Source organism: Lytechinus variegatus, chromosome 15, assembly GCF_018143015.1.
Source record: "Lytechinus variegatus isolate NC3 chromosome 15, Lvar_3.0, whole genome shotgun sequence".
NCBI classification, from domain to species: domain Eukaryota; kingdom Metazoa; phylum Echinodermata; class Echinoidea; order Temnopleuroida; family Toxopneustidae; genus Lytechinus; species Lytechinus variegatus.
In genome coordinates, this window is record NC_054754.1 from 5,093,097 (window position 1) to 5,210,521 (window position 117,425).

Genomic DNA, 117,425 nt, shown 5'->3' on the forward strand with positions numbered 1-117,425 from the left:
ACGATCGTATATTTAGACCGGGTTGGGTTTAGCAGCATGGCTGCATGATGATTGACAAGGCTTTTTAGCCCCGCCTACTTAAAACGTGTGTATCCCCAACCCCCTCTCTCTCCCTCTCTCTCTCTCTCTTACACACACACACACACACACTCACATACACCAACTGTAACGTATAGTATACACGTATTTTGCAATGCAACCTCTGCTGTGTATACCGGCAGATGGCAGCAAATAACCCCCTCTTAATATGCCTGATATGATCATATTAAGCCATTTGATGAAAAGAGTATATCAGTCTTTATAAGTAGGAGACCAGGTTGACATATCTTGACAAAATAAAGTAACTACCTGTAATCGATTGTACAAGCTCAATTGACTTTACCAGCATTGTAATACTGAATTTTGCTACGCATTGACTTCAAAGATTGCAATATCATTAAAGGCGAAAGTAAAGCAGGCACCAAGCCATCCAGAATGCAAAGAGTGTATGGAATGGTGAACTTGGCAACAATCGACTGCTGGTAATCGAATAGCAAGCCATTAATCTTGAAAGTTATTTTCTGAAGTTCAAGGAGTTCCAGCAATCGATTGTAAATATTCGATTTGTTTAGCCTTTGCCTGTTTTGAATCATTAAGTAGTTTAATAAATGAAAAAAAATGTCCATTCAATACAAAAGGGTTGAGAAATTCACCATAAGTCGAATCTCACACATGGCAACATTACAAAAAGTAAGTTGGTACTTTTTTATCACTATATTGATGTAAATTTAAAAGTGCTAGTAATCGATTGGAAGTATTCAACTTACTTCAGCATACAGGCTAAAACCAAAACAATCTAAAACATGTACAGGCACACATTCTGGATCATTTCTTTTTCTTTTGGTGTATGAAAACATAGAGACCATTTCGTAAAAAGGATTGAGAAAATCACACATGGCAACATCACAACAGGTAAGTTGGTGCTTTTCACTTTACACATATTCTATATTGATATAAATTTATAATAGAGTTGATCCACAATAAGTCGAATCGCCTACTTGGTAAGACCAATTTTCCTTTACAGATATAAATTTATTGAGGAATGTTTTCAAAGGAATTGATGGGCATTATAACCAATACACTGAATGCTGAAATTTTAGTCAGTCTCGATTATACTTGTCTGATGGTGCTTCGCGATGGTAGTTTGGTAAGATATATATTTTTAGAACAATCCGTTCTGGATTAACATGATTATATAATAAAGCAGATGCATTGATATAACACAACTCACTAGAAAATGTCGTCACCTATATTTAGTATCCATTATTAGAAACAAAACAAAGTAACGACCTGTAATCGATTGTACAAGTTCAATTAAGTTTACCTGTAATGTAATGTTAGATTTTGCTACGCATTGACGTCTAAGATTGCAATATCGCCAAAGGCGAAAATAAAGAAGGCATCAAGCCATCTAGAATGCAAAGAGTGTATGGAATGGTGAACTTGGCAGGAATCGATTGCCGATTACCGGTAATCGAATAGCAAGTCATTAATCTTGAAGGTTATTTTTCAAGTGGAAGTTACAGCAATCAATTGTAAGTATTCGATTTGTTTAGCCTTTACATATCTTGACAAACCAAAGTAACTACCTGTAATCGATTGTACAAGTTCAATTGAATTTATCTGCATTGTAATACTAAACTTTGCTTGGAATTGACTTCGAAAATTGCAATATCGCCAAAGGCGAAAATAAAGCAGGCATCAAGCCATCCAGAATGCAAAAAGTGTATGGAATGGTGAACTTGGCAGCAATCGATTGCCGATTGCCGGTAATCGAATAGCAAGTCATTAATCTTGAAGGTTATTTTTCAAGTGGAAGTTACAGCAATCAATTGTAAGTATTCGATTTGTTTAGCCTTTACATATCTTGACAAACCAAAGTAACTACCTGTAATCGATTGTACAAGTTCAATTGACTTTATCTGCATTGTAATACTAAACTTTGCTAGGAATTGACTTCGAAAATTGCAATATCACCAAAGGCGAAAATAAAGCAGGCATCAAGCCATCTAGAATGCAAAAAGTGTATGGAATGGTGAACTTGGCAGCAATCGATTGCCGGTAATCGAATAGCAAGTCATTAATCTTGAAGGTTATTTTTCAAGTGGAAGTTACAGCAATCAATTGTAAGTATTCGATTTGTTTAGCCTTTACATATCTTGACAAACCAAAGTAACTACCTGTAATCGATTGTACAAGTTCAATTGACTTTATCTGCATTGTAATACTAAACTTTGCTAGGAATTGACTTCGAAAATTGCAATATCACCAAAGGCGAAAATAAAGCAGGCATCAAGCCATCTAGAATGCAAAAAGTGTATGGAATGGTGAACTTGGCAGCAATCGATTGCCGATTGCCGGTAATCGAATAGCAAGTCATTAATCTTGAAGGTTATTTTCAAGTAGAAGTTACAGCAATCGATTGTAAGTATTCGATTTGTTTAGCCTTTACATATCTTGACAAAATAAAGTAACTACCTGTAATCGATTGTACAAGCTCAATTGACTTTACCAGCATTGTAATACTGAATTTTGCTACGCATTGACTTCAAAGATTGCAATATCACCAAAGGCGAAAGTAAAGCAGGCACCAAGCCATCCAGAATGCAAAGAGTGTATGGAATGGTGAACTTGGCAACAATCGACTGCTGGTAATCGAATAGCAAGCCATTAATCTTGAAAGTTATTTTCTCAAGTTCCAGGAGTTCCAGCAATCGATTGTAAATATTCGATTTGTTTAGCCTTTGCCTGTTTTGAATCATTAAGTAGTTTAATAAATGAAAAAAAATGTCCATTCAATACAAAAGGGTTGAGAAATTCACCATAAGTCGAATCTCACACATGGCAACATTACAAAAAGTAAGTTGGTACTTTTTTATCACTATATTGATGTAAATTTAAAAGTGCTAGTAATCGATTGGAAGTATTCAACTTACTTCAGCATACAGGCTAAAACCAAAACAATCTAAAACATGTACAGGCACACATTCTGGATCATTTCTTTTTCTTTTGGTGTATGAAAACATAGAGACCATTTCGTAAAAAGGATTGAGAAAATCACACATGGCAACATCACAACAGGTAAGTTGGTGCTTTTCACTTTACACATATTCTATATTGATATAAATTTATAATAGAGTTGATTCACAATAAGTCGAATCGCCTACATGGTAAGACCAATTTTCCTTTACAGATATAAATTTATTGAGGAATGTTTTCAAAGGAATTGATGGGCATTATAACCAATACACTGAATGCTGAAATTTTAGTCAGTCTCGATTATACTTGTCTGATGGTGCTTCGCGATGGTAGTTTGGTAAGATATATATTTTTAGAACAATCCGTTCTGGATTAACATGATTATATAATAAAGCAGATGCATTGATATAACACAACTCACTAGAAAATGTCGTCACCTATATTTAGTATCCATTATTAGAAACAAAACAAAGTAACGACCTGTAATCGATTGTACAAGTTCAATTAAGTTTACCTGTAATGTAATGTTAGATTTTGCTACGCATTGACGTCTAAGATTGCAATATCGCCAAAGGCGAAAATAAAGAAGGCATCAAGCCATCTAGAATGCAAAGAGTGTATGGAATGGTGAACTTGGCAGGAATCGATTGCCGATTACCGGTAATCGAATAGCAAGTCATTAATCTTGAAGGTTATTTTTCAAGTGGAAGTTACAGCAATCAATTGTAAGTATTCGATTTGTTTAGCCTTTACATATCTTGACAAACCAAAGTAACTACCTGTAATCGATTGTACAAGTTCAATTGAATTTATCTGCATTGTAATACTAAACTTTGCTTGGAATTGACTTCGAAAATTGCAATATCGCCAAAGGCGAAAGTAAAGCAGGCACCAAGCCATCCAGAATGCAAAGAGTGTATGGAATGGTGAACTTGGCAACAATCGACTGCTGGTAATCGAATAGCAAGTCATTAATCTTGAAAGTTATTTTTCAAGTGCCAGGAGTTCCAGCAATCAATTGTAAGTATTCGATTTGTTTAGCTTTACATATCTTGACAAACCAAAGTAACTACCTGTAATCGATTGTACAAGTTCAATTGACTTTATCTGCATTGTAATACTAAACTTTGCTAGGAATTGACTTCGAAAATTGCAATATCACCAAAGGCGAAAATAAAGCAGGCATCAAGCCATCCAGAATGCAAAAAGTGTATGGAATGGTGAACTTGGCAGCAATCGATTGCCGATTGCCGGTAATCGAATAGCAAGTCATTAATCTTGAAGGTTATTTTCAAGTAGAAGTTCCAGCAATCGATTGTAAGTATTCGATTTGTTTAGCTTTTACATATCTTGACAAAATAAAGTAACTACCTGTAATCGATTGTACAAGCTCAATTGACTTTACCAGCATTGTAATACTGAATTTTGCTACGCATTGACTTCAAAGATTGCAATATCACCAAAGGCGAAAGTAAAGCAGGCACCAAGCCATCCAGAATGCAAAGAGTGTATGGAATGGTGAACTTGGCAGCAATCGACTGCTGGTAATCGAATAGCAAGCCATTAATCTTGAAAGTTATTTTCTCAAGTTCCAGGAGTTCCAGCAATCGATTGTAAATATTCGATTTGTTTAGCCTTTGCCTGTTTTGAATCATTAAGTAGTTTAATAAATGAAAAAAAAAATGTCCATTCAATACAAAAGGGTTGAGAAATTCACCATAAGTCGAAACTCACACATGGCAACATTACAAAAAGTAAGTTGGTACTTTTTTATCACTATATTGATGTAAATTTAAAAGTGCTAGTAATCGATTGGAAGTATTCAACTTACTTCAGCATACAGGCTAAAACCAAAACAATCTAAAACATGTACAGGCACACATTCTGGATCATTTCTTTTTCTTTTGGTGTATGAAAACATAGAGACCATTTCGTAAAAAAGATTGAGAAATTCACCATCATTCGAAAAGCACACATGGCAACATCACAACAGGTAAGTTGGTACTTTTACCTTAACACATATTCTATATTGATATAAATTTATAATAGATTTGATTCACAATAAGTCGAATCGCATACAGAGAATGATCAATTTTCCTTTACGTATATAAATCCATTGAGGTAAGTTTTTAACGGAATTGATGAGCATTGTAACCAATACACTAATTGCTGAAATTTTAGTCAATCTTAATTATTCTTGTCTGATGGTGCTTCATGAGTGTAGCTTGGTAAGATATATAATAAAAGAAAGGACCTGTAATCGATTGTACAAGTTCAGTTGACTTTACCTGCATTATAATATTAAATTTTGCTACGAATTGACTTCAAAGATTGCAATATCACCAAAGGCGAAAATAAAGAATGCATCAAGCCATTCAGAATGCAAAGAGTGTATGGAATGGTGAACTTGGCAGCAATCGACTGCTGGTATTCGAATAGCAAGCCATTAATCATGAAAGTTACATTCTCAAGGGGGACTTCCAGCAATCGATTGTAAGTATTCGATTTGTTTAGCCTTTACATATTTTGAATTACTTTGTAGTTTAATAAATGAAACATGTTGTCCTTTCAATACAAAAGGGTTGAAAAATTCACCATATGGCAACATTACAAAAAGTAAATTGGTACTTTTTTTACATATCACTATATTGATGTAAATTGGGAGTAATCGATTGGAAGTAGTCAACTTACTTTAGCCTACAGGCCAAAACAAAAATAATCCACATTATTTACAGGTACACATTTGGATTTTTCCTGTTATTTATTTTTTATTTATGAAAATACATAGACTATTCCGTAAAAAAGAATAAGAACTTCACCATCAATCGAAAAGTACACATGGCAATATCATAAAAGGTAGGATGGTACTTTTCCCTTAACACATATTTTATATCGATATAAATTTATAATAGCATTGATGAGCGATTATAAACAATATAATGGAGCTGATGTAAGAAGCCACGGAAGGCAAAATAGTGATGAGTCAATACGTCGAGATGGTTAGTTAATGATGATTTTAAACTCACCAAGTTATTCTTTGTAGGCCTTCCATTCAGCTGTGGAGTTTTTTTCTTTCGTGAACAGTATGACTTTGGTGCCAGTAACCACTATCTTAGTAGATAAGTTGTTCTCTTTCCGCAGGTTGTATGCTTTGGTCGCTAGGATGCTTCGTTGTGCTTTGAGTGCCGGTGGTAGGTCTGTGCGTACGGTGGAGGGACAACAGTACGAATCGATCGAGGGTGTACCATCCAATAGAGCTCCCTGATTTCTTCACTTTTTCTCATATTTTCGTTTTCTTTTCGCAATTATATGATTTTATTTGTTCACCGCTTTAATTTGTTTTCATTTGGATCCATAAACCTACTCTTTTTGTTGGATACTTACTTCACAATTTTCACTCATAAAATTCGCGGGAAGCTCAATCAGAATCTGCACTGTCCCACCTGTGGATATCCATGTCAGCTTGGCTCACAGTACAGAAGTATACACCTGTCTACTCTGTAACTTTTGGCGGGAAACCAGACTCTCACCCAGTTATACCTCTCCCTTCCTCTGGGATCTGGAATGACCAGAGCAACTCGGTTTCACCGAAGAAAAAGCTGATCTAGAACTCGAGATTTGGTAACGTATATTTACACGTACCGCTCTCATCATCATTCGTGCTTATCGTTTTGTTTTCCTGCACCCTGCATGCTTGATTTTGGATTTGTTTTCTTCATCCTACGTCCTACATGATCGTGTGCACCACAAACCTGTACTGTGTATCAATCTACATCATACGTTTGTAGAACCAGAGTTCTATTCTTCGTCACATTAATATTATTTTTTCTACATGTACTTCCATCCAACTCGTACATATACAAGTACCTGTGTCTGTGAATCTTTTGTCTGCCTTGAATGAACTGTTACGTGTTACATGTATTTTTTTTCTCCCTTCATCCTACCAACCGTTCCATGTATGCCTGTAATTCTGTTTTTTTTTGTGAGTGTGTTCTCCCTCCATCTTGTTACACTTCAGTTATCCCCTGCATGTCTGATCCTCATTTTACTACAACCTGCATGCTTTAACTGAGTTTGCTCTTCAAGCTTGATACCCGTAACTAATGTGCTCTCCTACAGCTTGCTAGTTCTCATAAGCGTGTCCTCTGTCATACATTATACAAACACATGTACAAGTGCTGTCTACCTGTGCTTGCTTATTTTATATTCGCGCATATCTACGTCCCACTTCAAATTTCTCTATCAAATTCAATCTATCCTGATAGTCCTGACATACCTACTACTAGATTGATCTTTACCGTCTTTGCCCACTACTTAACTCTGTAATCCTGCAATGGATTCTTCATTCGGTCCAGGATCTGGGCGTAAAAGCGCCTCCATGAGCAGCTGCCAATTCAAAGGTATAATAGTGCTGAGAAATGGTGAGAAACAAATCAATTGCCGTATTCCCATGAGGGTATTCCTAGCTTTTAAAGAAGCTTCCCTGGAACTGATCAAATCGCGAAGCTTCACCCAACCACTAAATGCAGTCCCCACATGGTCACTGAAAGGCAGCTCTACCGAAGAACACCTGGATATCACTTTCTTTAACAAAATAAAGTCAGGTCGAGCAGGAAAGCTGAAACAATTTACTATCCAGTTTTTTAATATCTCGGGAGAAATTCACTTTCTTGGCAGACACCTCGATCTCCTTGCCACTACAGTGCTTCCAGCAATCTCTGCCTCCCTGCATAGAGAACATCCTAACTTCTTCCAATCTAAGGATCTTGACGACCTTTTTATGGAGATCTCTTCCTCTGCATCTCACTCCCTCCATCCTAAGTCTGTGTCAGAGTCCTGCCTGTGCACTCCTTCAGATAAAACTGTTATTTGCCCAGTATGCACAGAGCATGCTTGTATGGACACTATACAGTGTGGAATTTGCGATAAATGGCTTCATTTTACCTGCACTTCGCTCAGCCGAGCTGAACTTGATAGATGTATGCATCATGATGAGGAATATATATGTCGCCCGTGTAGTAACATCACTGGATCTCAAAATGGTCTTGCCTCTCCTCTCCATTCCCTAGGCACACCATGTACTCAAAGTAGTCAAGAAAATCCACCAGATGAAAAGAGTTTAACTTCCAAAGATGACAGCCACTTAACTTGCCCCGTCTGCCAGTCCTCAGCCACTGTAAATTCCCAAGAATGCCAGTCATGTGGTCTCTGGTACCATGATGTCTGTTTACCTCCCAATCTCTCCACTCTTCACCTTTCGTCTGGAGCCCCTCTACACTGCCCTTCCTGTAAAGAGCTTCACAATGAGACACCCCCACTTAATGCTAATGCTGCTATCACGGCTCCTCTAGATACCCAGGATAACCAACCTCGGATGCCATCAGCTGCCACCCTGGCTGCTGATTCTCCAGTATCTTCAGTATCCTCTGCTCACTCTGCCAACAGTACCTTACCTGCAATTGCTGTAACAAGACCAGAAGTGTCTCCCAAAGATAATATCACAGCCTTCTCCAGATATGTGCAAACCGACAAGCCATTAATGGATCCATCAGCACTATGTCAGAAGTGTATCTCAACTGAAAAGCGCCTGCAGACGGTCAAGAAAGAACTCACAGACAAATCATCCACTTGTGATATGATTCTCACTGAACACCAGAGAATTGTTGACCTACTTGGACAATCTAAAAGGGAACATGAGAGGTCTTTGCTTGCTCTTGAAAATCAGAAGTCTTTTGCAGGAAAGAAAGACAAGCTGATAGCTGAACTGAAGCGTGAAATCAACAAGATGAAACAGAAAACTACAGAACTTCTTGTTCAAAACGATGAACTCATAGCTTTTTGTCTCAATAAAGGCTTTACGATTGAGGATCTTTGCACGGCTGTAATTATTGATGAGGATAGTGATGACTCTGTATGCCATCTTCATTCGCCAAATCAGAAAAGAACAGAAAACCCTGTGAAAACAAAAAACCGTTTCAGTATCCTCGATGACATGAGTGCTGATCCGAATGAATCCCGAGATAACAGCGGGGACATGAAGATATGCGGTTCAAAGGAAAACACCTCAAATATATGGCGTCACAAGCAACCGCATGAGAAAGTCAAATCTACAGACAAAAGCAAAAATTACAAATCACCTGGGCAAGTCAAGTCTGCCAGACGCACTAGTTACCAACTGCTCAGTGCACCGAATCCAAGGCTAGGGCCGAGAGACTCCCCGAACTCCAGTAACCTTCCACTACCAAGATCTATCAACACAGAGAAATCTACATTCAGTCGATATACTGCAACTCGAGCAGATCTTCCCAAGCTCCCAGGTATCTCAATGCACCCTCGGTCTACTTTCAACATGTCCAACCATAAACGACACCTGAACTACAACGAACAAGGACACCCGACCAGGGAAGAAACCAGACAAAATACAAAATTGAAGGAAGTGAGAAGATCTTCATTTGGCTCCACATCTGCTAAAGACAGATTTGACACAATACCTCTTCGCAGAACAGTCTCCTCTCCCTCTCTTTCTGACCATTCTCAGTCTGGCCCTGTTGGTACTCGATTGAATTCTGGAAAAATACATAATCCCCATATGTCGATGCCAGATATGCGATGTGACCCAACTATACAGAAACCTGTACTCACGTCAGAGAGGCAATCGTTTTCTCAAAACGCTGACAGCGAGGGAGTCTTGACACAGAACCTAGAATGTCCTTCCCCTCAACCCATACTTCAAGACCGCTCCAGCTCGGTTAGACAAAAACAAGTCCAAGAAGACCATAAGAACCAGGCTTCCCATCCCCGAGGCAAACCATTCCCTGCACCACACATCTCTAGTGATGTTACCATACTACCCCCAAGGGTAGTACCCGAAAGTCAAGACTACCCCTCTTCTCCAAATCTTAATGATTATAGTAAACAGGGAAAGAATTCTCCATTATCAGGAAATTTGCCCGGAGGACGAGTTCACTCGCAAAGCTCTACCTCAACTAATCCAAGGATACCAGGAAAAGATAACCAATCTTCCTCAAATGTTGTAACCAAAAATCTAGACTACCCACAAACCCCAGTCACCCAGAACTATGGCGTACAGGGAAAGAATCATCACAACTTGGACCCCAGTATCCCTCCCTCACATACATGTAACCAACAGCCGGGTTTTCGGCATGGCCGAGCGTCAACAACCTCTCACCTGGCCCTTCTCGAAAAAGCCTACTACCTTCTTCCAATGGCCCTACATCTCTTAACATTCGGAGAGAACCTTCAAAACCCGGGAACAGTACACAATCTTCACACCCTCCACAAACAGATCATCGACTGTGTATGGACAAGTCAAGTACTTCTCCAGAACCATCAGACTGCGCACCCATCCCAAATGCCCCGATAAGTGATAGCCCAAATCACCAACGCTCCCAAAGGTCGGACCAAGCTCCAGCCAAACCCATCAAAACAATAGATATCTCCATTGCAACATTAAACGTTAGGGGGTTCAACACTAGCAAAGCCTACATCCAGAAAATACTTCGGGACCTTGATATTCTTGCAATACAAGAGCACTGGCTCTGCTCTCCTTTGCCTCTCCACGGCACTAGTCTCTCTCATCTACATATCTTTAAAGCATCTGAGGACCGTATTGATGCCTTTTTCAGCCACAGAATGCGAGGTAAAGGAGGAGTCGCGATCTTTATTCGAAAGTCTGTAGTCTCCACCTGTAAAGAGATTCCCACTTCGCTCCCAAGAATATTGGCTGTTCTGTGCAAACTCTCATCTGCCTGCAAACCAATTGTCCTCATCAATTGTTACTTTCCATGTGGCTCATCCCTAGTAGCTCAAAACGAACTACACACTTGCCTGGCCGCCATTTCACAGATATTAGCGTCAACTAAAGATGCCACCCCAATTCTTCTGGGAGATTTCAACAATGACATTGGCAAACCGAACAAGAAAACATGTAACATCCTGCGGAGCTTTCTTCATCAAGAATCATTGTGTAGTCTGACCTACTTGCACTGCTCAAGTTCACAATACACGTTTTCATCCGATGATGGCAGGCACAAATCTAATATTGATGGATTCTATGTTCATACTTATGAATCCAGTGAATTTAGTGGGATCGACATCTGTGATGATGACCTAAACACATCAGACCATTGCCTTGTCTCCACAACAAAGAGCTGCTTAATCCAAGCTAACAGGGTGAGCCAAGATTCCATGACATGCCCTACTTCTAGTCTCCAAGCTCAGCGATTCAAGGTGAGGTGGAATGAAACCACCTCTGAAGAGATAGAGAATCACTATACAATCCCTTTGGAGAAAACAGCTGCCGCTCTCTTTCAATCCTTTGACAGTTACTTGTCGCTTGAAGCAAATAAAGCCGAGCATCTGCTTCTTCAACTAAGTCAAGCTATGTGTCAATATTCCAGTGATCTTCCCCATTCAATTGCTATGAAGAAAAAGCAGGGAAAACCAGGTTGGTCTACCAAGACCCAAGAAGCTCACAATCAAGCCTTGGCTGCTTGGAAAGCTTGGAAATCCCAAAACAACTCTAAAGAAGGCTCTCTTCATGATGAGCGCATCTTTGCCAAGAAGAACTTCAGAAGAATCTATCGCCAATCTATTGCCATAGCCGAAAAGAACAAAATCATGCAAACTGAGCGTGCCTCCAAGAGCAATCAAAAGCTTTTCTATCATCTCATCAAGAAAAACAAAGGTGACCAACAACAAGCTGAAACTCGATCCATCACATACAAGAATCAGAGATATGAAGGTGATAGCCTCATTTCTGGATGGCAGCTTTACTTCAAGGATCTGGCTTCTGGGCCTGTAAACATGCAAGATCTCGCTACTGAGCAACTCCACATTGATCCCCCAGTAAACAATATTCAACAGGGCTGCTCAGGGGACATAGCATCTACATGTACGGATCCGGAACCTACAAAATCGGCTTACTATGGAGTCATCAGTACGCACTTAATCTCATCACCTCACCTTGACTCTCCGCCACATATCACATTATCATTTGAAGATCTCACAGGTGCAATACATCAACTTCAGACTGGAAGAGCAGCCGGTATAGATAACATCACTAGTGAACATATAAAGCATCTTGGACCAGTAGCTGTGAGGCTCCTCCTTCTAGTATACAATGCTTTCTTGCGTCACTCGCACTGGCCTGAAAATCTCAAACAAGGTCTGATACTACCCTTTCACAAAGGGAAAGGTAAGGATACAGAGGATCCAAAAAATTATCGTGGCATAACCCTGACTTCCACCCTTGGCAAACTGCTTGAACTCTGTGTAAAACCTACCTTGGATCGTCAACTCCACATTGCCAACACACCCGATGAGCTCCAGTTTGGATTTCGGAAAGGCTTCTCATGCATGTTAACATCTCTGTGCCTTGAACTGATTCTGGAACTCAATACTGCATCCAGACTTCCGACATACACCGCTTATCTTGACGCGGAGAAAGCGTTCGATCGTGTGTGGCATGATGGCTTAATGGATAAGCTGCAGTCCATTGGGGTTAGCATCTCCCTTGTTCATCTCATACAAGATTTACACTCAAGGATGGAAAGCCATGTTCTCTGGGATGGAGATGTGTCAGATCCCTTTCCTATCACTCAAGGGGTCAGGCAGGGTGGTATCCTCTCTCCCACCTTATATACCGTATTCGTAGATGGCCTCATAAAACATCTAAAGTCACTTCGGCTCGGCGCCTTCATACGCTCGGAATACGCAGGTGTGATTGCACTGGCCGATGACATCACTCTCCTAAGCAACTCCCCATCAGAATTACAACAAATGCTTGAAGTGACCTTCCAATATGCTTCTTGTTGGCATTACCGCATCAACCCATCTAAGAGTGCTATTGTGGTCACCAATCCGCGCAAAGCCAGTAACCAGGATAGTTGGAAGGTAGCAAATGATGCAATCTTGCGGACAGACTCACACACCCATCTAGGTATTCTCAAGACCAGTACAAAATCAGACCAATCTGATATGATCGCTACAAGAGGTCTGAACACCTTCTATGCAATGGTAGGAACAGGTGCATACTCGGAGGGTCTTGTGCCTTTAGTGACTGCCCGCCTATGGACATCTTACTGCATCCCACGTATGCTCTATGGCTGTGCTACTCTGAAGTTCACCAAGGCAATGCTAAAGAAACTGAACAAAACACAACTTCAACTATTCAAAAGGATCCTTGGAGTACCAATCTCTGCAGCTGATGAAATTGTCTATCTTCTCACAGACTTGATTCCAGTGTCTACTCAAATAGAATTGGACAGACTCCTCCTCCTAGGATTACTTCTTTCCATCGATCGCTGTCGGTTTGAGTTTAGAGTCTTCCTTCATGCCGCAGAGATAACAACTCCAACCATCCGGATGTTTGCTGATACTCTGGCCAAATATCATCTCCCGCCACTTGCTGATCTAATTACAGACCCTCCTCAATACAACAAGTGGAAACGCAGCATCAACATAGCAGTGAGGAGAAATGTGAATGAGGAACTAGAGCAAACCATCCCTTTGAAATCTAGTCTTTCAGTCTGGGTAGGTAATCTGCCTATGGAAGTCAAGGACCTCTACCCAAGAAACCCTCCATCCTCCTTGATTAGAAAGGCCTTAACAGTGAGAGCACAGCTTCTATCTTCCACTTACCTTCTTCAAACTAGACTGAACAAGATTGCTAAGACAGCTGACTCGACTTGCCAGCACTGTCATAGTGCAGACGAAACAGTTGAACACTTTATAGCCACATGTCCCCATTTCAACTCAATTCGTGTTGAATTTATTTCCTTACTCAATGAATTTCTGAAAAACTACCCAGCTGTGATCTCCTCTTATAACTCAACAAACCCTACTCTGTTCACTTGTGTTGTGCTTCTTCCTCCTGTATCTGATCCACCTGTTTCTATCAAAGACTGCCTGCTTCTTAAGACCTTATTTTTTATCTATAAACTTCATATGTGTCGATTGAAATCTACTGATACATGCTCAGAACCTGCATATAACCATAATTTAACTGCATGAACACTGATGTCTCTACTGCTGGACCTTTGATGACTATTTATTTTGGATGCTATTGCCTTCATAGGGCTGATCTCCGAAAGCAGCGGAGGGAGAAAAATCAGGAAGGAAGAAGGTGATCCGTAGATTAGGCCTGGCGACTTCCTGATCATTTCCTCGGCGGTTGACGGTTCTTCCCTCGAAAGCAGACAACAATCGATTTCTCTGAGCCATGTAGATGAATTTAGCAATTATTGGCTGGGGAGCATTATTGGTTACATTCCTGTTGGGTAGGCGATGAGCATTGATGAGAGCAATTGATTCAGCTTCTTCTCCACTCAAGCCAATGGCTTTAAAAGCTTCACGTAGAACCCTTTCTACATTTTCATTAGGCTTTTTTTCTATGCCATAAAAAAGAAGGTTTGCTTTCCTGTGGTAAATTTCAGAAAGCAATAACTTCTCGTTCAGTAGATCGATCTCTTTCTGCAGCTTTGATCCCATTTCAGGAAGCTTACCCTTTTCCTAAGACTTGAGCCGCGTTGTCAGCCACTGTTGCCTCCAAATCTGCCATCTTCTTTTTCATGCACGTAATATCTGTATGAATCTCATCCAATTTGGTGCAAACCTTGCCAGAAAACTCACTCAGTGATTTTTGCACGTCTGCAAGTGTAGGTTGAATCGATGACGAGTCTTCAGACTGCGTACGCGGCACTGTAACACTCGTAACTGGCGATTTAGGGCGTTGTCTTTGTGTAGCGTTCGCATTTCGTTGAGCTGGTCCCGGCATTTTGCTTCTCAAATCATAGGTTTTCTTCATGAGGTAGAAAATGTTTTCTCAGGTCAATGATTCCCAAGGACAGTCAGTTTCAAGTAGAAGAAGTTTATTCACGGCATTTAGTGGTTCCAAGTAGAAAATAATGATGAAACATAACAAGGTGGCGAGAGCTCAAAAATGGCGCGTTCACTCCATTCCGCTGCGCATGCGTATCGACCTATATAGGCCAATCTCAATAAACAAGCTGCGATTTAAAAAAAATCTATCATAGACTTTAACAAGAAAACACTCTTGTTGTATTTGTTGTAAGAATAAAAACAAAGGGTATCATACTTAACAAATTTTGATATTCAGACTTGATCAAAACTGGACGTTGTGAAACGTTTTTCAATAGGTCTAAAAAACAAACTTTGTATCTTAATAGATAATGTGAGCGCAAAGCGCGGGCTGATGTTCATACTGACCATCTAGGGAACCTTTTAAGCGCTGTCCAAGTCGTAAAAAATTGCGAAGATGATATAGATCTCACTAAATGAATGATGCGAAGTGAGAGCCGATTTTTTTTGCGATTTAGAACTACAACTGGGCCATTTTAATCAATGTTATTAAAAGCGCGCGTGACTTTTTAGGCAATGTATATTATAAAATCGGGGCCTTTAATCACTGTCGGTAGATGAAGCTCTTATAAACAGCCCTGGATGACCCGACATTTACATTTTAATCGCTGTCGGTACATGAGGCAGTTTGGAAATTCCAGCGTGAACCGACAGTTCATTATTTTCATGACAAGTGTCTACCTCAATAAAATGAATAAGGCGAGCGCGAAGCGCGAGCTGATTTTTTTGGCGACTTAGACCTACAACCGGGCAATTTTGATCAATGTCGGTAGATGAAGCCGTTGGATTAGCCATATAGGTGACCCGGAAAGCGTCCGTCCAACAGCCCTTGCTTTTCATGTTATCTTTTTTCTTCCTTTTTTTCTTCCTTTTTTTTCTCCTTTTTCTTTTCCTTCCTTCTTTTTCAATCCCTTCTTTTTTCCCTCTTTCTTTTTCCTTCCTTCTATTTCCCCTCTCTCCTACTTTCTTTCATTTTTTCCCGACGGGCGCGCAGATTTATCGACGAAATCCAGATTAGTTGGGGGGTTGTTGCACCCCCCCCCCCTCCTTTAGCGACGGCCCAGGCGTATAATAAATGCCACTTGTTAAAAATTTTCTTTATTTATTTGGAATTAATGTCTAATAATCGTTTGAAAATTTCAGCATTACAATACTGTACGAATGACTAACTTAAACGGGGACTTCAACCCTCCATTTAACGCATACCCTACCCTAAACCCCACCCTTTAGTAACTAACAAAATCCTACATCGTAGACGAAATTAAACCTGGAGCAATTTTTGCGGGAGCAGATGTGGTGTCACAAAATTATCATCCGACATATCAACAATAAATGTTAATCTGCTGATATCTTAACCCTTCATCCAAAAATATTGAAATATTGTCAGAGAACAGCATCGTCAAATTTTCGACATATTCTCTTCAAGGACTAAACAGGAATTATGGGAATAACGCTTGCCGCGAATAAAGTGTAGCGTTGATAATCCAATTTTGGTCAACGTACTGACAATCCTTAGTGGTAAGCTGGTCTAAAAAATGGTTCATTTCGCTACAATATTGCTTCGATATGGGTATAATGGCTTAAAACAAAATCTATATAATTATAACAATCCAACTAAGGGAGAAATGGAATACATGTACATCGTTTCGTAAATAGACGACACTCTTAAATAGTTTATAACTACATAGTACCTAGTAAAATGGAATGAAAGAGCTAAGGAGAAAGAGAATTACCTTACACTTTCACTAATTAAAATCACATATTCGATGAGCGTGAAGCTTACCAAAAACATTTAATCATGGTAAACGAACAGAAAAGGCACATTGAGGAATGAGAGGCACAAAATAATAATCTGACATAATCAACGATAACTGTAAAAACATTTCACCATAATATTGAAATACACAAAAGAACTCTGTCAAATCGTTGACACATTCTCTTTAAGGAACAAAAGAAATAGGAAAGGCAATATTCAATCATTTCATAATAAGATATACGAATTTAACCCAACTGGATGACAATCCTGCAATTGACCGTGTCATGATGCCATGGATGTTATTGATAATTTATACAGTTCGTAGACGAGCCCTTTGTCCGATGATTCGAATATGTATTAACTGATTATTTCGAGCTTGTTTTAACCAATGTTCAGTGAGTAGGCCAAAACGTGTATAAGATTGGAAATATGACTTATTAGCAAATCCTACGTGGTCCAAAATGTTTTGAACATGAATACTAAAATGTGAAATCAAGGTACATGCGGATAATTCGTTTTTCTGTTTCCGAAACGGAAAAAGCAAAAACAGAATATTGAGTGAAAACCGTTTCTATTTTTATTGTTACAAACAGAAAAACGGTCGTTTTTTGGATAATTTGGGTCAGAAATGAAAATATAAAAATAAAAATATTGAGAAATAAACTGTTTTTTCATTATACTGTTTTCTTAAAATTGTTTTCCCAGTTTTTTTTTCCTGCAAATTGAAAAAATAAGTAACTTTTATCAATTCAATTTATCGTTTTGTCATGTGAAAATTAAGAAATTAAAAATTTTAAAATTTTGTTTTGTGTTTCACAAATTAAACACCTTTTCTGATTTCGTTTTTCCGTTTTATGTTTTGGAAATCGAATATTGAACACGTTTTCTGATTTCGTTTTTCCGTGTTTGCTTATAAAAATTGAAAATTGAACAAGCTCTCTGATTGATCTCTACACCCGCTAGCTAGCCCTCCCGGCCGGCTGCTGCTGCCCGCGCCCGGCGGCTCGTTTCACTACTGCAGGTGTAGCACATAACTTAAGTCATAACCGCGAGTCCGAATAGACTAACAAAGCTTTTAAAACCCACCAGTATCCTTACCGTCTACACATTGAGCAACCGTTTTTTTATTTTTTCTCTCTCGGCCCTGGAATGTCCTTTTTGTATTTTGCACCTAAATATTTTGCAATTGTTTAACCCTATTAGTATCCCTAAATAAGACCTCAAAATAGCCAATCTGGAATAAAATTATTGGAAATGGTTTTTCAACTGATTTGAGTAGGTATGGGTGTCAACATTTACCCAAAAAAAAGTTAGGAGGAATACTGGTTGGGGAAAGTGTTTTTTTCAAGGTCAGAGGTCAATGACCTTTTCTTGTATACTGTATAATGATATCTCTGAGATGGAAAGGCGCAGGTTGGTGATAATGGTGTCAAAATGCACTAATTTTTACCAGAATATCAAATAAAATAAAATTAAGTACCTAGCATGCACATTGAGCGATAAAATTCAAGGTCAAAGCCTTTTAAAGGTCAATGGCCTTTTTATCATTATATACCATCCTGTATAATGGTATTTCTGAGATGATAAGGTACAGGCTAGTGATCATGGTGTCAAAATGTACAGATTCTTACAAGAAGGTAAAATAGAATAAATGTGAGTACCTAGAATGGACATTCACCAATAAAATTCAAGGTCAAAGATTTCAAAAGGTCAATGACCTTTATACATTACATATATCATACTGTATAATGGTATCTCTGAGATGGAAAGGCACAGATTGGTGATCATGGTGTCAAAATGCACAGATTCCGATCAGAAGATCAAATGAAATAATTATTAAGGACAAAGAATGCATATTCACCCATAGAATTTAAAGCCTGTGTATAGCTTTGGTAAAGGATCAATAATGTGATTGATAATCGAATATCATCTAATATGACAGTCTAACTGAAGCGTAGAGACCGTTAGATATTTTTCCAACTGCTCTTCTCTGAGAAAATTTCAAATATTCAAATCTTGGATATATAGCGCCCTCTCTCGGCGATGCTTGTTTTAAATTTAAAAAATGGGCATTCAAGCACTTATCTTATAAATATAGTGATTAGATATCCAAAAGTTACAGACAAAAAATATATCTTGAAAGTTTCAGCCCATTCCATGATTTGGAATAGGATTTAATTGAAAGACAAAAACACACAGATATTTTAATTTGATCGGGTGACCCGATCAAGTTAAATTTCCATGTAAAATCGCAAAATTTATCCTGTAAAACACATTTTCATTTCATATCCACTACATCATAACTGTTATAGGGCATATCCATTCATATTAGCTAGCAATGAATTGGAATAGTGATAGGTGCATTTTGGCGGATTTACCAAAACTATACACAACCTTTAGGGCCAAAGGTCAATGACCTTTTGTACATTATATACCATATTATATAATAGTATCTCAAAGATAAAACGGCACAGGTTGGTGTTCTTGGTGTCAGAATACACAGATTCTTACATGAAGATCAAATAAAATGAAATGAAGTATCGACAATGCACATTCACCCTTAAAATTCAAAGACAACGGTCAATGTCCTTTTTGACATTAGATTATAATAATGGTATCTCTGAGATAAAACACCCCAGGCTAGTGATCTTGGTGCCAAAATGCAAGGATTTGTACAAGAATCTTCTGGAAAATGGGTAGGATAGGTCTAACTATCATGTCACAGCTAGCATCATCTGAGTGCATTTCCAAACAGCAGAGGGATGGTAATGAAGTGAAGGCCATCATTAGAGCTGCATGTATATCAACTTCAACAGAGATGAATTCCCGTATTATTATTAATTACCTCTCATTGCGAGCTGCCAGAATCTCTTGAGATGCTAATGTTGCAGGACAAAACTTCATTATCTGCTCTCTGCCGTACGTCACCAATGATGAAATTTCTACTAGGTATCAGTCTGTACAACGATCATTATTTGGTCCAGAATAACTGAGTGCTATCATGCACAAATTAGGCATATGATCAGTGGCGGACCGTGACCCGGAGGAGACAAAGCATTGGAGGGGCACTATATTGTTTGTGAACAATGCTGTGCCCCTTAAATGCTCTAATGATTGCCTTAATTCTTCATCATTGTCCCTGACTATATGAAAATGTTCTTGGATGATGCATGCCATTAGGGTTAGGCCTATCCTTTCCATTTACAGATTAAGTTATAGTTTATAGTATTGATTGTAGCAATTGAGGTTAGTGACCTATTGCTACAGAGAAATTAGTACCTTGATTTAGATTTATAAAATGCATATGTAAATGCTGCTACTTTAGACAACTTCACCATTTTAGATTATATCATATATGATTTTTTTACACTTTAGACAATGCATTACTACAATATATATTGAAAAGTGCTATTTGATATCGACTTCACCTCGAACTTGTATTTTGACGTCTTCATTGGTCAAGGAATCAACTATTAAATTTGTGTTCATTTTCCATGCAGGTCAGTCTTTTTCCCATCAGAATCACTATATACAATGAAGTTATCAAGTTATCGACCTATTTACTTAAATTCCCTGACGTTATTGATATAGTTGATTTACTTCTAACCCCTAAATATATTTTCCATGGCCATTATTTATCCTTATTTCAGAGTGAAATTATCCAACATCCAAGTTTTCATTACAAATAGGTATCTTTCTTTCTATAATTCACAAATAAAATGGGAATATAATGAATTATTATCTTTTGTGGGGGGATCCTGCATGGATGTATAAATATTTATTAACTTTTGACCTTTGACTTTGTTTATCAAAGGTGAAGGTTAATTCTTTATGATTTTGTGCCGTTTCATCTTCTTGCAAAAATTGCTTATTGACACCAAATCACCAACATGCAGCATTTTATTTCAGAGATACCATTATACGATATATATAGCCTATGGAAATAGGTCTTTGACCTTGAACTTAATGGATTGATATGCATTCTGAGTACTTGATTTTATTTCATTTGATCTTCCTGTAAGAACCTTTGCATTTTGATACCAAGATCACCAACTTGCGACTTTTCATTTCAGAGATACCATTATACCGTATATAATGTAAAAAGGTCACTGACCTTTCAAAGGCTTTGACCTTGAATTTCATCGGTAAATGAGCACTGTAGGTACTTTATTTGTTTTTATTTGATCTTCTTGTAAGAATCTGTGCATTTTTACACCATGATCATCAACCTGCGCCTTTTCATCTCAGAGATACCATTGTACTGTATATGGTACATAATGTAAAAAAGGTCATTGACCTTTGAAAGGCTTTGACCTTGAATTATTTTGGTTAGTGTACATTACGGGGACTCATTTTCATTTTATTTGATCTTCCTGTAAGAACCTCTGCATTTTGACACCAAGATCACCAACCTGTGCCTTTTCATCTCAGAGATACCACTATACTGTATGGTATATAATGTAAATAAAGGTCATTGACCTTTGAAAGCCTTTGACCTTGAATTTCATAGGTGAATGAGCATTGTAGGTACTTGATTCGATCTTCTTATAAGAATCTGTGCACTTTGACACCATTATCACCAACTTGTAGTATTTTATCTGGGAGTTACCGTGATACAGTATATTTAAAAAGGTCATTGACCTTTGACCTTGAAAAAAAGAACTTTCCCCAACCCGTATTCTTCCTAACTTTTTTTTGGTAAATGTTGACACCCATACTTACTCAAATCAGTCAAAAAACCATTTCCAATAATTTTATTCCAGATGGTTACTAATTATGGGATACTATATCTAGGCCGGGGTAATTTGGGAGTTCCTATGGCCGGGGGGGGCCTCCCAGGCCCCCCCCCCCTAAGATCTCGGCCTTCGACCGCGCGATCGCGCTGAAAATTGGCACGCGGGTTGTCTTGGACATAATCTACAAGATTGTATAGTAATTTATTTCATGCGAATCGCTATTAAGTGATTATGCTAATTTATGCGTAATTAGTATGCGAAATCACACTTTTTCCTCTAACTCCCTAAATAAAGCTCCAAATGTACTAATTTTTGGTATAGACACTCTTTGTGGTGTCCTTAGCAAGAGTACATGAAAAAATTGTGATATCAAATCATTTTCTTATGTATTATATTGTTTTTTGCAATTTCTTATGTATTTCTTTGTTTTTTGGACCTTTTGTTTTCCAGTGTTTTTTCAATGAAATTTGTTGGGGACTCTTCTGTGATCATGAAAATCATAAAATGAATACATTTAGATTCGCAAAACTAAAAATAATCATACATTTATGAATTTTGGTTGAAAACACAATTTGCATTGACTTTGTACACAAAATCACGTTTTTGAGCAATTTTCGGTCTGACATGCACTTACATAATGCTGCGTAATTTCGGAACCACATACCCGGGTGACGCGAAATTGGTCTCAAAAGTTGCGCAAGACCTGAAAGTAAAATCTCAGCGAGCGGCGAGGTCAAAAAAATTCGCACGGCGAAAATATCGCGCAATTCATTGACGGCCTAGATAGGGTTAAAGCTTGTGTATAGTTTTTGGTAAATCCACCAAAATGCACCTATCACTATTCCAATTCATTGCTAGCTAATATGAATGGATATGCCCTAAAACAGTTATGATGTGGAGGATATGAAATGAAAATGTGTTTTACAGGATAAATTTTGCGATTTTACATGGAAATGTAACTTGATCGGGTCACCCGATCAAATTAAAATATCTGCGTGTTTTTGTCTTTCAATTAAATTCTATTCCAAATCATGAAATGGGCTGAAACTTTCAAGATATGTTCTTTGTCTGTAACTTTTGGATATCTAATCACTAAATTTATAAGATAAGTGCTTGAATGCCCATTTTTTAAATTTAAAACAAGCATCGCCGAGAGAGGGCGCTATATATCCAAGATTTGAATATTTGAAATTTTCTCAGAGAAGTGCAGATGGGTGATTCCATACGTGTCGTACGGGACATTTAGAGAACATTTGACAGTTTTTGACAAGAAAAAACAAAAAATATTCCAGTATTCTGATACTATAGGTGGTCATCAACTACTACCAGAGTGTAAGAAAAACCAAGACTTAACATGACTTGAATTCACATCCTGTATAATACAGATTAAAAATAGTAATGTGTCGTACGGACGCAGAAAAAGTGGCTTTTTTAGAAACCTCAAGTTTGTACTCAAAAGTCTGTGAGTTGGGCAGATAAATTTCATAGAAACTGAACTCAAATTGACACTCAATTACCCAAGAACAAACACATTTACAAAAGAAAGCAAAATAAACATTCATGAATAAATAAAGCAAATTATAATTTTCGAGAACATTGTGGCGTACGGGACATTCAAAATGTGTCGTACGGGACATTTCTAAATTGAAGCCAAACTTTCTTACTTTATGTCACTTTGACTTCTTCAATCACATTATTTGGCTGATGATAATGATAATCCCATCAAACTAAGACATTCATTAGGTTAGAAACCGCTATAAGGTGAATATTTCTGTCAATATATCATAAACAAAATAATGTGTCGTACGGGACAATTGTGTGTCGTACGGGACACTTGTGTGTCGTACGGGACACTTGTGTGTCGTACGGGACACTTGTGTGTCGTACGGGACACTTGTGTGTTGTACAGGCACTGCGTGTTGTACTGGGCAGCCTGAATAAATAAACATGAACTTTTTATCAATCAGAAGGAGCATTGCCCCTAAATTCTTGCTTATTTATGAATAATCTTTTAATAAGCAGTCATTCAGGACAATACAATTAAGTAACCTCAATATATACAATTGGGAGCAATATGTTAATAATTTTTTTCATGATGGGAAATGTACAAGTGTTCACAGCATTTTTACGAGCTGAAAAACTTCAGGTTTTGTGTGAAGTTATATTTTAGGGAACTAATTGATGATTTCCAAACACTATTTAAACAATAAATGAATGAAACTTTGTGTAAATTATGGGGCTAAAATGATCATGATGTTATGATTTTTTTATATAAAATGTATATCTACATGATATATGTCACAACTGTCACTTTTTTCCCTTTTTTGGTCACAATTTTTTTGTCTAAAGAAATGCGGTTCTACTTTTTCAAACCCATCTGCATTTCATGAAACCATATGGTTTGTCTTATTTTCAAGATTTTTTTTACAACTTGAAAAACGTAAGGAGTTTCAATATTCAATATTCGATATTTCAATATTCAATAAGGGAAGTCCAAATAGATGATCATGATGATATGATTTTTTTTACATCTTATAATAATTCCACATTAGCATGCAAGAGGAAGTCATCTTCCAGGCTAGGTTGAAATATAAAAGTTTTCTTTTCATGCTCAATGAAAAGAAATTAACCTGCTCTGATCAGTGAAAATCACCAGTTTAGCTGAAGGGATTCACAAAAGAATAAGCCTACATGAAATCAAATAAAATGTTTAGAATCACCTATTTCATGTTCTATGGAGATAAACAAAGTACTTTTTCAGTTCACTTTATGTTAAATCAATTAAATGAATTTAAATATGCCTACTATTTATGGTTTCTGAATCCAAATCCTGCAATTAGATGCATTATTATATTGTGTGTCGTACGGGACATGTCCTGTACGACACAGCGTGTGTCGTACGGGACATTTTTTAATAGGGCAATAATTGAAAAATGAAGGGCAGTAATTAGATCCTTATGGGATAAATCGATCACCCATGGGTCAAACAAAGAGAAACTCGTTTTATGAAATTGCATCATCAAAAATAAAATTGTAGGAAAAACTTTTGCATTGTCATGTGTCGTACGGGACATTGCCAAAAATAGGTTCGGAAAAATCAGGGCTGCCCCTATTACGGATCATGAAAATGTTGTAGATATCATTTGGAACCATCAATGATATATTATTCTATTGACCTGCAATATTTTCAATCTTCTCTTGCTTTGCAAATAATTGTTTCAGGTGGAATTTGTACTTGACTATTCAATGAGCAAAATTATTGAAAATTTAAAATTCCATTGTTCTCCCCCAAAAAAACTACATCTGTCTTCACTTCTGGTTAAAACTCATAATTTTCATAAAATTTAGGTATCATAGTAAAATATTACACTACTTATGAATTATTGAAAGCATGTTGAAATTTATGATATTTTTGAAGTTCTAGTGTGGAATCGCCCAGTTGGAAAAATATCTAACGGTCTCTATGCTTCAGTAAGACTGTCATATTAGATGATATTCGATTATCAATCACATTATTGACCCTTTACCAAAACTATACACAGGCTTTAAGCCTAAAAAAGTTAGGAACTAGTGGCACGAGTACACACGCAATAAAACTGTATACATGTGGCTAGCACACCACCCGGCGCGCGCGCGCGGCTGCTCCCCATCCCTGCCCGGCCGCGCCGGCCCGGCCCCGCTAGTTAGCTGTAGGTGCTGGCAATAGTATTGCTATGCATGGCATGGCTAGTGATGAGCGCTCAGCTCAAAGAAACCGCGCCTTTTTAAATGTTGAGGACATTCTTCAATTTTCTGATTTTCTATTGGCAAAAGCAAAAACGGAAAAACGAAATCAGAAAGCGCATTCAATTATCAATTTGTGAAAGCGAAAACGAAAAAACTAAATCAGAAAATGTGTTCAATTTTCGATTTCCAAAGCATAAAACGGAAAAACGAATTCAGAAAAGATGTTTAATTCTCAATTTGTGAAACACAAAACAAAATTTTAAAATATTTAATTTCTTAATTTTCACATGACAAAACGATAAATTGAATTGATAAAAGTTACTTATTTTTTCAATTTGCAGGAAAAAAAACTGGAAAAACAATTTTAAGAAAACAGTAAAATGAAAAAACAGTTTGTTTCTCAATATTTTTATTTTTATATTTTCATTTCTGATCCAAATTATCCAAAAAAACGACCGTTTTTCTGTTTGTAACAATGAAAATAGAAACGGTTTTCACTCAATAATCTGTTTTTGCTTTTTCCGTTTCGGAAACAGAAAAACGAATTATCCGCATGTACCTTGATTATGTGACACATATCATTGCATATCGCAAACAGTGCAAAATAAATTCACCACAATTGACACTTGAAGTATTATCTACACAGCAAAAACTGTAGTGTTAAACGGTGTACATAGAGGACCACATCAGTTATTTTACACCGGTGTTAAATTGGTGGCGTTTGTTTCACACCTATCATGCCTATAGGTGTTATTACAACAGCTTTTGTTGTTACATTTACACTCATTGGTGTTACGTTTAATCTCTAGGGTGCAATTTTAACACCTCAGGGTGTGGTCCTCTATTAACACCAATTGTTGTTAATACACCGCAGTTTTTACAGTGTACTATCCAGGTGAATGTTCTTGAAATGATGTTCGCTTACGAACGGCTTTAGGATCGACTGTAAACCCTTTCTTGTGGTAAATGGTGTACACTAGAAGAACGACAGTCACCAGTCATTCGTTATGACGCTCGTAAATTGCGAACAGCCTTATGAAACACAAACCAGGAAGAATGACAACTCTCACCATTAGAGCATGTAACAAAAAAGAGGGCACAGTGAAAATTGAAAACTCCGAATCACCCCCAAAAAGATCTATTAGCTTCCCATAATTTTCACAACTTTGGGCCATGACATTGATTCATACTTCAGAATACGGGCTAATTGAATTTCAGTTTCAATCCTACATCTTGAAAATTCTGGAAAAACGGTTGCCAAGAATGAATTTAAGTGTTGATAAAGCCAATTTGGGAGGATAAACCGATAATTCTAAGTGCCAAGCTGGTTGTGAGGGGGTGTTGCAAGAAAATAATTGCCATCAATTACAAATATTATGTTGCAATTTTACAACTAATAGATCAACGTTAGCTGTGCCAAATCATATTAAACTTCTTGTTTCAAGGAGCAGATTAGTAATCAATCACTAAATTTGCAATTAATTGCAAGACATATGGTTGATTTGGGGACCAAAAAATAGACTTGCAATTAATCACAAGTTTCTTGCAACACCACATAAGTAAATTGAGATGAAATATTGCTTCGATATGGGTATATTGGCTTAAAACCAAATCTATATAAACATTTAGCAATCCCATTAATGGGCAAAATGAAATATTTTAAGTAAATTTAAGATAATCGTGAATAATTTTAGTATACTACATATTTCCTATTAAAATGGAATGTAAGAGGGGAAATAAAACACCATATGCGTTCACCAACACAGAATAATATTGCACTGATCCTAATACGTATTACCTACTTACCCACCATTTCATTTTTTCATAGTTAGAAAGTTCTAGAATATGTAGCACGATACCCTGTATTCACCTAAAAAGTTGGAAATGCAATTTAAGATCAAGCTAGATGATAATTGACTACTGCCCTGTGACAAAAAGTTAAAATCCGTTGTTTAACCATTGTAACTGTAGACATATCACCGACAAGCTGTATAGTAAATATCAAATGAATTGCTTTTTTATGTTACACATCTCAGATTACATAAAAACATTCGACAAGTGCCATTATTATTCCACTCAAATTGAATATTATAATTTCGTGGCACATTTGACGATAATTAATGATGCATTAACATGGTTTAGGATAGAAGAAACTTTCTTGCTTATAATCACAAAACGAGAGAAAAAAATTAGGAAAATCTAATAGTATTTTGGTTTATGATTTGAACAGTCACGATAGTCATGGGTATGTACTAGTGACGTTGTATGGTCATGGTATTCAAACAATGTTGCTACGACTCTATCTACATTACTCTTTTCTATGTTTAAATTTATGAATGATTAAAATACACATACACATCTGAGTAGAAATATTTTACTACCAAAAAACAAAAGTTTTCTTTTAATTGAATGAATATGAAGAAACGTTAAAAAGCGAAGTTATTGATATTGGTTTTACCATTAGCAATGCAAACTAAAACTAAGAAGAAGACAAAATGTTAGTGACCAGGCGAATTCCGGATTTATCTAAAATCGTAATGATTTGTCTCTCAATCTAAAAGAATTTGAATTCAAATTTGACAAGCAAAAAACAGGTGTTCACTTGTGTATGAATGACATATTCCCATTCACAATATATGCTGTGACATTCAAGAGGGGCACACTTGTGTAAGAACGGCATTTTTACATTTATCAATTTGATTATGGCTCGAAGGAAGTACGGGCCGGCCCCCCTGGATCCACCATTGGTCATACCAATTTTTCAGGTCTACAGTGCGTCCCAGAAAAAACGAAACCGAGATTAAGCGATGAATTATCATCACATCACAAATACAATAGACAAATGACATACCTATGTAAAGCTTAGAATCTCCTCTTTCATCTGATATTACTTAGATTTTTCCTCATTCACGCATGAGTGAGCAAAAAAATTGAAGAAAAGAAAACCAAAAACTCATTTGGCGAGGGGATCTGAATTTAAAAAAGAAAATCACATGCCTATAAAGTTCAATATCTGCTCTTTTATTTGATACCTTAATCACCAAAAATGGTCAAGAAGTAAAAAAGCTATGTTCCCTCGAAACAATGCTTGTATTCCATAATTTCATTAAATAAACGTGTTTTCACTGGTTTCCCACAAAAGCTATCGCATGGCTAACGAAAGACTTAATGCATGGCTGATCAACAAAGAGTATCGAGTGAGTTGAACGCTAGCCTGTAAAACCAGTCTTCATTTTATGAAATTATTGAAATTCAAGCCTTATTTCAAATAACCAGAACTTTGTTTTTTCTTGACCATTTTCTGTAATCGAGGTATCAAATTGAAGAGCAGATATTGAACTTTTTACAAATGTGGTTTTCTTTTTGAAACCCAGATACAGCCCGCAAAATGACTTTTTTGTATCCCCTCTTCAAATTGTTTTTGCTCACTCATGCTTGATGAGAAATAATCTAAGTAATTTCATCTGTCATTGTATTTGTGATTAAGTTATGATAAATCATCGATAAATCTCGGTTTCGTTTTTTTGTGGGACGCACTGTGTAATGATGGTACATTTAAAGAATCAGAATGAGATGTCATCCTTCATTAATACTTTGTCATGAGAGTCCAAGTAATTTATTTCCATTGTAAAGTGTTATGATCCTATTCGGTAGTATCCACCCTCTGATAGCCAATTAGTTCAGGACGACGATGACGACGCATGCGCACAATCACCAGCGCCATGATGACGGTCAGGGAGAAGAGAACACAGAGGGCGCTCACTGAGACGATCATCAGAGGGTCATGATATTCGGGTCCTAGATGTGCAAAATAGAATTTTAAATAATAATGCATGAGCTTAGAAAAAGAAAAGGTTACAATGTCGGTTTGCAAGGTTATACAAAGGACAGGTGTCAAATTTGTCTTTTTTTTTAGAATTAATGATGAACGGTTGGCAGATATGTTTCAAGAGATCGAGGCTCAAATCTTTTCTTTAACGTGATCTTGTTCTTCTGACAAGAAACGAAACGTTCTGCTATTTGAGTAAAACGCAAACGTGCGGAGGCCAATTTTACTTCAATTGGATTCTGTGTGCACGCAACTCCAATTAGCGAGACGAGCTCAGCGCGGTCATTTTGTTTGGCCTTTGCCTAGCTTTTATTATTTGATGACTTCTTGTTTAGATCAGGGATGTAGTAGGCCTAGCAACTCTCTAGGGTGAATATTCAGGACGCAATAATGGTGACAAGCTGACAGTAATAGAAGGAAAGAAGCTACTCACCGCCGTCGGCGGTATCAAGCAACATAGCCCTGTTTGAACGCGAGGCATCAGAAAGAGGACCGCTGGTGATGGTATGGGGTTTGGACCGGTAGCCGGCGGGCTGGAGATCTCGGCGAGATCGTGAGAGGCACCCCTGCGTGCAGCGGGAGCCCGAGTCGTTGTTGTCACAGATCAGGATTGAGCAGTGGACGTAGACCTGAAACGAGAAAATACACCAGGAATCACTATGATTTTAAAAGGTAAGACATTACTTTAGGCTTTGATATCCTGATGTCAGACACTTGACGTCACATACCAATGAATTATGAAATCCGAAATAGAATAGAGTCTACACTGTTAGAAGATTTATTTAAAAAAAAAGAAGTTCCTGCAGCAGAGTCACGAGAACACCTGTAATTTTACCGGATTGCGTAATCTTACAGGAAATTGGTGTATGGGAATCTTACAAATTTCCTTAAATCAATCACCCTTTTCCCCTGTTCTGTTAAATTGCAGAAAAATTCCTGTTTTATGAATTTACAAACTGATTCTGTCATTGCTTTCAGCAAAATACTAAGTATGCACTTTTATGAGGATCGTCCCTAAAGTGCTAAAGGATAAAACCTTGGCCTACTTCTCTGGTTGTTTCGTTGTAGGCCTATAGACTCTGATAGGACATCGGCTAAACTAATTTGGCCAAATATCAATTTAGTCGACTTGCCGTTTTGTCTAAACTACACTTGGGGTCCCGTTGCGTAAAAGATGCTATCATGGTGACTTTGCCATCCAATGGTAACTACTATGATAACAGTGCTTATCAGAATCAAGGATTTCAGGGAAGATACCATTGAATTGCAAAGTAACCGAATATCTAATTCTCAGTTGCTCAGTTAGTATTTATTTATTTATTTTATTTATTTTATACTGCAGAGTAGGCCTGTTTAGTTATACAAAACTGATTTCCAAATGCGCCCTGCAGTTTAACAAATAACTCAACAACATAGTAATTCAATTTACCGGTATGTAACATACAATAAAGTAAAAAAAAATATATTGTATATATAGAGAGAGAGTGAATCAACAACTATCATGGAATCATTACATCTACATCAAGTTATTCAGTGTAAGGGTCGATCATTAGGGCCAAATCGTCATATTAAAAATTCATATACTAATGTAGACTATTCATTCAAAACGAAATCAATTAGCTCATCTCACGAATTCACCTTTTGTAATTTTTTTTATTTTAAGTTTCTCATGCGCCATCTAAGGAATTATTTGTTTTCGCCAAAAAAAGTTACTCCCAAGGCCCATATCATAAAACTTATAAGAAATCTTGCAATATCCGTATTTTATCATGTTTAAAGACTAAATAAATCATTCTTTTGATGGGCAGATACTGAACTTGTTATTAAAAGCAATACTTAATAAAATGAATGTGCATATTATTTTTTTAGCAGGTAAACACGTCAGGGGCCCGTTGCAGAAAGAGTTGCGTTTAAACGCAAGTAAAAAATCAATCGCAAGTCCCAAACGCGCGCTGTTGATTGGTTGAAAAACTAAGTTGCGCATTATTTTTAGAGTTGCGATTGATTGCAACTCTTTCTGCAACGGGCCCCAGAAGTGTAATGATTGACTATGTCATTTTCCAAGATTTAAAGTTAGTAATGTGACGTTATAGTGACACGACATTTGCTCCGGCGACAATTTCTCCGGGCTTCATTTCGTCTAAGATATAGGGTCAGGGTTGCAATAGAGTCTTATGTGAGGTTTAGGCCTAAATCCAGGGTTGAAGTTAGTCATTCCACTAGTGTGTGGAATTTTCAGCGGAGCAAATGTCATGGAACCGGCGTAACAGCGTATGCTCACCCTATCGTAATCACCAATGAAAGCGAAAGCGGCGATGGTGAATGCCTTGAACGTTGCAGGGAACCCTGCGTATATGTACGTTGTGCTGTCAACGGCACACCTAATAGACAAATGAAAATAAATAAGTTAACAAGCGGCGTAGTTTAATCAGAATGTTAAGAATGGTGCTTTGACCAATAATTTTCTGTTTCCATACACATATCACTTACCCATCAGGGAAAATGTAATGAGGTCCATGGCAAATATACTGACAGTAATCCTGGCATCACATACATCACACTGCAATGCCTTACGTCTACACTCAGTATAGAGGATTGGTGAAAATAGTGTGTTGGTGAATGTCCATTTGACCAAAAATGTTCAATAGTATTCATTTATTTATAAAGCCTCTAGAATTTTGGTAATTTTAACAATTTCCTTTTTCTAAAGGGTATAGCAGAGAGCCAGAGACATGCTGTTTTTCTTTTCCTTGGTACACATTCCTGTATTACACGGGTCCCCGACAAATAATGGGAATATTAAGCAATATCACTGGAGTATAAAAAAAGGTAGAAACAACGAATGTACTTAAATGATTGCAATCCTATTTTCCCGGCAAAATAAGACAAAGAATGATAAAAAAAAATGATAATAGTTAGTATTTGGCTGAGCTGAGCCAAATTTTCTTTCTTCAAGTGTTATCAGAAGGGGCCTGGGACAATTTTTAAATGAGTGATGCTGGTTTGTTAAAAAAAGTTTGACATGGAAAAAAAAGGAAGGGATTTTGCTCCCCCAAATTGAAGGTAATTTGAGTCAAACCTCTACATTATCAGATACCAAACTAATTTCCACCAAATTCTCAGGGCCATAGCAGTAAGCAGGTTAAATACTGAACAGGTCCACCCCAGAAACTAGTTTTGAATCAATAGGAAAAAACAAGTCAAGCATAACGCTGATCAAAATCAGATGTAATTTTTCACAAAACAGTTATATGCAGATCTCAGTTATGCAAATGAGAGAGTAGATGATGTTCCTCACTATGTCGATTTTTATTGCAATATTTCATTAAAAAAAACAGAATTGACAATAAGGACCAACATTACTGAACAATTAAATATGAAAAAGTGGTAAATTCACATGTGCAGGGAGGAATGAACTTTGTTCTACATGACAATGAGGAGAATATATAATAATCCTTGTATTTCTGCACCGATCAAGACGTGAATGTAACTGTTAAAATTCCTATTTCAAATCCGATTTTAATGAATTTTTCGTTTTATTCAAGTCAAATTTTGTTTGGGCAGACATGTCCTTCTTAATAAGAAACCAGGAATGCGAAGTACCCGTTTTCAATAATGTCATAGCGATGATCATCCATTGGGTCAGATGATCCTGTTGCCCAACATGACTCGATGAGAAGGGTGAGGTTTGTTACCGAAGCCAGGTGGATACCAAAGTATAAGGGCGTGCGGAGCGTCACTAGTCCGGAGTCGTTGGCAGGTGTTTGGAAGTTGGAGCTCGTATACCGCTCCATGCGGAGTGAAAACTCACCATACCCTTCCTGGAGATAGAATATGCATATAAGTGAGAGATTTTGGATATGCCTTAGTTGAATTTCTTGGGGTTTAATACGGAATCCTTTACCAAGAATGTGGGGGAAGTAACCCTGGTGAAAGTGACACTTTTTCGAGACCTAACTTCAATGTGGCGCATCATATTTGTCGTATTAATGCAAAAACACAAACAATCACAGGGAAAAATCAATTAATATGTCTATTAAAATGAAACACAGGCCAATAGCACCAAAAAACACTTTTTGATACTTGAAACCTTAACAATTGCATGGATATTTATAGGTTGGTCACCTGGAACACTTCCGTGACCGTTGACAGCGTTGGTCCGTTTCTTAGTGGTTTTGTGTTCTAATGAGTCTAACAAAGTTTGCGGGTATGCCAATTTTCTAAGTGTGGGAGGAATTCGGGAGAGCTAAAATAAAACGGGGAACCAATTAGTGAAATTATCACGCATGAAAAATGAAAAAAAAGTCAATTCCTTGACAAATAGACGTTGGAAAAAAAAAACCGCGATTCCTCTGATTGAAAGTCAAGTCACTGAACAATTTATATACCCATTGTCTATATTCCTCGACCAGATCAAACCTTAAATAAATTATTAACTTGATTAAGAAATCACTGATAATGTATTGAACTCACTTCGTCGAATACATATTCCTCCGTCTTGGGCAGGAATGACTCGCCAAGAACCTGTGTTCTCTTAAGGTTACAAGTCACAGGGATGTGAAGATAGTGTTCTCTGGTGATGATGGTTCCGTTTTCTGGACTTGGCTTGTAAAACGTCACTGTGTTGGTAAATATTACATTCTCTTCATCTTGCTAGATGGTGCAATAGGTTTGAAGGAAACATGGAACAATGTGAATAGATATCCTGCTTTTCACCCCCATTAATCCCTGTAATTACTTTACATTCATCAAGGGTATTTTAAGCTTGGTGGATATTCAAAGAATGGATTTATATCAACTGTAACCAAACCTGAGGACTGGTTTATCAACACCAAAGAGATACAGACTTTAACTTGGGAATATACCAATTACATCATGATACAATATTTTAGATTAAAATCAGTGTGGCATGGTACACTGCAAATGAATGAGTGCTAGTAATTTTGACGATATTGGCGTACGATATCAAGGGGTCTTACTCCACTGGAGTCAATGACCAACGTAAGGCAATTCGTCTACTTGTTCCATTCCCTTCAACGGTACCAACACGATTAAGAGGTCTGGCAGGACTATATGAAGACTTTCGATCATCATACCTCTTGTTTTGTGCCACATCTGTTGTACATGGTGGTGATCGCAACATGCTGACTGTCATGATCGTATCCAACACAAGACTCGTCTACGAAATGGACATCGCGGGCGTTGTCGCCGATCTCTAGAAGTGATCTGTCCATTATGAGCGTCATTGATACGCTGTCGCAGATCAGTTCAGCTTCTGCAATTAGAAAAAAGCGGCTTCCATACTTTAGAAAATTAACTAGTTCTTGTATTTCATGGAGACCATATCTGTTTGTAGAGAATCAATATATTTTCTCCTGGGTCTCCTCTTGTTTGCCTTCCCATGAAGAGGCTCCCACAAAAGAACAGAAAAGAGTGGAGTGGCAGCTTAAGATGCCGTTCGTGGTTAATACGATATCTGCGCATCTCCTCTGCTAGCCCTTTATCATTGTCAAATAACAACCTCCCATTTTGTGTTGAATAGGGGTGGAGGGCGAGGGGGTTATTTCCATCTCGATATTAAATATGTTACATCTCATGTGCAGGGGAAGGCGGGGTAAGTTGTGACAGTTTTTGCTTTTTGCATGTTAGAATTGATATGATTAATAATCTTGTCTAAATAAGTACCTTGCCTTGAAATTTAATTCTTCTGAAATATTTTCCACCTATAACTTTCTATCCCCACACTTAAAGTCACCGTGACCTTTGAAAAAAACGATGTCAAATGGCTCAACTTGCCCCATATATGGGGTAAGTTTGAGCCACCTTCTGGGGTAAGTTGAGCCACAAAACTATGTACAAAATGTATGATGGGAGAACCAGCATGTCAATTTTTTCTTTAAAGTCTTTTCACTAATTCTCTATAAATACTAACACCCTTTAAAAGGAAAAGAGCAGTCATATAAATTTGCTCCTTTCAGCCAGCATTTCAATCAATTTTTATGGTTTGTTTGTTTTTTAAGATATATTACCATAGGAATTACCTAGTCTACAAATGTAGACCCACATCTGCAGTGTGTATACCTCAGCTGATTCAACGAGTCTGCATAGCAGACTAGGTCTACTGAGGCTGCAGAAGTGGCTCGCTTTGCTCGCCCTTTCAGGCTGGTTTGCTTCGCAAACCAGTAGCAGATCCCACCTCACGAGCCAATCAGAGTCTGCATAGCAGACTAGGAATTACCATGGCTCAACTTGCCCCATGCTGTTTGGCTCAACTTACCCCAGTCCGAACTTAGTACGATAATTTTGTATCCACACATTTATTATGCATCCATCATATAAAAGACTATGACAAGAATGAAGATCCATACCTGGACTAATAATGTTGTTATGTCTTTATTATATTTAAAGATGTGTATGTTTATAAAGCACTTATCTATTTCACACTCTTTTTTACTTTTTTGGCTGAAATTCATATTTTTCCCTCTAAAAAACTACTTTTTGTTTCAAAGTTGAAAACAATGTGGTGGGGTTAGGGGTTATGCTATGGGTCATCAATACATGACACCACCACAATGTCTGACTCATTCATTATTGGCCTGGGGCTGGTGGCTCAACTTGCCCCTATGCTCAACTTACCCCGCCTTCCTCTACTGAGCTAACCTCTGTATTACCCCTGAATTGTCATTTTCTTTTCTTTGGAGGGGGTTGTTCATGGTAATCATCTTTGACATGTCTGCGCAGGTTAAGAAAATCACTTTTTATATGTAGGCCTAGTTGACAATCCTGCAGAGTACTAATTAAAAAATACTACGGACGCCAGAATAAATTAATTGTATACGGTAGCACGACGGAGCCATCAGATGTACTTACGGTCTGGTATGCAAATAACACTGGCATCTTCGCCATGGGCACAGTCATGATTTCCGAAACCATTATGCGGACAATCGAAAATGTGTTCCTCATAGCCCCCACAGAAAACGTTATCCATCCAAATGGGGTCATTGCCATATCCAAAATGGGCTTGTCCAGGGGCCGAGCTGGCATCACTATAGCCCAGGCTTTGACAGACGACACGTGCATCTGCCATGTCCCAAGAATCGTCACATACGGTTCCCCAAAGTCCATCGTGGTACACTTCTACTCTACCTTCGTGCGCCCCGCCACCATTCACAAGACGAACTGTGCAGGTTGAATATATAATGTACAAGGATTAGGTTGAGCAGCTTAATATTTCATAGACTAGGGAGGATTTTTTTTTATTATTTACCAGATCCTAGAAACGAAGAATAATGACGATATTACCCCGTCCATGATCCATGCCATCAGTCAATGCAAACGACAGTACTGCCATACTCTTGGCTTTTTTCGGAGGCAGATTCTCTTTGCTCTATGCTAAAGTTTAGAGCTTACGCCTAGCCTGAGACTTCAATGGGCAATTCTAGAAATATCGTTTATACATCTTTCATGTATTATGATTTGAATAGTTAAGAAACGCCTCGGTGGACAAGGAAGTTATGTGGTTTAAGATTAAGATGGTTTTCAGATAAGTCATGGTTGAATACAATAGAAACCATGAACTTTGCCAGAAGACTCAAATTCTAAATTATTAATGTAAGTTGAGTGAAGTCCAGTACATTTGCTCACCAATAGTATGATTTTACAAGACTTACCTGTCGAAATTGGTGTATCAGAAACGTCAGGCAGGGGTGAGTTAGTAGCAGAATCTTTAAAAGTAGTGAAGAAAAATCGGTAAAATTAATGTATATCTTTATTTGGGCTGCATTATACAGTGCGTCCCAGAAAAACGAAACCGAGATTTAGCGATCATTTATCATAACTTAATCATAAATAGAATATACAAATGATCTACCAATTTAAAGCTTAGAATCTCTTCTTTCATCTGATATTTCTTAGGTTATTCCTATTCACGCATGAATGAGCAAAAACAATTTGATGAAAGGATACCAAAAACTCATTTTGCGGGGGTATCTGGGTTTCAAAAAGAAAACCACATTTCTGAAAAGTTCAATATCTGCTCTTTAATTTGGTACCTCAATTACAGAATGTACGAAATGTATGATGGGAGAACCAGCATGTCAATTTTTTCTTTAAAGTCTTTTCACTTGCTAATTCTCTATAAATACTAACATCCTTTAAAAGGAAAAGAGCAGTCATATAAATTTGCTCCTTTCAGCCAGCATTTCAATCGATTTTTATGGTTTGTTTGTTTTTTAAGATACATTACCATAGGAATTACAATGGCTCAACTTGCCCCATGCTGTTTGGCTCAACTTACCCCAGTCCGAACTTAGTACGATAATTTTGTATCCACACATTTATTATGCATCCATCATATAAAAGACTATGACAAGAATGAAGATCCATACCTGGACTAATAATGTTGTTATCATGTCTTTATTATATTTAAAGATGTGTATGTTTATAAAGCACTTATCTATTTCACACTCTTTTTTACTTTTTTGGCTGAAATTCATATTTTTCCCTCTAAAAAACTACTTTTTGTTTCAAAGTTGAAAACAATGTGGTGGGGTTAGGGGTTATGCTATGGGTCATCAATACATGACACCACCACAATGTCCGACTCATTCATTATTGGCCTGGGGCTGGTGGCTCAACTTGCCCCTATGCTCAACTTACCCCGCCTTCCCCTACTGAGCTAACCTCTGTATTACCCCTGAATTGTCATTTTCTTTTCTTTGGAGGGGGTTGTTCATGGTAATCATCTTTGACATGTCTGCGCAGGTTAAGAAAATCACTTTTTATATGTAGGCCTAGTTGATAATCCTGCAGAGTACTAATTAAAAAATACTACGGACGCCAGAATAAATTAATTGTATACGGTAGCACGACGGAGCCATCAGATGTACTTACGATCTGGTATGCAAATAACACTGGCATCTTCGCCATGGACACAGTCATGATTTCCGAAACCATTATGCGGACAATCGAAAATGTGTTCCTCATAGCCCCCGCAGAAAAGGTTATCCATCCAAATGGGGTCATTGCCATATCCAAAATGGGCTAGTCCAGGGGCCGAGTTGGCATCACTATAGCCCAGGCTTCTGCAGACAACACGTGCATCTGCCATGTCCCACGAATCGTCACATACGGTTCCCCAAAGTCCATCGTGGTACACTTCTACTCTACCTTCGTGCGCCCCGCTACCATTCACAAGACGAACTGTGCAGGTTGAATGTGTACAAGGATTAGGTTGAGCAGCTTAATATTTCATAGACTAGGGAGGATTTTTTTTATATTTACCAGATCCTAAAAACGAAGAATAATGACGATATTACCCCGTCCATGATTCATGCCTTCAGTCAATGCAAACGACAGTACTGCCATACTCTTGATTTTTTTCGGCGGCAGATTCTCTTTGCTCTATGTTAAGTTTAGAGGTTACGCCTAGCCTGAGACTTCAATGGGCAATTCTAGAAATATCGTTCATACATCTTTCATGTATTATGATTTGAATAGTTAAAAAACGCCTCGGTGGACAAGGAAGTTATGTGGTTTAAGATTAAGATGGTTTTCAGATAAGTCATGGTTGAATACAATAGAAACCATAAACTTTTGTCCAGAAGACTCAAATTCCAAATTATTGATGTAAGTTGAGTGAAGTCCAGTACATTTGCTCACCAATAGTATGATTTTACAAGACTTACCTGTCGAAATTGGTGTATCAGTAACGTCAGGCAGGGGTGGGTTAGTAGCAGAATCTTTAAAAGTAGTGAAGAAAAATCGGTAAAATTAATGTATATCTTTATTTGGGCTGCATTATATAAATCTATGAAAGATGATAATGCGAACTGCTTCTACGAACCCATATCATGCCTAGTGAAACGAATACCTGTTTCTCATGACAAGTTATTAAATATAACATTAACTAATAGCTAGGGGTCATGGAACCCGGGGGAAGGGTGCTACTTGTAGTAACCATGGTAACAAAATAATAAGCACACTTCTCGAATTGCATCAAATCGAATTTGGCTCAACCAGCCTTCCATTCTCTGATTCTGGTAACTAATCGCATAACATTCGGCAGGAATTTGTTTCATTGTGTCATTCATAATTATGATGTGCGTTCTAACTCATATACCTTCAACGGCACTCAATCGAAGCTGAAATCCTGTGTCAGTAACAATTGAATCAGAAGTGAACAGCATCCAACTTTGTGAAGAGTTTAGCCTGAAAGAAAATATTTCGTCAAGAAAGTTTTGGGGGTTAAGAATATGACTAAGAATGTGGTATTTGTTATTATCCGTATAGGCGTACACTGTTAAAAAAAACCCTGATTTTACAGAAAAAAGGAAGATTTTGCAGAAAGCAATAACAGAATCATTCTGCAACTTCATGAAATAGGAATTTTTATGCAATTTAACAGACCAGGTCTGTTAAAAAGGGGGAAAGGGCGTTTTATTAAACGAAATATGTAAGGTTCCATACACCAATTTCCTGTAAGATTACGCAATCTGGTAAGATTACAGGTGTTCTCGAGACTCTGCTGCAGGAACCTCTTTTGAGGATAAAATTTCTAACAGTGTAGTAACATAATTGTATCAATGTTACTTATACTATTTTTTTATAGTAAAAGTACGCTCTAATATTTTATGATAATCAGAATTCTTTTTTTGATTAGAAGCAGGCTGAAATATGAGGTAACATGCATGCTACCAAAAAAAAGCTGTTTATTTACTCTTTTCTACACTGCTGTATAAACTTAGTAGTCATGGTAGTTAGTTGCTAAACAGTTTTAAGACGGACAGTCAACCTGCCAGAAATGTCGAGTCTTCTGATCTGGGGCCCGTTGCAGAAAGAGTTGCAGTCAATCGAAACCCTAAAAATCATGCGCAACTTGATTTTCAACAAATCAACAGCGCGCATTTAGGACTTGCGATTGATTTTTTAACTTGGGTTTAAACGCAACTCTTTCTGCAACGGGCCCCTGCTCTGGAACTCTTCTCGGCAATTCAACGTTTAAACCAGCGTTCTCTCATTAACTTGGGCCTCTCTCACTTCTGACCTATCCAACTCAAAGCCAGCCTTTTCTCATCTCATCACCTATTCAAGCCTCTCATCTTTTCTGATTTACAGTCCTTTAAAGGACTACACAACACTGATTTCAGCAAAACATCATTCTACTTACCGACTTGCCAATTTCTAGCCTCTCCATAACACTTTTACCCTTATCCATTTTATGCCAATACCACCATGATTGCTTAATATTTAAACAACCATGCTTAATTAATTGAAGAATAATATATGCTGTTTAAGACTTTAAACACTTGTTTAAAGTGTTTAACAACTGTAAAGTTCATACAGTAAACAACGTTTTATAAATATTCAAAATAATATTTTTACTGTGTGTGATAACAAAAAACAAAATTATCATGTCTCCCATTTGCTACCCTGTTTTTACACCATAGCAAAAATCAGTTGATCTTTAATATTCTCGAGAAATAAAACGTGATTTGATATTACTTGTCCTGAAATTTGATATGATTTAACTTGGCTTAACTTGTTCTCGAACCTGAATTTTTTTCTATAAATCAAATTAATAAATTAATCAATTGATTAATCAGTATATATCAGTATATAATTCATTCACCCATTCATTCATTTTTATATTTACCCAATATATACACATTTCCCTCACGAGCTGAAGTTATTTGCCCAAAATGTTAACTTAACTAAAACCCCAGAAGTTTCAGTCTGTGTGTCTAAATAGATATGCGATACATTTCCTTTCTAGCTTCGTTCTGATTGTATACAAAATGAAATTTAGGGATAAAATTTTCGCCTGCTGCCTTTTGATAATAATAACAAAATGCAATTTATTATTTTTATCATATAACAAATAACAACAAAATAATCTTTTCCCCCGGGACTCACTTTTGGAATACATATATTCTTTGTTACTAGTATTTCATACGGACCTCATATATCCTGGATGGGATGTTCCCGTTAACGCAGCCAGCATAACACTTCCAGGGGATGATCGTGATTCTCCAGTCCCGATTATAAGGTAATCATAACCGGACTCAAGACCAAACACCAGGAATTCAACAAGAACATCATATCCTGAAGGAGCCGTAATATACCAATTATAGTGGACGCTGTTTGGGTAATACCCGGGGTAATTTGGAGACGCGATGATCTGCGGTTGCCCAACAGCGAGAGTCACATTTTCTTCTGTAAAGCGATTCAGAAAAGAACAAATTGGTTAGACTCCATTTCGGATGAATAATTACTTTAATAGATCGTATGGCATATGCTTAGCCGTCAATGTTAAATATTTACATACGATGACCAATGGATTGAACCAAGGTTCAACTCAATGACTTAATAACTCAATGACAAAAAAGCAATAAATCACATACTTTGTAGACAGTAAACATTAGGTTAAAGAGGAGTCCAACCTTGGACTTAAAATGTGTTGGAAATGAGAAAAAAAGTGAGAGGAATTGGAAAGCAATGAGAAGTTATGGCTGCTTTGAAATTGAGATCCCTAAGACTGTAAATTTCAATTGGGGAAGTAAATTACGACAATGGACAAGGACAATCTTGCTTTTTCTCTTAAGTGCATATTCCCCTGGGGCAGTAATGAAATTATAACCTAGGTAGCATATAGTTTTATGTCCTCATGAAATAAAATTATAATTTGAAGAAAAAATTCTGAAAAAAATACATTTTAGCCATCCTTAATATTAGAGTAAGTAGAAGAGTAGTGCTGCCTTATATCACTATGACACCACAAATGCGGCCAATTTGAAGTTTCCGTGGATATAGTGATCACCGATTTTTACAACTTGTAAACATTCATGACTTTCTTATTGTTTGCCCGATATTCAAACTTTCACGTATCAACTTGACTGATTTTTCAGTCGGGAGAGCTTAGAAATTGAGCTTATCTAAAATTTCATAATAATTTGTGATTGAGCTGAATCATCAGATCTCTGGAATGCATAAAACCCATGTTCTGCAGATAACTGTTTTATGAAAATAGGCGAAATTTTGAATGGCATTACTTTCCGATTTTATATTCGATTCTGACCAAAAATTTTCAGCATTATGCTTTTTTCTCGCTCTTTTTTTTTTATTCAAATCGACTTTTTGCTAGAAATGATTTGAAATTTAAAGCGGCGTCGAAGGTCTTCATATAATGTGTGTGTGTGACTGTGTGTGTTTGGGGGATGATTCCATTCAAAATCGTGTATGTGCGTGGGTAGCTGAGTATGTAGGTATATTACGTATCAATGAATATGTAGGCATATATGGGTTTGTGTGTGGCGACGTTTTGAGGAGTGCAGAACATGGTATATGGGGCAAAATAATTGTCTTAAAAGAAGAAAATAATGTTTCCAACATGAAAACCATGAAAGTATATGACAGATTATCTATATAGAAAACAACCCATTTTATCGTTTTTGCTTTGCAATACCGGTGTGTTGACTCAGTTGGTAGAGCGTCCGTCTCACAAGCGGGAGGTCGGGGGTTCAAACCCCGGCCGCGTCAGACCAAATGACGTTAAAAGATAGGGGTTGCTGCTACCCTGTTTGGCGTTCAACAATTAAATGGATAGATAGAGCCTCGTCGATCTGGGGCTGCACGGTGGCTGCTGGGCCCACGATCAATTGGGCAAAGCAGATTTTCGGAGTATTTCATTTCATGTCTATTTCGAACAATAAATTATGGATTTTCATTTCCTTTCCCTTTTTCCACTTTTCTTTGTTCGTCGTCGAACTCCAAGTCCCCATCAATACATCGGTTGGTATACATGTAAGCATGATTCTGCACCTATATGAATGGTTGTACAAATAACCTCGTTATTTATTTTTTTATAACAGAATACCAAATGACGCGAGGCAGACACACAAAAGATCACTCTTTGAAATTGATTTCACCGTATTTTGATTATGATAATGATAGTTATGAGGATAATGATAAATGTAAACTAAGTTGATAGAAAGAATATCAGTACATTAAAAAAAAGTTCGAAGCCCGGGGGTTGGCGACTATGCCGCACAGCCCCCCCTCCCCCCCCCTCCCCCCACCTGTAAAGGCCTGGGGTGGTATTCTGAAAACGTTCTTATCTTTGTTCTTATCTTGTATGTTTATTATGTATATTATTATGTATATCATTTAAATTATTTTGTCTCTGATTGTGTTTCATTGTATAATTTGGAGAACAATCCAACATGTTTGTGATTATAATTAATAAATTTTGAGTTTAAATTTGAATTTGAATTTATCTCAATGAGATAAGAAGACGCTAAAATCATTGCAAATCGGTATTCTTAAAATCTTCTTAACGCATTCTCATCTCTGTAAGGACTGCCTCCTTCTTATCTTCAACACGCCCATTTTTAAGATATTACCAATCAAAATGCACTTTATATTGGCAGTTTAACCAATAGAAACGTTCCTTATTTGTGAAGAGAATATCATTGGCGCTGCGCGTACACTGTTTCTGGCGCGTTGCGCGAATAGGCATTTTATACGCAATGACTGATTATCATTTCGAGACACGTGCACAAAATAAAGAAAAAAGACAGTAAAGAAAAAAGGTAAAGAAAGCAGTTACGAATCAGAATAAAACAGGAAGAAAGAAAGTAAGTAGGTAAGTAAGAAGACAGAAAAGGGTCAGAATGAAGCAGAAATTTGAAAAATAAAAGGATCAAAGCATAAAACAATGAAAGAAAGAAAGGGTAAACGAAAGAAGGCAAGCAAAAAGAACTTAAAAGAAAATTAAAGAAATCAAAAGAAATAAAAAAGGAAAGAATACAAGAAAGAAAGAGGAGGAATAAATAGAATGATGATCAATGATAAAACGAGGAATAAAAAATTGAAGGAAAAATGAAGAACGAAAAGGAAATAATTTTAAAGGAAAAAAACGAAAAAAGGACAAATTAAAAAGATTAAAAAGGATAAAATGAAGGAATAAAGAACAAAAAAGTTAGAAAAACGAATGAAAGAAAGTAAAAAAGGAAGGAATAAAAATATGTAAAAAGTGAAGGAAGAGAGAAAAGGGGAAAATTTAAAAAAAAGAAAGAAAGAGAGGGAGAGAAAGAAAGAGATGAGAGGGAGAGAAAGAAAGAGATAAGAGAGAGAAGATAAAAGATGAAAGGAAAATTAAAGCAAAATTGAAAACTAAATAAAGATAAAAAGAAAGGTAAATTCAAAGAAGGAAGAAACAGAAGGGGAAATAAAAAGGCAGGAAAATGAAGAATGAATGAAAAAAAACGAAGAAAGATTAATGAAAAGAATAAAGAAAAAGATTTTTTAGAAATTAATAGAAGAAAGAGTAAATAAAGAACGAACGAAATGAGAATGAGCAAAAAAATGAATAAAAATAAAGAAGAAAGTAGGCCGAAAGAAGGCGCACATTTAGTGTCATAAAGCAGAAGTAAAAAGAATTAAAGAAAGAGCAAATGAACGAGCGAAAAAAAAGAACCCCAAAAATAAAATGAAAGAAATTATAAGAGAAAGAAAAAAGAAAAGAAAGAATGAGGGGGAAAAATAGAAAATTAAGGGAAGGAGGAAAGAAAGAAAAAAGGAACAAATAAAATTAAATGAATAAAAAAACAAATATAAAGAGAAAAGAATGAATGAAAGATAGAAAAAGAATTAATAAATAAAAAGATGACAAAAAATAAATAAAGTCAAGGATGAAAGGAAAAGAAAAACAGAAAGAAAGAGAGAAAAAGGGAAAAGAAAAAACAAAAACTTAGTAAAGAAAAAAGAAAAAAAATCGGAAAAAAAGGAACGACCCCTCGGTCATGTCGGTAGACCAGCAGCACCATGATTGATGCTGCTGTGTAGGCCCATCCTCCCGTTTTTCATTTATCAATTCACATTGATCATTTTATATGTATTGTTATTTGTTTTTTACGGAAATAAATTCATTTTAAAAAAAGAAAAAGAAAGAATAGATAAAATAACGCAAATTAAAATTAAGGAAGAAGTTAAAAGATTCAAAAGATAAAACAAAATGAAGAATGAAAGAAAGGAAACTTGCAAATAGAAAGAAAGGAAAAAAAGCGAGCATAAACAAATGAAATAAAGAAAGACAGAACGAAAGGAAGAAAGAAAGAAAGAAAGAAAGAAAAGAAAGAAAGAAAGAAAGAAAGAAGGGATAGAAAAAAGAGACAGGCAAAATAAAGGGTGAATGAAAGAAAGGATGGGAGGAATATTTGTTACTACCAGTGGCCATCGATTTATTGCAAGAAAGAAGGCGGACCTCGTATGATGTGATAACCCTCTAGCTATCTTAAATATTGTCATAAATATCGTAAAGAGATAAGAAAGAAAAAAGATAAGAACGTTTTCAGAATACCACTTATCTTCATTTTGTTCTTATCTTTTAGCGCGCTTTTGAATCATATGCGCGAATAATTTACGCGCTCAGCATTATTATTGAATTATTGAAGGGTAAGGACGTGTTTTCTTTTTGCTCCAAGATTGACGTCATTTAATCATTAATCTTCGAAATCGTTAAAAAACTTGTGTATCAATGTTGAGATCTCGTTCTGAGGCTTCCGTTGGTGACACTGGTTTTTGGAGTTTTTAAAGGATTTAATCGTGAAAACACAGTTAATACCCATTTTTGAGGATTCTGTAAACGGACTGTGACCAAGAGAAGAGACAGTTGCATCCACATATCCTAGCAACGTAAAGCCAGGGTGCGTATCATACCAGCTCCATCTTCATCAGCGCATCAAATTGTGGATACAACGCAGACTGGTTGGCAACCGTTGATGCACCTGTTTGTAACTGTCTAGACGTCTTACACCTGTTGCACCTGTAGCGCACACAACCTGTCGCGCACAACCACCCATCTTAACACTGACCTTATTGTGACGTCATAATGGCATCAGGAAATAGATTTGACGTGCTTGATGACGAAGTGGCTATGAAAGCACCGCCCCCAAATATAGAGGAGGCCGTCACCTATGCTGTAGCTGCCGCAACTAGTGGAAAGGAGAGGCCAAAGGGGAAATCTGATCTTTCTGATGGTGATATGCAAAATATAATCACGAAGGTTCTGATGGCCATACAACCGGTTATCATCCAGGCAGTGACTCAGGCTGTCAAGGTGGCTGTGACAACTGCGATAGAGCAGATGAGACCAACGCCGTTGCCATCTCACCCATCTCAACAAGTGAAGCTGGAAAATGATATCGATCGTCTAGAGCAATATGGTCGGCGGGAAAATGTACGAGTTTACGGCGTGCCGGAAACAGATGGAGAGAACACCACCGAGAAGGTAGTAGCTTTGGCGAGGAGGATCAATGTCAACATCACCGCAGACGACATCAGTGTGAGTCATCGTCTGCCCACATCAAAGCGGCGAGGACCCTCTACTCCCAGCAAGCAAGAACGACATAGGCCCATCATCGTGAAGTTTGTCAGACGGGAGCGGAAAGTTGAGCTAATGAGGAGTAAGCGACGCTTAAGAGAGAACGACCAACTCAGAGGGATCTACATCGAGGAAGACCTGACTGCCCAAAGAGCCAAGCTTTTCCACGCAATTCGAAGAGCAGAAAGCACCAAGAAAATCTGGACGATCGATGGCCGCATTCATTGCGTTGTTGCAAAGAATGGGAAGGAGGATAAATACATAGTGGAGACAGGTGATGATCTCTTCCGCCTTGGATGGACTGAAGATCAGTTAAAGAAATTCTCACTGTCAAAATAGGAATTAGCAGGTACCATTCTATCTGATGATTTGGATTTGGGTTTGAATAATAACTTCAAGATATTAGGGCTAAATGTATGTGGTCTAAAGAAAAAACTTGATCTTGGTATACTAGAGTGCTATATAAAAGATTTTGATTTTATATGTTTATCTGAAACTAGATCTCAATACATTGACCTGCCACTGATTGACTATACGATGATTTGTAAAGAGAATAATGACAAATCTTCCCCACGTCTTGGTGGACACCATGGCTTATGTATCATTTTCAAACAATGTTTGAGAAATTATGTTGAACAACTAGATGTAAATGCTTTCAAAAGTGATTCTGTCCTTTGGCTCAAAGTGAATAAAGGTGCTTATGGCTTTGCTTTTATAATTGGTGCGGTATATATGCCACATGAAAATTCTAAATACTACGATGATGATTTATTTGAAGATATTATATATGATTTAATGAAAATTAATGGTACCCTGGGGTTGCCAGTTTGTTTGATAGGAGATTTCAATGCAAGATCAGGATCACTAATAGATTATATTGAAGATGATGACTCTACCTTTTCTGTTAATGTCATTTTGTCGGCAGATAATGCAGACATGCCCTCAACTTGTTCTTATCCACCAAGATCTAACATAGACAAGTTCGTAAATGCTAACGGTCGCAAACTGATTAATCTATGTCAAGCTACTGACATGCACATTGTAAATGGCCGCTTTGGGCAAGATTTTGGTAAGGGTGCATTAACCTGCGCCGACGCAAGCACAGTTGACTATTGTATTGTCTCTGCAAATTTCATTGATCATATTGAAGACTTTACTGTTGATAACTTTGAAAAATGTCTGTCAGATAAACACAGTCCAATATTTGTTTCCATGAAATATGTTAAGAAAAAAATATTTCCAGAAGAGAAGAGTCATTACACCAATAACGATAATGATTCTCACTTGAAAAAGAAATATTATAAATGGAATTCAGAATTAACTCACACATTTGCAAACTCCTTAGATGAAGATGAAATAAACAAAATATTAGAAATGATAGAGGTTACTAGAAATATGCCCCAAACTAGTATTCAATCTGTCAATGATATAGTAAATCAAATAAAACAAGTATATTTTAAGGCTGCAACTCTATGTGGTATGTCACGGCAGAAAAAAACTGGCACGACTGTTACCACTGCATCTCCGAAAATGAAGCCTTGGTTTGATAAAGAATGTAAGAACTTGAGAAAGAATTTCTTAACATTAAGAAATAGAATTAAAAAATGTAGAAATGAAAATATGAAAATGGAAATGGAATTAGTTTTGAATACCTTACGCAAACAATACAAAACAGTTTTTAAGAAGAAAAAGTCAAAATATGTTTCTGACCTTCAGGACAATTTGAGGAAAGTAAAAAATAATAACATTGGCGACCTTTGGAAATATCTTAGCAAGGCGAATTCCAAGCCCAAGAATCGTGCAAATGTATCAATTGATTCTTTCAAAGATTTTTTTGAATTACTGAATAAAGGAGACGATGTTAAAAACAGACGCACTATAGATGAGGAATCAACACCTAATGAAGCAAATTGTTTCAGCCTTGAACTAAATTATCCAATTTTGGAAGAGGAGATAGAAAATCAATTAAAGAAGCTTAAAAATAACAAATCATCCGGTGATGATTTAGTATTAAATGAAATGATAAAGTATAGCAGCAAACCTATGATGAAACTGCTCACAAAGCTGTTTAACTTAATATTGGATTGTGGCAAAGTTCCCACAGACTGGACAATAGGTATCCTTTGCCCAATATACAAAAAGAAGGGTTCAGTGAATGAACCAGATAACTATCGTCCAATTACATTGTTAAGTTGCTTAGGTAAACTGTTCACATCTATTTTGAATAACCGAATTTCTTTATATTTTGATATTTGCAACCTGATGGGTGAAGAACAGGCAGGATTTCGTGAGGATTATTGTACTCTAGATCATATATTTACTCTTTACAGTCTGATAGATATTTATCTATCTCAAAAGAAAAGAATTTATTGCGCATTCATTGATTATAAGAAAGCATTCGATTCTGTAAAAAGACATTTATTGTGGTCTAAAATACTTAAGTATAACATCAATGGCAAAATTCTCAAGGTGATCCAAAATATGTATGAAAACGCAAAATCTTATGTTATGAGCAATGGACAACGGTCTGAGTTCTTTGAATGTAATATAGGAGTAAGACAGGGAGATAATCTATCTCCATTATTATTTGCAATCTTTATCAATGATTTTGACAATACATTGAGAAAAAATTGCAATGGTGTTAATTTACTTACGAATGGCCTGAAAGAAAAACTCCTCGAGAGAAATATATGTGTATATCTTAAGTTATTTACCCTATTATACGCTGATGACACCATTGTATTAGCAGAATCTGAAAATGATCTCCAAGAAGCATTAAATACTGTCTACAAATACTGTGAAGATTGGTCGTTGAATGTAAATATACAAAAAACAAAAATTGTCGTATTCTCTCGTGGTAAGATCCGCAATTTACCCATCATTACTTTCAATAATCAACAGCTAGAGGTTGTTGATGAGTATACATATCTTGGAACAGTTTTGAATTATAATAACCGCTTTTCGAAAGCTCGGAAAAAACAAATAAGTCAAGCACAAAAAGCATTGTTCAGTTTACGTTCCAAATCAATAAAGTTGAGTTTACCAGTTGATATTGAATTAGAATTGTTTGAAAAATTGGTACTTCCGATTTTGTTATATGGAAGTGAGTTGTGGGGTCTTGAAAGTAATCTTCAAGATGTTGAAATGTTTCAAAGTCGTTATTATAAACGTCTTCTTCATGTGAGTAAATTTACTGCAAATTGCATGACATATGGAGAGGTCGGTAAACACAGTATCAAGAAACTAATTGAGTGCAGAATGTTAAACTTTTGGATTAAAATAATCGAGAGCAAAACATCAAAATTGTCCCATACTGTTTACGATATTCTGAAAATAATGTTTGATCTGAATATATATCGAAACCCGTGGCTAGTAAAAATAAAAAATACATTGGATAAATTAGGCTTATCTTACCTTTGGTTTGATAATCAGCCAATAAATCCACGGTGGTTCAAAGCAACAATTAAAACACGATTGGACGATATATACTCTCAAAATTGGCATGCTGAAATGTTTTCTAATTCACTGTGCTTAAACTATCGCATTTTCAAAGAAAATTGCAGTTGTGAATTATCTCTTCTAAAATTGCCTTTCAAATACAGAATTACTTTAACAAGATTCCGGTGTGGAAACCACCGTCTGCCAATAACATCTGGTAGATTTGCAAATATTGAGCGATCACAGAGAATATGCACTATATGTAATACATCAAAGCTGGGTGATGAATTTCATTATTTGTTCGAGTGCCCTGCATTTCTTACAGCAAGAAAGAAATATATTGATGGTTCCTATACAAGCCGTCCAAATGCATTGAAAATGTTTAAGCTTTTCAATTCTTCCAAAATGTCAACATTAATAAATTTATCAAAATTTTGTAGCATTATAATGGATAAGTTTAATAAATAAACAAATAAAATATTTATGTTAACATTTTCTATTTGAAAACACTTTCATGTATATATGTAAATAAACAATAATTAGGTAAAGGATAAATTAAATTTTAATTCTCTCTAATTTCTTAAAATAAATTTTTATCAATTTTTATGCCAAAGTCCAATATAATTATATATATAACCACGTTAAATACACATATCGGTGCCTTTGCATTGCAGTTCCAACTTTTTCAATTCTATAACACGCATTCATTCGTATTTATTTATTATCATTGTTAGTACTGTTTCTTTTAAAAATTATTGTTATTACAATCATTTGTCTTTTTGTTCTTTTCTTTTTTCTCTCTCTCTCTTCCCTTTTGTTTTTCCTTCTTTTCCTATTTTGTCTCTCCTCCTTCTCTCACCAATTGATTTAGAGACACATCATTCCTTTTACTTTTACGTCTCTAAAGTAATTTCATGTAGTATTTATTCAATTACTCTGTAACATGTGATTGTACATATTTGTAAATACTTTGTAAATATAATTGAAATGATTTTGAATATGTTATGTTCTGTATGATAATATCCCCAATACCCGAATTAGGGTGACATGGGTAAATAAATCATTGTCATTGTCATTGTCATTGTCATTGTCATTGTCATTGTCATTGTCATTTGATGGAAAGCAAGATAAGAACCAAAGAACGTAGAGGGCAGCAACACACAAGCGTGTTGCTATTAGGAAGGTCCACTTGATACGCGCATACAAATGAACACAAATGAAGTGCGCGAACAATTTGGTAGTCATGCCAACGAAACCATGATCCGATACAATACACTCACGGAGTGACAGCAAAATAGAGGTAAACTAATAGATTATGGCAAAATTAGATTATAACAATAAACACTAAAAATTTACAAGATATTGAAAAATAATTTACATTTTGAAATTAATATATCACTAAATGATTGTTCAAAATTTTTGTACATCTTCAGTAAAACAGGATTAAATTCTGTCATGAATAAACCAGTCTGCTAATTTCACCCGGATTGAGTCAAGCTCATTTTGTGACCACCGAAATCCTCTCAGAGCACTTTTTTAGTAGATTGTAGAGTTGATTTATTTTCATTTCCTCTTTAACATTATTTTTGCTTGAAAAGTTTTTACATCAAATATGATGCGTAAAAATATGAAATATTTGTTCGTGTATTTTTCATAATATTTTACATGGTGGTGACAACGGCTTTAAGACTTTGCATATCAATATGATATCAAATATACGTGAGGTTGATACGTCTTTATCTAAATTTCGCTGCACCATAATGCGCCTAAACAACTAGCACCGCCTCTTGCTTGACTATTACAAGCGCCATGGCTGACATTGACCGCGCCGGTCGATGCTGAGGTAGGGTACGGTTGCCTGCATGCATATGCTAACATAATTTTTTGGTAAAATTATGGTAAGAAAATAGTAGATGTGACATAGACCTTTGCGCCTTGATCTTTCTCAAGTCAACACCCTTCGGAATATACATAGCTTGATACTGAACCAGATAATCATTGTCTAATATTAGGTCTAACGTTAGACTAGGTCTAGGACTTGGCTTTGCTAGTAAGTTTAGTGGCCGTATTCGATCCTGCCTGATGGATTGCAAAATGTGGGTTGAATTTGTGGATATAGCAGGATTGTTCTAGATTTTCAGACCACAATTTACATAGTAAGTGAAAAGTAAAATTCTAACCTTGAATATTTATCGTACCTCATCCGCCATAGTGCCACATTTATGACAAACCAAGCCTATTTCCTTCAAGTCCATATCTAGCTCAGTCGAGTCGCGTCGAGATTATCCTGCCAGTGCAGGCGGCCCGCATATCATTCGCGCAGCGCAGAACGCGCACCGAGGTACAGGTGACCGGGGAAGTTTCAGCGCGGCCAGACCAGAACATCACGGTCTTGGCTTTGCGTTAGCTTGTGTAGATTGGTAGGGGACAGCGAAATTAAGCAGAAGAGCGGTAACACAAATGTCATCAGTCCATGTATTTTTATTGCTACCTAAACTACAAGAATCATGATTACCTTTTGCTTACAATTTAAAAAAATACAAATATGCCAATATAATATTATTTAACATATTTCTTTGGAGGCTTCCATTATCAATAAAAACTAATAAAATCGAACAAACGAAAAAAAAATCAACTCTACAATCTTCCAAAAAAGTGCTCTGGGAGAAGGTGGTCACAAAATCTGAGCGAAGTGGACCTTCCTAAAAGCAACACGCTTGTGTTGTGCTGCCCTCTACGTTCGTTGATAAGAACAAAGATAAGAACAAAAGATAAGAAAAAGAATACCGACTTGAGAACGTGACGTAGCTAAGAACGTGTTCAGAATACCGCCCCTGGTCAAAACTCCCGAGCGTTGTTGGAGCGGTCGTGGAGCGGTAGGGAAAGAGGGACAATCAAGAGCAAGATAATATATCAAATTGTATCAAGAGGCAGGTTAGTTATTTGGAATTTCCTTCCCAACTCTATGAACACATGGGGCAACCGATTTTCGAAGAAACCCGGTTAGGAAAAAGAGAAGATGGTTTGAATCACTTTTTATTGCTACAGGTTTGAATGTATGACAAATATTCTGGAATAGCCCCTCTTGCACAATTAAGCCATGAAGTAGCACATACATACATTACATACATTTAATATTTATATAGCGCTTTTCCATGTAAACATGCTCAAAGCGCTTTACAGTATCATATTATAATTATGCTGAATATTCTGCTCTCCAAGTGCTAACAATATTAATCAAATGGATATTACAAAGAAAATAAATAGGTCTTTAGTTTGTACCGACTGGATTTGATTTTGATTCATTTTACTTACTCCAATCTATACTGTACAACGTAAGCAATTATAACAAAACATATATACATATGGACTTGGGACACGTTCATTAACTGCTGGAAATGAATTTTATTGGAAGTGAAATACGTCGAGCTGCAGAACGAACAGCGAAACAACTATATAGGCGGAATGTTGTCTGCATTGATGTGGTCTGAATTTAATCATTAATCTTACGTACCTGTCGTAGTAATGGGTTCAGCTGTTACTCCTGAAAGTAGATAATTAGAAATTTATGAATATTAAAAATCTGCTTGGCTTCTGGAGAATACAAGAATAATGATTCGTATTAAAATGCCAAAGATTCTACTACAAATCGTCATTCTTATGCATGTTTATATTATATATACATATATACCGTGTGAGTAAAAAAATAATTAAGATGTCAATGATGTCGTAATACCACAAGAGTTTCATTAAAATCCATTTCGAAACACGTTTTCAGTAATTTACATTATAGTTGTTCAATAAACAACTTTTAGTATAAATTTGTATCAATAAAGTGTCGATTTCATTGAAAAGGGAATTTGCAAATATGTTTACAAACTCAAGTAGGATTATGACCATCTGGGGTTCATTCATTGCAGTCATTCCTTACTTTGGCGCAAATCAAAATTTACATCACTGCTAAAAATACCTCCTAATCATCCAAGCGTTAACATTTACCACATAAATATGGTATCACATTCTTGGGAGAAAATACTCTTTCCAGTCAAATAAAATGATTATGCGTTCGTTACATATTTTTTCCTTTATTTGTTAGGTGTCAATTTTGTTTTATTCACACGGTATATACAAATTACATGTGGTAAAAGTGTATGCATATGGTTCGCTATCTAACACTGATTCTAATCACCGAACTTCCTTTGTCCAAATGAGAAGGAAATATGACTACGGAACAAATAATTATGGTTATTTTACAGTTTCATGTGATGAAGTGGATTTCGTCACAAGATGTTCTCATGAATGCCAATTTATTTTCAAAATGCGCAGATATACTATGTTCTATCCACTGCTAATAAACAGTAGTCCTTCTAATTTTTTTTGCGATTTTTTTTTTAAGTGCTGTTTCAATACATATCAACACACGTGTCTATGGGGGAATGTAAAAAAAGGAAACAGCTTATTCATAGCAAAACATACACACCCTCACACACAAACACTTAAAAGAGACTATGCCCTAAAAGAAACGTTGGCACCTCTGTATACCGTACATTTTTAACACAATTTAAGTGAGTATACTCATTCTCATAAGAACAAGCAGTGTGCATTCTGTCCTGAGCGTCTTGCTTTCTTTCCCTATTATGACCAGTGACCCTTGTGATTAAGAGACTCTCATGTATGTTTAACAACCCTGATTTGGGATTATGAATAGCCGCCCTATGACCCAAAAAGTGCATTGTGAATAACGACTCTGATCTCATTTTAAATTCGCGCACGTTGTGAATGATCATGATAACGGTTCTTGTAGAATAGGATCCCCTTCCCGTTTTAAGAATAATTGTCTTTTCCCAAGAAAAGAATAAGAAATATGAAAACAAGGTCGACCATTGCATAATATAGCTTAAATAAAAGAATAGATACCAACTTCCTTTAATACGAATGAAAACACAATAGTACACACTCTAAAAAAAGAAATATTAACTATAAAGGTTGGAGGAGTGACAACATTTGATAAATGTTGCATTTACCACTTTAAATGGTTCTACCCAGCACTTAAAATGTTGGATTCAGCTTTAAGCAAGGTTGAATGTAACATTTGGAAAGGGTTGTCACTCCTCTAACCTTTCAAATGTTGATTTAACATTCGAATTTTTAGAGTGCATTGATACAATCTAGACATTATTCCTGCATTGTTTTGAAAAAGATTTTACAGAATCATTCTGTAAATTCTTCAAACAGGAATCTTTCTTTCTGTCATGGATAAATATAGAGATTTCAGCGTTTATTTGTTTGCTTCTCATTTTAATTTTTCTGCGATCACGTTTAACATTGCAATTTTAAAAGGGCGTATAAGCGAACATAGCGCAATATAAACTATAAAAATAAAACCCGCTGTGCATTAATTGAGCATGAAAACAGAGACCAACAAAAGTAGAACCTGTGACTAACTGGCCTTTAATATTTTATTTACGGAAAAAACAAGGAATCCCGTCAGGATTTCTTTAATATTGATTAAGTGTAAACAAAATAGTGTGAGCCCGATCCCATCCAGGTACTAATGTGGGAACAACGTGTTCAAGTGTGTCACGATAGAGTTAATGATTATGGCCAACATTGCACCCTTTGATGTGTCAAATTCTCACCATCATTAGCGCATCGTATTCCAACGTCGTCAGAATGGTTGCAATGGTTTACGCCCACACCATCGTGACTGCAGTAGAAAATGCTGGATTCGTACCCGGTGCAATAAACGTGATTGAGCAAGATGTCACCACTTCCCTCCCCAAAGTAGGCGTTATAGAATACCACTTCTGCGGAGGAATATCCTAGACTTCTACAGACCACGTCTGCTTCGTCCATGCCCCAGCTATGATCGCAAACAGTGCCCCAGGATCCCCCGTGGAAGACTTCAAGTCGTCCTTCTCCTTCGGCGGGGGTGGTACCATTGACCAGCCGAACTGTCATGAGGATCAATAAGCATACACCAACGTTTTTATTTCGAATGAAATTGATTGTATTTAAAACCTATACCGGATGGGTGCTTCATAAAGGCCTGGTCACACCGCCCTAGCGTTGTTGGAGCGGTCGTGGAGCGGTAGGGAAAGAGGGTCAAATTTCGCTCACAAAATTGGGGAAAAAATAAAAAAAAAACAATCGAAAATGGTGAACGGTAGCGAGCGGTGATGATTTTTTTTCTCTCCGCTCCACGACCGCTCCAACAACGCTCGGGCGGTATGACCATGCCTTAACGCTGTTCGTAAGATACGAATGACTACGCACGACAGGTAACCCTTTCTCGTGCCAAGTGATATAACCATATGTAATTGATTTAGGAAGCCTAAGATCATGTTCCAGTCATGCGTAAAGTTGTGCGTAACTTTACGAACAGCTTTATGAAAACCCATTTGTTTTTGCAGAAATTAATTATCTGAAAGGGACAAAACAGTCATATGGTTTCACATTGTCAGTTGTTAATATTGAGCAAAATTTACAAGATCTTTTTGTGAAACACAAACTTTCTTTCTCTACTTGTTTTGCTTTATTTGGGAGCAGACTCACCTAAAAGAAAATCCAAAGCGTTGTATATATATTATTTCGTATAAATGAATAATCTATACATATGATCAACTGGAACATTTGATTCTTCCATTTGGAAACATAAAAGGAGCAACAACATACCCTCTATAAAAGTTATGAGAGAGAAAGAAATCGGCGGTGATTACCATTTTGGAGGCATCTGATCCCAATATCATCATAATGGTAGCAGTGGTTGTTGCCAACACCGTTGTGGCTGCAGTCAAATATACTTCCCTCGTCTCCCATGCATGTCACATGATTGAGAAGAATGGGCCCTGTGCCCTGCCCGAAGAAGGCATTATTGACATGTCCAATAGGTCCTGGGAACCCTAGACTTCTGCATACGACGTAAGAATTCGCGCTGTACCAGGAGTGATCACAAACAGTTCCCCAGACGCCATCGTAGTAGACTTCAAGTCGACCCTCACTCGGGTTATCCCCATTAACGAGGCGGGCTATGACATTCGAAAGGATATTGGAAAGGGTTGCAGATTGAGAAGTTTCAGTTTGGACCCTTCCCCACAATATGAAGTGTTATAATAATAATAGTAATGGCATATTTACCCAGGGTAGCCACTTTAGTTCCGAAAACTGTTCCCCCAGCGGGCTCTGCTATTATTATTACCCCGGCTTTGGCACGGCAACCTTGATCGGGCGCTCGAGCATTCGAGGAATTTCTTCCTAACGGGTAACCATTCAGCTCACCTGGGTCGAGTGCGGCACAATGTGGATAACTTTTTGCCGAAGGAAATTACGCCATGGCTGGGATTCGAACCCACAATCCTCTGTTTCAAATTTCGGATACTAATCCACTGGGCTCCACAGCGCTCCACCCTTTCTTGGATGAATAGGCAATTAATTCCTTAATTAATGGTGTGCTGTAAAAGGTTTGCCAGGCTAGAGCTAGGGTAATAATATTCAAGCATTCGGAGACCACTAGAAATGCTAAAGTTGCTAAGTGGTGTTCATACGTTCTCCTTTTAAAGACCGTTGAAAGGACATCAAATCATGATTTTTTACTCCAACCTACGCGTATAAATTATAAAAAACAAGATTCATAATCGTGCAATGAAAAGTGTAATTCTGAAAAAAAAATTTACAGCTTAACTGGATCATACTTGTCCCTGATGAAAAGAACATTTAACTAAAGTCTAACGTTATTGATACGTTCTGCACTCCGTTAAGAAAGATTACTCCAAATATCATAACATATAATAATGCGAAATACAGGGTGTTTTACGGGACAGCTAAACCTTATAATTATTGTCGAAACAGCTTCAGCCGTATAAACAATGTTTACACTGCTCGTTGCTGAAATAAACACAAGCAACAAAATCAACGGATTATACTTGTTATAATAATTTAAAAAAAATCAAATTGAGGCTATATGTACATTATTTGTTTGCATTAAAAATTGTTAACATGTGATATTTGTATGTCATAATAGCTTCACATGTTGAATATATGGTATTTGGATTTGTTACTCCAAATTATGAACGAAACATATTTCCGATTAAATGTTTGATGCAATTGAAGACGAATTTCTGTGTTGCGGATGCCAGTAAATTCAGTTCATTTCAATACAGCACATGAGACAGCTGCAATGTCATAGGCAGAAACCGACCGCCTGCATCTGAAAGAAAGAATAAAGGATGAAAGACTATCCTTACCATCTGGATAACAGACTGCTCCTGCGTCTTCATCATGTGAGCAGTGGTGGACACCAACGCCATGATGATAACAGTCAAAGAGGCTGTCTTCGTAGCCATAGCAACCAACGTGATTCAACAAGATGGGACCGTCGCCCATCCCATAGAATGCACTTCCATGGCTTCTCACGGCGTCTGGGTATCCGATGCTTCTGCACAGTACACTTGCATCCACTCCGTCCCAACCATGGTCACAAACAGTGCCCCAAGTACCACTATGATATACTTCCACTCGTCCTTCTGACGAGTAGTTTCCATTTACTAGACGAGCTACATGAACGGGCAAGACATTATGAAGATGTGGTTCAATCTCTGTAGATCTTCTTTTCTTATTTACAAACTAAATATATATTTTTAAAATAGATGGTTAATACAAGAACCTTGACACGACTCCAATAAATGAAAGTGGAATCTTCTTGTGTGTACCCTTAGCAAATTTGCGAAATCGGTAGTACCACGTTTACATTTGTTGGAAACTTTTTTAACATGATACTTGGAATATTGCGTAAACTGAAAAAGCATTGATGGGATTTTCTCGGAGAACCTTCATTTTCAGTCCTTCATATCCTGTCAAATGAAATTAATTTTCAAGTCGCTGAACATGCTCTATTTACTTTCAAATCTTAATGAATGTATTGAAAGTTACCTGTTTCATTTGGCTGGAGGGGAGAGTCGGTTGTGCCTGTAAAATGTAGAAACAGATCATGTTTTACTTTCATAATGCTTTCATAGGCTGCGAGGCCGCCACAAGCTCAATCGCTCTCGATGACGGTCTCTTTTCTTGAAATTGCCATTAAATGAATAATACCATTTGTGGATTTTTTTAATTCTCGGTGCTTATATTACGAATATGATATTATTGATTGTCTTTGTATAATGTTATCTTGTATATTTTCCCCTGATGTGGACAGAGAAATAAAATCGATCAATCAATCAATCGATCAATCAATCAATCAATCGATCAATGGATCAATCAATCAAACCTCGTCAGGAAGGGCAATATTTTCTGACAACCCCAAAAGAGAGGAAAATGGGTACAACATTTTGTCAGGGGGCGCTCTGACCCCTGACCTCACCCCCTAAGGTATGAAAATGATTGCAATTTGAAACCTTTAAAAGGGCTACAAATCGACTCTATTTAATATTGGTATACATATAGTTTTAAAATGTATTCAAAATTTGTTTGAATTTTTGATATTGCTTTAATTTAAATGTTTTTAATTATTCTTGTATATATATATATATATATATATCTATATATATATCTATATATATATATATATATATATATATATATATATATATAATATATATATATATATATACACGGAGAAAACCCTCTTCATGCTCAACGTCAACCTCCCAATCTGAGGAAATTGCTTGTGAGCACCAAACTCCCGACACCTGAGCATCTAAGAGGTAACATACCTTGTGACAAACCCAGATGTCAAATCTGTAAACATATCGTTACTGACACCACAATTAGAATTGCTAAGAATGTTACTCTGCACCCGCAGAGACATGACTGCGATGCCAGTAACGTGCTTTACTGTTTACTCTGCGCACGCTGCCCCCAAGCAATCTATATTGGTGAAACCAGCACGAAATTCCGAATGCGCTTCAATAACCACAAATCATCTATTCAGAAGAAACGTACCGACCTTCCTCTTGCCAGACATTTCTGCCTTCCTGGACATTCGTTAGCGGATGTGAAAGTGTGCATATTTGGGGGAGGATACAAATCAGCGGACGAGAGAAGAACCGCTTAACTACGAATAATTATTAAATGTAGGAGCTTTGAGGGTGATGGTATGAACCGAGATTTGGGATTCCTAAGCGGATATTCATTCTTTCGTTAGTTTCGTTAGTTCCTAAAAAAAAAATACTTTGACAAGCGGGGACAAGCGCCACGATGTTTGGTATCGTATCACACAGGAATTTCTCTTATTGCTCAATAATACCTATCCGTACTTAATACTTTCGAGAGAACCATTTTCTCTTAACCAATTTGATCTTTGTTCTATCATCTCATCTCTTAAATTTTATATTGTTGCGTAACAAGAAATGTTATTGCGCAATATTAATTGTTACGTAACAATTAGATAATTACAAACAAGCGTTACTATGTATGTTTCTTTGAAGGGCGCGCATCCTCAGCCAGTCATCATAACAACATCTATCTGAGGTTGCGCTCTCTGATTGATACCACACATTGTATATACTCCTGAAGAAGACGGAGGTCCGTCGAAAATTCGAGTAAATAAAAACTATATTGGCATTGAAAGCATTACCTTTTATCTTCAGCATATTTTGTTACTATTAGAGAAGCCAATACGTGAAACTTTAAGATATATATATATATATATATATATATATATATATATATATATATATATATATATATATATATATTCATTTCCTTCGGTTCATTGTATCAGGGAAGAGGGAGTCTTAGTCCCACTTCTCTGATTACATCACGGGGGTAGGGTTGGGAGAAGAATAAAATAATAAAAGAGGCCAATCCAAATGGGCCAATGCACGGGATGTATCAACTGGTTTCTGCTCTAAATTCTTGATTTGAATAAAAGGAGAAAAATTCAACAAGCATAACACTGAAAATTTCATCAAAATCGGATGTAAAATAAGAAAGTTATGGCATTTTAAAGTTTCGCTTATTTTCAACAAAATAGTTGTATGAACGAGCCAGTTACATCCAAATGAGAGAGTTGATGACATCACTCACTCACTATTTTTTTGTATTTTATTATATGAAATATGAAATATTTTGATTTTCTCGTTATTGACATGTGAAATGAAGTTTCATTCCTCCCTGAACACGTGGAATTCCATTGCTTCAGGCAAGGAGGTCCTAATCATCAAATTGGTAAAAAATTGAAATATTGTATAATTCAAACATCATCATGTGACCAAATAAATTCTATGATGTTGTGCTACGTCAGACTTTGCTATATTTTCCTCCTGGCGAATATTCTGACGTCATTATTTAGGAAGACCAAACATTTCATCTCGGGCGCCCCGGTCAGCGAGTTGTCTCTCCCGGGCGATTCCTTGATGCGTCGGCGCAGACACTAATCTGCGTTCCGCTGAGCGCGGCGGTTTACATGGCTTAGGTAACAGTTGGTCATTCAACGCAAGTTACCGGACTCTGGAAGCTTTAAAAGCGCATAGGTTTTAGTTTTAATTTATTACGAGTAGGATACAAAACAAACATACCACGCGATTGTTTCGAAAGTATAGTGGGAATTGTTCAATCTCGTTTGTACTGGCAAGAATACTATTTTTCACCTCGGGGAAAATAGTAAGTGCCAGCCCATCCTCGGACATGTAATTCCCGCTATAAACTTTGTATATTTGTATATCATACTGTGTATATCATGATAATGATCTGAAATAAGCCTATTAAAAGAAGCACGCAAAATCCACGCGCACACTTAGAAGCAAACAAGTTAGTGTACTCGTATTGAACTTGTTTGTGCTCTATCAGAATAAATCAATATGATTTAGATTAATTTGTCATTAATATGAAATGACAAACTACATGAATTACCATAAACGAATTGTTTTAGATTATAAAGCAAATAATCACCGTTTGGTTTCAGTGGATGTGACAAAATTTCACTGATTCAACATTTAAGTCGCTTCGGGAAAGAGTCACTGTCCCAACACATTTGGTTACTATTAACATGTTTCCATTTCCATGCAAAAAACAGGGAATCATGTGTTTTCGGATCCATGATTGAGCCGGTGGACTACACTCTGTTCTGCAGGCCTTCATTTTCTCATTTATATTGAAATTAATAGTAAAAATCAAGGTAATACCTGTGTTTTCGTTAGTAAGACTTAAACGTAGTTGAAATCCTCTATAAGTGACTGAAGAGTCGGTGTTGAACATCATCCAACTTGGGGAAGAATATAATCTAAACAAAAGAAAATATTAAGAGCAAAATGAACATAATATGCATTAGTATTTCAAGAATAGCACTTTACCTATATCATACTGAATTGTTCACTGAAATGTGTTCTTTATTCACTTATTTGTCATATCCGAAAAATACATGCAGACTAATACATTAGGTTAATTGAATACAAAAATACAAATACGATAGCCCCTTATAAATTTTGGTAAATCTAAATTTTATCAAATTGTTGGTGAATGAACTTTCTTTTTCTGTTGTTGCGGCGCTTTGTTCTGAAATATTCTAATGCGTCATAATTCCGACGGGATAAAGGCAAGGTGTATTCTGCCTACTCTCAAATCAATAAATTGCGTACCATAATGTCAATACAAAACGATTTCTTCGCATGTCATGAATTGCGGAAATGTGACAATGTAATGATACCGTAATAAAGTGGTTTATCAATTTGATGCAAACGGTGTTTTTTTATTATTAGTTCTCCAATTATGGATTGAATCAATGGATCAAATTTGTCAAATTGAAATTTTGACAAAGAATAAATGAGACGATGCTTGAGAAGGAAATAGCGAGGAGTATGAGGAGGGTGTGCAAAATTAGCAATGGCGCAAATGCCCATCCCAAAACAATATGCCCTGGGTATGACTGAACGTGGACCTACACTGTTAGAAAATATATCCATAAAATAAAAGAAGTTCCTGCAGCAGAGTCTCGAGAACACTTGTAATCTTACCAGATTGCGTATACAGGAAATTGGTATTTGGTGTATGGAACCTTACAAATTTCCTTTAAATAAAACACACTTTTCCCCTTTTTTAAATAAACCTGTTCTGTTAAATTGCAGAAAAAAAATCCTGTTTTATGAATTTACAGAATGATTCTGTTATTGCTTTTTGCAAAATCTTCTTTTTTCCCCCTGTAAAATCATTTTTTAACAGTGTAGGGGGTGGGAGAAGGGACATTGGAGGCACACGCATCCCCTTGTGACCCAGCCAGCTTCCCGTGTTTTTATACCAACCCCCCCCCCCCCTTGGAAGTTAGGAGGGATGTCCGTTTTTTCTTGTGGAATGTCATCGTTTTGTCTTAAATTTTGTTGTTCCTCATTTGTTTTTGGTAATGAGAACCTTTATTGGGTTTTGATAGTCATTCCTCCAAACAAAATTTGAACAATGACACATGAAGTCACCAGTCATTAATTTACTTGCTTGTTAGCTATAAATGACTTGTCGTGGGATAGATTTCAGCCAAACATATGATTAGGATCTATATCACCAGTCTCGACTGCATAGCAGAGCGAGATTATAGGCGCCGCTTTTCTTCCGACAGCACCGGCGGCGGCGTCGTCAACATGTATCACTAAAACATCCTGCCTGAGTTTGAGGTCTCATGACCAGGGTCATATATGCAGGTGAGACTGCCAGAGGCGCTCCACGTGTTAATATTATATTCTAAAAACAAGAACATACACAGTATTACACCCTTTTCACTTCATCAGGGCCAACGTACCTCATATCAGACGGTAGAGAAGAACCGGTGAGGGTAGCCAGGGTAACACTTCCGGGAGACGATGGGGATTCTCCGATACCAATTCGGAGAAAATCGCAGCATGATTCAAGCTTGAAGTCAAGAAAGTCAACAATAACATCATAACCCGGAGGAGCAGTGATGTACCAGTTATAGCGAACTTTGTTTGGATAATTCGAAGGATAGTTATGAGAGGAGATAGTCTGAGTAACCCCAACCGCCAGAGTCACATTCTCCTCTGTTGAACAAATGTTAGAAAGTTTCACGTCATTTCACTGAGGATATTCATGGCTGCAACTTATTTCATTACAAGGGAGACTTATTATTCAAAAAGGAAAGTGGGGATGTGACATCATCAGCCCACCTAATATTCATAAAGACGTGCATATAACTCTTTTCCCAAAATATTTCTCAAATTTAAGATTCGATATTTGTTACCAGACGTTGATGGACTTTTTATCCTTTTGCTCTGTGAATTTTAATACATTAGATGTCAATATTTTTCAGACAAAAAAAGGGAGAAATGTAGCCGTAACTTTGGGTGTAATGGAGATCGGATGGCAGAGGGAGGTCCGATTTCCATGGTGCGAGATTCAGACTCCTCTTTTATTCCTCTGCAAAGTATGGACAAATTTGAAGGATGAGCGTACGTTGTTGGCTCAGTCGGTAACGCGTCTGCCCGTCGAACCAAAGATCGTGGGTTCGAGTCCAACCCCGGGCGGATGACTGAAGCCAGTGCGTTGTTTGTAAACGTCTCTCCCATGTTTCATAGATGCAGGCTATGTCACAATGGAAAACACTCCATCCCTCGGATAGGACGTTAAATGGAAGCCCCGTGTAGAGGAGAGGCACCACCTTTGCACGTTGAGAACCCAGTGCAACCCGGTGTAGTGGTCCAACTTCACTCCCCCCAATCAGTTATATTCGGGAGGAGAGACACCCGGGTCATAGTGATTCAGTTCGCTTTTCGCCTCCCAGCACAGGTGGCGCCAAAACAAGCAATAACAATATTAGTATTAGTGTGCAAGTGTGTGTGTACGTGTGTGGTCGTGGGTTATTATGCTAGTAGGCCATATCAACGGTGGCTCTTAGCAGCACTTTAAGTATTGACATGCGTTTGTGTCGTGGGGAGGCCCTAGATTTTCTTATTTTCCAATAAAACATGTAGAGGAAATGTAATCTTGTTAAACTCAGTTGATCATTTCACAGAAACCTTTTCCAATGTGCACCATTCTATTCCATTTTCCACTGCTTAAATTGGTAACTTGAAAATATACGCACCTCCGACGACAGGCAGGTTTGGTGTGCCCCACATCCATGTTGTATAATCAGGGCCGTCTGCGGTCGGTCCTGAAATAAGACAAGGCAAAAGCGATTTTATGTCTCGCCCATTGCTAGGGCAATTATATCGAAACTTCATTGTGAAATGACTGGGATCGAATAACACTTGTTATAAGAGCCCTGCACGTAAACTTTATTGTTGACCTGAAAATGACCTTTGACCTGACCATGTGACCTACGACTGCAGCATAACATGCAGGTCCCCCAAGTCTAAGTAACATCCAAGTTTGGTTGAAAAGTAACTTACGGTTGCGGAGTTAGGTGTCATAAGAGAGTCTTGCATGTAAACTTTAACGTTGACCTGAAAATGACCTTTGACCTTACCATGTGGCCTCAGACTGCAATATAACATGCAGGTCCCCCAAGTCCATCTACCATCCAGGTTTGGTTGAAAAACCACTTACGGTTGTTGAGTTATGTGTCATTAGGTTTGTGACGGACAGACGACGGACGACATTTGGTTCCCTAAGTCTCGCCTTCACCTCTGGTGGGCGAGACAAATATCGAAAGGTATATTTTGCTTTCAATATGAGAAATAATGCTTCTCCCCCTCCCCTTAACGTGATGGAAACACATTCAAAAGCCGCCGTGCAATACTTTTAAACACTGGTAACCAAATAAACAATGTTTTTTCACCAAGTTATCATTGAGTTTTTAATCTGAATGGTTGTGAGCAAATGCATTTCAAACTGTTATTTGTTCATGAAACATCGATTCGTGGTTTACTATGACATGCCCATACTGGGTTAGGAATAAAAACTTTGGACTTATATTATAATTTGTTAATTAACCGGGTCAGGAAAAGAGACTTTGCACTTTTGTGCTATATGAACGCATTACTATAGGATTTTAGTTTAGAACGGATTTGCCAAAAAGCCCTTCAAATTTATAACACTTTTGGGTACAGTCTTTATTAAATTTGTGGGCGATCAAAAATTATTACATTTGTGGGTAAAGTGCATTATTACATTTGTGGGTGAAATTATTACATTTGTGGGTAAAGTGTTATTACATTTGTGGGCGTTATTGGGAATTATATCATAATTCTTTAAACAACCGGGTCTTGAATAAAGACTTTGAGCTCATTATTATTTTTCAAACAACCGGGTCTGGAATAAAGACTTTGGCTTTATATTATAATTTTTGAAACAACCGGGTCTGGAGAAAAGACTTTGGACTTATATTATAATTTTTTAAACAACTGCATGGGTCTGGAATAAAGACTTTGAGCTCATTATCATTTTTTAAACAACCGGGTCTGGAATAAAGACTTTGACTTTGTATTATAATTTTTTAAACAACCGGGTCTGGATAAAAGACTTTGGACTTATATTATCATTTCTTAAACAACTGGGTCTGGAATAAAGACTTTGGGCTCATATTTTTATTTTTGAAACAACCGGGTCTGGAATAAAGACTTTGGCTTTATATTATAATCTGTTAAACAACCGGGTCAGGAAAAGAGACTTTGCACTTGTGTGCCATATGAACGCATTACTATAGGATTTTAGTTTAGAACGGATTTGCCAAAAAGCCCTTCAAATTTATAACATTTGTGGGTAAAGTCATTATTACATTTGTGGGCGATCAAAAATTATTACATTTGTGGGTAAAGTGCATTACTACATTTGTGGGTGAAATTATTACATTTGTGAGTAAAGTGTTATTACATTTGTGGGCGTTATTACATTTGTGGGTAAAGTGTTATTACATTTGTGGGCGATAATTACATTTGTGAGTGTAACAGTGGGTGGTTCGGGGGTTCGATTAACCCCCTCCTCCAAATGTAAAAAAAAAAAAAAATAGGGAAGCAATTTTTATAGGGTACAAAGTGCGAGTCAATTTTGAACGATGACCTTTATTTGTCATTTTTTTTCGGAGACGAAATGGCCGAGATTTAGACTGATTGCAACAGGCTTTGGCAATTTAGAGGTTGTATGATCTAAAAATGGATGTAACATTTACCAAATAGGCAATGTAGGTATTGGTTCAGCGCATTTCTGTGTTTTACCGAATGTTTTCTGTATTGAATGAGAAGTGGTGAAACGAATGACGTGGACTTACTATCGGTATTCCACCACCACCATGGAGTAGTTTGTGGTTGCCATCTATTTTCCGTAGTATATTCAGGTCCTGAAACAAATAAAAATCGTGAAAATGAATTTCATAACATTTAATTCACAGATAGACCTTTATATCAACAGACATTACAAACGCGTTACAAAACATTTGTGCATACTATCCGTGCGTTCTTTTACCAAAGGGTCTTTTATGAAAATAAATCGGCCTGCCATTGACAGATCATGGGGAAATTGAATCAATATGAAATTTTCAAAAGACCAATCGACTTGCATGATATAATCCGTCCGTCATGAGAACCTGTCGGACTAATGCGATAAAAGTTCGGACAAAAATTTGACCGAAATCGTGATCGTTATTACTTCGGGTTGTCGCAGTTCTAGTTTCCAACAATCCCAAATCCTAGACTCTTAGCAGGTCCATTGATTGCTAAGAAATGAATATCATCTGTGAAGTTTTTGAAGGGAAAACATGCAGTTTACTTCTGGTTGGTAAGTCTACTAAATATTGCATAACTCCCCAAGGCATGCAGTCGAGTGAAGGACTTGAATCCCTTCTCTGTTCCGAGATTAGCCTTGATTTCCCCATGATTTGTCAATGGTAGGTCGCTTTAAATTAGAAGTGATGGAATGAATGAGGTGGACTTACGATCTGTATTCCACCACCACCATGGGGACGTTTGTGGTTGCCACCAACTGTCTGTTGTTGACTCAGGACCTGCAGCAAATTCAAATCATAAAAGGAATATCATAAATCCTTCCTAATGATGTTGCCCTACGTAACCGATGCGAGGGAACATAATGAGAGGCTTTTCCCGAAAGTGTTACTCCCTGCCAGTGAATATGCCATCACCGTTTTTGGAGGAATCGGGGTAGAGGAAGGAAGAAACGGGAAAGTAAGAAAAAAAGCATTTGAAATGTAAACGAAGAAAGGGAACTAATCCTTCATTTTTTCATGCCCCGTCTTTCCCTCCTTTCACCGTCTTCTGTTTTTCTTTCCATTTTTTTTTACCACCCCCGACCGCCAGAACCCCTCATAAATTCAACTAACAAACTTATATACATGTATATATATATATAGAGAGAGAGAGAGGAGAGAGAGAGAGAAAGAGAGAGAGATTTTTTAAAAAGATGATGAAGAAGAATTTCTTTTTAAATCATGTTTATCGGGCAAACAATGATAGCGATAATAGCCAATTATTTTCTTATTTTGAAAGGAAAACAATAATTGAAATGATGATAGGATTTCTTACCTTGTAGGGATGGAGAGCATTGCAAAAGCAAAGAGATGAGAAAATAAAGCAGAAACCACTTCCGGTCGTCCATGCTTAAACTAGGACCCTAAAATGGGCCTTAAAAAATATTTTTTAATGAGGATTGTGCAGTAGGATCAAGTAAAAAAAAGGTTTAAGTTTAGCACAGGTCGTCTCCAATATTCTACCATCAGGTGAGGTGTTTAAATCGCAGAATGATGACTCGAAGATATCGTAGCACTACATCATCGCGAAAAAAGCAAGCACAATGACGCAATTACTGAAAATGCAGGCTGATAATGATTGGGTGATAATGCGCTTTGTGCCTTATGCAAAAGTATCATTATCATGCAATCTTTCAGACGCACGTTCTTTTATTGACATCGAAATGCTGATTACATTCAATGCGTTCCCGGATATCTCCTCAAGGGTGGAAACAGAAGCCGATGTTCTCATAAAAGAATCTAATACACTGCTCATGTTGTATAGTCCAAGAGCATTAGGCCAAAATAGGCTTAAGAAAGGAAATTTCAGGTAACAAGCTGATTTTTTCAGGATAGGTCCAGGAATATGTCTAGAATAGCACACTAAAAGTCCTCATGTATCCTTGAGGGTTTTCCGTAATCCAAGATGGCGTCAAAAATGGCCGCCATTACAGAAAACGACCATGACGCTCTCATTATCCGACCTAGACATCAAATTTTGATGCATATTTCATGATTAAAAGGTGTGAAAGAGCTACTGATACAGGTAGGAGTGAACATACGCAGACCAGTATACCCAAAAATCCAAGATGGCGTCTAAAATGGCCGCCAAAGCCTAAAAATCCACAATGTATCTATTGCTTATGTTAGTATCTTTAATTCTGTTTCTATTCAATGGTTTTAAGGGTCAAGTAGTAAATTTTGACAAGTTACATGGACAGTCAGTGGTCAAGTGTGTCCAAAAATCCAAGATTTCCCCTTAAAAAAATGGGTTTAAAATGGCTTATATTACATACAAATAGACATAGTACATTTAATATCTGCCTGGATATATGATTGTGGTGTCCAAATCTTAGTTTGAAGGGAATGGTTAAAAAGACACTCAGTGATTCAGTATGTCTAAAAATCCAAGACGACTCTCAAAAATAGAGTCTAAATTGACTGTTGTTCCTGAAAAATTGACATAAAAACCATAGACGGCTTGGAAAATGGAGTCTAAAATTGACATAGTTCATCTAATATTTGCCTGGAAGATAATATTTTGGTGTCTAAATCGTGGTTTAAGGGTCAGATAATACATAATTGCAGGTTACAATACATAATTCCAGGTTAAAAGTACATGCAGTATGTCCAAAAATCCAAGATGGCTTCCAAAAATGGAGTCTAAATTGACTGCTGCTACTGAAAAATTGAATTACTTCATTAAGAATCCACCCGAGATATATGATTTTGATGTCAAAACTATTGTTTAGAGGGTCAATAATACACTAATACAAGAAAAAAAAGAACGGCAGTGGTCCAGTATTCCAAAAATCGAAGATGGCTTGTAAAAATGGAGTCTAAAATGGCTGTTGTTACAAACAAATTAACATAGTTCATTTTATAGCTGCCTGGAAAATGATAGTAAGCTGTCTAAACCATGGTTTAAAGGGTCAAATAATACATTACGAGAAGATAAAAGGACACTCAGAAGTCCAGTACGTCAAAAAAATCAAAGACGGCTGCCAAAAATGGAGTCTAAAGTGGCTTGCTCTTACTTACAAAGGGACAATAGTATATTTTACATCCGCATGAGAGATATTACTAGTATTTTGGTGTCTATAGTTTCAGGAGTCAAATAATACTCTGGGACCCCTCACAATGATATGCAATTGTCCATTTTGCATTAAAATCCAAGAGGGCTTCCAAAATGGCGTGTACCTCCCATCACTTATAAAAGGTCATACTTCATATCCACCTGTAAGAAGTGAATTGGCAAATATAGGACAAGAAAGTAACAAGGATGTTCAGCTTTTCATTATGTGCAAAAATCCAAGCGGGTAAAATTATTGAAAAATGCCTGCTGTTACCTGCTCCTGAAACTGTAAGCCATAGGATCAGTTTTCCCCTATGCATTTAAGAGTTGATACCGCAATTATTCCTCACAGGTGGATATTTTATGAATTAACGCCATTTTCAAATGATAGGAGTCATTGAGACGCCATCTTTGACTTTAAGGCAAAATGGACAACTGCATATCATTGTTAACAGTCGAAAATTTTATTTGATCCTTGAAATCATAGTATAAACACCACAATCATATCTCTCAGGTGGATTTTTTAAATAAATTTGTCATTTTTCAGTCACAGCAGTCAATTAAGATTTTGTTTTTGAAAGCCATCTTGGATTTTTTGACATACTGGACCACTGGCTGTCCTTGTAACCTGTGTCAATATATTATTTGGCTCTACAAACCATGGTTTACACACCAAAATCATATCTGCCAGGCAGATATGAAATGAACAATGTCCATTAGTATGTAGAATCAGCCATTTTAAACTCAATTTTTAGAAGCCGTCTTCGATTCTTGGACATACTGAACCACTGACTGTCCTTTTTTGTCTAATGTATTATTTGACCCTTTAAGCCAAAGTATAGATACCACAATGATATATCTCAGGTGGATTTTTAATGAAGTATTCCATTTTCAATAACAGCAGTCAATTATATAGACTCCATTTTTGTAATCCATCTTAAATTTCTGGACATGCAGGGCCACTGGCTGTCCTTTGAACTTTCATGATATTTCATTTGACCCTTTAGACAACGGTTTTGACAACAAAATCATATATCCCAGGCAGATATCAAAATAATAAACTATGTCCATTTGTAAGTAAAAACATCCATTTTAGACTCCATTTTAGGAAAACATCTTGGATTTATGATATATTGGACCAATGAATGTCCTCTTAACCTGTCATTATGCATTATAAGACCCTTTAAACCATGCTTAAGACCCAAAAATATCATCTCCAAGGCAGATAATAGATAAGACTATCTCAATTTAGACTCCATTTTTACAAGCCATCTTCGATTTTTATGTCAATTTTTCAGTAACAGCAGTCAGTTTAAACTCCGTTTTTTGGGGAAATCTTGGATTTTTTGACATAGTGGACCAATGACCATGCTGACTGTCCTTTTAACCTGTTCTTATGTATTATATGACTCTTGAAACCATGGTTTAGACCATAGAGCTATCAACACTTTTAGCTCCATGGTTTAGACACTAAAATAATATCTCTCACGTGGATGTAAAATTAACTATGTCCCTTTGTAAGGAATATCATCCACTTCAGACGCCATTTTTTTTAAATCTGTCTTGGATTTTGGACATACTAGACCACTGAAACTCCTTTTAACCTTTCCAAGTGTATCATTTGACCCTTTAAACCATGATTTATATACCACAATCATATATCTGAAGCAGATATTAAATGTACAAATGTAAATTTTAAGTAATGGCAACTATTTTAGACCCCATTTTTTGGAAGCAATCTTGGATTTTTGGACATACTTGACCACTGACTGTCCTTGTAACTTGTCCAAATGTACTACCTGACCTTTAACACCACTGAATAAAAACAAAATCAAAGATACTAACATTATAGTAATCGATGAATTGTGAATTTTCAGGCTTTGGCGGCCATTTTAGACGCCATCTTGGATTTTTGGGGTATACTGGTCTGCTTATGTTAACTCTAACCTGTATCAATAGCTCTTTTTACACCTTTAATCCATGAAATACGCACCAAAATTTGATGTCTAATGTGGATGATGAATGGGATATGTCCATATTCTGTAAATGGCGGCCATTTTGGACGTCATCTTGGATTACGGAAAACCCTCAAAGAGGATATATGAGGACTTTTAGTATGTTATTCAAGACATATTTCTGGACCTATCCTGAAAAAAATCAGCTTGTTACCAAAAATTTCCATGTTAAACCTAATGCTCTTGGCCTAGTATGTGCGTGCAATTATAGCGTAGCAATTGTCGCCTGTGCAAATGTAACGGACCCATTAAAAGGTAATCCAGCCTCAGTCATAAATGTTGTGTAAGAAAGGAGAAAAAAGAAAAATAAAACAGAATGGTGAAAATCTAAAAGAAATTGGACAAGTAATAAGAAGGTTGTGGCTGCTTTGCAATTCAGATCCCTAAGACTATGTAGATTTCAAATTGGCAAATGGGATAGTAAATTATGACAATGAGCAAGGGTAACTTTCCAACAGGCCATGGATCAACTTAGTATCCAATCCAATCCAATCCAAAAGTCATTTGATATAGCGCCTTTTCCTTTCGGTTACAAAGCGCTGCACACACACTACTCCATATTTGTTTTGGCCACTAAAACAACTGTTCTACACCTCGGAATGATCGGTCTAGTCCATGCAATTAATTGTCCACTTAGCAGAATAGATGGGATTTAATGGCCTTCTTGAATTGTTCAACAGAGGAGGCCTTTTCTTCACTGCAGCTGGTAGGTGATTCCATAGTTTTGCAGCAATCACAGGAAAGGACGTTTCACCTGCACGTCTCTTGGAAAGGCGTTGAGTGAGCCAGATTGACGAAGATGAACGAGTAGTACGGACTTGAGAACGACGAATGAAAATGTTATTGATGTACTCCGGGCTTCTGTGGTTGAGCGACTTGAAGACTAGCAGCAAATTTTTTTTTTAGTATGTGTTTTATAATTTGAAAGAAAACTTGATAAAAAAATGACATTTTAGCCATTTTGTGTATTGGAGTAAATGCAAATCTATTCCTTGCCTTTATACATCACTATGACATTACATATGAGTATACCCTCTAAACACAAGTTTGTATTTGGGTTGGATTCCCCTTTAAGATTACACCCTACAGATTGAATATAGCACCAATCAGCTAGTGTAAAATTAACAATAAAGGCGCTGAAATAACACCCATTGTTTTTTTAACTAACACAAAAAATTACCACCGGCGTAACTGACTATCCAAAATGTACACCAATAGACCAGTTCGTAGTTACTTCATGGACAATTTTGATCAAATGACCTTTCCTTTCTTTTATGATAGGCAGATTTCAAAGCAAGATATTACGTAAGCTTGCCTTACATAGCAAGATGAAGAAATTGAATAGACCAGGTGACTAGAATAGCACACCAATGAACACTTTATGAATGCATTTGGTGCATTCCTACTTTGAATGCATATCATGTACTTGGCAACTGTGAAATTCCAGTCGTTCGTATGGCAAGCCGTATTGATATATATTGTGATTTTGTGATATCACGAATTCGAATTACTGATATCACTAATTCGAATTACTGATATCACTAATTCGATTTAGTGATATCACTAATTCGATTTAGTGATATCACCAAATCGAATTAGTGATATCACTAATTCCCATATGTTTTTCACACAAATCCCTTTTTTGATATCAAGAAATAGAATTTGTGATATCACTAAATCGAATTAGTGATATCACTAAATCGAATTAGTGATATCACAAATTCGAATTTGTGATATCACTAAATGAATTTGTGATATCAAAAATTCGAATTAGTGATATCACTAATTCGAATTAGTGATATCACTAATTTGATTTAGTGATATCACTAATTCGAATTAGTGATATCACAAAATGACAAAAGAAATTTAGCACTCATGTTGTGAAAGATATCGCTTTGATTTCGAGCTTTACCTCAGTGCTAGAATTCACGTGGTATTTTGAGCTTTACTTTAGTGCTAGAATTCACGTGGTATTTTGAGCTTTACTTTAGTGCTAGAATTCACGTGGTATTTTGAGCTTTACTTTAGTGCTAGAATTCACGTGGTATTTTGAGCTTTACTTTAGTGCTCAAATTCAGCTCTGTTTCTATCGCTAGTTTAGCGTTTTAATTCACTTGGTATTTATTACATTGATGCAAAAAATAACCTGTGATCTAAACCTTTACATTAGTGCAATAATTCAGTTCTGATTTTTTTTTTTGCACTTTATTCGTTTAAATCGATTGGCAACATATCAAGAATGAAATTAAGGATATGTTGCCAATTTCTATGTAATCATTCAGTATTCTCTTTTGACGTATGATATTTTGGGGTTTGTTTTTTTTATTACAAAAAATGAACAACTTATACTTTATTTGCATTTTTATGGTTGAAATTTAGTTTTGAGTGGCACATTAGACAAAAAAAAAATGAACGCTAATTGTGCAAAAATTGGCAACATATCAGTAATTCATTTCGTGATATGTTGCCAATTTGTTGTTTTTAAATATTATTATTATTTTTTCGACATCGCGTCTACTACACACTCTCGCTAAACTACACTCACGTTGCCACAATCTTCATGTGCCAATCCATCATTAATTATCTCTTCATGTTTTATGGACAATTACAAATTTGAGTAACTGCATGTATTCTCTCCCCAAAATCAAATTGGCAACATCATCAAAAACTCAGCTGAATTTCTTAAATTCAAATGAGCTGATATAATGCAATTAATTCTGAATTTATGGCACCAATATATCATGCTAAAATTAAAGTGTATGTGATTGTCGGCCAAAAGAAAGTAAAGTAAAAAATTACCAAGTGAATTCGAGCGCTAAATTAAGGCACAATTACAAAATGAATTTGAGCACAATACTAATGCTCGAAAACAAAAGTGAAATTCTGCGTAAAATCAATGTTTAAATGTTTGTACATTTTGTGATATCACAAATTCGATTTTGTGATATCACTAATTCGAATTAGTGATATCACTAAGTCGAATTAATGATATCACAAAATCGTATTAGTGATATCACTAAATGAATTTGTGATATCAAAAATTGGAATTAGTGATATCACATATTCGATTTAGTGATATCACTAATTCGATTTAGTGATATCACTAATTCGATTTAGTGATATCACAAATTCATTTTGTGATATCACAAATTCGAATTAGTGATATCACTAATTTCTATTCATTTACTACACAAACCCCTTTTTTGATATCACGAAATAGAATTCGTGATATCACAAATTCAATTCCTGATATCACTAATTCGAATTTTTGATATCACAAATTCATTTAGTGATATCACAAATTCGAATTTGTGATATCACTAATTCGATTGAGTGATATCACTAATTCGATTTAGTGATATCACGAATTCTATTTCTTGATATCAAAAAAGGGATTTGTGTGAAAAACATATGGGAATTAGTGATATCACTAATTCGATTTGGTGATATCACTAAATCGAATTAGTGATATCACTAAATCGAATTAGTGATATCAGTAATTCGAATTAGTGATATCAGTAATTCAAATTCGTGATATCACAAAATCACAATATATATCAATACGGCTTGCCATACGTTCGTGGACAAATTGTTGTTTTTGTGGATGTAAATGAAAACCACAATTCAAATTCAAGAGAATATATGAATAATCAAGACATCAAAGTTGGTGCTTATCTCATTAGATTTTAACCCACCATGTCACTTTAGTACAAATGATCTTCCTGTGATCATGCGTAGAAACTTTTGATCATGCGCAGAAAGAAACAACGAACTGGCTTATCGGAACCACGGGCCGTTTCATAAAGCTGTTCGTAAGTTAAGAGCGACTTCAAGAACGACTGGTGAACCTTTCTTACGCGCTCAACCATCGCCAATGAAGATTTTGGGGTACCATTTAGCATGTTTCGAACAGATGATCACCAGTCGTTCTTCAAGTCGCTCTTAACTTACGGACAGCTTTATGAAACATCCAGCAAAGTCTTTTTTCTGTACTCCCTCCCTCTTTCTCTCTCCCTCTCCATGTAAACATTAAACATCCAGCAAAGTCCTTTTCTGCACTCTCTCCCTCCCTCCCTCTCTCTCATTCTCCTTGTAAACATGAAACATCCAGCAAAGTCTTTTTTCTGTACTCCCTCCCTCTTTCTCTCTCATTCTCCTTGTAAACATGAAACATCCAGCAAAGTCTTTTTTCTGTACTCCCTCCCTCTTTCTCTCTCATTCTCCTTGTAAACATGAAACATCCAGCAAAGTCTTTTTTCTGTACTCCCTCCCTCTTTCTCTCTCCCTCTCCTTGTAAACATGAAACATCCAGCAAAGTCCTTTTTCTGTACTCTCTCCCTCTTTCTCTCTCCCTCTCCTTGTAAACATGAAACATCCAGCAAAGTCTTTTTTCTGTTATCCCTCCCTCTTTCTCTCTCATTCTCCTTGTAAACATGAAACATCCAGCAAAGTCCTTTTTCTGCATTCTCTCCCTCCCTCTTTCTCTCTCATTCTCCTTGTAAACATGAAACATCCAGCAAAGTCCTTTTCTGCACTCTCTCCCTCCCTCTTTCTCTCTCATTCTCCTTGTAAACAATAATCATAGCAAACAGGAGGATTCTCATACATTAACATCAGTATTCGATGACAACGACATTTGCTCCTGCGACATTTGCTCAGGTCTTAATTTCTCAGAGAGCATAGGGTTAGAGTTAGGGTTGTAATAGAGTTTTTGGTTCAGATTAAAGTGATTGGTTAACATTGGTTTGACTTTTTAAAAATCTGAGCTAGAAGGTCACACTTGTCACCTGTGTCTGTGATATGTTACAAAAATGAAGCCCACAAAAAATTGCGTTCGAAAATAATTATTTAGTGCTTCAAAAATTGAAATATAAAGTGACCGGAAACACCATCTTAATTTCATACCATACACTTATGTGTACTATTTAGGTGTCTATAAGACGCCTATTTACAAAATCGGGGTTTGCCTTGTAGTTTTAGCTTTTCATTCTCAATAATGGTTGTTTTCAGGGTTTATTAGTTCTAATACATGCACTTGTACACATGTTTTATCTTGGTTTGAGAATTTTTTTAAATCAGCTGCTCACAAAGTTAAACAATACCTTTAAAGCAAAGATAAAGAATAGGATTTATTTAATTTTGGAGGTTAGATTTTATGTTTGGATTGCGTACACATTTTTCATCGGGGCAATTGTCCCCGGAGCAAAGTTCGTTGAACGCATCTTCACCACCTATTGTTATTTTCGCTTCTCTATCTCGTTCCTCTTTTCCATTCACATTCGAATTTACACAAAAAGAACAAAACGTTACACTTTTGAGCATGGTGCAATAGAGTTTTAAGGTAAAAGGATGATCAGTTCGTGCAGTGATATCTAGGCCTATACATTTTCAAATAAGGAGAGAAAATAGTTAAATTTCCACTTTTCTAATTTTGATTGCAATTTCTTAAAGGATAAAACAAAAAAATATGCTTTGTTTTTAGAATAAGAGAGAAGCAGTATTATCGGGGAGAACTACCAACTCGTTATAATCTGCAAGTGAAGAAGATGGTGCGGAAAACAAAGATGCTATAAATCCAAAGTAAAAGCTAAAATGAGGGGAAAAAGTGCGAAAACGAGCATGACGAGTGGAGAGATCTATTAATTTATCGCTCCCAAAAATAACCAAACATGGCAGTACCACATTTTCATTGTATTCAGAACAGCAGGGGGGATATTACTTCGATCATTATTCCAATCAATCCAAAACACTTTTCTTGATGTTTCAGCTTTTGATAGCTACCACTCCCTTTACTGTGACGGTTCATAATTATCACTCTTCATAACAAAGAACAATATGCATGAATTATTTGATATATATGGGCCAAACTGTTTTGCTACATACTCAAGGTCTTCAGTAATAAAACCGCTCGATCAGAATGCCGTGGATATTTTTTTACTATGATTACCCTTCTCAAATCTAAAAGCTGGGTGATATTATCAATATACAGCGATAGCGAAAAACTGGCATTTCCATGCCAAATCAAAACTGCCATCTTATTCATATTGCAGGAAAAGATCAGTAAACTAAACTTCATTAATCCATAAACCGTCCGTTTAGAAATCTTCTAGCGCCACGTCCACTGGTTGGTAACCGATCTGCTCTGGGCGATTACGACGCATGCGCATCATCATCAGAGATAAGAGGACAGTGAGGGCCACGAAAACAGAGAAGGCACACATGACTGTGATCATTGGTGGACCAAAGTTTTCTGCTCCTGTCGTGTTAAAAGAAATCAAAGATTGTATGAAGGAATAGAACTGTCCCGGACGCTCAGAAACGTTGTTAGCCTAACACAGCACTAACAAGTCACATCTTTCTGATTGAGATGTCAAACGTTTATTCAAGATGTAAATGGCGTGTTGTTCTGACATCATGCAGGCATCGCTGTGACATTACCGGAAGTAACAAGAGAGCATCTGTTAGCGCTAACAATGTTTTTGATGCCCGGCCCTGGACTTTATCAAGAAGTCTTACGTTAATTTAAACATAGTAACAAAAAAATTGAAGACCATGACAGAAAAGGAAATAATGAAAAGAAAAGTAAATATCATGTACACTTTTGTAAGTCTGGATCATTAATTTACGGTGGGTCATTATTCACTGAATAGGTCGCAGCGTTTCAATTAAAACTTCTTATAATGAAAGTCCTAAATATATGCCCCTAACATTATCTTTTTTCTCATCTCAATAATCTATTAATATTAAGTAAATGAACATTGTTAAACTATTTTTCCTACGTTTTCTTCCTCATCTTTAAGAACTGTAAATGCCAGAAAATGCAAGTATTCTATGAACGCCTAGCTTAGCCGAGTAATATAGGAGCGCCTTGAGCACCTAACAAGGTAGATGTGTGGGCATTATAAATACCCCATATTGTTATATTATTATTATATTCGATCATTGATCAAACTATCACAAGCATTCAAAAATATGAAAAGAAACAAATATTTGAATTTATTCATCCATGTTAGCAGAAGGTTTAATTATGAAGCTAAAATAAAAGTAAAACCTAATAATATTCGTCCATTTCCAATATTTTCGAAAAGATCACTGTGTAAAACAGGAAAACGGTACCCACCATCTCCATCCGAGTCGACCATCATAGCCTGCTCGAAGCGCGAAGCATCTGATATTGGTCCGCTCGTAATGGTGTGGGGTTTGGAACGGGAGCCTGTCGATTGCGGACTACGACGGTACCGCGAGACACACCCCTGAGAGCACCGGTTATCCGGGTCCTCGTTGTCACATATTAGAATGGAGCAATGGATGAAAACCTGATTGAAATAATTAAGATATCGACACATCCGGTAAAAAAGCGCATCGCTACGACCAATGTATAGGGGAAATTTACAGACATAGACACATGCTATCTATACTCAAGGGAATGCATGATTCATCAAAATTTATTTTCTTGTATTTTCCTGTCTGTTTGATGGTTGAACATATTAATCTTTAAAAAAAAACCTTATCCTTTTTATTCAACTCCGTATAGTTATGGCTCACGCAACTGCTTGGATAGCTATTATAGGCAATAATTGTTTATTTAGTTTACAGCCATCAAACGAGTAGCTAATATTAAGGGAATTTTTTTGTTAACTTGACATCAATTTAAATGGACCCGTGTCCCGTTTTGAAGAACATGCAATGAACATCTTATCATCACGTCCCCATTGTTTGATCAGAGTTCAGTGATACATTTGAAATGGGTTCAATCATCATGAATTATAAGATATTAAACGCTACCTCCTCGTAATCACGGATGAATGCGAAAGCATCGACCTGGAACCCTGTGAAAGACTGGGAAAACCATCTTGGAATGTAGACTGTACTGTCCACGCCACAGCTACAAAATACAAAATTTAACAAAAGAAAATCAAATTGAAATGTAGTATTAATTTAAAAAAAAGAAATGTAGACCTAAAATTTTCATAAAATGCATGGGGTCGTTGATAAAAGTTGCTTTATGGTGACGTCGCCACCAAATATTTACTCCCATGGTTACAATGCTCGATAGCCAATAAAAAACAAGGATTTCATGGAAGATACCATCGAATAGCAAAGTTGATTGTAAACGGTAACCTTTATGCATAGGGGGCCTAGGCATTACATTCTGTTGTTTAGGTGCAATGGCAAGGGTGGTTTGATCGGAGAAAAGACGACCAAAATTTGGCATGATCATTTTCTCAATTGAATGAAGTTATATCATAGTCATATGACCAAGATTTCTTTTCATATGCTCTTTGTTCTCTCTTCCCTGTTAACTGCTTTAAAAAAAAACAAAAACAATGGCAATAGTTGCCTCTACCCTCCCTCATTAATCTATAATTGGGACATTTTCGCACTGCAACGTAGAACGGATTCAAGAAGACAGTAAATGTATCAAGAAATGTCCGTCATATAGGACAGCGGGAAAGTCTTTGTCGAAAATTGTTAACCGGGGCGCGCACAACCGGGACAGCGGCTCCGTCTTCAGTTCCAGAGCTAACGAAATATTGAAAATATGCCGTTTACCCAGATTCCAGACGGAATCTACTTGGATTCACTAATCTTCGACAAAGACTTATTGGTTGCTCTTTGTCATTAAAGGCATTTGATAATACAAGTTTTTTGTGTGTGTTCTTGGATCTGATCTGCGTCACAATGCAAAAACTCCCTTATAACAGTATAACATTAGTTGATGGTGATTGGTTAGTTGATGGTGATTGGTTGGTTGGTGGTGATTTTTTACCTGATTGCTAAGAAAGCATGAATGCTTGTAAGCAAGCAACCAGAGGACCGACGGCTTAAGGTCCTTTCCGAGGAACCTGGTACTGAGGATTATTGCCTTACCAAAGGGCACTAGCGCACCAAGTGGGAATCGAACCCGGGTCACCGGAATGCGAATCCCCCGCTCTACCGACTGAGCTATCGCGCCTCCTTGACATAAGCCTAACAACTTCGAACGGGTGACATACGGCACATACCCTTCTTCGATGATGTCGTATCGAGCGTAACCGAGAGGGTTTGGCGAGTTCGTTGCCCAGCACGAATCCGCGAGAAGTGTGAGATTTGCAACGGAGGCGAGTTGGATGCCGTAGTACAGGGGTGTGCCGAGTATCACTTTGCCTGTGTCGTTTGCGAGTTGATTGAAACCGAGGCCTGTGTATCTTTCCAAAGACAGTGAGAACTCACCGTATCCTTCCTAAGAGCCAGTAATAAGGATCATTTAGGAATGAAACATTCATTGGAACAAATCCAAATTCTTGATAATCTCGCCGCTTATATATGAAAGCAAAGGCATCGAGATCTTGAATATATAGTTTCGACCAATTATCGCATTTTTATCACTAGGCGTTTGTCTATTCTACTTTTCTTCGTGAAAACTTTTTAAAAATTCAATACAACGCCGTTTATTATAATGAACCTTACATTAGTTGTTTAACGGTTTAAACAACCATGCTTAATTTATTTAGTATCAAAAAACAAACCATGAAGTTTAAGAAATTGTGAATTTGTTTAGACTGTTTAAACAACTCCTGTAAAGTCCACATGGTGAACAAGGTTGTATAAAATTAAATGAGGAAATAACAGCTTTCTTACCGTGCAGAGCTTTATAAGTCATATTGGTTAACATTATTATCTATCATAGGCCTATATTATAAATCATAAGTTCGTTTTGTCACTAGATGAAAGAATGAATGTACAGCTGTTGTCAGTACGTTTACTTCTTAATGTTTATAGAAAATGAATTGTGTTCGTGTTTGATTTTGAATTAAATCTTTCTATAAAATTTATTTTTTTTTTAAGTGGTTTTTACGGTTTTCGAAAAGTGTAGAAGGTCTATTCACCTCTTCGATGAGAACTATGCCCGTCTTGGGCTCGTAGGAGACACCTAATACCTGCTCTCTTTCCAAGCTACACCGGACAGTCGTTTGGAGGTAATGCTCCCTGGTAATGACCCCATCCGAACCGAGCTCAGGTCGTGGTTTGTAGAAAGTCACAATGTTTGTGTATATTACAGAGTCCTCGGTTACCTGTAACGATGATAATTATGTTAATAATATGCAACATCTTTATAGCGCTTAATACAATGTTTCTAAGCGTTGCATACTAACACCCCCAGCGTTAGCACGGCTACTTTTATCGGGCGCTCGAGCATTCAAAGAACTTCTTCCTGCCGGGTACCTGTAGCAATGCTAGCACATAATTATGATAGAGTAGTTTTACGAATAGAGACAAATTAAATTGGCGAGACTTGTGTCATCAGATTTGTTATCATACTTTTCAAAATGTTGTTTGTATTTGTTTTGGTTACAATCATCTGTTCGCAAAACCTTGGGAAGTACTACCCTCACAGTTTTGATATTTTTTATCAAATGTTTATTTGTTCACTTGTCCCATTTTAGGATTCTTTTTTTTTTCTCTCTCTCTCTTTCATTACTACCCCCTACAGTTTTGATGATGACCTGTTTCATCAAATGTTTGTTCGCTTGTCCTATTTTAGTTTTTTTTACACTCTCTCATTAGTAAACGATGATCATAGTGTATCATTACATACAAAATGAATTTTATAAAGAGAGAAGAAAAAGTATATCGGAAATGAAGAACATTTATCCCACTTATATAGTGTGTGTCAAAAAATAGTCAATTGTGACTGATTGCCAAATACAAAAATAAATTAAGAAGATTTATCGATGAACGTTACGATGATTGCACTCGAAAGAGCAGATCATAATGCAGGGACATATCTCAAATATATCCTTTCGGACTATTTAAAGTGATTGGTTAACATTGGTTTGACTTTTTAAAAATCTGAGCTGGAAGGTCACACTTGTCACCTGTGTCTGTGATATGTTACAAAAATGAAGCCCAGAAAAAATTGCGTTCGAAAATAATTATTTAGAGCTTCAAAAATTGAAATATAAAGTGACCGGAAACACCATCTTAATTTCATCCCATACACTTATGTGTACTATTTAGGTGTCTATAAGACGCCTGTTTACAAAAATCGGGGTTTGCCTTGTAGTTATAGCTTTTCATTCTCAATAATGGTTGTTTTCAGGGTTTATTAGTTCTAATACATGCACTTGTCATGTTTCATCTTGGTTTGAGAATTTTTTAAATCGGCTGCTCTCAAAGTTAAACAATACCTTTAAGCAACGAAACTCTTCTTTTAAGTCCACCCAATATTTACGATAGATAAATATTCTGTGCCCCCAGACAGACTCATATTTTTCCTCCGTTTTGGGAGGTGGGATGGGGGCTTATGGATAGTTCATACAGCCCCACACACACGCACCCTCACATCTACTGATCATACCTCTTGCTTAGTCCCACACCCATCGTATGGAGTGGTGATTGCAACATGGGACATGTCGTGGTAGTAACCAAAACAAGATTCGTCTTCGAAATGGACATCACTAGCATGATCGCCGATCTCCAGAAGGTCTTTGTCCATTATAAGCGTCATCGAGGTACTATCACAATGCAGATTTGTCATCGTTTCTGAAAAGTGATTGTTGAATTAAAGATTTCTTTAGAAAACTAGGGTGATGTGTCTCTATATGTACAATGATACAACATACTAAAATGATCTACAATCAAATCATGGGTAAATGTGTTGTGTTATGTGCGACAAAATATGCCTATATCACAGTAAATACAAAGGGAAACATTAAAACATAAAGTTCTCGAGTGATCTAGTCGTTGATAAAGTGTAATGTATGAAGTATGAATTCACATTAATTACAGAGGGGAAAGTGAATCGGAGATTACTCCTACCTACCATTTGTGCAAACCTGGGCATAGTCATGACAGCAGTCACCATTACCCTGGCAGTAAGAATCGCAGTAACAACCTCCAACGTAACCACAATCGCAGCATCCGTGACAAGAGGGGCCTAGAAATGAGTAGTCAAGTCTGACAATATTGTTTCCTTGGTCACCTAATCACTTCATTTTTTTTGCATTTTATCTATTTCATTCTTCTTTGACATCCCTTTACCATAAGTTTCCAAACTGAAATGGAAAGAAAATCAACCCAAATACGTGATTAACAAATGAATGAAATGTGCTTATAGCTTAAATTGCTACCTCCTCCGGTATGTTCCAGATTGATTTGAAGGAAGAATCCTCCGTGATTGACTTTACTTCATCATTTAATCACTTTATTTTTGCATTTAATCACTTTATTTTTGCATTTTATCTATTTCGTTCTTCTTTGACATCCCTTTACAACAAGTTTCCAAACTGAGATGGAAAGAAATTAACAAGTTTATATCGCTAACCTCCTCCAGTATGTTCCAGATTGATTTGAAGGAAAAATCCTCTGTCTGTGACGGAACCATCACTATAGAACTCAATCCATCCCCTTGTCCCATTTAATCTGAAAAATCAAAGCAAACCAATCAATTTAATCATTGTCGACCTATAGGCCATCTTAATTATTGTTTACGGTGTCATTTGGCCGTGATGGGTGAACATGAATATTATCTAAATTCAGGGGCGGTGTTACTGGGTGTAGAGATTTTAAAAGCAGTAAAACAGAGATGGTTCTTTTTCAAATTTGAAAGAAAAAGAAGAGAGCCGAAAGTATATTATCCAAAAGAACTCAATCTTGCCACCAATCATACCAAATAGTAATCAACTAAGGGGGAGTCTCTTGAAGGGCTTCCCCTTTTCTGCTTTATTGGAGAATTTTCAAACCTTCCGAATACATCACAAAGAAAAATTCTAAACATTTCTAAGAGTGTAGGACCTGGGCTCTTGCAATATACGTTCGAACCTGAGATCTGAAGGCGAATTAGAACCGGAAATCTGATACTGTTTTTGACCGTCGCTAGGAGAATAGCCGGTCCCTATCTTGAGAAAGTCACAACATCGTTCGGTTCGGAAATCCAGAACATTTATAACCATCTCATATCCTTCCGGTGCCACGATGTACCAAGTGTATCTGGCGCTGTTGTGATAATTCGATGGATAGTTTGGAGATGTTATGTTCCGAGGGTGTCCGGCAACTAAATAAACATATTCTCCTGCAAAAACACAAATTATAAAATACAGGAATCAATAACTGCATATGCTTTGCAACATTTTGCATACCATTAAAGGGGACGTGATAGTTCTTTTTTGAGTGCGACATAGATCAGATACAGGACTCATGTAGCCAAAGTGGTTGTGTTGTAATCCAGAGACCCAAATTCAAAACCAAGTCAGTGAGCAATATAGCGTTGCGTGGTAAGGCAAATTGAACTACACATGTATGAGATTCTGCTCTAAATAAAGGCCTGGTCCCACTGGCCGACGGATACAATACATATTCATTAAGGACACAGCGGACGAGCAAAATTTGGTCTGGCTCGATCCGTTTTCATCCGCTCCAGAAATGGGGAAAAATGGCGAAAATTTTGCGAAAACATAACCGAAAATAACGGACGTGGGTAGTGTGTTGCGCGGATGCTTAACGGAAGTTCATCGAAAACCTTGCGGATGAAAACAAATCGAAGTGGATGACAGCTCCTAAGGGGCTACCAGGGATACTGAATGCTTTACTTACGAGATGCATACGCTTACATCCTTACTATTTCCGTGCTACTAACGACGTATAGACGATCCATGTACCTTATCTTTCCTCCCTCTTTCCGTTGTTCGGCTCCAGTGGATCTGAGCTGCGAGGATGCCCAGAGGATGCAGAGAAGATACAGCAGACGTTTAATCGATGGTACGAACATTGAACGTTTGTTGCTCGTATATGTTGCGGATTTATATAGTACCCGGCGGAAAGTTCATCCGTTCTGTAAGTTTTGTGCAGCAAACAAATTTTTGCGCGGATGAACCACAGTGACGGATGCGCGATGGAGCGTACGAAGCACGTAGCCTATGCAATGAGTACACAACGGATGCATAGCATTCTCCAACGGATGGCACTATTTTTCCGTTTTACATCTTTGCATCCGTAAGTGCAGTGGGACCGGCCTTTAACACGTTAAACCAATATTTCCTTTCAGTATTGAAGCCAAGAAATGGCATTTTCACTATCTCTACACGATTGTATAATTGTTAACATATTTCAGCAAGTTCGAATAGTCATACACTACTTTGATGTAGAAATAGTTTTCTTTATAGTGATATTCTTACCAACGGGAGGGTAGTTGGTAGGAGTCCACCATCCCGGGTTTGTGACAGGTTCTTCAGTTCTAGTACGTTCCAGATTGATTTGAAGGAAAAATCCTCTGTCTGTGATGGAACCATCACTATAGAACTCTATCCATCCCCTTGTTCCATTTAATCTAAAAAAATCAAAGCAAATCAATCAATTTAATTATTATATATAATAATAATATATTAACGCCATCTCAATCGTGTACGGTGTCATTTGGCCGTAATGGGTGAACGTGGATATTATCAAAATTCAGGAGGGATGTTACTGGATGTAGAGATATTAAAAGCAATAAAACGGGGGGTTCCTTTTTAAATTTGAAAAAGAAGGAAGACGAATATTATCCAAAAGAACTCAATCTTGCCACCGATCATACCAAGGAGATGTCGGTGATATCTCCTTGATCATATTGAGGGGTGGTCTAGTGGAGGGCTCTCCCTTTTCTGCTTTTGTTAAGAATCTTTAAAAGTTCCGAATACATCACAAAGAACATTTCTAAATATCTCTTAAAGTGTAGAACTTGCAATATACGAACCTGAAATCTGAATGCGAATAAGAACCGGAAATCTGATACTGCTTTTGACCGTCGCTAGGCGAATAGCCGGTCCCTATGTTGAGAAAGTCACAACATTGTTCGGTTTGGAAATCCAGAACATTTATAACCACCTCATATCCTTCCGGTGCCACGATGTACCAAGTGTAACTGGCGCCGTTGTGATAATTTGAGGGATAGTTTGGAGACGTTATGTTCAGAGGGTGTCCGGAAACTGGATAAACATATTCTCCTGTAAAACACAATTTATAAAATACAGGAATCAAGAACTGCATATGATTTGTGATATTGTTTACATACCATTAAAGGGAGCGCAACAGTTCTGTTTTGAGGGCGCCATAGCTCAGATACAGTCATGCACCCATAGTGGTTGTGTCGGAGACCCAAATTCAATAACAGGTCTGTATAATGTGGCGTGGTAAGGTAAATTCATTTACACATGTATGAGATTCTGCAATAAATAACCCACATTTGCTTTCAGCATTGACGCTAAGAAGTTGCATTTCACTGCCTATCTATTTCTTTACAACATGTTTCCCAACTGAAATGGAAAGAAATCAACCCGTATACGTGATTAACAAATGAATAAAATGTGCTTATAGCTTAAATTGCTATCTCCTCAGGGATGTTCCAGATTGATTTGAAGGAATACTCCTCCGTGATTGACTTTACTTCATCACTTAATCACTTTTTTTGCATTTTATCTATTTCGTTCTTCCTTGACATCCCTTTACAAGTTTCCAAACTAAGATGGAAAGAAATTTTTCAAGCTTATATCGCTAACCTCCTCCAATATGTTCCAGATTGATTTGAAGGAAAAATCCTCTGTCTGTGACGGAACCATCACTATAGAACTCTATCCATCCCCTCGTCCCATTTAATCTGTAAAATCAAAGCAAAATAATCAATTCAATTATTGTCGAACTATGGGCCATCTTAATTTTTACGGTGTCATTTGGCCGTGATGGGTGAACATGAATATTATCTAGTTCAGGGGCGGTGTTACTGGGTGTAGAGATTTTAAAAGCAATAAAACAGAGATGGTTCTTTTTCAAATTTGAATATTATCCAAAATAACTAAATCTTGCCACCAATCATACCAAATAGTAATCAACTAAGGGGGCGTCTCTTGAAGGGCTTCCCCTTTTCTGCTTTATTGGAGAATTTTCAAACGTTCCGAATACATCACAAAGAAAAATTCTAAACATTTCTAAGAGTGTAGGACCTGGGCTCTTGCAATATACGTTCGAACCTGAGATCTGAAGGCGAATTAGAACCGGAAATCTGATACTGTTTTTGACCGTCGCTAGGAGAATAGCCGGTCCCTATCTTGAGAAAGTCACAACATTGTTCGGTTCGGAAATCCAGAACATTGATAACCATCTCATATCCTTCCGGTGCCACGATGTACCAAGTGTATCTGGCGCTGTTGTGATAATTCGATGGATAGTTTGGAGATGTTATGTTCCAAGGGTGTCCGGCAACTAGATAAACATATTCTCCTGAAAAAACACAAATGATAAAATACAGGAATCAATAACTGCAGCAACATTTTGCATACCATTAAAGGGGACGTGATAGTTCTTTTTTTAGTGCGACATAGATCAGATACAGGACTCATGTAGCTAAAGTGGTTGTGTCGCAATCCAGAGACCCAAATTCAAAACCAAGTCAGTGAGCAATATAGCGTTGCGTGGTAAGGCAAATTGAATTACACATGTATGAAATTCTGCTCTAAATAAAGGCCTGGTCCCACTGGCCGACGGATACAATACATATTCATTAAGGACAAAGCGGACGAGCAAAATTTGGTCTGGCTCGATCCGTTTTCATCCGCTCCAGAAATGGCGAAAATTTTGCGAAAACATAACCGAAAATAACGGACGTGGGTAGTATGTTGCGCGGATGTTAAACGGAAGTTCATCGGAAACCTGGCGGATGAAAACAAATCGAAGTGGATGACAGCTCCTAAGGGGCTACCAGGGATACTGAATGCTTTACTTACGAGATGCATACGCTTACATCCTTACTATTTCCGTGCTACTAACGACGTATAGACAATCCATGTACCTTATCTTTCCTCCCTCTTTCCGTTGTTCAGCTCCAGTGGATCTGAGCTGCGAGGATGCCCAGAGGATGCAGAGAAGATACAGCAGACGTTTAATCGATGGTACGAACATTGAACGTTTGTTGTTCGTATATGTTGCGGATTTACATAGTACCCGGAGGAAAGTTCATCCGTTCTATAAGTTTTGTTCGGCTCAAAGCCTTTTACGCGGATGAAATCACAGTGGACGGATGCTCAATGGATAGATGTATAAAGCACGTATGCAATGAGTAAATAAACGATGCACAGCGTTTTCCAGCGCATGGTGCACTATTCTTTCCGTCTTTCATCCTCTTCGCATCCGTAAGTACATAAGGTGGGTCTTCATCAGCTCGAGCTTGAAGAATAGCGCGCTAATGTGGGATCAGAGAAATAAGCCCGAAGTCAGTGGGAGTGTGCGATCCCGTCTTCACCAGCTCGAGCTCGAGTTTAAGCCCGAAACTGGCGCATGCGCGCTTCAAAGGAACAAGCGCGCGGTTTTAAAATTTTACCGCGCCAACATTCGGACCGTCTGCGTACGTACCATAGAGTTATATAAAGTTTAGTATGTATTTAACTCTATGGTACGTACACAGTACGTGTGCGTACACGTACACGTGTGTTTTGTTGTTGTAAGAGCCGGAAATTGATTGTTGCAGTGCATGGTGGGATCGATAAACCCGAAATTTGAGCTCGAGCTGGTGAAGACGCGAAAAGAATAGCGCGCTATTTTGCGAATTAGCTCGCTATTCTGAAAATAAGTCCAAGATTTTGGTGGTTTATTTTCCGATCAGAATAGCGCGCTATTTCCGTCTTCATTGCAAAATTAGCTCGCTATTCTCTGATCGGGCTAATTCACTGGATCAGGAATAGCGCGCTATTCTTCAAGCTCGAGCTGATGAAGACGCACCTAGTGTGACCATGAGTGTGACCGGCCTTTAAAGGTATTGTTTAACTTTGTGAGCAGCCGATTTAAAAAATTCTTAAACCAAGATAAAGCATGTGTACAAGTGCATGTATTAGAACTAATAAACCCTGAAAACAACCATTATTGAGAATGAAAAGCTAAAACTACAAGGCAAACCCCGATTTTGTAAATAGTCGTCTTATAGACGCCTTAAATAGTACACATAAGTGTATGGGATGAAATTAAGATGGTGTTTCCGGTCACTTTATATTTCAATTTTTGAAGCACTAAATAATTATTTTCGAACGCAATTTTTTCTGGGCTTCATTTTTGTAACATATCACAGACACACGTGACAAGTGTGACCTTCTCGCTCAGATTTGTCAAAAGTCAAACCAATTTTAACCAATCACTTTAACATGTTTAACCCATATTTCCTTTCAGTATTGAAGCCGAGATATTGCATTTTCACTGTCTCCACATGATCGTATATACTACATAAATGTGTCATTGTTAACAATTTCCTGCAAATTCGAATAGCCATACACTACCTTGATGTATATTTTTTTAAATACATATTGATATTCTTACCGACGGGAGGGGAGTTAGTAGGAGTCCACCATCCCGGGTTTGTGACAGGTTCTTCTGTACTAGGCCCTGAAATACATGAACAAAAACAGATACCAGTACCTCGTCTCCGAGAACAACATAAATGATAACACCTATTAAGTGAGTATGGTGAAATCATTTTAGCCCAAATCTTATAATGCACGTCAATTATTGTTCTATAATCTTGACCATTCGTATCGATCGAATCTGGTCATATGGAAGTAATCGCCGATTTCCATCATAAGGCTAAATCCTTGACGTCATACTAATCAAGTGGGGTGAAATAAATACTTCATCTCCCCCAATCTCCCTTGAACAACATTCACCGCTTGGATTTACGTCAGTGATTTGCATCATACTTGGGGAGCGTTCTTCATTTTTTTTGGTCTGACAAGCTGTCCGATCTAACAACTTTTCTGGATTACGATCCCTTACGATGTGCCGACAAGTACAGTTCTTATGACAACTGTCGGATAAAACAGGACATGTCAGATGAAACATCCGACAAGTCCAGGAAACACTCTCCTGCACGCGCCTTGCTGTAGTTTAATATTATAGGTGGAATATAACACGCGTTATCTGTCTATACCATTCTTTATGTTGTTTATCGGAGACGAGGTACTGGTATTTGGCAATTACTTTGTAATACGTACTTGCATAATTATGTATTACAGAAATCGCGTCACAAACACAAAGTTGACAATATTGATTTTCATTACTTACAGTAGACAAAATTGTGACACACGTCTGAAACCTGCAATTTGTTCAAATTTTTGCATAATCATGGCAGCAGTCACCATTACCCTGGCAGTAAGAATTGCAGTAACAGACTCCCATGAAGCCACACAGCAAAAACTGTGGTGTTAACCGGTGTACATAGAGGATCACACCAAAATTGGTGGTGTTAGTTTTACACCTATATGTGTTATTACAACACCTATGGTTGTTACATTTACACTCTCTGGTGTTATGTTCAATCTCTAGGGTGTTATTTTAACACCTCAAGGTGTGGTCCTCTATTAACACCAATTGGTGTCAGTTTTAACACCACTGTTTTACAGTGCACGATCACAGCATCCTGGGCAAGAAGGACCTCATAGAGTAGTCAAGCCTGGAAATATTGTCAGCTTGCATGATCACATAATCATTTTGTTTTGGGCATTTTATCTTCTTTTTAATTCTTCTTTCACATCCCATTTAAAAACAAATTCCCAAACTGAAACGGTAAGCAAGTTATCCATACGTAATTATCAAAATCCGTAGACTTAAATCGTTTACCTCCTCCTGTTTGTTCAACATCGATTTCAATTAAAAATCCTCTGTCGGTGACGGAACCATCACTATAGAACTCTATCCATCCACTTCTCATATTCAATCTGAAAATCAAAGCATACAAAAATCAATTGAACGGTCACTGTCGAATTGTACATTTGTTAATTGCATCACAACAATCACACCGTCCTAATCTTTAAGGATGACATTTAAATTTCCAAGACAGTTCATCTAAATTCAAGAGCGTCGTTACTGGATGAAGGGTCTACAAATGTAGTGAAAAGGGATGGGAGATTCTCTTCAAATTCGATTTTAAAATATAAGACGGAAGAATAATATAAAAAGAAGTATCTTAACATTGTAACCAATCATACCCATATAATCAACTGCGGAAAAATACGTCACATGGAGTTGCGTTTTGCTCCATTTTTTTTTTGTATTTTGAAGAATCTTCAACAGTTCCAAATACAAGACAAAGAAAGTGTTGTAAAGATTTCAAAGAATGTAGGACATGGGCTCTTGCAATATACGAACCTGAGATGTGTCGGCGGATTAGAACCGGAAATCTGATAAAGTAATTGGGCGTCGCTAGGCGAAAAGCCGGTTCCTATATCGAGGAAGTCACAACATTGTTCCGTTCGGAAATCCAGAATCTGTATAACCACCTCATATCCTTCGGGTGCAAAAATGTCCCAAATGTATCTGGCGCCGTTGTGGTAATTTGAGGGATAGTTTGGAGACGTTATGTTCCTAGGGTGCCCGGCAGATAGAAAAACATTTGATTCTGCAAAACCACAAGTTAGGAAATACGGAAATTAAGTATTGCTTATGATTAGTGATATGTTTTAAGGACTCCATAGCTCAGATAAATGTTGCTCAGTAATTATGTCCCAATCCGGAGACCTAAATTCAAAACCAAGTCGGTGAGCTATATAATGTTGAGTGGTAAGGCAAATGAAAGTAAATATGTATCAGATTTTGCTATAAATAACCCGTATTTGCTTTTAGCATTGACGCCAAGAAGTTGCATTTCACTGTCTCCACACGATCGTACCATAGCTCTATGGTTGTACTACATGGATGTGTCATAATTAACATATTCCTTCAAGTCCGAATAGTCGTACACTACCTTGACGTAGAAATAGCTTCTTACCTACGGGAGGGTAGTTTGGTTCTACTGTTCCAGGCCCTGAAATGCAATCATGAGCGAAAACAGATACCAGTGGCTATTGTCTCAGAGATCGATATAAATGATAAAAACTCAGTGAATGTCATGGAATCATTTTTTGCCACATTTCTTAGAAGTTGTAAATTTGATGATTGTTCATAAACTGATTGAATAAATATGACATGGCGTCCATATCACCTGGTGGAAAAAAAAGGTCGAGAAATACATTTCCCAAGATAAAGAAATCGATGTAGAGCCTGCAAGAGAACGAGTTAAAAGAGTGCGGGTCGTATCTTAACTTGTGATGTTTCTCATAAAGTCTTCAGATTCACTTTGTAAGATAACAAAATTAAAAGCGAACCCATTAAAATAATCATTCGTTTAGATGGTTGCGTTCGGAAATACACTTTTAACGAGCGGTGTCCTATTTTGCAATGTCCGCTATTGCGTATTTCAATGTTCACACAGAACCCATGCTTTACAACTAAGCTATTATCTTGGCAAACCTACCCTCGGTACGCCACCACCTTGTTGGAGTCGGTCGGTCCGTCCGAGGATCACTGGTGGGTTCTGAAGGGTTGGAATATAAAAAAAATCTCTGATTGTATTCTCTTTCATACTTCAGACAAGTTCATCCTCGGTGCTCATTTCTCACCGTGTCATCTCGATATAAACTGGTAAGTCTTTAAATTGCTCGTCAATGCCAAGGACAAAGTTTTCATGGAAGATAATTATGCAAAATCATGAAAAACGACCGGCAATATTCCAACGTCTTCTGGGAATTCCAACGCTGAATTTTAGATCATTGCACCCTTTTTGGCATATTTATGGTTTCCTCTAATATTCCGATGTGGCAGACAATCTTGTGTATTCAAATTGTCATCACCATGACCAAACACATCAGCACATCAGCAATTTTAATTTAAAATTAAATCGGGGACTAGCCGATGAACCATGTAATATGCTACTAAAAGTAATTAACAAAATGGTAACATTTTTATGTGCGAATCTGCTACTTTACTGAAAAAAAGATGAATCAACCAAATAAACATGATCAAAACAATCGTACTTTACCAACACAACATTACAATGTACGATTTTAAAAAATGTTTTTTTTAGATGAATTCAATAGCACCTTACCTTCAAATGGAACGGACGAGTTTACCAGACTTATTTCGAGCTGAAATCCTCTTGCTACAACAGAATAATCACTGGTGAACTGTATCCAGCCTGTCGGCTCATCTAATCTAATTTTAGGCAAAGGAAAAAGGAAAACTATTCGAAACATTCAACTGGCGGTATATCTAAGAACAACTGATGGTATGTAAAATAAGTGTGTGTTCTATTGAAATACTCAATCTAAAAGTTTATGTCAATCAGTGGAAACAATTGTCTTCCCAACGAATAATAATACTAAGTGTAGCTATAATGAGATGCGGATGCGGGTACTAAAAAAATGGGGGGCATGTGCCCCTCCTTGCATCCCCCTCCCCCGCTCCATACAGTCAATGTTATGTTCTTTCATCAGTTCACGTTGTTAAGTTTCATTGGTGACTGTTTCCTTCATTGGATATTTATCAGCATGACAGGTATCCTTACTATAATCCTTACTATAATTTGGCTAATTTGGCTCCCCCCTCTCCCACACACACACTTTGATAAAGAAAAATGACTCCTACCCCCTGTGCTGCCACGGGTAATTGCTGCTAGTACTAATAGTTTACCGATGATTTTGATTACGTCGGGGGAACTTGCTGCCCATTTTATTCTTTCATTTTAAGTACCCTTTTTATTAAGAAAGTATAATAAGAATTTACGTATAAACAATCAGTTCAGCTGTATTTTTCCTCGCCCTGATTAACGTTTTCATTATTTTGTATTGTGTTCAATAATATGACGTGAATAATAAATGAAAATATATCTTTCATAAGGCCCAAGTGCAAGCGCAAGTTGAAAATTTTATCATTTTCAGACCGGAAAACGGAACGTTCAAATCATCAACGTAATCATAAACAGCTATAAACCGGAAAATGTGAGCGCGAAGTGCGAGCTGAGATTTCTATACCCTTCAAATTTTAGGGGGACGTGTCCCCTGCCCCCTCCCCCTCCATGTGACGTTCATGCATTGCACTATATCTAAGTGCTGATAATATCCCCATCATCAATTCAATGCAGTCCTTGGGGAATATTCCAGGTAACTGGAATACTAAACAAGGAATCGAGGATATGCATACGGCAGTCGGTCTCCATACTCTACCTTACATATGAAAGGTGTGTAGAGCCGGAGAGCCGCTCAATCTGACTAGCATTGTTGGGTGAATCTCCGGTACCAATGGTGAGATAGTCATAATGCCTTTCAGTTTCAAAATCCAAAAACTTTACTACCACATTATAACCCCTTGGCCGTGCGCGGATGTACCAAGTGTATCTGGCGTTGTTATGGTAACTTGAAGGATAATTTGGAGATGAGATAATCCTGGTGTCATCGATAGAAAGAGTTACATTTACATCTGTTTGATGAGAAACAAAATAGATAACTGATGCTTTGCAGGTTAAACATATTTTTCTGAAATAATTAGGCATTACTTCTACTCTTATGAATTTGAAAAAGATAAGTAAAAAAAATCATTTAAAAAATTACTTTCTGGAGCTTTAGAATATCCCCCCCCTTCTCCGTCTCTCTCTCTCTCTCCCTCGCTCTTTTAAAACACATCTCATAGAAAATATTTGAATATGTGAACACATTTAATTGGATGCAAACGTCATAACAATTTTTTCATCTTTCAATATTCATTGAATATATGAATCAACATTAAAATAGTACAAAATAATTATAGATGCAAAATTACAAATCATGGGGGAGAGAAATGGAAAAAAGACAATTAATTACACAAGGCAACCTACCCACTGGAGGATAGTTTGGACTTGAAGTTGTATGATGATTCCACCACCACGGGGTTGGTTCTGCCGTTCGTGGTTCTGAAAAAATACCAGTAAAATACTGCTTATTTCAGCTTATATATCGACAATTGACGGTCTCTAACCTTGAAGTTCATGTTTATAAAATTGTAGGTAAAGCGTCATTCAAAATAGCTCCTCTCTTTTTGCCTTACATCCATCAGGACAGACTACAATAATTCACTCAAACGGGGGATATGAAAATATATTAATTGCACTGGAGATAATTCTCTCATACCACCATGTTTATCATTGGGAAGAGAATTCATCCCCATATTAATGTACTGCAGTGTATTTTGTACACTTCTATCTTTGAATAAACCTAATTGTCTCAATATTATTGCAACATCTTTTTCCATGTATTAACATTACCAAATAATCTCCAATATGCAATTTACAATGTACCACTTTGATATTTCAAAACTATACACTTTGGCAACTACACTGAGGTTCCATTCTAAAGAAAAAGAAAACTCACCATCAGTATTCCACCGCCATCTTGTCGGAGTTGGTCGGTCTGTCCAAGGATCAGCAGTAGGTTCTGAAGAGAATAAATGAAACTAACACTACAGCAGTATGATTAACTCGCTTTTAGACGTGTGTTTATTCAAATGAACTTCAGAACTTGATACAAATATCTTTAAAACTGGCAACTACAGACTTCGGTTAAACATTAGAAGATATACAACACTTACCATCAGTATTCCACCACCATCTTGTCGGAGTAGGTCGGTTTGTCCAGGGATCAGCGGTAGGTTCTACAGGGTGAGAAATAAAATCAGTGGTACTCTGTAATTAACTCTGTTATACCGTTAGCGTATTCAAATGATCATCAAATTCGTGACATGAATATTTGTTGATACATTAGGATATTATGCAGAAAACTTTATTGATGAAAACCCAAATCAACTGTCGGATTCGACCATCTGCTGATAAATGCCAATGCTGTGTTTTATCCATCATTGCACTTTGTTGCACATGTTTTCTTCACGTTGAGATTGTGGAAGACAATCCCGTGTATTCAAATGATCATCAAGCAATACAAAGTACAATTAAAATGGGAAAAATTTATAAAATAGCATCTTACGTTCCCATGGTAACGACGAGTTTACAAGACTAATTTCGAGCTGAAATCCTCTTCTTACAACAGAAAAATCACTGGTGAACTGGATCCAGCCTGTCGGCTCTTCTAATCTAATTTTACGAAAAGGAAAAGGAAAACCTTTTAGAGTCTTAAAGCGATTATCTTTCCATGAAAACCAAATAATACATAGAAGCGAAGTGTAAAGTTTCCTAAGTTTATTAAGAATATACATCTATTATCTCTATTACAATCTACGATTACCATTTTGTCTTCACAAGGAGTATTCATAAATAATTCTGTCTCATATGTAGCTAAATTTGATGATCATAATAATAATAATTTGGCTATTTAAAACGCGTTCAATACCTACAGTACCAAATCGCCAATAAATTCATCATTATCATGATAAAATTGAATGCAGTCATTTCCACACACAACATAATTATATGCACATCCTTCACTCCCTGGGGAGTAGTCAGTCTACATACTCTACCTTACATATGAAGGGTATGTAGAGCCGGAGAGCCGCTCAATCTGACTAGCATCGTTGGGTGAATCACCGGTACCAATGGTGAGATAGTCATAATTCCCTTCAGTTTCAAAATCCAAAAACTTTACTACCACATTATAACCCCTTGGCCGTGCGCGGATGTACCAAGTGTATCTGGCGTTGTTATGGTAACTTGAAGGATAATTTGGAGATGAGATAATCCTGGCGTCATCGATAGAAAGAGTTACATTTACATCTGTTTGATAAAAAACAAAATAGATAACTGAGGCTTTCCATTTTGAACATTTTTCTGAGATACGTAGACATTACTAGGACTGACGAAATTGAAAGAGAGAGATGTGCAAAAATCATAGAAAAATGCTTTCTGGAGCTGGAAAATATTCTCTTGTCCCCCCCCCCTTCCCTCGGCTTTTCTTTCTCTCTCTCTCTTTCAAAACACGACCCTTATAAACTATTGGAATATGTGAACACATTTAATTCGAAGCAAACATCTTAATTTTTACTATCTTTATATATATACGTATTTAATATATAAATCAACATCAACAGTTACAAAAAAAAAGAGATACAAAACTACAAATCATGGGGGGGGGAAAAAGAAAGCCAATTATACAGACAAAGTAACCTACCCACTGGAGGATAGTTTGGACTTGAAGTTGTATGATGATTCCACCACCACGGTGTCGTTTCTGCTGGTTCTGCCGTTCTTGGTTCTGAAAAAAAATACCAGTAAAATACTTTTATATAGGGTCATATATCTTAATTAAGAATGTATAACATCGAATGTCGTACTGATAGGAATGGGGCATTTAAAGGACCTGTTTTGCCTTACGTTCATCGGGATAAAGAATTTACTCAACGGTGGAAATTAAAACATAAATTAATCGCATTATAGATATACGGCAATGTGTATTGTCTTGAATGAAAATCTTCACCTGTTTCAATGGACTCTGCAAAATGGGGCACATCGGGTACACATATCGAACGTTCATAAAAATTTTGTTTCTGCGACCTTTATCTTGTACTAACATGATTTAATTAACTCTCAAATACTTCTTAGATATTTGATAATTACATTTTGATAACTACATTCAGACGAAAAATACTTGTATAAAGAAAACTCACCATCAGTATTCCACCGCCATCTTGTCGGAGTTGGTCGGTCCGTCCAAGGGTCAGCAGTAGGTTCTGAAGAAAATAAATGAAATAAATGATACCGTAGTGAGATTAACTTACTTTTGTGTTCGAATTATCATCGAAAAATACCTTTCAAATTGCAATAACAGAATCTGGTTAAATATGAGAAGTAGGTTCTGAAGAAAATAAATGAAATCAATGATACCGTAGTGAGATTAACTTACTTTGGGGTTCAAATGATCATCAAAAAATACCTTTCAAATGGCAAAAACAGAATCTGGTTAAATATTAGAATATATACAACACTTACCATCAGTATTCCACCGCCATCTTGTAGGAGTTTGTCGGTCCGTCCAAGGATCAGCAGTAGGTTCTGAAGAAAATAAAAGAAATCATTGATACTGTATTGTGATTAACTCACTTTAAACTCGTGTGTGTGTTCGAATGATTATCAAAATGTGAATAAAAAAAATTTTATTGGCAATTACAGAATCAGGTTACACATTAGAAGATATACAACACACACCATCAGTATTCCACCGCCATCTTGTTGGAGTTGGTCGGTCCGTCCAAGGATCAGCAGTAGGTTCTGAAGAGAATAAAAGAAATCATTGATACTGTATTGTGATTAACTCGCTCTTAGACATGTTAGACGTGTGTTTATTCAAATGAACTTCAGAACTTGATACAAATATCTTTAAAACTGGCAACTACAGACTTAGGTTAAACATTAGAAGATATACAACACTTACCATCAGTATTCCACCACCATCTTGTCGGAGTAGGTCGGTCCGTCCAGGGATCAGCGGTAGGTTCTACAGGGTGAGAAATAAAATTATCGGTACTCTCTAATTAACTCTGTTATAACGTTAACGTATTCAAATGATCACCAAAGTCGTGACATGACTATTTGTTTATACATTAGGATATTATGCAGAGAACTTTACGGAAGAAAACCCAAATCAACCGTCGGGATTCGGCCATTTGCTGATAAATGTCAGTGCTGAATTATATCAATCATTGCACTTTGTTGCACATGGCGTTCTCTTCACGTTGAGATTGTGAAAGACATCATGTGTATTCAAATGATCATCAAGCAATACAAAGTGCAATTAAAATGGGAAAATATATAAAATAGCATCTTACGTTCCCATGGTAACGACGAGTTTATAAGACTAATTTCGAGCTGAAATCCTCTTCTTACAACAGAATAATCACTGGTGAACTGGATCCAGCCTGTCGGCTCTTCTAATCTAATTTTACGAAAAGGAAAAGGAAAACCTTCTTAAGTCTTGAAGCGATTATCTTCCCATGAAACCAAATGATACATAGAAGCGAAGTGAAAGTTTCCTAAATTTATAATAAATTTCATCTACATCTCTTTTAGAATCTATGATAACCATTTTGTCTTCACAAGGAGTAATAATGAATGATAGTCGTCTTATATGTAGCTAAAATTGATAATAACAAAACAATAATAATTTGGCTTTTTAAAACGCGTTCAATACCTACAGTACCAAATCGCCTACAGATTCATTATCGTGGTCATCAAAGTGAATGCCGTCATTCCCAAGCACAACATGTGCACATCATTCACTCCCTCGTGAGTATTTCAAGTCAGTCTCCATACTCTACCTTACATATGAAGGGTAGTATGAAGAACCCGAGAGTCGCTCAATCTGACTAGAATTGTTGGGGGAATCTGGTGAATCTCCAGTACCAATGGTGAGATAGTCAAAATTCCTTTCAGTTTCAAAATCCAAAAACTTTACAACCACATCATAACCCCTCGGCCGTGCGCGGATGTACCAAGTGTATCTGGCGTTGTTATGGTAACTTGAAGGATAATTTGGAGATGAGATAATCCTGGTGTCATCGATAGAAAGAGTGACATTTACATCTGTTTCATGAAAGAAAATAGATAACTGATGCTTTCCATCTGATCTTGAAAATTTTTTCTGAGATACGTAGACATTACTACGACTCTTATGATGTTGAAAAGGGTACATAAATCTTCGAAAAAATACTTTCTGGAGCTGTAGAATATTCTTGTGTCCCCCCCCCCCTCCCTCCCTTCCAAACTGTTTTTATATACTTCAATATCAATTTTTATTGAATATATGAATCAACATCAACAGTTACAAAATGATACAGATACAAAATTACAAATCATACGAAAATAAAAGAAAACCAAAAAAGACAATTATATACACAAAGCAACCTACCCACTGGAGGATAGTTTGGACTTGAAGTTGTATGATGATTCCACCACCCAGGTGTCGTTTCTGCTGGTTCTGCCGTTCTTGGTTCTGAAAAAAATACCAGTAAAATACTTTTATATAAGCTCATATATCTTAATTAAGTATTTATAACATCGAATGTCGTACTGATGAAAATAGGACATTAAAAGGAATTATCATCGGAAAATAGTTTTAAATTGGCAATAACAGAATCTGGTTAAACATTAGAAGTAGGTTCTGAAGAAAATAAATGAAATCAATGATACCGTAGTGAGATTAACTTACTTTGGGGTTCAAATGATCATCATAAAATACCTTTCAAATGGCAAAAACAGAATCTGGTTAAATATTAGAATATATACAACACTTACCATCAGTATTCCACCGCCATCTTGTCGGAGTTGGTCGGTCCGTCCAAGGATCAGCAGTAGGTTCTGAAGAAAATAAATGAAATCATTGATACTGTATTGTGATCAACTCACTTTAAACTCGTGTGTGTGTTCGAATGGTCATCAAAATGTGAATACAAATACTTTTATTGGCAATTACAGAATCTGGTTACACATTAGAAGATATACAACACATACCATTAGTATTCCACCGCCATCTAGTAGGAGTTGGTCGGTCCGTCCAAGGATCAGCGGTAGGTTCTAAAGGGTGCAAAATAAAGTCAGTGGAACTCTGTATCTTATTCTGTTGTACCGTTTGTGTATTCAAATGATCATCTAAGATGTGATATAAATGCGAAATCAAATCGCAACTATACACTCAGGTGATACTGATTTACCACGTTGAAGTTGTTGTAGTTGGTCGATTCTCCTATGGATCGGTAAAAGGTGTTTCTGAAAGGCGTAATATAGAAACAACTCTAGCATACCATATCCCTTCCTCATGTTCAATCCGCGATAATTGAACATTTTAGAAGAAATTGAAGTCAAGGGAGGGAGTCATTAGGCCTATGGTCTTTGAAATATAGCGAGAAGTAGCCCAGGTTCGTCATACACCGAGTCTACTTCTAGACATAGACTATGCCTGCCGGAAACATTCTGAATGTTACGGTGTCCCTAATTGCGATATCACATATATTTTGGTACACAACTGGCTGTCTGATAAATTGCTGATCATTTCTGCCTTACATAAAGTATCGAAATTATTAGCAGCTGAAACGCTGATTTTCAATCCTAGATAGAGTAAATTTCATTGAATCACTTTAAAAACTATTGTACTTTGGCCGGGACTTTGGCAATTTGTCACTGATGATCAGCGGTAAACAATTTTCCATTTGGGCGTATTACTATATTTTTACCCATTTTTTTGCGCTAAACACAACCCACTGAATGTTAATCGTGTAATCATCTCGTAACACCATTCAGAGAAGTCAGACACTGCAGTCGCTTGAGGGTCTTAGCGTGTCAATATGTGAATACCAACTTTTAATACCTCAATGCAATCTGCTTTGCACTTGGTTTCCTCCACTGTATACAGTGGAACATCCTAGCTACGGCCATGCATGCTACCCAAACGTCCTTAAACTACCAAATACGTGATATTATGCAGAAAACGTTTTGGCAACTGCGCAAAGTAGGACTAGGCATAATGGTAAATATATATGAAGTTACTCAAAACTCACCATCAGTATTCTGCCACCATCGTGTTGTGGTTGTTCTGTTCGTCGACCAAGGATCAGACGTAGTGTCTAAAAGGTGAGACATAAATATTATTACGCGTCTCTCTTTTTTTAAATCTCTTTGAAATTGTATACAATCTCATTTCAGGAAAAAAAGTGAATTTTCGCAACTACTACGCAGACGTGTTCTGGAACGTTCAGAACTAAAATCTACACAGCAAATACTGTGGTCTTAACCGGTGTACATAGAGGACCACATCAGTTATTTTACACCGGTGTTAAATTGGTGGTGATAGTTTTACACCTATAGGTGTTATTACAACACTTTTTGTTGTTACATTTACACTCTTTGGTGTTATGTTCAATCTCTAGGGTGTTTTTTTAACACCTCAGGGTGTGGTCTTCTATTAACACAAATTGGTGTCAGTTTTAACACCGCAGTTTTTACAGTGTATTGTCAAAAGCTTAGTCTATGTCGGATATCGGGGAATCGGAACAGCTGCGGTGTTGATCGTCCATGACTCTGGACAGAGGACACGGTTTTTGGTCAGCTCCGAATAACTTACAACGATCAGCTGTACCGGTTCACCAATTTTCGACAAAGACCTCTACGCTGTTCATAGTGATTTGACATTTCTCAATAGATTTAACTACGTTATAGAAACCTTCTCCGTTGCAATTGCCAAATATCGGTGTTGTCCCAGCAACGTAGTAAATTTATCACAGATATTCTTGTCATTGTATAAAACACTTGTTTAGTGTGTGGATTATTTCTACGGACACAACATTACAATCTCGGCTCCACTCTTCAGTTCAATATTTGTTCCGAAAATGTGTTTTAAACACTATTTTAGGCCTAAAATGTAAAGAGTATTTACATTACTGGCTGTACCTACCTATTGTGCATGATAAAATATCCGACATGCTTGGGCTCCAGGGGTGGTATTCTGAGATCCATTTTATCTCAGATAAAATAAAATATTTTATCTCCATTAAAATCAGTGAGATAAAATACCCTTAAAATCTCTCCGAATCGGTATTCTGAGAACAATTTTATCTTCATTTTATCTCTGTAAGACACACCTACTTTTTAATCAATATCCAATTAGAAACGCGCTTTTATAGCTCTCTCGTGTCACTCAACCAATTGAAATCCATTCCGCCAGGAGGTGTGTCAAAGGGGACAGATTGCGTCAATTTATTGACTTAAAATACGCTTGCACTGTACGCTTGCGCGTCTTTACAGAGATTTCTTTTAACAAAAAGGACAATACTCTCATCTTTTTTCGAAGTCTCCATCGCATCATTTCAAGCATCATTTCAAAGACAACATTAGTCAAGATATATCCTATGGAATACTTTCTGATTGTATAGGAATAACATTAAGGTGTTATTCTCAATAAATATATATTTTTCTTCATTTTCATGTCAAAATTTGGGGTTAATTCACCTAGAAATATTGGTGAAATCAACATCGTGGAGATAAAATAGCCCCTACCCTCTTTTAAGTTTATTTTATTTTTCCTTAAAGTAACATGAGCGCAAGCACATCATCCGCGTTGCAATACCCAGATACGCGATGGGGATGTCTACGCAAGCACTGTTCTGTTGCGTATCATCCATTGTTACGCAAGATAAAATTTATACGCAAGATAAAATTGAAAATTTTATATCAGAGATAAAATGTCATCTCAGAATACCAATTTCATTTTAAGAGATAAAATAAAATATTTTAAAGATAAAATGACCTCAGAATACCGCCCCAGGAGCCCGGGTAACCAGGGTTGCAGAAAGAATTTGTATAACCGCTTGAAGCCGAATAACCGGAAGCACACGAAAAATGAATGGACATAAACGTCGAGTACGAATTTAGGTATGGATACATGATGACGTTAGGACCAGGGTTTGGGCGATTGCAATCTGTAATATATAATTGATAATATCATTAATATGTAGAATTAATGAAGGTCAAGACGGTTGCCATGGTCTAGGGAAGCGCAGCACCCCTTAGAAACACAAAACTTTTATTAAAATCATCTTAATTTGGAAGTGAAAACATTTTTTTTTTGCTTGTCAAATTTTGGCTGTAATAAAATAAAAACAAAACTTGCGTTAACATGCAGCCAACACCCCCTCTATAAAAAGTGCTAATTTTCAGAAATAATGAGCTAATTATTTAATGAATAGATCTAGTGGTTTCTGGTGCCAAAACGTAGGCTCGCATTTCAATATTTTAAAGAAGAAAACACCTGGACAAGTCATAGACAGTTTGAACAACTGACGACTTATACGTTCCTGAAATGATTTTCTACATTAATTCTCGTTCGTGTAATTTTTTTACTCATGGAATTTTCATAGTGAAGTTGAATTTTTAGTAAAGGGCGCTTGACATAACGTTAATCATTTTGGTGGAAATGCCCATATTTTTTGCTGGGAGCCCCTGGGAGACAGATCATAGAGTACTTTAATCACCCCGATTGGATAAAAAAAAATACTCAATGCCCCCACCAAAAAGAGAAAGAAAAGAAAATTGAGAAAATATTTTACTGAAATAATCCTGTCAAATTGTAACCAGATCCTTCTTCTTGACTAAAAGAAAAGATTAATGGGTGAACGAAGTGATGACTAAATCATTTTTCCAAATAAAATATGTCTTACACTGAAGAGATGGGACACATAGCGACAGAAAATAAAGCAAGAAGGGAAAGGAAACCCCCTTCACGCCTGCCATCCCTTCCCTCTTGTTTTATCAGCGCTGGCCGTCAAGACGTTGCTCCCCAAGGTGAAAATGCGTTGCGTCTGGAATCCTCTAAGAGCTTCTATTGTACCCCGCGATGTAACAGTCAGCATGGACAGTACGGACCACAGATCTCCCTCCTTCCAGAGAATAAAATATCAGGTGGATAAATTTCCAAATATATAGGGTTATTATTGCATCAGCCAAGTCCTATTTCAACAATTATTACAACTTATTTTAGCACAGGTGCGTGAGAAATTTGATCAGAAGTTTCGCTACTATGTTCTCAAATTTCAACGTATCTAATACTAAGCAATTTGTGCAATAATCAATAAATCAAATAAGATTCCTTTGCGTATGTTTGGCTGCGTTAACATATTCAGTCATTTATTACAAACTATATGATGCAATCCTTTGATTAATCATTTGCAAATCGTACTTTTATGACCTTTCCTTATTTCTCCTAAGTTATGTTTGAATTTCCGTTGGAAATGGAATGCATGTATTAAGAAACAAATACAACAGTTATTTACCGACTAGTTATTAATTAGATGTTGCACCTGTGTTTGTATTTACTTCTTGGTCTAGGCACTCAGCATACATCTAAAAAATGAAGTGCTAATTTAGCTCTTAAAGAGCGTGTATAGTGACTGCACTTCGGAGTGCTGATTTGTCTAGTTCAAATTTGAACTAGGCAAATCAGCACTCCGAAGTGCAGTCACTATACACGCTCTTTAAGAGCAAAATTAGCACTTCATTTTTTGAACTAGACAAATCAGCACTCCGAAGTGCAGTCACTATACACGCTCTTTAAGAGCAAAATTAGCACTTCATTTTTTAGAGTGTGCATGATCAATGCATGTAAATACGAATCGCATCATATTTCAGAAACCTCAACAAATTTCACGTATGAATCAATCGAGTATACATGCACAATCAAAGTTCTGCGATTGGGATAGTTTTAAATATATTTTAATTGGATAGTGAGATATTCAATAATAAAGGACTGTGACCGACCGTATTAAGAAATCAATGAGTATTCAATACATCAACGTTTTTCTATATTTTCCATTTTTCTTTTCCTCATTGTTTATATTAGATGCTCCACTTTTCTAAGTTCATAGTTCCACCCGACAGGTCACGGGACATTTTTGCTCATGATGATGTGATATGCTACTCCATTGTGAGGAATCAAACACAACTTCAAGGTTGATCTTGATCAGAAGGCTTAATTAAAGAGTTGCCAATTCGCAGATGGTTTATTGTCACCTCGGCTCGTTGTTGACGAGATCCCACAACAAGGAATTTCGTCTTGTCCTCATTCATCTTGAGATAGTTATTAGACAGCCATTCCTGAAGCTCAGCTACACAGGATTCAATGCGCTGAAGCCCTTCAGGTGCAGACTTACACATTTTAATTTAAAAATGAACAATCGTCATAGTGGTCGTTACTCTAAATGTTATCTATAGAATAATATTGCGCATTTGCAATTGCCAAAAGGCAACCCATTTGAATTTAATTTAGGTATTGAAGGTTCAACTTTCCGGGGATTTAAGAGGGCTCTCGCCGTCCTTTCAAAGATCAACGTAATGCATGCAGCGTTCAGTCATCAACCGTTCGCACAGTGTATGCACACCTGGGGGCGTTTCATCAATATTTTCGTTCGACAAGTTGTCAGATCTGACCACTTTCCTGGATTCTGATTGGTTGAGAAGCACTGTTACTATAGTAACTGTCGGATAAAACAGGATTTGTCGGATAAAACGTCTTACAAATCCTTTCATGAAACGCTCCCCTGCACAGTACACATACGTTGTGCTGCATTAATCAGGCTACATCGACATTGGTCCAAACATCTAATGACGTCACTTCATGTTGCAAAAAGGAGGCAGAGCATCCGCGAACTAACAATCTTCTTGAGTAGGTGTGCCAAAAATCTCATGAAACTTGAAAGAAATATATGATTTTCTTGGGAAAAAACATCGGCCAGTTATTTTCAGATTAAACAAAGACATGGTGCCCATGCTGTCTTCGCACCAGTTCGATTCGGGGATTTTGATGAAAGACTACATTTTGAGGCCGTCACATGATATGCCCGATATTCATTGTTTCCCACCATTTTGAGTCGGACTTTTAATGAATGAACATCTTTCTTTATGTCCTACGTAAATTAAACCATGTATGCTGATTGGACTAAATAGCATCATGCATGTGACCAAACATATTCTCACTATTTTACGATGTTGAAAATGAAACGCGCACTGAAGAAAATTTATTTCGTGATGTCAATGATGGAATAGTGCATTATTCTATCATTGACGTCACAGATCATTGAAATAGATCGATCATCGACACATGCAATCTCTCGGGCGCGCCGGTCAGCGATGTTACTCTACCGGGCAAGTCCCGTGAAGGGACGGCGCAGGCATAAATCCGAGTTCCGCTGAGCGCGTGGCTTCAGGAAAAGTAGATTAGTTAGCGCAGCGCGTTGTCTATAATTAATTAGTTCAGACTTGAAAAGGATGAACTATACGTACGTGTACAAGAGCTAGAATGTCAAGATATCTTGTTCTTATCAAATGTCGGATATAAAATAAATATACCGGGCCATTATTTCGGAAGTATAGTATACAAATATGACGGGTTTCAGATAGTGCAGTGGAAATATTTTGATCCGAGGTTGGTTCGGCAATCACTATTTTTCCCCGAGGGGCGTGAGCCCCGAGGGAAAATAGTAACTTTGCCGGACCAACCGAGGATAAAAGATTTTCACTACACTTTCGAAAGAAACGACCGATATATTTGTTTTTAATATACCCCTTCCATATTAAAGTTTGAGCGAAAAATGTTGGTAGTCCTAATTGGCACATTTCCATAATCTGGACAAAATCTTTATCGGCTTCGCTTCAAATTGAATTATCATCGGGTAGCCGGTTCCTGACTAGACTTCACGCGGCTACCGTCGGGTCCCATACAAGCACCACTCAAGATGGTTTTCTTGCGCGGCGGCAGTACCGAGATCGATCGTTAATAATTCCCCCGATCGGTTGTGAAGGTTGTGAACTAATCCTGCTGAACTAAAATCAAGCAGCCCGAATCATTCGATGATCGAATGATGGCCATCATTAATATTATTTTCAGCATATGGATTCATTATAATCAAGCAAGACGCGATTTCATATTGACATTTAATTATTGAAGGCTTTGTGATTCGTCAGATAGCCCCGGGGGGCCACTTACATTGACGAGTGGATACCATGCGCGACCAAAAATCACGTATAATAAGGATGTCTTTTTCAAGATAAGGCACGTTACGTACTGAACGTGATAAGGGTGTTAAAAACACAAAAATAATGGGAAAAGGGTATTTTTTCGCTAGTAAAGTTACGTGTTTAGGGTCAAATTTGCGGGGATAAAACAAAAAAATAAATGCTTTATAAAAGATGTCCTTTTGCCCCAATACTACGTGTTTAGAGCCCGATTTGCGCGAGGTGTTGAAGGTGGGGTCGTGCTAAACCAAATGAAAACCGATGACCGAAGGACCCGTGACATAAAACTAAAATATTCCTGTACTTGTTTAGGGGTTCATTTCAGGGAATATTTGCCAGGATCATAATTTTGATCCCAATTCTTGATAAGGGTAGGGTTTCACACGCCAATACTTGTCAAGGGATGCATTTTTCAGAATATGAAAATTTCGTGTTAAGGGTGCTTTTCGAGACCCCGTGGTCGCGCATGGTATCCACTCGTCTATGGAAGTGCCCCCACCCCCGGGCAGACAGAATTGAATTCGTTGAATTCGGTGAATTCGTCCGTTGTGCCCGAGTGATTGCGTGGTTTTCAGTCGGACGCAATATAATAAAAAAAAAGTATATTTACATATTCTACTCTTACGTCACGAACTATTTTGATGCATGCACAATCACGATATTCTCAGTTGATATTGCAGACCGGAATGACACAAAATCTTGTAGCCTCGGTTTAGCTTACTGCCTTACTAAAAGTATTTTATTTGATCACTCAATACTAAATATACATTAACATTCATATAAAGATATATAAAAGTTGCCCTGGTACAAAATGGACTGTATATTGTATCACATTCAAGTTATCACATATTCACTTGGCAAAAAGTGACTTTAACAAATAATGTTCTCAGTCAAATGGTGTTTCCATAGTAAAATATCAAATAGTCATCATACTTCGTCAGTAAAAATGGTGGGGAAATATTCCCTAATACCTTGAAAATGTTTTTATAAGTTTATCTTTTGAGATAAAAGTTTTCGTATATGAGAAAATTCCAATCATATACAGGCAACATTTCATTTTCATAATCTAGAGTAGAATCGTGATGTTCACAGATAAAACTCTTTGACAACAAAATTTGCTTAATATTTAATCTTCTTTAAAGGTCAAGTCAACCTCAGAAGAATGTTGATTTGAATCAATAGAGAAAAATCAGACAATCACAATGCTGAAAATTTCATAAAAATCGGATGTAAAATAAGAAAGTTATGACATTTCAAAGTTTCGCTTATTTCAACAAAATAGTTACATGAACGAGCCAGTTACATCCAAATGAGAGAGTCGATGATGTCACACACTAACTATTTCTTTTGTTTTTTATTGTTTGAATTATAGAATATTTCAATTTTTACGACTTTGACGATTAGGACCTCCTTGCCTGAAGCACAAAATGTTAAAATAATGGAATTCCATGTGTTCAGTGAGGAATGAAACTTCATTTCACATGACAATGACGAGAAAATAAAAATATTTCATATTTCATATAATAAATTACAAAAGAAATACTGAGTGAATGATGTCATCAACTCTCTCATTTGGATGTAACTGGCTCGTTCATGTAACTATTTTGTTGAAATAAGCGAAACTTTGAAATGTCATAACTTTCTTATTTCACATCCGATTTTGATGAAATTTTCAGTGTTATGTTGGTTGAATTTTTCTCTTTTTATTCAAATCAAGTTTTTGTTGGGGTGGACTTGTCCTTTAAGTTATGCGACTTCACTTCCGAAATCAACAATTCATTTCAAATGTACAAAATAAATTGAGAGAAAGCAACTTTTGTATAATCCAGTGCATTTTCAAAAAAAAAAGGGTAATCCAAAAATAGGGGGGCCAATATGCAAAGATTATTTAATATTAGGCTACAGAATGCGAATGGAAAGTTCCTTGAATTTTCATTGATTACTTATAACTCTTCTTCTTCCTTCATACGAGATATCATATTAAAGCTAAGTGAAAGAGTGGCGAATCAGACATCCTGTATGACTCCGGCAGATGAAGTCAAAAATATGTTTTATGTAATTGCAAGTGCTGCTGAGATGGAAATCTCAGATGCCAGCCAGCTGAGTGATTCGTTTTTTAATTAGTGGACATATATATCAACTTTCAATGACCCTTTTATTGCAGAATCATGTTAATAAATGCAACGCAGAAAATGTTTTTTTCTGGCCCTGCTGTGATACCATTCACCCATTTCAGAAAAAACTTGAAAGGATTAAATCTGTACCTGTTGTCTTCAATATTGAATTTTCAGTGGTTTTCAGATACAAGAATTAATGAAAAGCCAAGATTGCTCCTTTCATATCAAACTTGAATCAGATTTAACTCTTTGCCCGTTTTTTTCGACTAGAGTCACATTCAGCAGACTGCCAAGTTCGACTCAGAGAGCATTTAAGGTCAAGTCCACCTCAGAAAAATGTTGACTTGAATCAAAAGAGAAAAATCAGACAAGCACAATGCTGAAAATTTCATCAAAATCGGATGTAAAATAAGAAAGTTATGACATTTCAAAGTTTCGCTTATTTTTAACAAAATAGTATGAACGAGCCAGTTACATCCGAATGAGAGTCGATGATTTCACTCACTATTTTTTTTTTATGGTTTGAATTATACAATATTTCAATTTTTACGAATTTGACGATTAGGACCTCCTTGCCTGAAGCACAAAAAGTTAAAATAATGGAATTCCACATGTTAAGGGAGGAATGAAACTTCATTTCACATGACAATGACAAAAGAGAAAATAAAAATATTTCATATAATACAAAAGAAATAGTGAGTAATGTCATCGGTTCCTCATTTGCATACTGACCAAGATGTGCATATAACAGTTTTGTGAAATTAAGCGAAAATTTAAAATATCATAACTTTCTTATTTTACATCCGATTTTGGTGAAATTTTCAGTGTTGTGCCTGTTTGGTTTTTCTCTTTCTATTCAAATCAACTTTTGTTGGGGTGGACTTGTCCTTTTAGTTTTGTGTGCATACCCCGCTGCATACACATGTACACGATAGTGATGTGTGCATCTCATTGCCTACTGTGTACACATAAAGCTTTCCTTTACACTCTTCACAATAAATAAATCAAAACATATTGTGAGCTGAATGAGCATAGTAAAAAACAAAAACCCTCTTAAGGTTGCACCTTGCCATTAATGTGATGGGGCAAAGAGTCAATAATGATTTACAATCAAACCTCAATATTTAAATTACATTAATACTCATATGAATAGTAGGCCTATAAATATGATAGAGATAACTAACACTGAATAAAAACATAAAATACCAAACAAGGTGTGAAAGAAAGGGGTCGTATGTATTAAAAATCATGCAATAATATGAAAGCATACATCATTATTATAAAATGTTATTTATAAAATTGTAGAAAGCATGGGTAATGAAATGAAATATTCCTAAATTTAAAAAAAAAAAGACATTTTACTTAAATCAGCAAATAGATTAAATTGACTTCAGAGACAATTTATATATATATATATATATATACACAAGCACATTAAAAAAGATTTGATAGGCTTTATCATGCAATGTCAATTTGGTGTGCAGTTTATTTTTTGGGTGTTGTACTTGAGATTCACTCTTAATTCCGAGGAGCTAAAAATAATCCAAATAGGCTGAGGATAGTGACCAGCACAATATAAGACTTAGATCTAAACCTTGTGAAGTTAAAGGTCAAGTCCACCTCAGAAAAATGTTGATTTGAATCAATAGAGAAAAATCAGACAAGCACAATGCTGAAAATTTCATCAAAATGGATGTGAAATAAGAAAGTTATGACATTTCAAAGTTTCGCTTATTTTTAACAAAATAGTTATATGAACGAGCCAGTATACATCCAAATTAGAGAGTCGATGATGTCACTCACTATTTCTTTTGTTTTTATTGTTTGAATTATACAATATTTCAATTTTTACAAATTTGAAGATTAAGACCTCTTTGCCTGAAGCACAAAATGTTAAAATAATGGAATTCCACATGTTCAGAGAGGAATGAAACTTCATTTCACATGACAATGACGAGAAAATGAAAATATTTCATATTTCATATAATAAATTACAAAAGAAATAGTGAGTGATGTCATCAGTTCCTCACTTACATACCGACTGAGATATGCATATAACTGTGTTGTGAAATGAAGCAAAACTTTAAAATGCCATAACTTTCTTATTTTACATCCAATTTTGATGAAATTTTCAGTGTTATGCTTGTTGATTTTTTTTTTCATTTTTATTCATATCAAGTTTTTGTTGGGGTGGACTTGTCCTTTAAATATAAAGGCAAAAGATTTGAATTTGAATATTTTTTAATCTTGAAAGTTAGTCCTTAAGATTAAAAATAAATCCAATACTTGGCTGGTCACTACTCACAGGTATTCTGGATTTATTTCAAACCCTTGGAATTCAGAGTGTTATATGAACCACACCTGTTTAACTAAGTAATAGCATTCAAATCTTTATTCTGAATTCATAACTACCCCAAACAACAAAAGTAAAATGCAAGGAAATGAACAACCCATTTAAGTCTTTTTGAACAAAAGAAAAACAGAACATTATCCAACTTAAGGCAACAAGGCAATGAATATTTGAAAGAGGTGTTCTAAAAAGCAAATTTCAAAATAAAACAAAGAATTTAAATATTGATTAAATGTATACATGTAACATTCTAGACAATGGGAGACATATTAATAATATATTGCACTAAACAAACTCTACAACCGTTCTTTCAGAGCAACTTCATATAAAATCAAAATTATTTTCTGTAGGTGAAAGCATAAATACAAGAACATACCTTTTCCCCAATATTTGAAGATTTTGGACAATGAAAAAAAAATGATTATCAAAATTCATAATATGGTTGAGAATAGTTCAAATTCAGCTACATGTAAAATAAACAGAGCGATATTGTAATTGCTATTGAAAAAAAACATAATTCGACTGTCTCACTTAATGCAATTTTTTTCTCATAATTTGGCCTTCTTTTTTTTCTGCTCTCTTCAGTGAACAACCATTATAAGCACAGCTCGTTTTAAGCTACATTCAAAGCTGGAAAATGAACTGGTAAAGTTGCTATTTTAATAAACCATTCAATGAATTGGTCTACGAAATGTACATCTAAAATTGAGAACATAACATGTGTGTGAATTGCAGCATAAGGTAATATGAAATGTTGTTGTTTTCTCACTCACTCAAATCTGATTGCTTAATATGCCCACTGATTGTATGCAGTATAAGTTTTCTACCTGACATTGATTTTACTTGATTTGATATAATTTGATATGATTACTGTTCATTTCAATAAATTGCATCAATATAACAACTCATTAATACATGTATATGCACGTAATGTACCTCTCTGCATTTCAAAGATAAAACACAAGTAAGGTCTTCAAATACGACAGATTTCTTACTGCTTTTATAGTGCTTACAAAAATAACAAATTAAAAAGTATTGACAGTGCAAAAATGTGCATGTTTGAGTAGTATCAAATAAATTCATATACTAGTATCAAAGAGACTACCCTGATATGTATTGAAAATTGTACGTTTTATACCGCATCAATCAAATTGATCATTGGCCCATTTCACAAAACATGTTACAATAATAAATTGCAATAACTGTTAAAAGCTACTGAAATCATTCAATTTGATTGGCTGCCAGTAAACTTGTTGTAGAAAATTGAACATTTATTATTTTACGAGGTATTTATGAAACAGGACTCATATCTATCCACATCAACAAACTGAGATTCAAGTTTTTTTTAATTGTCTAGAGTCTAAAGCCAAGTATTTCTGAGAAGCATAGTCGCTAATGTGGCCGACAAACATAGGTCAACTTTTGATATAGGCCTACGGTATATTTCAGAAAATACAAAGTAAGTCAAGCCGAACTACAAAATTCAAATGTGTATACTTCATGTTGAATGGCTCTAGGGTTTACACAAAATTGGAATGGCAAGAAGAGGGAGCATCATATCCCCTCCCTCTCGGGGGGCCACGGAACTGTTTTGAAAGTAGAAGGGGGGGGGGCTGACCACACAAAAACTCACAATCAGATGTTCATTTTGGGAAAAAAGTGGATGGCTGAAGCCCCCCCCCCCCATTTCTGCAGTCCCTGCCTCTTCATTCTACATCCTTATTCCTGACCTATTTTCTTATCAACTGCAACATATTTTTTATCCAGTCTGTACATACGACCGATTGCTATGTCAGAAAAACATCAGGAGCTATAAATTTATTACAAAAACCATTTCCTTGAGAAGGTTTCTTAATTCTAATTTTGATATATTTGTGAACCAGTTACCTGCATGGGTATACTTTTCCCCATAATCTACATGTAGATATAATGTTGAATAATGTTATAATTGATGTTTATTTTAAAGGTCAAGAACATGATGTTTAAAAACAAAACAAAAATAAAACCTGGAAAACTTCATCTCAGGAACAGCTGTTGCATGTTAATCATTTGCCATTGTACACATATCCTTCACACCACATTGAGCATTTTACTCCTAGGTGAAATTTCAAGTATGATTTCAATCAATGTTTCTCCTACAAATCATATATACGTGCTTGTCCAAACATATAAAGAGAATAGTAAGAAAAATAAAGTGTTTGTATCCTGCTTCAGCCTAGCTACCATCCTTCATTCTTACTGCCTGTGTGCCTTGCGGGAAGAGTGGGCAATTTAAAGTCTCTGCCACCAAATACTGTACTGAGAAAAAAAATTCCCTTGCCTTGGTGCAGCTTTTTCTTCATTTGCCATTGAAACAGAGAAGCGACGCTAGACAATACATATAAATTGAACTTTTGTATACAAATAGTTTTGTGTATACAAAATGTGACTAGTTTTCTTATAGAACGATTACTAGTAAGTGATGTTTGTTACAAACGTCTCTTGGCTATTGCATTTCAATGTCATATGGGCAGCATTCCTCTTTCATATCTATAAATGTACATGTAATATGGATAGAGGTCGTAATGGTATCCTTCACTGATTACTTGTATATTATGTCAAAAAAGGTCACGACCTTAAAAATGTGTTGTAACTATCAAAACGGAGGTCAGTGGTCATCTGAGGTCAAAGGTGTGCTGCAAAAACTCCGGTGTTGATTTAACACCAGCATCGAATCTATATATGTCCACGCCAGAGAAGTATTGAAACACCAGTTTGGAATCAAACCGATGCTGTTTTGATACTAATTGGTGTTGTATAAACACCTATCTGGTGTTAGACCAAAACCAAACAGGTGTTGTTTAACACTTCTCTGGTGTGGACATATGGATTCCAGGCTGGTGTTAAATCAACACCGGAGTTTTTGCAGTGTGATGTTCATTCTAGGCAATGTGATCGAATACTATCTAAGAGGTGCTACAGTTGCACCAACGAAACTGTCTCCGAACAGACAGATGGTACACCATTCAAGATAACACAATTTCTTTGATCGACCTTGGCCCCGTCTTACAAAGAGTTGCGATCGATCCGATCAATCACAGCTATGGAAAGCCAGCAACATCAACATTTAAAGATAAAAGACAGTAGTTGCAGCAAACAATTATTTCATGAGAAAGTCTTTTAAACCAAGGTTAATTGTCAAAATAATATCATACATCTAGATCTGGTATATTAATGTAAAATTATCTTTGTAGAATTATGAAATCTTAGCCCGAAATCGATAATTCTGATGATCACTAACACAGAAAAGCATATGTGTGGCAGTGTATTTACATTGCTTCGAAAATTACCTGATATTTAATGCAATTCCGTGCTTATTTTGCTAATTTCTCAGCAATTAGGCATTTTCTTTCAGAGCTATTTGGTGGTAATTTCATTAGATTCTGTTGGAACTCATTTCGAAATGGGTACCACAACAAGTATTTATCTTGAAAATGCATGTTTGTTCAAAAAAATTTCTAACTATGACGTATATCCATACATTCATCGTTTTCTTAAAAATTCAGTGTCCATCTCTTCGTTTACAAAGGACATTGTGCAAATTTCCTGTAGAAAAAAATTAGGGCATGGATGGATTTCCATAGAGTTGAGGCCGATTGGATCAATAGTAACTCTTCGTAAGACGGGACCGGCCGGAAGTCGGTTACGTTGGTGTAACTGTTGCATAAGAGGTGCTACAAAGTTACCATCTATTCACATGCATTAAGATAATCAGTACAAAAGGCATAGTAAACTGTACAAAATTTGAATATACATACATATATATAGTTCACATAAATTGCATATCAGTGGTGTACAGTACATACATTACATCAATCAATTTACAAATAATCATATTATTTCATGCACTGTATTTAGTATCATTTTTACATTTTCAATAGCACCATATTGGGAATAATTTCCCAAAATAATCGAGAAACATGTTTTTGCCTTTTGAAGTCCAACGCTTCTTTACTGTCAAGAACCCCCCCCCATTGAAAATCAGTTGATGATATTAAAAGGTGGAATATACTATATATAATTACACATTATCATATATATGTACAGTACAAAGAGGTACTATTTCCATGACATATCGGTTGCATTTTTCAAGGCCATATGTCATTAATTTCTTAGTACTCAATACGGGAACTCAACTGTAAAGAACATGGTAATTCAATATTCCTCTTGGAATTATGAATTCAGTTGTAAATACCTCATGTAAAAAATTGAAGAATTGTTCGGAAATACATATATTGTGAAGAAATTCATGTCTTTGGTATTCACAAATGCTTAAATACATGTATGTGAAAATGTGAATGGCATTGAAATTGCTTGAACAAATGTGTAGCTATACACCGCTTGCATGCCTACACAAGTGCAGCATTCCAAATCCTATGTTTACAGATGTGTTCATATTGATTATCATATTCATAACTTTGTCAGTTGTAAAAAATCAGTGACCAAATGCCCTCCATACATGTATGCCTGGAAAATTGACTTGACACATGTATAAAGGAAGACTGAAAATGTCCTCAATGCTGAAAATTTATAATTTACAATGCCAAATGTGCAATGCTTTTGAGAAAAGATTAGTGATATCTTTGAAAGT

General features: G+C 36.7%; 5 protein-coding genes across 6 annotated transcripts; all 5 read right to left on the reverse strand.

The window, feature by feature from the left end:
• Positions 1–28,679: 28,679 nt before the first annotated feature.
• On the reverse strand, positions 28,680–39,171 carry LOC121428349 (deleted in malignant brain tumors 1 protein-like). 2 transcript variants are annotated; one of them, XM_041624928.1, is made up of 9 exons: positions 39,087–39,171; positions 38,653–38,706; positions 37,859–38,167; positions 34,063–34,241; positions 33,440–33,619; positions 32,570–32,787; positions 31,248–31,347; positions 29,400–29,595; positions 28,680–28,935 (listed from the first exon to the last, which is right to left on the reverse strand). In XM_041624928.1, exons 1-9 carry the CDS (start codon positions 39,151–39,153, stop codon positions 28,781–28,783), a joined length of 1,458 nt encoding a protein of 485 aa, XP_041480862.1. In that variant the 5' UTR covers positions 39,154–39,171; the 3' UTR covers positions 28,680–28,780. The 2 variants fall into 2 exon arrangements, with proteins under 2 accessions (XP_041480862.1, XP_041480863.1); XM_041624929.1 differs by lacking the exons at positions 37,859–38,167; positions 38,653–38,706; positions 39,087–39,171 and adding exons at positions 35,837–36,145; positions 36,637–36,673.
• A 13,747-nt stretch (positions 39,172–52,918) lies between these two features.
• On the reverse strand, positions 52,919–58,746 carry LOC121428364 (neurotrypsin-like). Its single transcript, XM_041624946.1, has 5 exons — positions 58,713–58,746; positions 58,028–58,336; positions 56,504–56,812; positions 55,424–55,738; positions 52,919–53,328 (listed from the first exon to the last, which is right to left on the reverse strand). Exons 2-5 carry the CDS (start codon positions 58,164–58,166, stop codon positions 53,291–53,293), a joined length of 801 nt encoding a protein of 266 aa, XP_041480880.1. The 5' UTR covers positions 58,167–58,336; positions 58,713–58,746; the 3' UTR covers positions 52,919–53,290.
• A 2,936-nt stretch (positions 58,747–61,682) lies between these two features.
• LOC121428984 (deleted in malignant brain tumors 1 protein-like) lies at positions 61,683–68,270 on the reverse strand. The gene is made up of 6 exons (XM_041625879.1): positions 68,198–68,270; positions 67,594–67,662; positions 66,931–66,999; positions 64,807–64,875; positions 63,508–63,763; positions 61,683–62,004 (listed from the first exon to the last, which is right to left on the reverse strand). The coding sequence occupies exons 1-6, from the start codon at positions 68,268–68,270 to the stop codon at positions 61,683–61,685; spliced, it is 858 nt and encodes a 285-aa protein (XP_041481813.1).
• Positions 68,271–77,310: 9,040 nt separating this feature from the next.
• LOC121429296 (deleted in malignant brain tumors 1 protein-like) lies at positions 77,311–97,545 on the reverse strand. Its single transcript, XM_041626299.1, has 25 exons — positions 97,300–97,545; positions 96,810–96,916; positions 96,418–96,480; positions 96,201–96,263; positions 95,669–95,743; positions 95,022–95,274; positions 93,905–94,011; positions 93,275–93,334; positions 92,750–92,785; positions 92,131–92,380; positions 91,603–91,700; positions 90,307–90,372; positions 87,975–88,224; positions 87,507–87,604; positions 86,705–86,954; positions 86,148–86,299; positions 84,796–85,045; positions 84,299–84,396; positions 83,798–83,911; positions 83,333–83,517; positions 81,861–82,046; positions 80,997–81,214; positions 79,777–79,876; positions 79,112–79,307; positions 77,311–78,247 (listed from the first exon to the last, which is right to left on the reverse strand). Exons 11-25 carry the CDS (start codon positions 91,691–91,693, stop codon positions 78,087–78,089), a joined length of 2,415 nt encoding a protein of 804 aa, XP_041482233.1. The 5' UTR covers positions 91,694–91,700; positions 92,131–92,380; positions 92,750–92,785; positions 93,275–93,334; positions 93,905–94,011; positions 95,022–95,274; positions 95,669–95,743; positions 96,201–96,263; positions 96,418–96,480; positions 96,810–96,916; positions 97,300–97,545; the 3' UTR covers positions 77,311–78,086.
• Positions 95,269–103,251, reverse strand: LOC121428985. Its single transcript, XM_041625880.1, has 13 exons — positions 103,218–103,251; positions 102,325–102,390; positions 101,282–101,344; positions 101,066–101,128; positions 100,680–100,763; positions 100,095–100,354; positions 99,207–99,269; positions 98,765–98,827; positions 98,443–98,505; positions 97,947–98,030; positions 96,418–96,480; positions 96,201–96,263; positions 95,269–95,274 (listed from the first exon to the last, which is right to left on the reverse strand). Exons 1-13 carry the CDS (start codon positions 103,243–103,245, stop codon positions 95,269–95,271), a joined length of 969 nt encoding a protein of 322 aa, XP_041481814.1. The 5' UTR covers positions 103,246–103,251.
• Positions 103,252–117,425: the final 14,174 nt, after the last annotated feature.

What these genes read in the sequence shown, in the direction of transcription:
- LOC121428349 (XM_041624928.1), bottom strand. Translation starts at nt 39,153, where the DNA reads ATGCTGTTCACTTCTGATTCAATTGTTACTGACACAGGATTTCAGCTT. An exon ending in AGGAATATGTATTCGACGAA is followed by an intron (nt 32,788 to 33,439) that starts GTGAGTTCAATA and finishes TTCTATCTCCAG; the next exon opens with GAAGGGTATGGTGAGTTTTC. An exon ending in TATGACATTATTGAAAACGG is followed by an intron (nt 31,348 to 32,569) that starts GTACTTCGCATT and finishes TTTGTCTATTAG; the next exon opens with GTGTGCCGTTGACAGCACAA.
- LOC121428985 (XM_041625880.1), bottom strand. Translation starts at nt 103,245, where the DNA reads ATGTCGGATATTTTATCATGCACAATAG. An exon ending in TATTTTATCATGCACAATAG is followed by an intron (nt 102,391 to 103,217) that starts GTAGGTACAGCC and finishes CTCACCTTTTAG; the next exon opens with ACACTACGTCTGATCCTTGG. An exon ending in ATGGCGGTGGAATACTGATG is followed by an intron (nt 100,764 to 101,065) that starts GTAAGTGTTGTA and finishes TATTTTTTTCAG; the next exon opens with AACCAAGAACGGCAGAACCA.
- LOC121429296 (XM_041626299.1), bottom strand. Translation starts at nt 91,693, where the DNA reads ATGAGAAGTGGATGGATAGAGTTCTATAGTGATGGTTCCGTCACCGAC. An exon ending in TATTCGCATTCAGATTTCAG is followed by an intron (nt 86,300 to 86,704) that starts GTTCGTATATTG and finishes TGATTTTTTTAG; the next exon opens with ATTAAATGGAACAAGGGGAT. An exon ending in TGCCCAGGTTTGCACAAATG is followed by an intron (nt 83,518 to 83,797) that starts GTAGGTAGGAGT and finishes ATCACTTTTCAG; the next exon opens with AAACGATGACAAATCTGCAT.
- LOC121428984 (XM_041625879.1), bottom strand. Translation starts at nt 68,270, where the DNA reads ATGGACGACCGGAAGTGGTTTCTGCTTTATTTTCTCATCTCTTTGCTT. An exon ending in GTGGTGGTGGAATACCGATA is followed by an intron (nt 64,876 to 66,930) that starts GTAAGTCCACGT and finishes GTCTTATTTCAG; the next exon opens with GACCGACCGCAGACGGCCCT. An exon ending in AAACCTGCCTGTCGTCGGAG is followed by an intron (nt 63,764 to 64,806) that starts GTGCGTATATTT and finishes TTTGTTCAACAG; the next exon opens with AGGAGAATGTGACTCTGGCG.
- LOC121428364 (XM_041624946.1), bottom strand. Translation starts at nt 58,166, where the DNA reads ATGGGCGACGGTCCCATCTTGTTGAATCACGTTGGTTGCTATGGCTAC. An exon ending in AGCAGTCTGTTATCCAGATG is followed by an intron (nt 56,813 to 58,027) that starts GTAAGGATAGTC and finishes CGAATGTCATAG; the next exon opens with CCCGCCTCGTTAATGGGGAT. An exon ending in AATACGATGCGCTAATGATG is followed by an intron (nt 53,329 to 55,423) that starts GTGAGAATTTGA and finishes ATCTACTTTCAG; the next exon opens with GAGTAACAGCTGAACCCATT.